The 122,997-nt window shown below is 37.7% G+C and overlaps 3 protein-coding genes across 5 annotated transcripts; all 3 read left to right on the top strand.

Annotated features, from left to right (window-relative positions):
* Positions 1-11,020: 11,020 nt before the first annotated feature.
* On the top strand, positions 11,021-55,933 carry LOC132549056 (UTP--glucose-1-phosphate uridylyltransferase-like). Of its 2 annotated transcripts, none has more exons than XM_060212957.1 (14): positions 11,021-11,098; positions 31,147-31,281; positions 41,316-41,423; positions 42,042-42,224; positions 42,705-42,838; positions 45,003-45,071; positions 47,645-47,867; positions 48,347-48,415; positions 50,170-50,201; positions 50,530-50,626; positions 51,351-51,429; positions 52,959-53,122; positions 53,259-53,363; positions 53,650-55,933. In XM_060212957.1, exons 1-14 carry the CDS (start codon positions 11,090-11,092, stop codon positions 53,755-53,757), a joined length of 1,515 nt encoding a protein of 504 aa, XP_060068940.1. In that variant the 5' UTR covers positions 11,021-11,089; the 3' UTR covers positions 53,758-55,933. The 2 variants fall into 2 exon arrangements, with proteins under 2 accessions (XP_060068940.1, XP_060068939.1); XM_060212956.1 differs by lacking the exon at positions 11,021-11,098 and adding an exon at positions 22,667-22,754.
* A 4,564-nt stretch (positions 55,934-60,497) lies between these two features.
* On the top strand, positions 60,498-71,457 carry LOC132549077 (ultra-long-chain fatty acid omega-hydroxylase-like). Of its 2 annotated transcripts, none has more exons than XM_060212980.1 (11): positions 60,498-60,925; positions 63,877-64,021; positions 65,035-65,216; positions 65,356-65,480; positions 65,727-65,789; positions 65,910-66,033; positions 67,215-67,344; positions 67,625-67,754; positions 67,982-68,260; positions 69,778-69,843; positions 71,123-71,457. In XM_060212980.1, the coding sequence occupies exons 1-11, from the start codon at positions 60,731-60,733 to the stop codon at positions 71,223-71,225; spliced, it is 1,542 nt and encodes a 513-aa protein (XP_060068963.1). In that variant the 5' UTR covers positions 60,498-60,730; the 3' UTR covers positions 71,226-71,457. The 2 variants fall into 2 exon arrangements, with proteins under 2 accessions (XP_060068963.1, XP_060068964.1); XM_060212981.1 differs by having other exon boundaries at positions 60,714-60,800.
* A 6,482-nt stretch (positions 71,458-77,939) lies between these two features.
* LOC132549058 (cytochrome P450 4A25-like) lies at positions 77,940-88,534 on the top strand. The gene is made up of 11 exons (XM_060212959.1): positions 77,940-78,314; positions 78,703-78,847; positions 79,176-79,357; positions 79,562-79,686; positions 80,017-80,079; positions 82,201-82,324; positions 83,102-83,231; positions 83,399-83,528; positions 84,965-85,243; positions 85,582-85,647; positions 86,638-88,534. The coding sequence occupies exons 1-11, from the start codon at positions 78,123-78,125 to the stop codon at positions 86,738-86,740; spliced, it is 1,539 nt and encodes a 512-aa protein (XP_060068942.1). The 5' UTR covers positions 77,940-78,122; the 3' UTR covers positions 86,741-88,534.
* The last annotated feature ends 34,463 nt before the right edge of the window (positions 88,535-122,997 follow it).

Below are 122,997 nucleotides of genomic sequence, written 5' to 3'. Positions count from 1 at the left end.
TTTTTGTTGTCACTATTTCCTCAGAAGTTTTTGACAATGAAAGTTAGTTATCACTATTTCTCTTAGAGGCACTGAATGGATCTTTCTCTAATTTCATATGTAAGTTCCTCTTGGTCCATAGTTGTGTATGGTTGATTTTGGAACTGATAAAAAAAACAAAATAGCATAGAAACCGTCATTTTGGATTTGAAGATTATTACCATTTTTAAGAGGAAAAGATCCAACTTTTAAAGAACAAATGAAGATCTAACAATAGGAGGTGCCAGGATCTCTATAGGATCTCTTGTATCTATTTCTTGAGAATTGCTAGATGGATTTGTAAAATTTCAATTGTATGTTTGGCAGGTTCCTTGTACTGCCCACTCAGTCTTAGGTCTGATCAGGAAAACAGTTTCCACAGCATATCCTTGTCACTATTTGGTGTATGGCCATCAGACATATTGAACCAGTATTATACTGGGGTAAAGGGCTATTAAGTTTGTCCAAATGAACTTACTTGACCCATTTTCAGGTTCCTTGGGGCGAAATATTTTGAAATCTTTTCATGGTTTTTCCATAACCAACAGAACAATGATACTAATACTCTGCCTGTTACATGCTGGTATAGTTGACCGCGGCTCTTTTCAAGGTCAAGGGTCAAGTGTGTTGAACTCTTTTAAACAACTTTACATTAGACAGGAGGCCCAGGCTAAAAATATTTGGCCTATATCATATTTGGAAGAAATAAATGATTTAATATTCTTTAAAAGTGAGAATTGTCAAATAATCAGACAGCTTCCAGAAGACCAAACAGAAATATACGGTACGTGTTTTCTTGGAAAACGTCAAAACAATGATTGAAAAACATAACCTTGACCTGTACGGGCATCAATTATATTTGACCTTGACCCATTGTGTACCAGTTGTAAAATGCGCATGCAAACCGTATTAAAATGTGAGCCCATTAGACCTTGTGTGCAAAGCATAACGGAATGCTTTATATTTACCAATATTCTAAAACTTTCCAGAGTTCTTCAGCTTGTTTTGTGCAGGAACATCCGTATGTAGATGTAACACGAGAACAACCCGTGTACCGTTCCAACACGTTTACTTGACCATTTCCTTCAATATGTTGCCAATCATTTCATATGAAGGCGTCGTACTTAAATGTGGAATTTAGAGAGGATTGTGGGCTGTTTGACCATTTCTTTCAAACAAGAAAGTACAAAAGTTCAATATTTTCCCTCATAATGATAATAATGCGGTCCCCGGTTCAACATTTTCAGCCCGCCATCATCAGACTTGGCTATTCAAATCGCTCTGCGTCCATAGTCCGTCAGTAAACCATTTTTGTTATCGCTATTCCTTGAGAAATACTGTATAAATCTTTCTCAAATTTCATGTATATGTTCCATTAGGTCCCTAGTTGTGCCTATCTAATTTTGGAATTGACCTGAAAAACAAAATGGCCAAAAAGTGGCCATCCTGGATTTTGACTTTGAAAGTTTGTTATTACTATTTCTTGAGAAGTTCTGGGTGGACCTTTCTTAAATTTCATATGTAGGTTCCCCTTGGTCCCGAGTTGTGCCAGTTTGATTTTGGGTCTGATAAGAAAAAAACAAAATGGCCGACAGGCGAACATCTTTGGTTTTGACTTTGAAAGTTTGTTATCACTATCTCTGGAGAACTACAGCATAGATCTTCCTCAAATTTCATGTGTATTCTTTTCTTGATCCTTACTTGTGCCTGTTTGATTTTTGCACTAATCAGAAAAAACAAAATGGTCCACAAGCGCCCATCTTGGATCTTGTCTTCGAAAGTTTTGTTAGTTTTCTTGAGAACTACTAAAATTTTTCTCAAATTTCATGTATAGGTTCCTAGTTGTGTCTATTTGAGTTTGGAAATGATCAGAAAAAAGAAAATGTCCGACAGGCAGCCATATTAGATTTTGCCTCGTAAAGATCGTTGACAAGTATTGAATGGATATCTCAAATTTCATACGTATGTTCCCTATGGTCTTTCCTTGTGCTCGTTTGATTTTGGGACTGATCAGAAGAAACAAAATGGCTTCCAGGGAGCCATTTTTGTTTTGGCAGATAAAGGAATGTTCAAATGTCTTATCATTAAGAGCAAAAACTGAGGAGAGAAAAGAAGGGAAAAGATCCAACTTTCAAAGAGCATAAACAGAGCAAACATTGTGTGCGCCAAGCTCCCTCTGGGATCTCTTGTTCTAGTATACATGTAGTAATAGTTCCAAGATCAAAGGCATAAAGGGTCGGACGGGGTGATGGTTTGGATTTCGAGTAAAGATCCCAGGATCTATGATAGAAGACCGCCTGTGGTAATCTGAAATATAACGTGTACATAGAAATACTTGTTAGTTATATGACTTGTAGTATATCTATTTTTCCTAGCGATTTGATCTCCAACTTTCTAAGAGAGAGAAATGAATGATGTTAGGCAGGAGCCTGTCTTACAGCTCTACACAATAACAACTCGTTTCGAATGTTCAATTTTGCTGGGAGTTGAATAGAATATGTATGCAAGCAATGATTGTTAGGAACATAATGCTGAACTAAACAAATTCAATAATGTAAGTATCACACATAAAGACCTTCGCAAAAATGGCGAGCAACTGAAAAATGACGAAATGGCGATAGTTTCATGATATCGGGAGCTCGGCCAGATGAGGACTGATTCTTTTTGAGACCGAGAACGATTTTTCATTACATACACTTGAATCATTTGTAAAATCCTTTTGTCGGCTTGATTCGATCGAGGTCGTTCGTCTATGAAAACAACGATATACTGGTCTTATTTTGCTTTCCGACAAATCTTAAACATATTTGCAGGCCCGTCACAATTTTTTTTTAGATTATGCATTTGAAATGATGACGATGACAGCCCTCTGAAACGGCCATGATGTGAAAACCCCTTAAAGTGATAAATCACAGTTACCACATATGTATGTGTTTATGTTAATTATAAGGACGGGAATGTGATACGCTTGTGAATTTAAACTAGTACGTATTATGAGTGTTTTACACCAGACGGCACTTCCTTTACGTGGACAAGTGTTATTTCAAATGAAGTTATTTGCACCAAAGCTGAAATACAAACAACCCTAGTTTTACCTTGTGGTAGATTCTCTCGTAATGATTGCACGTTTTGATCTTTAGCCCGGGGTTCTGCTGACTGTTGTTATACGAGACACTGTAATGACTGACTATAGATGATGAGTGCGTCGCTGACCCAAGCCCAATGAGTCGTCTTTGATTGAGCCACTGCCAGTAACTGGCCAAAAACAACAAGAAAATACCAACATGTCAACATAGTCATAATCCAAACTCAAATTCTATAAAACTAGGGCAAAATATGAACAAAAGAAAAATTTAAACGGAGATTCATGAAAAAAATACGAGGAAGACAGACTTCTGTTTCATCGACGACACCCGCCATGTAAAATTTGGTCAATCCAAGGAAGTAATGTCGCGTTCTCACATGAGAACAAGGTATAAAACCACGGAGTCAACAAGCAAACTAACGAGCATCAAACAAAAAAGAAGTAGAATATTTCTCAATGAGATCATATGACGACTGTAAAACCTCTTAAATGTCATCAACTTGTCTCTTTTGAAACCCTGTGTTACGAATTTGTGTGTCAGTTGACGACTTCTTGCTTGAAAATCGTGATGATGGGAAGAAGCCATTGGTTATCGAATCAACTGAGACATGTAAACACCATAGGTTGGTGACGGTTGCTATCCAGAAATGGAAAATGCTGGGGTACAGGTGAAGGTTATCTAACAAGACACCATACTGAGTACAAGTGAAGGTTATCTAACCAGACACCATGCTGGTTTACAATTGAAGGTTATCTAACCAGACACCATGCTGGGGTACAAGTGGAATATATCTAACTAGACACCATTCTGAGGTACAAGTTGAATATATCTAACCAGACACCATGCAGGGGTACAAGTAAAGGTTATCTAACCAGACACCATGCTGGGGTACAAGTAAAGGTTATCTAAACAGACACCATGCAGGCGTACAAGTAAAGGTTATCTAACCAGACACCATGCTGGGGTACAAGTGGAATATATCTAACCAGACACCATGCTGGGGTACAAGTGGAATATATCTAACCAGACACCATGCTGGGGTACAAATGGAATATATCTAACCAGACACCATTCTGGGGTACAAGTTGAATATATCTAACCAGACACCATGCAGGGGTACAAGTAAAGGTTATCTAACCAGACACCATGCTGGGGTACAAGTAAAGGTTATCTAAACAGACACCATGCTGGGGTACAAGTAAAGGTTATCTAACCAGACACCATGCTGGGGTACAAGTAAAGGTTATCTAACCAGACACCATGCTGGGGTACAAGTAAAGGTTATCTAACTAGACACCATGCTGGGGTACAAGTAAAGGTTATCTAACCAGACACCATGCAGGGGTACAAGTAAATGTTATCTAACCAGACACCATGCAGGGGTACAAGTAAAGGTTATCTAAACAGACACCATGCAGGGGTACAAGTAAAGGTTATCTAACCAGACACCATGCTGGGGTACAATTAAAGGTTATCTAAACAGACACCATGCAGGGGTACAAGTAAAGGTTATCTAACCAGACACCATGCTGGGGTACAAGTAAAGGTTATCTAACCAGACACCATGCTGGGGTACAATTAAGGTTACCTAAACAGACACCATGCAGGGGTTCAAGCAAAGGTTATCTAACTAGACACCATGCAGGAGTACAAGTGGAATACATCTAACTAGACACCATGCTGGGGTACAAGTAAAGGTTATCTAACCAGACACCATGCTGGGGTACAATTAAAGGTTATCTAAACAGACACCATGCAGGGGTACAAGTAAAGGTTATCTAACCAGACACCATGCTGGGGTACAAGTAAAGGTTATCTAACCAGACACCATGCTGGGGTACAATTAAGGTTACCTAAACAGACACCATGCAGGGGTTCAAGCAAAGGTTATCTAACTAGACACCATGCAGGAGTACAAGTGGAATACATCTAACTAGACAAAATGCTGGGGTACAAGTAAAGGTTATCTAACCAGACACCATGCTGGGGTACAAGTGGAATATATCTAACTAGACACCATGCAGGGTTACAAGTAAAGGTTATCTAACCAGACACCATGCAGGAGTACAAGTGGAATACATCTAACTAGACACCATGCTGGGGTACAAGTGGAATACATCTAACTAGACACCATGCAGGGGTACAAGTAAAGGTTATCTAACCAGACACCATGCTGGGGTACAAGTAAAGGTTATCTAACCAGACACCATGCTGGGGTACAAGTAAAGGTTATCTAACCAGACACCATGCTGGGGTACAAGTAAAGGTTATCTAACTAGACACCATGCTGGGGTACAAGTAAAGGTTATCTAACTAGACACCATGCAGGGGTACAAGTAAAGGTTATCTAACCAGACACCATGCAGGGGTACAAGTAAAGGTTATCTAACTAGACACCATGCAGGGGTACAAGTGGAATACATCTAACCAGACACCATGCTGGGGTACAAGTAAAGGTTATCTAACTAGACACCATGCTGGGGTACAAGTAAAGGTTATCTAACCAGACACCATGCAGGGGTACAAGTGGAATATATCTAACTAGACACCATGCTGGGGTACAAGTAAAGGTCATCTAACTAGACACCATGCAGGGGTACAAGTGGAATACATCTAACCAGACACCATGCTGGGGTACAAGTAAAGGTTATCTAACTAGACACCATGCTGGGGTACAAGTAAAGGTTCTCTAACCAGACACCATGCAGGGGTACAAGTAAAGGTTATCTAACTAGACACCATGCAGGGGTACAAGTGGAATATATCTAACTAGACACCATGCAGGGGTACAAGTGGAATATATCTAACCAGACACCATGCAGGGGTACAAGTAAAGGTTATCTAACCAGACACCATGCTGGGGTACAAGTAAAGGTTATCTAACCAGACACCATGCTGGGGTACAAGTAAAGGTTATCTAACTAGACACCATGCAGGGGTACAAGTAAAGGTTATCTAACTAGACACCATGCAGGGGTACAAGTAAAGGTTATCTAACCAGACACCATGCAGGGGTACAAGTAAAGGTTATCTAACCAGACACCATGCAGGGGTACAAGTAAAGGTTATCTAACTAGACACCATGCAGGGGTACAAGTAAAGGTTATCTAACCAGACACCATGCTGGGGTACAAGTAAAGGTTATCTAACTAGACACCATGCAGGGGTACAAGTAAAGGTTATCTAACCAGACACCATGCAGGGGTACAAGTAAAGGTTATCTAACCAGACACCATGCAGGGGTACAAGTAAAGGTTATCTAACTAGACACCATGCAGGGGTACAAGTGGAATACATCTAACCAGACACCATGCTGGGGTACAAGTAAAGGTTATCTAACTAGACACCATGCTGGGGTACAAGTAAAGGTTATCTAACCAGACACCATGCAGGGGTACAAGTGGAATATATCTAACTAGACACCATGCTGGGGTACAAGTAAAGGTCATCTAACTAGACACCATGCAGGGGTACAAGTGGAATACATCTAACCAGACACCATGCTGGGGTACAAGTAAAGGTTATCTAACTAGACACCATGCTGGGGTACAAGTAAAGGTTCTCTAACCAGACACCATGCAGGGGTACAAGTAAAGGTTATCTAACTAGACACCATGCAGGGGTACAAGTGGAATATATCTAACTAGACACCATGCAGGGGTACAAGTGGAATATATCTAACCAGACACCATGCAGGGGTACAAGTAAAGGTTATCTAACCAGACACCATGCTGGGGTACAAGTAAAGGTTATCTAACCAGACACCATGCTGGGGTACAAGTAAAGGTTATCTAACTAGACACCATGCAGGGTTACAAGTAAAGGTTATCTAACTAGACACCATGCAGGGGTACAAGTAAAGGTTATCTAACCAGACACCATGCAGGGGTACAAGTAAAGGTTATCTAACCAGACACCATGCAGGGGTACAAGTAAAGGTTATCTAACTAGACACCATGCAGGGGTACAAGTAAAGGTTATCTAACCAGACACCATGCTGGGGTACAAGTAAAGGTTATCTAACTAGACACCATGCAGGGGTACAAGTAAAGGTTATCTAACCAGACACCATGCAGGGGTACAAGTAAAGGTTATCTAACCAGACACCATGCAGGGGTACAAGTAAAGGTTATCTAACCAGACACCATGCAGGGGTACAAGTAAAGGTTATCTAACTAGACACCATGCAGGGGTACAAGTAAAGGTTATCTAACCAGACACCATGCTGGGGTACAAGTAAAGGTTATCTAACTAGACACCATGCAGGGGTACAAGTAAAGGTTATCTAACCAGACACCATGCAGGGGTACAAGTAAAGGTTATCTAACCAGACACCATGCTGGGGTACAAGTAAAGGTTATCTAACCAGACACCATGCTGGGGTACAAGTAAAGGTTATCTAACCAGACACCATGCAGGAGTACATGTGAAGGATTTCTAAATCGGATAATTAAGATAAGACTCGATCTCACTTATCCAATACTTTTGAAAAAAATATACATTTAAACAATCAAATTCACTCGCCTAATGAACGTCATTTGATACACTACAGACCAATAAAACAAGCTTATTAGTGCAACTTTTGTCATTCATTGTTTTACACATATTAATCTGAAAATTTTACACATTAATCAAATATTTACACTTTAATCAGTAAATTTTGCACTTTATCTGTAATATTTACATATTAATCTGTTAATTTTGCACTTTATCTGTAATATTTACACAATAATCAGTTAATTTTGCACTTTAATTTGTAAAATTTCACACATTAATCTGTATTTGTTTACACTTTTATCTGTAATATTTGCACATTAATCTGTAAAATCATACTTTAACCTGTAAATTTTACACTATTATTTGTAAAATTTTACACGTTAATCTGTACATTCTATACCTAAATCTGAAAAAAAATCAGCTTTTTCTGGAGAACACGGACATTCGTTGGTGCCAAGCAATAGGAAAACCCTGTTACCAAACAACCCAATGTTACAAAATAGTCAGGTCACATGTACGCGATAATGTAAGCGTGAGTGGGATACATGAGCTGTTCTCCGAACGACTGGTTTCATGTTTTATTTATTTTTTAAAAAAAATGGCGAAAGGAGTTAACTTGTGGGCTCGAGTGGAAAAAGTACGAGGAATTTAATGGGTGTATGTTTGTCGAAGTTTATGTCTGTTATGTTATATTCAAAGAAGCGAAGGAACACCATCAGTTAGAAAGTCATTTTAGCTTCATTTGAGAGACGTGTATTATTTTTGTTTCCGTCCTCTGTTTCCTATAAAGGTCACGTAATTCCAATTCCAAACAATTCTCATGTTTTTTGAAGCAAAAATAGCCTTATTTTGAATTTATATTGTCAATACAAACGAAGCAATACTTGTCATGGACACAATGTATAAATATTATTGAAATCATTAAAACAAAATTCCAACGTGAAAAAAAATGAATCGCCTAAACAATGTAAACTGGTAAGAGTTGTGGGGCCATATTGAACAAGCAGAGGAAATTTGTTTGAACACATTTTCAGTACCGTGTATAATGTCAAGTGTAGGAGATTAAGGGATGTCGTGATAAAGCTGGAATACGCTAGTTTTCTTACATGCTCGGAAAGTTCCGGTCCGAGTTCAGTTTTGGCAAAGAGTTCCGATAAGAACAGAACAATGTTGACACATCTAGCACAGCTACGCGATTGGTAGAAATGCTTCTCTGTATCTTTATAGTACGGTTATGGTAATATAAATAATCTAGTATAATTCTATAATTGATATTTCGGAAGATATATCACAAAATAAATACAAACTTACATATCTACAGGTTAATGGGTTGATAAAAAATATCTGTCTATGATAATAATAAGTTTGAATGATATCAAATAGATTAGGTTCAGTACTTTGGAGAATGGTTGCTTTCATAATTCTAGTCCGAAAAGTTCCGACTAACTTCTATCGGCGATTTTGTTTTGTCTGGGTCGCGGACCGCGATGCTCTATTGGTCCGCGACAAAGACAAAATCAAATCGCGGATAGTGAGGAGCGTCTGGGATATCGTGATTACTGGTTATCGGGTGTTGTGTTTTAATGAAATAATTATTATATGCAAATTTTAATTAAAATTATATAAGTAATGATGGAAATGAATCGGACCTAGAATGATATAGATCAATTTTCTATATGATCAATCTCTCAGCATATCGTTATGCGATATGACACTTACATGGTGTTAGCTTTAAAAAAAGTTTCGAAGAAAATAGATGGGCAATTGTAGTATAATTCATATCTTAATTTATCAATTTCTTTCAATTAAGAATGCCATTGTGAAAAGAATCAATATATTTAAGTGGGAGATAGCATTTGCATAATGTAAACTTAGAAATAGCTGTCTATAGACAGACGGGCAGACGGACGGACAGATGGATAGTTATCATAATTCACACATTGATTAATTTAGCACAAATGTTGAAATTACTTTTTAAAAACTATTTGTTAATTGTTGGATAGAACTGATTTCGAAACAAAACATTTTCATCTTCCTTTATATTTCAAAGAACACAATTTCGTTTTATTGGATTTATCAAAGGTGCAAATTGTGATATTCACGTGGCTAGAACTGGATAACAACATCTTATTGTTGACTAGCGTCCATGAAATCAATATGTTGAATATTATCGAATTCTGTCCGGATTGTATTAGACGCTATTTCAAGGCGTTAACTTCATGACCAAGAGAAAACATTATTTGGTATTTGGCTACCACCCGGTGAGTGTACGTGTTTCTTTGTTTTTATTTTTAAACTTGATTTATTTTACAATAATTTAGAACAAGTTTTTTCTAACTTATACGCTTGTTGCCCCAAACTGAAACGCGCTAGAGGTCTTACTGTGGGGGAAACCAGAAATCCTCAATGTAGTCAGGCAGGTTACTCCTTCCCTTTCCCCGTCCGTTCAGAAATTCGAACCCCAGACGTCTTGATGAAAGGCGATTGCGTTATCCGTTATCCGACTACCATTTGTGACGCTACTCCATCCACCAGAGCTTTTATATAGCGAGAAAGATCCCGTTAACATGTAGTCAAGGCGGCCACGTGGATATTCCAACAACGATTTTAAAGTATTGGTACAGATATGAAGTATTCTACTCAAAAGAGCCTTTCCCGAATAACTACTTGTGTATATTCATATATAGATGTATACGTAATATCTTATGTCTACGCCGTTATTAAGATTAATGTAGATAGGCGATGTACTCGCCAGTTCTTCGGCCATGTATTGTACGTGTTGAGCTGGAAACATGGGTAATACGGCGAACTGCTCTCGTTAAAAGAAATAAAAGCCCGGACGGTTCCAGTATTGCAAATAACAAGATGCGAGCAAATTGTCGCGATGTCAGTGATTTCAAATGGTAAAAGTTCGGTCAATTTTTAACATCATCAGGATCGTGATGTTCATTTTATTAAAGAAATAAAGGCCCGGGTGGCCATGGTATTGCAAATAACATGATTTATGGCGAAATATAGCGATACCACTGATTTCTAATACCCATAACTCAGACAATTTTTGATAATGTTGCACCATATTTTGACTATTATATTGATGTTGTTAATATTTTTGCGTATAAAATAATCTTAACTTGGCTTAGGTACAAATAAAAGCCCGGGCGGCCAATATATGGTTCCCAGACAGTGCCGGGCGGTGCCGGATTGTTCCGGGCAATACCGGGCAGCACCCCGGGAAGTTAACATATGATGACATCATTGCAAAAGAAATTAATAAAAATCATTAAAACGGCACTATTCTACCCCGATTCTGCCCGATCCTGTCCGATTCTGCCCGATCCTGCCCGATTCTGTAAATCGTCTGACCCGCACTGGGCGCTGCTGGGCTGTAGTTAGTATAACCGTAAACTTTACATCTGTTCCGGTGTCAAGGTTATATCGGTGTATAATCACTGACAGACTAGTTATACGCAATTCTTGACAGAGCAGACATGGCAACTGTAAGTATAGATGTATATACGTGTATATTAATTTAATATCTTGAGTTGTTGTCCATGTGTGCATTTGCACGCACGTGCGTATTTTGACCTATTGATCTGTTGATGACGTTTGCTTGCAAGTTGTATGTCTGATACTGCAGACAGTACACGGACATGTAAGAATAGAATAAAAATTGTAGGACCCCAGTGACTGAGAGGATGGACTGAAATGCAATTATGCATTTTGTACTCGTATATGTAGCTATATAGACTGCACTTGTCTGCACTTTGCACATTTGCATACAATATACATAGTATTTATGATCATCTTGATACAGATGTATATTGAAATACATGCATCCTTTAAGCAATTTTTACTATTTGATTTTTCCTGATAACTGATGCCAAATAAATGAAAGACAGATGATTTGCTGGTTACTATGCAGTAACAATGTCAGATTCATATTTCCACTTAGCTAGTACTTTGATGGCAACTGAATCACCATATCATTTTGATTTTTATATTTACTGTTTTATTCTTAAGAAGAAGCGAAAGAAAAGGCCTCCGAATTGTACATCCTGTAAATGTTTTTGCCACTGAAAATGCTGAAACGTCACAACTGCAAATTAATATGTAGACTTGATATAGTAATTAACATCTTCAAAAGCAAGCTAAATGAACACTGGGATAATGTGGCAATACAATTTGAAACTGATTTAGTGGGGTTATGTCGCTCAAATCTTTAAACCTAGTTATTCATGGAGGACCATGTTATCAAAAGGAGTTTAGAGGTGTTATCTCACTAGCGACACAAGTTTTCAAGTTTCCTTTACACTCAAAATGTGATGATGGAATTTAGTGAGGGTACCTCGCTAACTCCAATGAATTTAACAAAACAAGGAGAGGAGTTTTTAATAAGTGTTTTATTCTACTTTTATTCCGGACCTCCACCATGGCAAGCTAGTAAGACAGTCATAGAAATAACAACTAGAACACAAGATGTGAATTGAATATGTCCGTTTATTATAGTAAATGACATTTGTTATTTAGTTAACAATTTATCAATCAAATAGACCGAACAAGTCTTAGATGGGGTTCATAATCTGCCGCCACATCATACATAAACATACCCAGTCATAGAAGGAAAATTTGACAGCATACGTAAACATAAGATAGTACTATTCCATCGTACAAAATTCTCAGATATGAAAACTTAAAGAAGGAAAGTTTTACAGCATATAAAAGGTACATGACATACCTGGATGCTATTCTCCAGGGTAAGAAAGATTAAATCAAATGTGAATTCACTGGATGGTACAAGTCCAGTAACATAATCAACAACTCAAGCTTAGGTAATGAATGTATGTAATTACAAAAACATAAAAGAGTGGATGTGACGAGTACATGAGCATAAAAATGCTTGGAACAAGTTGAGGAAGGATACTTCACATACACATTTGATGCAAAATTGAAACTAATGAAAAGATCTCATCAACCAAGCCTGACAAGTTTAACAGGCCTTGAAAGAACAATAAACAAGAGATAAAAACTCAAAAAAGGAACGGAGGAGAGTAAGGGATGGTGGTAGGCTAAAAATATATGAAAAATATTTTGTTTTCCGATGACATAACTAGACTAATGTAAATTAAATAAACTGGCCTTGACCATACGAACCTTGTTCCGCCATGTTCAGCTGTCAGCTACTGAATAAAAAATGCTGTGTTATTTATATTTATAGCAGTCTAAAGATAGAAACCAAATTAGTGCCCCTGGGTGACAGTTGGACCACCTTGCTCCAACACTAAATTACCTCCTTCCGCTAATGATTTAATCCTTATGTATAATCACAGTCAGCCTGTATAAATAACATTAAAACTAGTTTTAATTTGCATTTATACCAGACCTGCACCATGGCAAACTAGTAAGACAGTCATAGAAGTAACAACTAGAACACAAGATGTGAATTGAATATGGCCTTTTATTATAGTAAATGACATTGGTTATTTAGTTTACAATTTATCATTTAAATAGACCAAACAAGTCTTAGATGGGGTTCATAATCTGCCACAATGATTTCTGCAAAACTTGTGCATGAATGAAGTAAAGCAAAAGTGATGCAAAATCATCCCCCATTCATGTTTTATTCTACTTATAATTGACAAGCATGTGCAAACTTGCAAATCAAGGGTGACAAATATAAAATAAGGATTATCTTATTTGCTGGGCAGCTATCAAATGACCAGAGATAGAGTGTGGATAGTGACTGCATTTTGTAATTGTTTTTATGTTATTCATTGTAAAATACCCTAGTCAGTTTTACACAGATTTTTAGCACACTGAAGGTGGTCTATTCAATTCACCATTCTTCTATGATCGAAATACTGTATGAATTTCCTTCCTGCCATCTAGCTATCCTGATGTAATCAACTTTTTAAAAAAAACTATATATATATATAAATTTGTAATTGACCTTTCTGAAAACATCAAAGTAGAGTCCTTAAGGTCCCATGCTGTATAGATTTGATTTTGTGACTGTACCATACATAGCATATATAGCAAAACCTGAATATACGGTGTGCTTGTCTGGTCCTGGGGTCTGTACGAGTCTACATTTCTGCCACCAATGACACTTACAAATACTCATTCTTCCCCTACACAATAATAGAGTGGAACCCATTACCAGTGAAAGCAGTAGAAAGCACTACAATAGAGATCATCAAGTCACACATTCACAATAAAACCCTTGAAGATCTCAAAAAATTCCCTAGACACTATTCTTTATCTTAAATCACAAAAATAAGAAAAAAAACTATTACTGTAAATAATCATCATGCATCTGTATAATCCCTACAAATTGAATCATCAGTGTTCAATGGCATTTGTGTAATTGTAGAAGACCAAGGAGAGGTAAAATAGGGAGAGTGTGTGTTCTATATGTAAAATATAATGAGTGACTCCGGACAGCAGGAAAGAGTCAATAGGATGAAATGATTGGTGTAAGGCAACAAACAAGAAACTTTAGTACTGAATGACTATACACCTAACAACTTATTACAGGGAAGTATTTGCGCATGATTTCTTTATCTCCTTTTGTTAAATTCTCCATGAATTACATCAAAACATATGTGTATATGTCAACTTTTGCACCTTTGATTTTCACCCTTTTAGTAGAAGAGCAAAATAGGTGAAAGGTTAAACTGTGATGAAAATTTCCTCGAAGTGTAAGTCTGGACATCATTAGGAATTAATGTAAACAGTTAACATTTGCCTCTCCAGTTATGTTTATATTTTTTAATAATAGAACTCAGTTAAATATTTAAAATAATACTATTACAGAGCAGTAACCATATTTAACATAAAGCCCTACCATTACAGATCAGTAACTATATTTAACCTAAAATCCTACCATTACAAATCAGTTACCATGTTTAACATAAAGTCCTACCATTACAGATCAGTTACTATGTTTAACCTAGAATCCTACCATTACAAATCAGTTACCATATTTAATATAAAGTCCTACCATTTCAGATCAGTTACTGTATTTAACGTAAGTCCTACCATTACAGATCAGTTACCATATTTAACCTAAAATTCTACCATTACAAATCAGTTACCATATTTAACCTAAAATTCTACCATTACAGATCAGTTACCATATCTAACCTAAAGTTCTACCATTACAGATCAGTTACCATATTTAACACAAATTCATTCCATTACAGATCAGTTACCATATTTAGTGTAGTCATGCTGTTACAGATCAGCTACTATATTAAAGAATGTACTCTTCTGAGCAGTTCTAAAATTCCAGTAATAAACTTTATTTCTGGTGACGACCTTTTGAAAGGTCAGGGTTTATAAAGTAATTTAAAAGCAAAAAACTGATAATCGGATATGTTGCTATACTTCTTTCTCTGATGCAAGCATCAGAATATGTGTAACCAGAAATAATCAATTTTCACATATTATTTTCAATTTTTACCTGAATAACAGACAATCTTTATTTTGTTTGCAGCTATCTTGTAACCTTTTAAAAATCAATATTCATCTCTCATAAAAAGTTATAACATTTGGATATTAAGAACAATGATATTTAAATGTTACATTTTCAAACTGTATAGCAACCAAAAACTGGAAATTTGGGTCTGAAAAATCTGGGAAGTGATCAAACAGGTAAGAATTCACAAATTTGAAATCTATGATTTGTGGTAATAATTCATGCAAAATTCAGTTGAAATCTACCCAAGACTTTCATGGTTATACTAAAGATAAGTACCTTAGCATTGAAAAAATATTGAAATTGTTGATGCTATAAAATAGAAGTTCTTATAACACAACCAGTAGAAGATTTGAGTGTGACATTTTGATGACAACATAATAGTGTTGTTACGATGATTGATTATAATTGATGTCTAATAAAAAATGCAACCAATTCCTGACAATTAGTTTTACGATATTGCATTGATCGTTTTCAAAACTGAAAGTGCTTTTTCATTTTCCTTTTTTAACTTTCTTGATTTTTACATTGGTATGATATGATTTTGATGATGGTATGATAAAAAAAAATAAAGATACAAAACTATGCAGAATAGTATACAAGAATATCAAATCAAAATGGCAGTGAATGATGATCTGTTGAATCCGAGGGGTAAAAATCGGTCAAAAATTTGAAAAGTTTTTTTATTTAAGAAAATTAATGAAGGGCTAACAGTTAAAAGCAATCTTGATATTAGAAAAGCCATTTGTAGGCTTTGTCAAAATGTGTATGCAAACAAAGGTAGGTTGTAAAGTGAGCTCATCAACATAGTTTTCATTTAACTACCTAATTCTGCCGTTGTTTCTGATATCTCAGTTTTATTCATTGCTTATTTTGTTTTGACTTACAAACCAAATGAAAGGCTTCTTTTGAATGCTTTTATATACTTTCTTTAAAAAAAAATCAACACCATCAAACAGAGTACAGAGATATATTGAACATGATAGTATTTTGCTTAGTATTATGTAAAAAAGTTACAATCCTTTGGATGTTAGGAGTGTTCAGCTTTCATGCTATAGTGTACTCAGGACTCATTAGTTGGACCTAAACAGCATAAATGACTAAAAGCTGGAATGTGCTCATACAACTAAAAAAACCATGCATATTTTTAAAAATAACATTTTTTGAGGATTATGTAATGGTCGACTAACCAATTATTAATCCAAAATCACTTGGTTGTCACTAACCAATCATATCCAACCATAAAAGGTAAAATTTCAACCAATTCCCAACACTACAACACGGTCACCTTCATCAGACAAATGACCACTGTGGAGCAGCAAACTAGCTAGCATTGATGTATGAAGTGTACTAGAAAAGGAATGGACCACATTTTTCGGTGGTACAATAATCCTATGTACACTAAGGTAGTGTAAGGAGATGGTAAACAGATTACAGACTAAAAGATACACAAGATGGTAACAATATACTGTAATCAATTCAGCTACACTGTTTAACACTTGGTCATAGATGTGGGAGAGTCTGTAAACCCCCTCATCCCTGTTTAGTACTGGCCCCCTGCAGTGTATCCAGATAGCTTCAAAACATCATGTAAAATGTCTTTTATCTACAAGTACAACTATAGATAACATTGTGTATAAAACACGAAGGTCCAGGATATTTTGCTGGAATTCATTATCTATTGAATTATGTCTTACTTCTGGTCAGACATCGAAGGAATACATCATTAATATATATAATCACATAATTACAGATCAGTTACCTTGTTAAATATAAAGTCACATTATTACAAATCAGTTATATTTAACGTAAACGTTAACGTTAACCATAACAAATCAGTTACCTTTGTTAATACAATGTCCTACTCAAATAGTCCTACTATTACAAATCAGTTACCAAAGTTAATGCAGTGTCCAGCTCATAAAGTTTAACCATTACAAATCAGTTATCATGGTTAACACAATGTCCTACACATAAAGTTTAACCATTACAAATCAGTTACCATGGTTAACACAATGTCCTACTCATAAAGTCTTGCCATTACAAATCAGTTACCATGGTTAACACAATGTCCTACTCATAAAGTCTTGCCATTACAAATCAGTTACCATGGTTAACACAATGTCCTACTCATAAAGTCTTGCCATTACAAATCAGTTACCATGGTTAACACAATGTCCTACTCATAAAGTCTTACCATTACAAATCAGTTACCATGGTTAACACAATGTCCTACTCATAAAGTCCTACCATTACAAATCAGTTACCATGGTTAACACAATGTCCTACTCATAAAGTCTTGCCATTACAAATCAGTTACCATGGTTAACACAATGTCCTACTCATAAAGTCTTGCCATTACAAATCAGTTACCATGGTTAACACAATGTCCTACTCATAAAGTCTTGCCATTACAAATCAGTTACCATGGTTAACACAATGTCCTACTCATAAAGTCTTGCCATTACAAATCAGTTACCATGGTTAACACAATGTCCTACTCATAAAGTCTTGCCATTACAAATCAGTTACCATGGTTAACACAATGTCCTACTCATAAAGTCTTGCCATTACAAATCAGTTACCATATTTGAAGCAATGTCCTACTCATAAAGTCTTACCATTACAAATCAGTTACCATGGTTAACACAATGTCCTACTCATAAAGTCCTACCATTACAAATCAGTTACCATGGTTAACACAATGTCCTACCCATAAAGTCCTACTATTACAAATCAGTTATCATGGTTAACACAATGTCCTACACATAAAGTCCTTTTCAGAGTTAATGTAAAGTCATATCATTACTGACCAGTTATCATGTTAAAGATAACATTGTAACATAACAGATAATAGATTTACAATGGATTTACATCATGACAGAAGATCAAATTAAATTTTAATAAATTATTGATGGTTGAGATATTGCAGTAACTGTAGTGTTCTTCAAAGCACTGACTGAAAAGTTGTCTACAAGAAATCACTATACACATCATTTTTAATTTTGAGTGAAAACTGAAAATACCCAGGATATAGATATGCAGCCAAATTTATTTCTGAGGCAGCATCCTTTTGCTTATTCGTTGAAGACCATTTTTTCTGTGTAAATTTTTACAATCATGAGGATGTTTTACCAAATCTCCATGAAAAAATGAATTCAAATCAGATGACAAGTAAGGCTTTGTCAAAATGAAGTAGATATCAATCACTACAAAATAATGATATGTGATTAGGAAATATGACTTATCTGTGTTGTGTTTACCGTCTACCCTTGCTTTTTGATGCAGACTTTGAGGGGTTTTTTCTTGCAGTTCAAAATAATTGCTTTACATACATTCTTCATTAAGGGGAAGTAATCCAGAATTGCACACCAAGGGAAAGAACTCATCTGACCATGCCATGTAGGCTACAATAGACTTTGTAATATATTTTGTCTCTTATTTATTGTCTGCAGTTAAGACTTTGCTTTGTATTGATTTTTAGATTTTCTGAAGTTTGAGACATTAAAGAAATATTTCTATATTCATACTAAAAGGGAATGTAGATTGTTTACTCATTAACACTTTGGTTACTGAATTAAATTGCATATTTCTGATAAACTTAAAAATGTTGGGATTTGATGGGGCATGCTGTAAACAGCCTTGTAACAGTCCTAGTAAACTGACATTGACAAGAGCAGCTGATTTTATGATGTATGTGACTGAAATATGATTATTTGTCAATGTGCCACGTATGAACCTTAAAGGAGCTGAGAGTATGCTGAATAACTGAAAAACCTATCACCATTGAATCAGTTCTTTTCCACTCCTAAAATAAGACAGATGGTACTGTTACATCCATTATAGATTTTCTTTGTTGGTGAAATCTTACACGTAAAGTAGATATCAATCACTACAATAGAGAAGTAGGAACATTTTACAGGTAATTATTACGTACACAAGATGTTAGTTAGAAATGTCAAGATAACAACTTGACTGATGTTGAAATTTTACACAAGAAATAGACATTTATGAATTACATCTCAAATTGCCTGCAATTTAAAAGGCCTACACTTAATTGTCATACTATATCCTGGGACTGTCATCAAAGAACTTCTTCACAGTGTACAATGTAATTTAGCTGACCCTTTTTTATGTTTCTTTATGTGAGTTATGTGAAGAAACAAGACAGGGATAAAAAGGAGTCCATTATTCAAGATGTCATCAATTTGTTACAGCCTGTGATTATCTAGAATAAAAAAGACATGTTTGATGTTGAGAAAGTGAATTCTGTATCAATCTGCCAAGAGGGTTGTGTCCAGGATGGAACTTCTTGAGTATATACATGTTGACAACTGTACATCTGATGTCACTTGTATTGATGGATTATATTATCTTGAAAAGTTTAAGGTATAGTACATCTAGCATCTGCAGAAAGGAATTAATTATGTTTTACACACTCACAAAAAATTAACATTCAGTTGTGTAAACACGTGTATAACATCTATATATGTGTAACTCACCTGTGCACGGTACAAATTCAAGTGCAGTTCATTTAAAACATGGAAATGGTTTTTCCACTGTGATAAAGGCTAAAGGTGATATAAAAATTATTCTATATCTAGTAGTAACTGTGAGAAAATGTTGTAAGCTCCGTGCTGGCTCAAAGTTTTGAAAGCTGATATTATCAGCTTACATGCTGGGTCAAAATTTTGAAAGCTAATAAAGTTAGCTCACATGCTGGATGAAAAATTTGAAAGCTGGTATTGTTAGCTCAAAAGTTTGAAACCTGACATTGTTATCTCAGGTGCTGGCTCAAAAGTTTGAAACCTGACATTGCTATCTCAGGTGCTGGCTCAAAAGTTTGAAAGCTGATATTGTAAGCTCGCTTGCTGGCTCAAAGGTTTGAAGACTAAAATTGTTAGCTCACCTGCTAGCTCAAATGTTTTGAAAGCTAAGATGGTGAAATCTTATAATACTAGCTAATCATGGTTATTGATTTTAAGGGTACATACCTTTCCGATTTATATTGAATTCCTAAATTTCACAAGAATCCTTATAAACAATGTTTTATTGCTGGCTCATCTAACTGTTCAACCAAATCTTTGTCCAAACTACTCACCACCATTCTGAGTACTTTGAAATCTGGGTTACAGTCTTGTTGTGATACTCAAGAAGTGGAATTGATAGCAACTGGTATGTGGATTTTGAAGAACTCCACAGAGCTTTTGAGCAGTCTTCAACATGCACCCTCTGTTGGCTGACTTGTTTTTGTTTTCATACCAGGTTGAATTTATTAACCTTGTAAAGTCGTTGGATTTCACTTGACTAGTCCATCTTATTTATCCACCAGAATTGAAAATCAGAGACATGGCAGACTCTTCTGCATCACCTACTTATCTCAATCTTTTCCTACCATGAAACAAACATGACAGCTTTCCACCAAGCTGTATGATAAACATGATAATTTCAATTTCCCTGTTGTGAATTTTCCAGTTTTGGATAGCAATATTCCTGCATTCCCAGCCATTGGTATTTACATGTCACAGCTGATTCTGATATTCAAGAACCAGTTTCCATTATCATGATTTTCTTGCAAGAAGTTGTCTAATGATGGACAAACTCACAACACAGGGTCTCAAAAGGTGCAGGTTGGAGAAAATTATAGGGAGATTTTTATTTGGTCATCATAGTGATCTCATTAAGAAATGTTCTGTTTCTTTGCGTGACATGAAGCTGGACATGTTTGATGCTCGTTAGTTTGCCTGTTGGTTCCATTGTTGTATACCTTGTTCTCACTTGAAAATGTGACATTACTTACTTGGATTGACCAAGGTTTACAAGGCGAGTGTCGTCATTGAAACAGAAGACGCTTAATCTTCCTGAAACCTTGGTCTTATTTGCCTTGTAGTTTTTCAGTAATCTCATTGTAAATCTTTCTTTTTTGTTCATATTTTGCCCTAGTTTTATTGAATTTGAGTTTGAATAGCGACTATGTTGACATGTTTGTATTATTTTTTATGTTTGTTGTAAGCGCACTTGCTGGCTCAAAGGTGCGAAAGCTAATGGTTTGAAAGTTGTATTGTGCTGAGCTCAAATGCTGGCTCAAAAGGTTAGGAAATTGAAATTATTTGCTTACCTCCTGGCTCAAAGGTTTGAAAGCTGATCTTATTAGTTATATGCTGAGTCAAGCTTGAAAGCTGATATTGTTAGCTTGCATGCTGGCTCAAAGGTTTGAAAGTTGGGTTGTGGTGAGCTCACCTGCAAGCTCAAAAGATCCATCATTCCTCTGTTGCCTGTTAGTTTTTGTTTTAAACGTCTGTGAATCCAGGCTAGAAAGGCTTAAGGAATATTTTCTAAATTTGGTGTGATTGATCTCTGGTTATAGGGAAGAAATACATTGAATCATGTTTCAGAAGAATGTGGTTGACATAGGTGTCAAATGTATGACAATGAAAGGTGATATAAATTTTGATCTTTAAAGCTGACAATACAAGTTGAAAAAAGCATTCATGTTAAGATGAAAAAAAAAAGCATTTTAAAATGCTTCTGAGACCTTCCCTTCAGCTAACCATATTTTACGGTCATTATATCAAAAGAACTGGCAGACATTTTACTATAAGCCTTGCTTGGAAATTAATACAGGTCCCTGGGTACAAAGGAATGCAACCTGTAAAACTGCTTGCAATTTCAATGCTTCAAGCCAATTTTGCAGTCAAAACTGGCAATCTCTTCGATCAGCAAAGATGATAATAATTTTCAATATTCTCTAGAACTTCCATCAGTCTAATGATGATTAAGTTTAAATGCAATACAAAAGTCCATAAAATGGCAAGGCAAATTTGTTTAAGTCACATTGTAGTAGGATAAAGTTTAGCCGAAATTCAAACATCAGTTGTCTCCCTTATCACATGTCACTGTAGTCAATTCAAGACCATCAATCAGAAATATAGGTGTATTAGTATTGAAAGAATGTCTCTCATGTTTTTGTGTTACCATTAGTGGGAAAATGATATATAATTGTCTTGTCCGTATAATGAAGGAAACATTTGATTTATGGTATAATGGGCCTCTTGTTAACACAAGTGGTAGTGAAAGCTCAGCTAAACAGATCCAGATACCAGTATATAACTGATATAAATTTGTACTTGACAACAAAATTAACCTTACCTTCAGGCCTCCTTACCTGGAACTGAGAGCTGTTGTTACCTATGGTCTGTTACCTTGCGGTCCTACATTACCTGTGGTTTGGGATGTTTTGGAATTTGTTATCAGTATTATACACAGACTATCTGACCTCTGCCTATCCTAAATTTGTTTCAGTGTTACTTAGTTGAGAAAAGGATAGTGGAAAATTATAAAATTTGTCTTAAAAAGAGTGCTCAGTTTTAGACATGATAAGACCCAATTATTCACACAAACTGTGAGATAATTGTGTGATATAGCTAAAACTGTGACCTACCTGTGTTCAGCTATCCTCACAATGAAAAAAGACCTTGAAGTGCCACTGTGAAGTGTCATCTTGGAAATCTCCTCAGCCAGTATAATCAATGTTTGTTCATGGTTTATTGTGTTTCTGACAGAGACCAGGAACTAGAAATTGTATAAATACTGTATAGTAGCACGTGTCAATTGAAAGAAAAATGTCGGCTACAACCGTACTCTCACAGGCTACCAACGATCCACTGTCAGTCTATGTAAGTACAACTTGGTATTATGTACAGTTCAATAGTAACATTGTTACAGGAGAACAGCAGTTACATTAAAAGAGTTACAGGACCCAAACAGTAAGTTACAGTATCAGCGTTACAGGGGATACAGCTGTAGTAACATATCTACTACAGGAGATATCCCAACAGTAGTTATATAAATATGGTAGTACAGGAATCCCACACCAACAGTTTGATCAGCAAAATTAAAGTATTTTCCGTTATAACAGCTTATCTAGCTTATCTCTTTTGCAACATGTCTTTATATACATATATCTATGTACCGGGGTATATCTAGGTTTATGTTCAACTGCGATGAAAAGTCACAGAAGCAAAATTATTGTGAATTTGGGAAATTGAATTGAAATTACAATTCACAAAATTTGAATTTTAAAGTGTTTAGATATAATTGATTAGAATTAATTTTAAAACTTGGTGGAGTTTTTGGTTTGAGGGAGGAGAGATATAAATTTGAGAGTAATTTATTTTGCATTTTGCTATAAAGTTACCATACTTATGGTACATTTATATGCATTGACTTACTGTGAGTAAGGATATAGCATACGTGTACAGAAAACAATCAGAATTTGTATCCTGTTTAGGTAGGCTGTACATCATATGTAATAGCATGCTACATTTACATCAATTTTAGTATTTCTACTACATAATTAAAAATGAAAGAAAAGACCCTGCACATGCCATTTACTTGAACAATATAAACATTAAATATCAAGTTTGCCAGCTTCAGCTATAATTCTGTTGTCATTGACCTTGCAAGTTGAACATTCAAAGATGAAACTTTTTTTAGAGATATACATGATAGCATACATGACCTCAGATGTAGCTCTAAAATGTATGGTTTGAGAATCTCTAGTGACTACCCATGGCAATTTGTGTTTATCGGGAAGTCTGTGCATTCATATTGTCCTTGGGCGAGACATTTGACCCTAATTGCTATGGATGACAAGCGAGGGCCATCCCACATATTGTTCATTGAATTAGTGACCAGCTACTGCAAGGATACTCTTGACCCTGGCTGTTCTTAATTAATAAACCCAGCAAACGAGCCAATTTTAAGTTATGTACATAATTGTAAAAAAAAAAAACTTGATTTGTGATACAATTATAGATATAAAACTATTCTTTATGAAAATTGATCGGAATTGAGAACTGTCACTGTGTCTTTGGGAAGGGCAGTGATTAAACTGGTGATGTGGCTGGTAACAGTAAGTCATGGTAACATCTATTTGTATTGTGACAACTGTACAGAGGATTTGATTAGTCAATATACACAGTGTAGCAGATGTTATGTTTACATGCTTTGTGGCAACATTGTTTTGTGTGATAGTTGACTTTTATTGTATGTATCAGTGTATCTGGTCTATTCAGGTCCTTGGATGAGCTGTGCAGGTTCCTCCTCTAAATACAGTGTTATATAATCATGGTCATAACTGCTAAAACAAACTGTATTATGATCATAAATCATTTTGCTCATGTGCAATTGTTCAAACAAACAGTCCAACAGTCCTGTCCCTCACCAACAACTACTGACACTAACATTGTGACAGTTCTGTCCCTCACCAACAACTACTGACACTAACATTGTGACAGTTCTGTCCCTCACCAACAACTACTGATACTAACATTCTGACAGTCATGTCCCTCACCAACAACTACTGACACTAACATTCTGATAGTCATGTCCTTCACCAATAACTACTGACACTAACATTCTGACAGTCATGTCCCTCACCAACAACTACTGACACTAACATTGTGACAGTTCTGTCCCTCACCAACAACTACTGACACTAACATTGTGACAGTTCTGTCCCTCACCAACAACTACTGACACTAACATTGTGACAGTTCTGTCCCTCACCAACAACTAATGACACTAACATTCTGACAGTCATGTCTCTCACCAACAACTACTAACACTAACATTCTGACAGTCATGTCTCTCACCAACAACTACTGACACTAACATTCTGACAGTCATGTCCCTCACTAACAACTACTGACACTAACATTCTGACAGTCATGTCCCCACCAACAACTAATGACACTAACATTCTGACAGTCATGTCTCTCACCAACAACTACTGACACTAACATTCTGACAGTCATGTCTCTCACCAACAACTACTGACACTAACATTCTGACAGTCATGTCCCTCACTAACAACTACTGACACTAACATTCTGACAGTCATGTCCCTCACTAACAACTACTGACACTAACATTTTGACAGTCATGTCCCTCACCAATAACTACTGATACTAACATTCTGACAGTCATGTCCCTCACCAGCAACTACTAACATTAACATTCTGACAGTCATGTCCCTCACCCACAACTACTAACACTAACAGTCCAACAGTCCTGTCCCTCACCAACAACTACTGACACTAACATTGTGACAGTTCTGTCCCTCACCAACAACTACTGATACTAACATTCTGACAGTCATGTCCCTCACTAACAACTACTGACACTAACATTCTGATAGTCATGTCCTTCACCAATAACTACTGACACTAACATTCTGACAGTCATGTCCCTCACCAACAACTACTGACACTAACATTCTGACAGTCATGTCCCTCACCAACAGCTAATGACACTAACATTCTGACAGTCATGTATCTCACCAACAACTACTGACACTAACATTCTGACAGTCATGTCCCTCACTAACAACTACTGACACTAACATTTTGACAGTCATGTCCCTCACCAATAACTACTGATACTAACATTCTGACAGTCATGTCCCTCACCAACAACTACTGACACTAACATTGTGACAGTTCTGTCCCTCACCAACAACTAATGACACTAACATTCTGACAGTCATGTCCCTCACCAACAACTAATGACACTAACATTCTGACAGTCATGTCCCTCACCAACAATTACTAACACTAACATTCTGACAGTTATGTCCCCCCACCCACAACTACTAACACTAACAGTCCAACAGTCCTGTCCCTCACCAACAACTACTGACACTAACATTGTGACAGTTCTGTCCCTCACCAACAACTACTGATACTAACATTCTGACAGTCATGTCCCTCACCAACAACTACTGACACTAACATTGTGACAGTTCTGTCCCTCACCAACAACTAATGACACTAACATTCTGACAGTCATGTCCCTCACCAACAACTACTGACACTAACATTCTGACAGTCATGTCCCTCACCAACAATTACTAACACTAACATTCTGACAGTTATGTCCCCCCACCCACAACTACTAACACTAACAGTCCAACAGTCCTGTCCCTCACCAACAACTACTGACACTAACATTGTGACAGTTCTGTCCCTCACCAACAACTACTGATACTAACATTCTGACAGTCATGTCCCTCACTAACAACTACTGACACTAACATTCTGACAGTCATGTCTCTCACCAACAACTACTGACACTAACATTCTGACAGTCATGTCCCTCACTAATAACTACTGACACTAACATTCTGATAGTCATGTCCTTCACCAATAACTACTGACACTAACATTCTGACAGTCATGTCCCTCACCAACAACTACTGACACTAACATTCTGACAGTCATGTCCCTCACCAACAACTAATGACACTAACATTCTGACAGTCATGTCTCTCACTAACAACTACTGACACTAACATTCTGACAGTCATGTCTCTCACCAACAACTACTGACACTAACATTCTGACAGTCATGTCTCTCACCAACAACCACTGACACTAACATTCTGACAGTCATGTCTCTCACTAACAACTACTGACACTAACATTCTGATAGTCATGTCCCTCAATAACAACTACTAACACTTACAGTTAAACAATTATATCCCTCAGTCCCCTTCGTATAACTGCAAGCACAAACAATCTTATGATCATGTCTCTCAAAAACATTTATTTGTTCACCTGGTCAGAAGGAGTTGTGAGCTAATGTTGTGGCATTTGTAATGAACAGTTGAGTGGATTTTGACAAAATTTGTGCTAAAGCATCCTTTAGGGGGATGGGGAAATGTATATTAAATGATGGATCTCTGGAGTTGGAAGGATGGGTCCCATTAGGGGAAATAAAGCAAATTCTTTAAAATTCTACGTCTCCTATAGGAATGATTAGATTTTGCTGAAAGTTTTGTGAAGCATCTGTGAGTACAGGGATCTATCTTTTCATAAATGTAAGGTCTCTGCCCCCACACAAAGGTTTGGCCCATTAGAAGAAATAGAGCAAATTCTTTAAAATCCTACTCCTCCTGTAGGAATATTTGGATTTTGCCTAAATTTGATCTGAAACATCCTTGAGTTTTCCCTTTGGGCATTTTGGGCCCAATAAGGAAATGTAACCAATCCTTTTCCTTCAGTAGAAATGGTAGTGTAACAGAGGTCATTTTTCATCTCAATGCCTCCGCAAGGAATCGAACACGGGACCCCTGGCTTACTAGTCTGACGCTCAACCAATCGAGCTAAAGAGAAGTTCTCTCCAGCCGAGTGGTATATTGCGGCTAGTATTTTACCAGGGTTACAGTATGATCCTATTCCAGATCCGAAGCATGCTTGAGTGAAGTTTTGTTTGGCTGACCTCCTTTATGCAGAGGGGTGGGGCTCATTGGGGAAATAGATATAAACCTTTAGAATTCCTTTTCCTTTATTGTTGATGAAGCATTTTCAGCTGAACTAAGCCAGATGAGTGATATAGGCCCAATGGGCCACTTGTTATTTTGTTTGTAAATAAATTTTACTTTTTATGTCAGATGTTTCAGTTATTGTTTATATGCAAGAAAGATACTCCATACATAGAGATCAAGATCTTTCTTCTCATAACAGTATTGCTTAAAAACCTTGACAGGTATATATCTGATTATGTAAGGAATCTTATAAAATTATATACATGGTAATTTAGTCATAGATTCATCTGTATTCATGACATTGTGGTTACTATTATGACTATTTTTTATTATAAGCCTTTATCATAAAGTAGATGCCGATTCATACGTCATATTTATATTCATGGAATGTCTGGACAGAACTTGTCTGCTAAGTTATGGAATTAAACATGTAATATGACTAATGAAGTTTGTGTAAACTCTGCGGGTGACAGACGTTTTAGGTTCACCTATTACACTGATATGTCTTTACATTAAAAGGATTTTATTTGTTAAACATTGGGTGGAGTTGATGTAATTAATCATTGTGTCGCTCGGATGAAAGTTTAAATGGTCGCCATGGTCATCATTGTTGTCTCCTTCAAACAAAGTAGACACAGGTTTAATTCACTTCAAACATTATTTGTCAATTTTCAACCATTTATCAAATCCCTTTTACCATAGTATTATCAGTACTGACTGTTCATGATACATGTACTAGGACTGACAGTTTACCACTTGTAGTACTAGTACTGATTCTGTGTACCACTTGTAGTACAAGTACTGATCCTGTGTACCACTTGTAGTACATGTACTGATCCTGTGTACCACTTGCAGTACAAGTACTGATCCTGTGTACCACTTGTAGTACTAGTACTGATTCTGTGTACCACTTGTAGTACAAGTACTGATCCTGTGTACCACTTGTAGTACAAGTACTGATCCTGTGTACCACTTGCAGTACTAGTACTGATTCTGTGTACCACTTGTAGTACAAGTACTGATCCTGTGTACCACTTGTAGTACAAGTACTGATTCTGTGTACCACTTGCAGTACTAGTACTGATTCTGTGTACCACTTGCAGTACTAGTACTGATTCTGTGTACCACTTGTAGTACAAGTACTGATTCTGTGTACCACTTGCAGTACTAGTACTGATTCTGTGTACCACTTGTAGTACAAGTACTGATTCTGTGTACCACTTGTAGTACAAGTACTGATTCTGTGTACCACTTGCAGTACTAGTACTGATCCTGTGTACCACTTGCAGTACAAGTACTGATTCTGTGTACCACTTGCAGTACTAGTACTGATCCTGTGTACCACCTGCAGTACAAGTACTGATTCTGTGTACCACTTGCAGTACAAGTACTGATTCTGTGTACCACTTGCAGTACTAGTACTGATCCTGTGTACCACTTGCAGTACAAGTACTGATTCTGTTTACCACTTGCAGTACAAGTACTGATTCTGTTTACCACTTGCAGTACAAGTACTGATTCTGTTTACCACTTGCAGTACAAGTACTGATTCTGTTTACCACTTGTAGTACAAGTACTGATCCTGTGTACCACTTGCAGTACAAGTACTGATTCTGTGTACCACTTGTAGTACAAGTACTGATCCTGTGTACCACTTGTAGTACAAGTACTGATTCTGTTTACCACTTGCAGTACAAGTACTGATTCTGTTTACCACTTGCAGTACAAGTACTGATTCTGTGTACCACTTGTAGTACAAGTACTGATCCTGTTTACCACTTGTAGTACAAGTACTGATTCTGTGTACCACTTGTAGTACAAGTACTGATTCTGTGTACCACTTGCAGTACAAGTACTGATCCTGTGTACCACTTGTAGTACAAGTACTGATTCTGTGTACCATATGTAGTACAAGTACTGATTCTGTGTACCACTTGTAGTACAAGTACTGATCCTGTGTACCACTTGTAGTACAAGTACTGATCCTGTGTACCACTTGCAGTACTAGTACTGATCCTGTGTACCACTTGCAGTACAAGTACTGATTCTGTGTACCACTTGTAGTACAAGTACTGATTCTGTGTACCACTTGCAGTACAAGTACTGATCCTGTGTACCACTTGCAGTACTAGTACTGATCCTGTGTACCACTTGCAGTACAAGTACTGATCCTGTGTACCACTTGCAGTACAAGTACTGATCCTGTGTACCACTTGCAGTACTAGTACTGATTCTGTGTACCACTTGCAGTACAAGTACTGATTCTGTGTACCACTTGCAGTACAAGTACTGATCCTGTGTACCACTTGCAGTACAAGTACTGATCCTGTGTACCACTTGCAGTACTAGTACTGATTCTGTGTACCACTTGCAGTACTAGTACTGATTCTGTGTACCACTTGCAGTACAAGTACTGATCCTGTGTACCACCTGCAGTACTAGTACTGATCCTGTGTACCACTTGCAGTACAAGTACTGATCCTGTGTACCACTTGCAGTACAAGTACTGATTCTGTTTACCACTTGCAGTACAAGTACTGATTCTGTTTACCACTTGCAGTACAAGTACTGTTTCTGTTTACCACTTGCAGAACAAGTACTGATTCTGTCTACCACTTTCAGTCTTGTATAACATTTTACCACAGGCAATAATACATTGTATATGAATATTTACTGTTGGCAGTTAAAGGACTGGGTGTTTAACCATTGGCAAATATCACTGGTAGTAATAGGGCTGACTGTTTACCTCATACAGTAGTAAGACTGACCTTTTTGTTATTTAACGATGGTGATAAATGGACTGCCTGTTTACCTTCAAGCATTATATGACCGGCACGCCTAGCCAAGCCTAGCAAACAGAATGGTGTAACAGTCTGAAACTTACAGTGAAATTAATCAGTGAAGGACAGTCAACTAATGCACAAGTGTAGTCTTCTAGTGTGTGGGTGTAATCAGATCATACCGAGGGTCCTAGCTATAGGCAGACCACGCAGGCATTTTGATCAGACAGAAAATATGATACACACATACATTGTTATGTAACCCTGCATTTAGTTAGGTTGGATAATGTGATGAGACTATGATATAGAGGTTTTTTTTCTATATTTCTTGGAAGTTCCAGGCTGTCATTTTGTATTGAAAAGTTTTGAAATTTGTCCTGTGTTTTTCGGTATTTATAACAGTATCCCAAAATAATTCTGAAAATATTAATTACTTGTTAATTCAAGTGTTTCAACTTTTGTATTATCACACGTCAATCATGTAGTTTAATTCTATATAAAGAGAATCTGTATTATGTAGTGTCTCATAACCATTCCAGGTCTACATCCTGTAAGGTAGTTCTGTTATACAAATCTGTAATTTTTCTGAACAGTTTAACTCGAATTTAAAAAAAAAAAATTCAGCTTGAACATATAGGAGTAATTTTACACTTGTCAATCTAATTCGTGTGTAAAATCTGTCCTGAATAATAAGGGCCAACAAAGGATCCAGTCAAAGTGGCTACAAAAGCAGGTGGCCTTAATATACAGGTTCAGAGTTATCTTTTTCAATTTAGTTTTTTTTTTATTTAATATGCCATAATATAAATAAATGTCAATCTATTGACCACACTTAAGAGACACAAAAACATGATAAACAAGGATGTTTTGTAATATCTAAAAAAAAAATTTCCACTGAATGTCGCATTTGAACAAGTGACACATAATGATGAAATAACTTAAATAATTTTATTCTTACAGACGGCGTATGTGAGGGGCCACAGACGCACACCAAGTGATGTCCAGTTTAAGGAACTGACGAGGCGGGACATCATGAAGGCCATGAACAAGGAGGTGGCGAAGCTTGTTAATACTGCATTACCAGGGCAACAGGAGGTAAACATGTCTGATCATATTTTTATAACACATTACCTTGGCAACAGGAGGTAAACATGTCTGATCATATTTTTATAACACATTACCTTGGCAACAGGAGGTAAACATGTCTAATCATATTTTATAACACATTACCAGGGCAACAGGAGGTAAACATGTCTGATCATATTTTATAACACATTACCTTGGCAACAGGAGGTGAACATGTCTGATCATATTTTATAACACATTACCTTGGCAACAGGAGGTGAACATGTCTGATCATATTTCATTATACATTACCAGGGCAACAGGAGGTGAACATGTCTGATCATATTTCATTATACATTACCAGGGCAACAGGAGGTAAACATGTCTGATCATATTTCATTATACATTACCAGGGCAACAGGAGGTAAACATGTCTGATCATATTTCATTATACATTACCAGGGCAACAGGAGGTAAACATGTCTGATCATATTTCATTATACATTACCAGGGCAACAGGAGGTAAACATGTCTGATCATATTTCATTATACATTACCAGGGCAACAGGAGGTAAACATGTCTGATCATATTTCATTATACATTACCAGGGCAACAGGAGGTAAACATGTCTGATCATATTTCATTATACATTACCAGGGCAACAGGAGGTAAACATGTCTGATCATATTTCATTATACATTACCAGGGCAACAGGAGGTGAACATGTCTGATCATATTTCATTATACATTACCAGGGCAACAGGAGGTGAACATGTCTGATCATATTTCATTATACATTACCAGGGCAACAGGAGGTGAACATGTCTGATCATATTTCATTATACATTACCAGGGCAACAGGAGGTAAATTTCATATAATTAAGAGCAAAAAAAACGAGGAGACCAAAGAAGGGAAAAGATTTAATTGCCCAAAAAAAACAAACAAACAAACAAAGGGGGAAAAAAAGGAGATCAAACGCTGGTTCCAATATCCCTCCTTGATCTCTTGTTTGTAAGGTTCTATACCTTCTGATGGTTCCTGGCTTGTTCCCCTGTTGTGTAAGGTTCTATACCTTCTGATGGTTCCTGGCTTGTTCCCAGGTTGTGTAAGGTTCCATACCTTCTGATGGTTCCTGGCTTGTTCCCCTGTTGTGTAAGGTTCTATACCTTCTGATGGTTCCTGGCTTGTTCCCCGGTTGTGTAAGGTTCTATACCTTCTGATGGTTCCTGGCTTGTTCCCAGGTTGTGTAAGGTTCTATACCTTCAGATGGTTCCTGGCTTGTTCCCCGGTTGTGTAAGGTTCTATACCTTCTGATGGTACCTAGCTTGTTCCCCGGTTGTGTAAGGTTCTATACCTTCAGATGGTTCCTAGCTTGTTCCCCGGTTGTGTAAGGTTCTATACCTTCTGATGGTACCTGGCTTGTTCCCAGGTTGTGTAAGGTTTCATACCTTCTGATGGTTCCTGGCTTGTTCCCTAGTTGTGCCTTCTGATGTCCCTAAGTTGATCTCTGGTTTTATTAGGGTGTTTACTCTTCTGATCTTATGGTCTCTGGGTTGTTACCCGGTTTTGTTTGGGCCTTACACTCCTGGTTGTCCCTCAGATGTTCCCCGGTTTTGTTTGGGCCTTACACTCCTGATTGTACCTGGGTTTTTACCCGGTTTTGTTTGGGTCTTACACACCTGTTTGTCCCTCAGATGTTCCCCGGTTTTGTTTGGGTCTTACACTCCTGTTTGTCCCTCAGATGTTCCCCTGTTTTGTTTGGGTCCTAAACTCCTGATTGTACCAGGGTTTTTCCCGGTTTTGTTTGGGCCTTACACTCCTGATTGTACCTGGGTTGTTACCCGGTTTTGTTTGGGCCTTACACTCCTGATTGTACCTGGGTTTTTACCCAGTTTTGTTTGGGTCTTACACTCCAGATTGTACCTGGGTTTTTACCCGGTTTTGTTTGGGTCTTACACTCCTGGTTGTCCCACAAATGTTCCCTGGTTTTGTTTGGGCCTTACACTCCTGATTGTACCTGGGTTGTTACCCGGTTTTGTTTGGGCCTTACACTCCTGATTGTACCTGGGTTGTTACCGGGTTTTGTTTGGGCCTTACACTCCTGATTGTACCTGGGTTTTTACCCGGTTTTGTTTGGGTCTTACACACCTGGTTGTCCCTTAAATGTTCCCCGGTTTTGTTTGGGCCTTACACTCCTGATTGTCCCTGGGTTGTTACCCGGTTTTGTTTGGGCCTTACACTCCTGATTGTCCCTGGGATGTTCCCCGGTTTTGTTTGGGCCTTACACTCCTGATTGTCCCTGGGTTGTTACCCGGTTTTGTTTGGGCCTTACACTCCTGGTTGTCCCTCAGATGTTCCCCGGTTTTGTTTGGGCCTTACACTCCTGATTGTCCCTGGGATGTTCCCCGGTTTTGTTTGGGTCCTACACTCCTGATTGTCCCTGGGTTGTTACCCGGTTTTGTTTGGGCCTTACACTCCTGATTATCCCTGGGTTGTTCCTGGTTTTGTTTGGGCCTTACACTCCTGATTGTCCCTGGTTTTGTTTAGGTCCTACTCTCCTGATTGTCCCTGGGTTGTTACCCGGTTTTGTTTGGGCCTTACACTCCTGATTATACCTGGGTTGTTCCCGGTTTTGTTTGGGCCTTACACTCCTGATTGTCCCTGGGTTGTTCCCGGTTTTGTTTGGGCCTTACACTCCTGATTGTCCCTGGGTTGTTCCTGGTTTTGCTATTGTTGTTACCCTTCTAAATGTATCTCTAAGTTGTTCCCTGATAGTCTTGTATATACTTAGGTAGCCTGTTTGTGGTAAGGTTTTATCCTTTTGAACCAGGGTTATGACATTAAGGTTGGTGTCTGGATAAATATCGCAGTACTTCAGTTGGCAACACTTCCTTTACATTACTTATATACAGACCATACAATTTAGACAAACCAAACCTCGGGTGAGCTTTCCAATGTAATTTACCTTTGCATGCCTGCATATCAATTAACCTGTCCAGTATAAAGCTAGTTTGGGAATTGTTGTGAAATTGGTAGAAACACAGTGTCATTAACCGAGTAGTCTGTTTCTGATGCTACATAGGAGGTCTGTAAACATATGGAAGGTGAGTATTATCAAAATGTGTTGGAACTAGATAAAAGCTGTAAACTGGCTTTGTCAGAATCAAGATTTCGATGACAATCACCTGATTTCAAATCCTGTACGTGATGGATATTTCATACTGGTATTTAAGACAGAGGGGTGACTGTATTGCTTTGATGTTGACTCAGTTTCTGTATGAAGGACTGGAACTATCTGTACTGTTTGGATATTAAGGACTGGGACTACCTGTACTGTTTAGATATTGAGGACTGGGACTACCTGTACTGTTTGGATATTGAGTACTGGGACTACCTGTACTATTTGGATATTGAGGACTGGGACTACCTGTACTATTTGGATATTAAGGACTGGGACTACCTGTACTATTTGGATATTAAGGACTGGGACTACCTGTACTATTTGGATATTGAGGACTGGGACTACCTGTACTGTTTGGATATTAAGGACTGGGACTACCTGTACTGTTTGGATATTGAGGACTGGGACTACCTGTACTGTTTGGATATTGAGGACTGGGACTACCTGTACTGTTTGGATATTGAGTACAGGGACTACCTGTACTGTTTGTATATTGAGTACTGGGACTACCTGTACTGTTTGTATATTGAGGACTGGGACTACCTGTACTGTTTGTATATTGAGTACAGGGACTACCTGTACTGTTTGTATATTGAGGACTGGGACTATCTGTACTGTTTGGATATTGAGGACTGGGACTACCTGTACTGTTTGTATATTGAGTACAGGGACTACCTGTACTGTTTGTATATTGAGTACAGGGACTACCTGTACTGTTTGTATATTGAGGACTGGGACTATCTGTACTGTTTGGATATTGAGGACTGGGACTACCTGTACTGTTTGTATATTGAGTACTGGGACCACCTGTACTGTTTGGTTATTAAGGACTAGGACTACCTGTACTGTTTGGATATTGAGGACTGGGACTACCTGTACTGTTTGTATATTGAGGACTGGGACTATCTGTACTGTTTGGATATTGAGGACTGGGACTACCTGTACTGTTTGGATATTGAGTACTGGGACCACCTGTACTGTTTGGTTATTAAGGACTAGGACTACCTGTACTGTTTGGATATTGAGGACTAGGACTACCTGTACTGTTTGTATATTGAGGACTAGGACTACCTGTACTGTTTGGATATTGAGGACTGGGAATACCTGTACTGTTTGGATATTGAGGACTGGGACTACCTGTACTGTTTGGTTATTAAGGACTAGGACTACCTGTACTGTTTGGATATTGAGTACAGGGACTACCTGTACTGTTTGGATATTGAGGACTGGGAATACCTGTACTGTTTGGATATTGAGGACTGGGACTACCTGCACTGTTTGGGTATTGAGGACTGGGACTACCTGTACTGTTTGTATATTGAGTACTGGGACTACATATACTGTTTGGATCATCATTGTAACATTGGATGACTTGTGGGCAGCTGAGAGAGCACAGGAGGATTTGGTATTCAATATTCACAAGTTTATTTATAATTTATTTATATAAGTATAGCTATAAAGAAACCTCCATATATATGTACACACTAACGACCACACAATCATACATTCAAAACTAAATGCCATTTCCATAATTCCTGGTTTTGTTTGGGTTCTACATTCCTGATTGTCCCTGGTTTTGTTTGGGTCCTTCACTCCTGATTGTCCCTGGGTTGTTCCTGGTTTTGTTTGGGTCCTACACTCCTAATTGTCCCTGAGTTGTCCCTGGTTTTGTTTGGGCCTTACACTCCTGATTGTCCCTGAGTTGTCCCTGGTTTTGTTTGGGTCCTACACTCCTGATTGTCCCTGAGTTGTTCCTGGTTTTGTTTGGGTCCTACACTCCTGATTGTCCCTGGTTTTGTTTGGGTCTTACATTCCTGATTATCTCTGGGTTGTCCCTGGTTTTGTTTGGTTCCTACACCCCTGATTGTCCATGAGTTCCTGGTTTTGTTTGGGCCTTACACTCCTGATTGTCCCTGAATTGTCCCTGGTTTTGTTTGGGTCCTACACTCCTGGTTGCCCCTGAGTTGTTCCTGGTTTTGTTTGGGTCCTACACTCCTGATTGTCCCTGGTTTTGTTTGGGTCTTACATTCCTGATTATCTCTGAGTTGTCCCTGGTTTTGTTTGGGTCCTACACTCCTGATTGTCCCTGGTTTTGTTTGGGTCTTACATTCCTGATTATACCTGAGTTGTTCCTGGTTTTGTTTGGGCCTTACACTCCTGATTATCTCTGGGTTGTCCCTAGTTTTGTTTGGGTCCTACACTCCTGATTGTCCATGAGTTCCTGGTTTTGTTTGGGTCCTACACTCCTAATTATCTCTGGGTTGTTCCTGGTTTTGTTTGGGTCCTACATTCCTGATTGTCCCTAGTTTTGTTTGGGTCCTACACTCCATATTGTCCCTGAGTTGTTCCTGGTTTTGTTTGGGTTCTACACTCCTAATTGTCCCTGGGTTGTTCCTGGTTTTGTTTGGGTCCTAAACTCCTGATTGTCCCTGGGTGGCTCCTACACAATCCTGTTGTCCCTAGGCTGTTATATAGATATAGTTACATGTAAGTTGCTAAAAACTTTTCCATGTATAAAGGTAAATATAAGGAATAATATTCACAGCAATGCTATCAACACTAACAGATAGCTGCCGTAATACCAACAAAAATGTGCGTTGCACGTTGTCTACGAATTCGTAAAAAGTAAACATTTTTTTCTCCTAGCAGGCAATTACAACTAAATACTGTCTTGTGGATGTATATGTACATGAACTAAACATGGAAATCTGGTTTTTATATATACAACCATGCATTTTACTATATACAATATAATTATATAAACACCGGTTCACATAAACGGACCGCCCAATTATCAATAACAGATGGTACATGCACATAAACTAGCTTATTGCGGTCATTCACCAGGAGGTTTTGCTACAATGTAACGTTTATAATTACAAGCCAAATAAGTACAACTTACCAAATCTCAGATATATATACACTTGTTTCAAAGTAGAATTTAATTGTGAGGTGAGCCAATAGACATACACAGCCATCTTCAATTTAGTTGTTCTTGTGTAGTCCTGTTTCCTTTCTTGCATGCTCTCGCATTCCCATACTTACATTTGATATGGGAATATTCAATAATTGATATGTGCACATGTAAATGGTGAAACCAGATATAGCATATACATAATCACTAAAACATATCAAATATGTATATTACAATACTCTTTCAATATGTGATCATAACAATCAGTTTATTATTTAGGACTAGGACTACCTGTACTATTTGGATCATCAGATCTAGTATTTAGGACTAGGACTACCTGTACTATTTGGATCATCAGTTCTAGTATTTAGGACTAGGACTACCTGTACTATTCGGAACATCAGTTCTAGTATTCAAGACTGGAACTACTTGTAGTGTTTGGATCATCAGTTCTAGTATTTAGGACTGGGACTACCTGTACTATTTTATGACATCAGTTCTAGTATTTAGGACTGGGACTACCTGTACTATTTTATAACATCAGTTCTAGTATTTAGGACTGGGACTACCTTGTTTGGAACATCAGTTCTAGTATTTAGGACTAGGACTACCTGTACTATTTTATAACATCAGTTCTAGTATTTAGGACTGGGACTACCTGTACTGTTTGGACTCAGTTCTAGTATTTAGGACCTCAGTTCTAGTATTTAGTGCCTGTACTGTTTGGAACATCAGTTCTAGTATTTAGGACTAGGACTGCCTGTACTGTTTGGAACATTAGTTGTAGTATTGTAACTACTTGTACTATTTGGATAATCAGTTCTAGTATTTAAGACTATGACTATCTGTCCTGTTTGGATCATCAGATCTAGTATTTAGGACTAGGACTGCCTGTGCTGTTTGGATCATTAGATTAGTATTTAAGATTAGGACTACCTGTACTGTTTGGAACATCAGTTCTAGTATTTAGGACTAGGACTGCCTGTACTGTTTGGATCATCAGATCTAGTATTTAGGACTAGGACTGCCTGTACTGTTTGGATCATTAGATCTAGTATTTAAGATTAGGACTACCTGTACTGTTTGGAACATCAGTTCTAGTATTAAAGATTGGGACTACCTGTACTATTTGGATCATCATTTTTAGTATTTAAGACTGGAACTACTTGTACTGTTTGGATAATCAGTTCTAGTATTTAGGACTAGGACTATCTGTACTGTTTGGATAATCAGTTCTAGTATTTAAGATTAGGACTACCTGTACTGTTTGGAACATCAGTTCTAGTATTTAGGACTGGGACTACCTGTACTATTTTATGACATCAGTTCTAGTATTTAGGACTGGGACTACCTGTACTATTTTATAACATCAGTTCTAGTATTTAGGACTGGGACTACCTGTACTGTTTGGAACATCAGTTCTAGTATTTAGGACTAGGACTACCTGTACTATTTTATAACATCAGTTCTAGTATTTAGGACTGGGACTACCTGTACTGTTTGGAACATCAGTTCTAGTATTTAGGACTAGGACTACCTGTACTGTTTGGAACATCAGTTCTAGTATTTAGGACTAGGACTGCCTGTACTGTTTGGAACATCAGTTCTAGTATTTAGGACTAGGACTGCCTGTACTGTTTGGAACATTAGTTGTAGTATTTAAGACTGGAACTACTTGTACTATTTGGATAATCAGTTCTAGTATTTAAGACTATGACTATCTGTCCTGTTTGGATCATCAAATCTAGTATTTAGGACTAGGACTGCCTGTGCTGTTTGGATCATTAGATCTAGTATTTAAGATTAGGACTACCTGTACTGTTTGGAACATCAGTTCTAGTATTTAGGACTAGGACTGCCTGTACTGTTTGGATCATCAGATCTAGTATTTAGGACTAGGACTGCCTGTACTGTTTGGATCATTAGATCTAGTATTTAAGATTAGGACTACCTGTACTGTTTGGAACATCAGTTCTAGTATTTAAGATTAGGACTACCTGTACTGTTTGGAACATCAGTTCTAGTATTAAAGATTGGGACTACCTGTACTATTTGGATCATCATTTTTAGTATTTAAGACTGGAACTACTTGTACTGTTTGGATAATCAGTTCTAGTATTTAGGACTAGGACTATCTGTACTGTTTGGATAATCAGTTCTAGTATTTAAGATTAGGACTACCTGTACTGTTTGGAACATCAGTTCTAGTATTAAAGATTGGGACTACCTGTACTATTTGGATCATCATTTTTAGTATTTAAGACTGGAACTACTTGTACTGTTTGGATAATCAGTTCTAGTATTTAAGACTATGACTATCTGTCCTGTTTGGATCATCAGTTCTAGTATTTAAGACTAGGACTATCTGTACTGTTTGAACTAATGTTGAGTACACGATCACCTGGCTATATATCATCGTCAGTCAAATGTGGTTAGAATCCAGTAGGCAGGTCTACTCAAGGTGTTCTTAGTTTCCTGTGAACTGATTGAAAAACCATACAGTTGACTGAATTCACTTTTTATTTTAAGTATGTATATAAAATTCATCAAGCGATCTGAACATCAGTTAGTTATTTTTATCTTATATGTTTTCTTGTGGCTTCGTAGACATGTCTGGTAACTAAACCAATGTGTGATATTGGGACTAGAATCCACTCTCTAGTCAGCTGTATTACACTTAGTTATACTGGTAGGTATGATTCTCTCATGTTACCACAAATTTCTCTGGTTTACTGAACAATTTTGATATTCTAGTGCCCTCATAATAGATAATCACACTTTGATGGAAGCCGAAAACTCTCTTTATTGTAAAGATGGTTGATGATTCAATGAGATAAGGATATGTCGCCTTAGAAATCATTGTGGGTAATTATAGATGTTGTGAAGTAATTTTATTTGTCTGGTAGAAAGAAGAAATATTTGTGAAGTGTAACTGAATGCTACATGACATGGTGTGATGTTTAAGCATAAGTAACATGATTTACAGACTTGTGTAAAGGCTACGACCATTGTGAAAATTGTAGATGTAATGTGAGAGAGTATGGTATTTAAAAGTGTTGTGTTTCTTGAGAAATGCTGGATAAATTATTCTCAATGTCTAATTTAGGTCTCTTTTGGACTTCTTATACTTTGGACTGATTGGAAATGCAAATGGCTGACAAACAGCCATCTTGGATTTTGATTATTAAAGATTGTTATTACTGCTTCTTAAGAGGTATTGGATGGATTTTTCCCAATTTTCATCTTTAAGGTTGCCTTAGCCTGTAGTTTGTGCAATATCATTTTTAGGACTAATTGGCAAAAAGGTGGACAAGAGGGCAAAAACGAGGAAAGAACAGAAAAGATAAAATGTTTATTCATGTAGAATTTATAAAAATCACATAATGGTGGGCACCATGATCCCTGTAAAATCTTTTGTGACAGTTATAGTTTGTTATCTTGAGAAGTACTGAATAGATAATTCCTAAATTTCGATTGCATGTTCCGTTTGGTCCCTAATAGTGCATTCTCCATTTTTGGACTACCAGGTTATCACTTATCAGAAAATCAAAATGACTGACATGGATTTTGACATATAAAGTTTGTTATTGCAGCATTTTGAAAAGCACCAGATGGATTTTTCTCAATTTTGATACTGAGGTTCCCTGGAGTCTTTAGTTGCGAATGATCAATTTTAGGACTATTTAGATAAACATTGTGGCCATGAGATGAAAGAAGTGAAAAGAGGGGTAAGAAATCCCTCTCATAGGGAATCAATGAAGGTTGTATGATGATTGACATCATGATATCTCAGGGATCCCTTATGACAGTTATAGTTTACTTTCTTGAGAAATACTTTTCTCTTGTTTTCCTCTTAGTCCATAATTGTGCATGTCACATTTGGAGACTGATAGAAATAACAAATTGATAGATGGGAGCAGACAGGTGTAGTTTGTCAGTGTACTAAGCTTCCTTGTCTGTAATACAGGAGATGCGTCGGGAGCTAGACGACTATGAAGAACTATTTAACCGCTATCTTCAGGAGACTGGACCCTCCTTCATGTGGGATAGGATTAAATTGTTACCTGATGATGCTGTAAGTATGGTATATCATACTTCTCACTGAAAATGATGGTATGTCACTTTCTTAACTGGAAATATTTACATTTGCATTGCATAGTCTCTAAATCAAGCTTACGAAACTCAATGTAAGTATTTATCAAAATTACACATGGCATGTAAACTTGTATATAGTATCAACACTACTGCATGGTGTTTTTTTTCATGTTCCTAAATGTTATACAATAATGTTTATAAAAGGTTTGTAATTTCAAGAGACATCTTGTAATGCTAGACAATAAATAAATATTAAACACAAACATGGATTTGATAATTTGCTCTTGAAACTATTTTGTTGTTGTGGCCATTGTCAATGACCCAAGTTGTGGCGCCACCAACCACTTTTGGAAGAACATGGCTGCTCAATTGTACTTGCAGTAGTTCAAAAGATATGTGAAATGTTTTAGGAAAATTTGTGGGAATTAAATGAAATTTAATATTTTCTGTACCTGTGTCAAATTGTATGACACTCAATGCATCAAGAAAAATATGTAATTCCTTTTATGTGTTTTACACTTTGATGCAGGAACAGTAGAAACCCCAAAAAAAGAAAGAGAAGGAAGTTCACTGTTAAATGTGATGTCCTTTGTTGTAGGTGAAGACGTATGGTGAGCTACAGATACCAGATCCAGACAAGATAAAGGAACTACTTAATAAATTAGTGGTAGTAAAACTTAATGGAGGCCTTGGGACCAGCATGGGTTGTACTGGCCCTAAGAGTGCCATCAGTGTCCGAAACGAACTTACCTTCTTGGACTTGACTGTCCAGCAGATTGAGGTAGGGTAAAATAGGTGATTGATCCATTCACCACTGTATGGTATGTGTATACATGTAATTTATTATTTTCTTCACAACATGTTCATGCATGATGAAAGGCAAGTACTTTTACAAAATAAAAACAGCGACATTATCAATCACCATTTTTAGAATGCAATTCACCTTTAAAATATGATTTAAATAAATTTAGTGAGAGTTCCGAGTAAAATATATATGAAAAAATATATTGAAATGTTAAGTGTATTTTGTTTTGTTCAAAAAGCCAACAGATCATTAGCAAACTTGTCAAATACTGTATGGAAGTTTACGTCATCAGGCCTCAGAGACAAATTAGTAAAAGGTGTTACTCAATTAGTCCATACTGAGGATATTGTGTATGAAATTGTGTGAATATTGATTGATGTTCTACTGGTGTTACCTGGCCATGCAAGAAAGATTTGTATGTCTGAAGTGTATTGATGTTCAATTATTTTTCTGCAGTATTTGAACAAGACGTATGGCACAGATGTTCCTTTGGTACTTATGAACTCATTCAACACTGATGAAGACACTCAAAAAATCCTCAAGAAGTATGGCCAAGTCCGAGTCAACATATACACATTCCACCAAAGCAGGTATAACAATAGAGGGAAGCATATGGGGGATATGAGGGGGTTGTGATTATGGGGATATTGATGGTTAGGATTATGGGAACATTTGTCAAATTTTAGATGGGCCATTTTGAGGAAATTTGTCGGGAATTTGGCAAAGATTGTTAAACATCAGAGGGGGAAGATTATCAGGATATTTGTGTAACATCAGAGGGGGAAGATTATCAGGATATGTGTGTAACATCAGAGGGGGAGGATTATTAGGATATTTGTGTAACATCAGAGGGGGAAGATTATCAGGATGTGTGTGTAACATCAGAGGGGGAAGATTATCAGGATATGTGTGTAACATCAGAGGGGGAAGATTATCAGGATGTGTGTGTAACATCAGAGGGGGAAGATTACTGGGATATTTGTGTAACATCAGAGGGGGAAGATTATCAGGATATTTGTGTAACATCAGCGGGGGAAGATTATCAGGATATGTGTGTAACAACAGAGGGGGAAGATTATCAGGATATTTGTGTAACATCAGAGGGGGAAGATTATCAGGATATGTGTGTAACATCAGAGGGGGAGGATTATCAGGATATTTGTGTAACATCAGAGGGGGAAGATTATCAGGATATGTGTGTAACATCAGAGGGGGAGGATTATCAGGATATTTGTGTAACATCAGAGGGGGAAGATTATCAGGATATGTGTGTAACATCAGAGGGGGAGGATTATCAGGATATTTGTGTAACATCAGAGGGGGAAGATTACTGGGATATTTGTGTAACATCAGAGGGGGAGGATTACTGGGATATTTGTGTAACATCAGAGGGGGAAGATTATCGGGATATTTGTGTAACATCAGAGGGGGAAGATTATCAGGATATTTGTGTAACATCAGAGGGGGAGGATTACTGGGATATTTGTGTAACATCAGAGGGGGAGGATTACTGGGATATTTGTGTAACATCAGAGGGGGAAGATTACTGGGATATTTGTGTAACATCAGAGGGGGAGGATTACTGGGATATTTGTGTAACATCAGAGGGGGAGGATTACTGGGATATTTGTGTAACATCAGAGGGGGAAGATTATCAGGATATTTGTGTAACATCAGAGGGGGAAGATTACTGGGATATTTGTGTAACATCAGAGGGGGATGATTACTTGGATATTTGTGTAACATCAGAGGGGGAGGATTACTGGGATATTTGTGTAACATCAGAGGGGGAAGATTATCAGGATATTTGTGTAACATCAGAGGGGGAAGATTATCAGGATATTTGTGTAACATCAGAGGGGGAAGATTATCAGGATATTTGTGTAACATCAGAGGGGGAAGATTATCAGGATATTTGTGTAACATCAGAGGGGGAAGATTATCAGGATATTTGTGTAACATCAGAGGGGGAAGATTATCAGGATATTTGTGTAACATCAGAGGGGGAAGATTATCAGGATATTTGTGTAACATCAGAGGGGGAAGATTATCAGGATATGTGTGTAACATCAGAGGGGGAAGATTATCAGGATATTTGTGTAACATCAGAGGGGGAAGATTATCAGGATATTTGTGTAACATCAGAGGGGGAAGATTATCAGGATATTTGTGTAACATCAGAGGGGGAAGATTACTGGGATATTTGTGTAACATCAGAGGGGGAAGATTATCAGGATATGTGTGTAACATCAGAGGGGGAAGATTATCAGGATATGTGTGTAACATCAGAGGGGGAAGATTACTGGGATATTTGTGTAACATCAGAGGGGGAGGATTACTGGGATATTTGTGTAACATCAGAGGGGGAAGATTACTGGGATATTTGAGTAATGCCAGAGGATGGAGGTTATTCAGACATTTTAGTGAGATAAGGTGAACAAATGAATAAATAGTCTTATTGAAGGTTTAACGTGAGGACGGGGATGTTATGTGTATGGTATATGTATGGTAGGGAGATCCTTCAGATCCTTGTTTCAGCTATGTCTTGCTAATAGATAATTCACATTTACAGTGATAGATTCTTTAAACAAAAAACAAAACAAACAAAGAAAGAACACAGTCCTAATAGTGGTTTATTGTGGAGATATTTTCAGTATGAATTTTATTTCTCCCCAGATATCCAAGAATAATTTCTTTATCCTAATAGTGGTTTATTGTGGAGATATTTTCAGTATGAATTTTATTTCTCCCCAGATATCCAAGAATAAATCGCGAGTCTTTGTCACCAATACCCACAAACTGCAGCTACGACAATGTTGAAGGGTAAGTGTCATACTCTGTACCAATGGCTTGTTACTATGGCAATGATGATGAATATCATACTCTGTACCAATGGTTTGTTACTATGGCAATGATGATGAATATCATACTCTGTACCAATGGTTTGTTACTATGGCAATGATGATGAATATCATACTCTGTACCAATGGTTTGTTACTATGGCAATGATGATGAATATCATACTCTGTACCAATGGTTTGTTACTATGGCAATGATGATGAATATCATACTCTGTACCAATGGTTTGTTACTATGGCAATGATGATGAATATCATACTCTGTACCAATGGTTTGTTACTATGGCAATGATGATGAATATCATACTCTGTACCAATGGTTTGTTACTATGGCAATGATGATGAATATCATACTCTGTACCAATGGTTTGTTACTATGGCAATGATGATGAATATCATACTCTGTACCAATGGTTTGTTACTATGGCAATGATGATGAATATCATACTCTGTACCAATGGTTTGTTACTATGGCAATGATGATGAATATCATACTCTGTACCAATGGTTTGTTACTATGGCAATGATGATGAATATCATACTCTGTACCAATGGTTTGTTACTATGGCAATGATGATGAATATCATACTCTGTACCAATGGTTTGTTACTATGGCAATGATGATGAATATCATACTCTGTACCAATGGTTTGTTACTATGGCAATGATGATGAATATCATACTCTGTACCAATGGTTTGTTACTATGGCAATGATGATGAATATCATACTCTGTACCAATGGTTTGTTACTATGGCAATGATGATGAATATCATACTCTGTACCAATGGTTTGTTACTATGGCAATGATGATGAATATCATACTCTGTACCAATGGTTTGTTACTATGGCAATGATGATGAATATCATACTCTGTTGGTTTGTTACTATGGCAATGATGATGAATATCATACTCTGTACCAATGGTTTGTTACTATGGCAATGATGATGAATATCATACTCTGTACCAATGGTTTGTTACTATGGCAATGATGATGAATATCATACTCTGTACCAATGGTTTGTTACTATGGCAATGATGATGAATATCATACTCTGTACCAATGGTTTGTTACTATGGCAATGATGATGAATATCATACTCTGTACCAATGGTTTGTTACTATGGCAATGATGATGAATATCATACTCTGTACCAATGGTTTGTTACTATGGCAATGATGATGAATATCATACTCTGTACCAATGGTTTGTTACTATGGCAATGATGATGAATATCATACTCTGTACCAATGGTTTGTTACTATGGCAATGATGATGAATATCATACTCTGTACCAATGGTTTGTTACTATGGCAATGATGATGAATATCATACTCTGTACCAATGGTTTGTTACTATGGCAATGATGATGAATATCATACTCTGTACCAATGGTTTGTTACTATGGCAATGATGATGAATATCATACTCTGTACCAATGGTTTGTTACTATGGCAATGATGATGAATATCATACTCTGTACCAATGGTTTGTTACTATGGCAATGATGATGAATATCATACTCTGTACCAATGGTTTGTTACTATGGCAATGATGATGAATATCATACTCTGTACCAATGGTTTGTTACTATGGCAATGATGATGAATATCATACTCTGTACCAATGGTTTGTTACTATGGCAATGATGATGAATATCATACTCTGTACCAATGGTTTGTTACTATGGCAATGATGATGAATATCATACTCTGTACCAATGGTTTGTTACTATGGCAATGATGATGAATATCATACTCTGTACCAATGGTTTGTTACTATGGCAATGATGATGAATATCATACTCTGTACCAATGGTTTGTTACTATGGCAATGATGATGAATATCATACTCTGTACCAATGGTTTGTTACTATGGCAATGATGATGAATATCATACTCTGTACCAATGGTTTGTTACTATGGCAATGATGATGAATATCATACTCTGTACCAATGTTGTGTTACTATGGCAATGATGATGAATATCATACTCTGTACCAATGGTTTGTTACTATGGCAATGATGATGAATATCATACTCTGTACCAATGGTTTGTTACTATGGCAATGATGATGAATATCATACTCTGTACCAATGGTTTGTTACTATGGCAATGATGATGAATATCATACTCTGTACCAATGGTTTGTTACTATGGCAATGATGATGAATATCATACTCTGTACCAATGGTTTGTTACTATGGCAATGATGAAGGGTATCATCCTCTGTATCAATGGTTTGTTACTATGGCAATGACAATGAATATCATCCTCTGTATCAATGGTTTGTTACTATGGCAATGACAATGAATATCATCCTCTGTATCAATGGTTTGTTACTATGGCAATGACAATGAATATCATACTCTGTATCAATGGTTTGTTACTATGACAATGATGAAGGGTATCATCCTCTGTACCAATATCATATTTCAATATGGAACTTTAGGATAAAGCATTCAAATTCACAGTGTTATCCTAAGGATAATAGATTGATATGGTAAAAGGGACATAACTCTATTTGTTCTTTACAGATGGTATCCTCCTGGTCACGGAGATGTATACAAAAGTTTCTACAATTCGGGGATCTTGGAGGAATTCATTAAAGATGGAAAAAAATATGTGTTTATTTCTAACATAGATAATTTGGGTGCTACAGTGGACCTAAGTATCCTAAACTTCCTGTTGAATCCCGTAAATGGTCCCGCCCCAGAGTTTGTGATGGAAGTCACTGATAAAACTCGGGCTGATGTTAAGGTTAGTACATAACAGCTCAAGTTTATTCTGAACACATCATAGTTGAAGACATATATTAATATAACTGCAAAAACTATTCATTTCTTCAAATGTTTAAGTTTCATTTAATTCAATACTTCAATTTTCCTAAATTGTTGATTAAAAAGTTCTTAGACATGAGAAGAACACATCCATTAATCAAAATAATCATTGATTCAGCTGGAATATACAGTGTTTCTTTATACCTGATAACTGGTGATTTCAGAACACTTGGTAATTTCTCTTTCTACTTTTTTAGGAGTCTCTGTGTAAATCTTTCTTATCTTCATGTTTTGCCCTAGTTTTAATGAATTCAAGGAGGGATTATGATTGTGTTGACATGTTGGTATTTTCTTGTCATTGGTTTGTACCAGCTGACTGAATGATGGTTCATATTTAACTAATTGTTATGTGTTAATTAGTGATTTTAACCTTTTAACCAATGGCTCTTACTTTGACAGGGTGGTACACTTGTGGAATATGAAGGAAAACTGCGACTTTTAGAAATTGCACAAGTACCGAAAGAACATGTAAGTTTAGTGAAATCTCATTTCATTATGTGAAAAATTGTTGAATTTGCTTCATTCTGACAAAGGATTGGAAGTGGGTTTCTTTTCCATTAGTGTTTACATTGACCACACCCAATGATAAGAGGTTGGGGTTTAGATCACTTTCTCTGAAAATAAATGTTGTAGCACCCAACTTTACATACATGTATATAGGGATTTTTTCAGCAGTTCAACCCCAACCAGGACAAAACTAGAGACTTTATTAGATGCTTGGAACCAATATCCATAGGGAAGACTCTGACAAGTCAACCTGACTTTTCCCTACCAAAAAAAAACCAACAACACACATCTTCTTCCACCTTTGTAAATAAGTGTGTTTTAACAATCTACCATGATATGTTTCATGCTGTCATATGGTTGATAACATTATAACTGGTGGCATTTAACCAACTACAGAAAACATAGCCCTGGTTGTGCCTTTGATGGTTGTAATTTGTTTCATTTCTTTAAATATCTTGCTATGAGAATTATGGGATATATAATTGAATAAAATATATAGTTTCTATGCATAAGTATGTTTTCGGTTGTCCCTAGATGTGAGCACTTTGATCCCAAGATTTGTGTATTTGATTTTGGAACCAATTTCAAAGAAAACAAAAAAAATTTGCACAAATTTGTTGCAAATATCTCTCTAGGATCTTTTGTTTAGCCCACCTGGCATTGGCATAACACATCATCTGTCTCTGAACTTGTTCAACATGAACATACCCTAATCACTGTTCATTTTTGTGATAGCTTAAATCAACTAATGTTTCAACACTTTAATTCCATATGTATGTTCATTTAGACCTTCCTACCTTAAACAAGTAAATGCATCATAGGTTAAAGTTCAAGGTCACTTTTTTGAAATTTAAGTCTCGCCCAAATTTTGTTTACAGTGTCATTGGTCATAATGCTACTTGTCATATATAGAAAATACCTTTCTATTTCTATTTTACTACCTAGTAATTTCCAATTGGAAAATATATTATTTTTAAGCTTCATTAAGTTATGTTCTATAACCACTTGCTTTATTTCTTTATTTCGATACATCATGTGCAGCATCTAAAAGTGCCCACAGCTAGTTGATTGGCCTATTTTTGGTTGAAGAACTTCCTGCAGATTTTGAAAGTGAGCAAAAACACTTTGAAAATTATATTGCTTTGAAAAATGTATATGTAACTTCCAGAAACAATAACATATAAAAGAAATTTGGGGCTGATTTAGGATTTTGTTTGTGGAGGTGTGGTGTGATGGTGTGGGATTAGCACTCATTAGTTTTCAATAATGTTTTTTTTCAAAATCGTGTTTTTTTTTTGTTTTTTTTTTATAAATAACACAAAATTTTGATAAAGAAGCAAAAATCTGAGGTTGATTTCCCACTTTGTATGTTGTTTGTAGGGTTGTAGGCATGTGTAGTATTATTTGTAGACATACCAAGAGTGTTATTTGTAGACTGCTAGATATTTAAGTGGCAGTCATCAGCTGATGGATTGGGCCAAAAGGGGTCAAAAATGTTCTCGACCTCAGGGTCTACAGTTCCACCTGAGGCAGAGGTAAATTTACTGGTTGACTGTATGCTGTACAGGAAAACTACATTGTTTGAGTGTTTCTTTGAATCAAGACAAATGGTACATGTGTTGTTTATAGACCTGTGTATTTACAGGTAGATATAGTGTCATGGCTGACAGTCTTGGAATATATACTGATCTTTATTGTTCCTTGTGTATTTACAGGTAGATGAATTCAAGAGTGTCAGTAAATTTAAGTAAGTACATTATCTACCTGTGTAATGGAGAGTAAGTGTTTTATTAATATATGTATTCAGGTACAGCTTCCTTTGACCAGGTACATGATTAAACTATTACATTGATGTGGTACAGGGTGTGGTTACTTTATACATGTACTGTAGCTCAGACAGAGGTATATATGAAATACTCATTACTTACCATTCAACACTTTAATTCTAGTTTATTGTTACTGTGAAAGTTTGTCTATAATAATTTATCTATGACAGAGTTATCCTTAATGATAAACAAAACTATTTCACTGTTATACTTAATAATAAAGAAACCTATTTAAATTATGAATTTCAGAATTTTTAATACAAACAACCTTTGGATAAGCCTAGAAGCTATGAAGAGAGTAGTTGATGAGAAAACACTACATATGGAAATCATTGTCAACCCTAAGGTGAGTTATAAAATGATGCAAAATGAGAGGTCAGTCATCAGATGTAATGTGAGAGGTCAGTCATCAGATGTAATGTAAGAGGTTAGTCATCAGATGTAATGTGAGAGGTCAGTCATCAGATGTAATGTGAGAGGTCAGTCATCAGATGTAATGTGAGAGGTCAGTCATCAGATGTAATGTGAGAGGTCAGTCACCAGATGTGATGTGAGAGGTCAGTCATCAGATGGTGTAATGTGAAAGATCAGTCATCAGATGCAACATGAGATGTCAGTCATCAGATGTAATGTGAGAGAGGTCAGTCCAGATGTAATGTGAGAGGTAAGTCATCAGATGTAATGTGAGAGGTCAGTCATCAGATGTAATGTGAGAGGTCAGTCATCAGATGTAATGTGAGAGGTCAGTCATCAGATGGTGTAATGTGAAAGATCAGTCATCAGATGCAACATGAGATGTCAGTCATCAGATGTAATGTTAGAGAGGTCAGTCCAGATGTAATGTGAGAGGTCAGTCATCAGATGTAATGTGAGAGGTCAGTCATCAGATGTAATGTGAGAGGTCAGTCATCAGATGTAATGTGATAGGTCAGTCATCAGATGTAATGTGAGAGGTGTGTTTTTTAGAAATATTACAAATACTGCTGTGTTAATCCACTGAGACTTTGGTTTGTTTCTGAATAAAATTAAATGAGACTACATATGAACTGAAATTCTTACATATGTTTCAGACACTTGATAATGGCCTCAATGTGATACAGCTGGAGACGGCTGTAGGGGCAGCCATTAAAAGTTTTGATGGAGCTTTAGGTCAGTACTTTACAGTATTTAAACATAGTCAATTTAAGTGTCGGTGATCCACTAGCAAATCTTATGAAACATGTTTCATGAAAGATTTGCCAGAAGGTCATCTTGTTTATTCTAATTCACATTTTCAACCATATCCGTTCATCAGTCTGTAAACAATTTGTTATATTCACTATTTCTTGAGAATTACGGGATGGATCTTTCTCAAATTGCATATGTAGATTCCCCTTGGTCCCTAGTTGTGCCAGTTTGTTTTGGGACTGATAAAAAAACAAAATGGCCAACTGGCAGCCATCTTGGATTTTTTCAGTGAAGTTTGCCATCGCTGTTTTTTGAAAAGTGAGGGATGGATCTCTCTCAAATTTCATATGTAGGTTTCCTCTGGAATCTAGTTGTGCCCATTTGATTTTAGGTTTGATCAAAAGAACAAAATGACTGAAAGGTGGCCATCTTGGATTTTAACTTTAAAAGTTTGTTAACCCTATTTCTTGGGAAGTACTTAATGGATATCTCTCAAGTTTCAATCGTATGTTCCCTTTGGTCTCTCCTTGTGCTTATATGGTTTTAGAACTGATTGGAAGAAACAAAATGGCTTCCAGGTGGCAATTTTGGATTTGGCAGGTAAAAATAATGGCTATTTCTGTCAAGGAATGTTCAAATGTCTTATCATTAAGAGCAAAAATAGAGAAGAGAAAAGAAGGGAAAAGATCCAACTTTGAAAGAGCATAGAATGATTAAACATTGGTAGGCGCCAAGATCCCTCTGAGATCTCTTGTTTTTCTTACACAATGCAATAAACCCAGTAATGAGAACAGATGAATTATGGAATAGCTTACAACAGCAATGGGACAAGTTACAATTACATTCTCATAACTACATTAGCTGTGTATTGTGGTGGGCAAATGTAAATATATGTCTATGTTTACAAGGTGTTCCATCTCAGTTTTATTTATCTGTATGTAATATGGTGTAATTAGTGATATAGTATATGTATTATATATATATACAGTGTTTGTATGTGTAGTTAAGCGACCTTCATACTCATAGTGATGTTCTGTGTTGACAATAACCTGAACTGGGGATATCTGCAATACAACAGGTACAATTTACCAGCACTCGCACTGCATGCTTCAATTTCCTGCCTTATAAACCATATCACCGTATCATTATCACTTTGTGTCAGTCTCGCAAGAGCAACACAACAAGCATATGGTTCATCCTTAGTACATCTAGATACTGCTATGAAACAAGTTGCCAGATAGTCTGGTAAGCACAGTATATATATGTGTGTAATACTTTAACTTACTTTTTAAGTATATTTTGCGTTATTGTTATAATTTGTTTCTTTGGTTAGTGTGTTAGAGTACATTTGGTTTTATTTGTAGGTTTTTGTTTTCCCAGAACCCATTAAAACAAACAACCACCTTGGGAGTAGTTTGTTTCAAAGAGTCTGTGTGATATGTATTTTATGATGAGGAATCACATTTTACTATTGATGTTACTAGTAATTATCAAGGGCTTTACCTTCACAGGTATTAATGTACCTAGGCGACGATTCTTGCCAGTCAAGACGACCTCTGACCTCCTGTTGGTAATGAGTAACTTATACAACATGAGGACAGGTTCTTTGGAGATGAATCCTAAACGGAGCTTCCCTTCAGTCCCACTTGTCAAACTAGGATCTCACTTCAGTAAGGTAGGTTATATCTGTACATCTCTAGGATCACATACTGTTTTCATCACTGAAATTACGAGGATTTTGTCATCAGCTCAATTATGATTAATATACATATAAATTAAAATGGCGATTACAAAAAACTTTTGTCCTTTAGGTGAAAGATTTCCTCTCAAGATTCTCCAGCATTCCAGACATGTTAGAACTGGATCATCTCACGGTGTCTGGTGATGTTACTTTTGGTAAAAATGTCACTCTCAAGGTCAGTGATACAGGTGGTCATTGGAAAAGTGATACATGTTTTGAATCATTGATAATAGGTGAATAGAAATATTAGATACATGTTATTTTGGTATTTTTCAAACCAAGTTACTCATTTATTTATGTTTCTACATTTTTGTCATGAAATGACAGAATTCTTTTAATCATATGAGATCTGATTTAGTAAAAGAAATGCAGCTAGTTCTATGGTCAGTCAATTCTGTTATAAATCTTCATCATTAAACCTATTATCTTATTACTTAACATTTAATCATTGTTTGTTACAGGGAACAGTGATCATCATAGCCAATCATGGTGAGAGAATCGACATTCCCTCAGGATCTGTGTTAGAAAACAAAATTGTGTCAGGAAATCTCCGAATCCTGGATCACTAGTCATGTTGATGCTGCTCTCTTAAGTTTTTATCACAGCTAAGGATTTCAGTTACTGCTTCCTAAACAGTTTATCACAGCCAGGAGTTACAACACAATGCCTGGATGTCAAAATACAACCACAGATTTCAACAGTACATAGGATCCTGTAATACCAACAGGGATCCAAAATATGGATTTTCTTGACCCTGGCAATAGTTTAACACTGAAATACGTATACATATTAACCATACATAATAAACAAAATTTTTTGTTTTTTTTTTATATCAAAAATCATATGTGGTTACTGATTCTTTTGAGAACTATGAATTTACAAAACGGTAAAAAGTAAAACAATTGATGATTCCAGTAGACAATGGTGATAGTAGTAGTCATTGGATGTAAATCTATTATTTGATTTTATGTTCACAAAGCTAGTCTGCTAGTTATAGTGAGGATCTTCCTCATGCAATAGACACCCAAGAAATACCAATTTGTTGTGATTTCAGTCCAAATTTCCCTATTGGGATACAGCATTTCCACATATTATTAGTTCCGTTTATTGGACTCGTGACTGATTTTGTATATGTATATATCTAACTGTTGTGTGTGATTTGGCATGCCATATTCTCTAGTACCTAATGTAAAGTGCAGATAGACTTAAACAGATGAAAGATTGGCTGAGTGCTAATAGAGCATGGAGAGTCTTGAGAATATGTAAGCATAATAAGGAGTGTTTTATTGAAAGTCCCATACGTGTCAAAACACTGTTGTTTAACTATGCAGAGAAGGAATGTTATAGACTGACAATGTAGCACTGGGATGGGAGTGATGATGTGGTAGTTGAGAGACAGTGGGGAGTTATGATGAGGTATTTTTTATAACTGGAATATAAAATGTGGTTATAGAATATAACTAGTTGTTATGAGGGTACTTGCTTGTTGCTGTTGCTTTTATAAATATTGACCTCAGACAATATTGCCAGCGGCATATGTAAAACAATAAATGTCAAGGCAAGACATTTATGTATAATTACCTATCTTTTAGAATATTGTTGTCAAAGAGAATGAATTGATTTTAGTGTATTGTTGCTAACTATGAGTGTTATAGAATTTTATACTTTATGAGTACATTTTACGATGAAGAAATTTCACAAGACCAATTTGGGTCAAAATAAGAGAATTAACACAAGATGGGTTACCATCAAAGGGCATTATAGCACAAACCATGGAGAAAGTTGCTGCCCAATGAATATCTATGTTGCCATAACTGAAAGGATTTTAATTCTAAGAAAATTTCACATAATACAACATATAGAAGATTCAATGTAGGGCAAATGGTTAGCCGAAGTGTAACAGAGTTGGAAACAGCACTAGTTAGACAAAATAAGCTAATTTGGACCTGCTGACTTATACAATTAATTCCCTGTTAACAATGGACAGGGTTTTTCTTGGTAATGAAATCTTCTACTTTGATTGAATACAGCCACAAAGAATGCTACGTTAGTGTTGTGGTTTCAATTTCTCACGGGATGTTTTTATAGTGGTTAGGCACTTTTTCTGTGACAACCGTGTATTATTTTGAGTGCATAATTTTGCATCTGTTGTTAATTAATATGTTAAATATTTTGATTAAAAACATAAGTGCTATATTTATGATGTAGGAGACATGTTTGTCATAATGGATGGTTGTTGTTTAACTTATATATGTATATATGTACACATAAGTAACGAAAATTAACTTACCTGTGGACAGAAGAATACATTGACAAACTTCTGTGGATAGTATGATGAACGTTTTAACTTGATCCCTGAAAGAAAGTTGAGGAATATAGACCAGCTACCTCATTCTAATAATGTCACAGTGATGAACCATCTAGTCACTTATGTATTGGTCATAAGAGCTCATATGGAGTTTTAACTCCTTGTATTTACATGTTTATTTTTTTTTCTTTAAAATTCTAATTATCACTTTTTCTGATTAAAGTCTGTATATTATTTGGATGATATTTTTTGTAAAAATTTATCGATGTGAGTCCAAGTTTCAGCTGTGTAAGTGGAGGCAAGACTGTAAATTATCAGCACATGTTATCAAGAAATACTGCCTCGATTGATCCAATTAATGGTGAAATGCATGTTTTTGTTCTGAAGTAGAATCCATTAGACTCTATTGAATGAAGTATAAAACATTTCTCAACTCATTGTTTGACATCATCTTTACTACCCTATTAACCTGTGACATTTTCATGTTTCATACAGAGACAGCATTGATTGACACAGAACTAACAACGTTCAATATTATATCTGTACAGAGAGACTGTCAGCATTGATTAATTCAGAACTAACAACGTTCAATATAACATCTGTACAGAGAGACTGTCAGCTTTGTTTACATCTGTACAGAGAGACTGTCAGCTTTGTTTGAAACAGAACTAACAAATGTTCAATATTACATCTGTACAGAGAGACTGTCATTGATTAATTCAGAACTAACAGATGAGATTATCAGAGAGACTTTGTTTGATACTGAACTAACAAATGTTCAATATTACATCTGTACAGAGATAGACTGTCATCATTGATTAATTCAGAACTAACAATGTTCAATATTACATCTGTACAGAGAGACTGTCAGCATTGTTTGATACTGAACTAACAAATGTTCAATATTACATCTGTACATAGACAGACTGTCAGCATTGATTAATTCAGAACTAACAATGTTCAATATTACATCTGTACAGAGAGACTGTCAGCATTGTTTGATACTGAACTAACAAATGTTCAATATTACATCTGTACAGAGATAGACTGTCATCATTGATTAATTCAGAACTAACAATGTTCAATATTACATCTGTACAGAGAGACTGTCAGCATTGTTTGATACTGAACTAACAAATGTTCAATATTACATCTGTACATAGACAGACTGTCAGCATTGATTAATTCAGAACTAACAATGTTCAATATGACATCTGTACAGAGAGACTGTCAGCATTGATTGAAACAGAACTAACAATGTTCAATATTACATCTGTACAGAGATAGGCTGTCAGCTTTGTTTGATACAGAACTAACAATGTTCAATATAACATCTGTACAGAGATAGGCTGTCAGCTTTGATTAATTCAGAACTAACAATGTTCAATATAACATCTGCACAGAGACAGACTGTCATCATTGATTAATTCAGAACTAACAATGTTCAATATAACATCTGTACAGAGATAGGCTGTCAGCTTTGTTTGATACAGAACTAACAAATGTTCAATATTACATCTGTACAGAAACAAATTGTCAGCATTGATTTATACAGAACTAGCAACTCCCTGATGTGTTCAAGTCTTAATTCAAAATCGTTAGAAAGAGAAAAGAAAGATTACCAGGACACCTTTGAATAGAGAATTTTCTCAGGTGTTCTGGAAAGGGAAGCGTTTCTTGCTTCGTCCACAACACCCATCATGTAAATGTTAGTAAATCCAAGAAAGTAATATTACATTCTAGATAAGAATACGGTTTGTAGCTACAAAAACTACTAGGCATACAAACGAGCATCCAATGCATCTAACTTCATTCTTCTTGAAAGATCTTGCAGCTTAAAGTCAAAAATGAAAGCAAACTACATACTGCCCCATACTACTACTAACTACTACATTGTAACCAGGCATTAAAAAAATCACCGAATCGTTGACTTTGTTGTTTTCATGAGTTATTTATTCCCTGACAGTTAACATCAATATAAATATGGACACTCTGAAACGAACATGAACAATACAATTACATAGAGCATGGTTACAGGGAAGGGAGATAACTTGTATATTTTCATAAGGTACATTAGCCATCAAATATAAACCATAAAAGTGCTATTAATTATATTGTCTATGATATGAAATAAGCAATAATTACTATTACTATCATCATTTACAATCAATGAATATAAATACCAACCACACAATTATACAGACCTTACATAAACAGAAAGATCTAAATATATTACAAGTTGCCTGAAAATATCTTCACCATAATCAATATAGATACACTGGGTTTTCCAGGTTTTTAACCAATATCAAAAAACAACATTTGTAATCACCTGTGTGTGGCACAGAGCCGATTTACACTGCCATCACCTACACTCCATGACAGGCATAAACCTAACTCTAAAATATATAGAAACCCTTTATAATAATTCTAATAATAATAATAAGTAAATAATGGACAAAGGTAAGACAAATTCCTCTATATCCATATCTAAAGTTATATGATGACCAGGAGATGTTTCCTGTTAAAATTCTAAGATTCTCAGTTATTGCATATGTATAGCCAATGGAATGCTAACTAGCAAAAACATTTTCACTATTTAAAAGTTGAAAGGACATTAAAAGTTTCCTCTTTATATATTGTTTCTGGGAAGGCGCACAATTTTTCTACTCCAAGGCGGTCCACGGACACGGTAAACATAATGCTCCGTTTCATCGTTTTCTTTCTGCTTCGCTTCCTCGTATAATGCATTCTCTGCTTCTCTTTCACATTGTGTTAAGTCGTTTCTTATTCGTATTGAGGAAAGTTGACTATGATTTCTGATTTTTTTGATATTTTTAAAGATTCCTTTCTTTGGTTGTTGTGACTCAAAATGAACTTGAATAGACCGGCTGTTATTGGTTATGTCACTGGACTCTAGTCTCTTTCCCAATCGTGTAATTTTTCTAGGCCTATCGTTGTTTGACACTCCACAGACTTCTTATAAATTTCCTACATTTCTTACGTAAAATATCAAGACATTAATTAACACAGATAATGGAATATTTTAGCCATCACACATTTATACATCAATTGGAACAGATATAAAAAAATGTTACTTGATACCGAATTAAAAAGTTTTCTAATTCACAATGGAGATTCTGAATTTAATGAATACTTAAAATGCTTCAACCAATCAAGGTAATAGCTAATCCATACTATAAAGGAATAAATAGAAAATATACTGTAAAGAAAACTCACTTTAAACTGTTTTGTCAGGGTCCTCTGTCAAATGCAGGACCAGATCACTGTATTATTTCAGTTTGGCAGGCTGAAGAAAAACTACCTCCTAACAATGATTTTCCTGCCAAACTGACCACAAGGTATTTATTAATTGTAACCAATAGTAAAAGAGAATAAAATTTGACCACATGCACCTCATGTAACATTGACAAAAGAGCTACAGGTAAAAATATAGGACTATACAGGTAAGTAATCCTAGGATCACTCTGTGTAACCTGTAACACATACTTTCACACACCTTTTTCACATACACAAAAAAAAACAATCAACTTTTAGACAAATCAACATGTATACATACCAGTTGAATAAAACATAATATATTTATGACCCTATTACAAGATGATACCCCATGATACTACAAATAACCCACAACCACAATACAACATACTACTCCATTGTACCATATACTATCCCATAATACACGATACTGCCTCTTACTACCACATAATACCTCTTACTACCACATACTACCCCATAATACTACAAACTACCCAATAATACATGATACTACCCCTTATTACTACATAATACAACATAGTACAACAAAATAACCACCTATTAGCCCTATACAACCACATACTACCCATATCAACACGTACCATCCCACACTACCATATATTACCCCTTACAACCACATACTACCCATATCAACATATACATGTACCACCCCTTACTACCACATACTGCCATACAATACTAATACTACCACATACTACTACATACTACCCCTTAGACCACCCTACTACCACATGCTACCACCATACTACCACCATACTACCACACACTACCACATACTACCACATGCTACCACCATACTACCACACACTACCCCACACTACCACCATATTACCCCATACTACCACATGCTACCACCATACTACCACACACTACCCCACACTACCACCATGTTACCCCATACTACCACACACTACCCCATACTACCACACACTACCCCATGCTACCACACACTACCACATGCTACCACCATACTACCACCATACTACCACTTACTACCACATACTACCACACACTACCACATACTACTACCACACTACCACACACTACCACACACTACCCCATACTACAACATGCTACCACACACTACCACATGCTACCACATACTACCACACACTACCCCACACTACCACCATATTACCACCATACTATCACACACTACCCTATACTACCACCACACTACCACATACTACCCTATACTACCACCACACTACCACATACTACCACCATACTACCACACACTACCACCATATTACCCCATACTTCCACACACTACCACCATATTACCCCATACTACCACCATACTACCCCATACTACACCACACTACCACCATATTACCACCATATTACCCCATACTACCACATACTATCACATGCTACCACACACTACCCCAAACTACCACCATACTACCACCATACTACCCCATACTACCACACACTACCACATACTACCACCATATTACCCCATACTACCACATACTATCACATGCTACCACACACTACCCCAATCTACCACCATACTACCACCATATTACCCCATACTACCACCACACTACCACATGCTACTACGACCTATTAAATATAGTATTCCTTACTAGTTGTTGTGTCAATGTTGATAAGATCCGACCTATAAAATTGTATTACAGTTGTCTCCTCTTATGACGTTCTTTATAAGTAATAAAAGTAATATAAGTTTTAATGATAATGATATAGTAAAAATAAGAAGATATAGTTAATAATGATCCTTATCATTGGGAAGCAGTCGTATCCTACACGTGTGTACAGTATAAAAATCACGTCGACTTTACCACTTTATCTGCGTCAATGAAAACATGTGACGATGAGCTCAGCACTATCCTTCGTTTTCGATTCAGGTGTGACCGAGTGACGGGTTAAGATGTAGCACGTCCTACACTGGTAACCCCGTATTACATCTTACAATGGCCGGGACCGGGAATGACGCGGTCACTGTCTTTTCCCCCTTGAACGTGGTGGGCACGCTGGCTTTAGGTGTGGTCATCTATGGCTTATACGAAGTGATACGATTTTTGTTGCATGTGCGTTACATCAGAAACGTATTCAGGGATGTCCCTGGACCTGCCAAGGCCCACTGGTTGTACGGCAACATATTTCAGGTAATCATGGAAATCATGGATTTTGTCTGGTTTTGTTGGTTTTGTTTTGTTGTTTTTTTTGTTTTTTATTTGCTTCTAAAACGTTGAATTTTTACTTTTATTTTTAATTATTTGAAATATTTGTAACCATGGTTAAACACTGGTAGTGATATTCCCTTGACTAACAGTAACTTCGACTAGTGTAGCAGGGGTTTCGGGTTCTAATCCTAGTGGGGGCAGATAATGTTATATGTTATCATGATTCCAAAATAAATATATAAAGCTCTGATTTAGTTAAGGGGAAAGCAATCCTGACTATATCTTGGCATCGTTTCGAGTGGGCTCATTGCAACAAGATATTGAAAAATAATATGTTATCGGCATTCTCATTCTTTCGGAACTCCTCGGATGTTTTTCAGTGGTGAAGGGAAACAACTCTTCCGTTCTTATGAATCACATATGTAGACTCGACGATAAACGGAATGAAACTTTAGATAAAACCATTTTCCTTCTCACATCATTATTTTGAAAGATTAATGTTAAACTGCTCTGAAGACTGTTCACAGTAGGGCAATCTTACAGAATATTTTTTTGGAGAGACACTGGTCGCAGTAGTATATAGGGCGAAGACCATTGCTTTTTATACACTTCATCTGATACTACGATACAAATCAATATTTCTTTACTTTCTTCTCATGTCGTATTTGAAATGGTCTTTTTCGGGGATATCAAAGAGGAAAAGGGGTTATGGGCATTTTAAAGGGGAAGAAAAGAATAATTTTCTTTCGTGGGACAATGGTCGGAGCAGGGACGTCCCTGGTCGGAGTAGTACAGCGACAGAACATACCGTTATTTAGATGTATATACAATATCAACTTTAGCGCCAATTATCCAACTTCCACTGTTAACATTCTCATTTTTGTCATATAACTTTGATATTATGTTGTAAATGAAGGGTTTCATGCAATTTCTGATTATGTAGTTTTGGTATTAAATTCAAATGTAGGTAAGCTAGACACAATAATGGTATGTTTTGGTATGCGTATGGAGCTGCGTGTCGTCGTCAAATCACGTGTACCACATTCCTTCATCTCCATATTTCGATTATTGTATATTGTGTGTACTATGTGTTATGACATACAGATGAATTGGAGATGCAATCAATCAAACTTTGATATCGCAAGGAAATGACTATTGAAAAAACATGTTACCCTCTGTATGCATGTACTGCTCCAACCGTTGTCCTAAAACTATTTAGCGGGGGACATTCTGTTACAAGTATGCAGATCAATGAAAGATTAAATCGTTCAAGTAACTTAATGATAGCATAAGCATAAAGAATGAAAAACACGATTTTATTTAATGTTCAGAAAACGAGTTTCATGCTGTTAATGATATCATGAATGATCGGCGCTTTATGTACTACACTGACCATCGTCCCCGTGATTAAAAAATCTTGATTTCTGTATGTTTCCCCCTAAAATGTTCCTAGCCCCAATTTCCTTGTTGATTTCCTAAAGAAAATCCTGTCAGAACGTAAATCAAAATGAAACTAAAGAAGTGTTTCTTACTATAGAATGAAGTCAATATACACAGAGTTATCGTCGCTGAGCCCGCTCTATATACTATTCCGACCCAGCATAAAAATATTTCTTTAAAAAATTTTCTTAAAAAATGTAATTTATAACGCTCATTATACATGAATTGACGATAAAAATGATAATAGCATTTAAATGATAACAATATAGAGTTTTCATTCCGTTAATAACTCTAGCCCGGTCTATTATTTTTTAGTAAAAATTTGGGGGAGTTTTGCCTTTAAACACTTATAAAATTAGGTGTAAAACTTCAGAGGGGCTCCAAATGAAAAATAAAAGGACATTTTCAACGTCTGGATCGAACTTTTCCAATGGAACAATGCTAAGATAAAACCACAATGTTTTTTAAAATTTAATCATTTTTGTACAAATGAGTAAATTTTGCCGTATCTGAGTCTGAAGCTTCCTTCGGAGAGGGACAATCAGTTTTGTACGGACCCCTAGGGCTGGAAAGTTGGGGTCCGTCATCTTCTATATCAATGGTAGGATTCAGTTTCGGTTCAGTATAAAGCATGCTTTGGTGAGCGAAACTTTGGGATAAGTGATTTGGCCGACTTGTCAAACTTTCTGACGTCACAGAACGTGCTAATATTCCAGAACTGTTTTAAACACAGTTTTATTTTATGTTTGGGTTTTTCTTTTCATTTGATTTTTCCTTTAAGAATGTAATAAAAAGAAAACTTATGGCTTCCCCATTAAATATCAAATGTATTTCAGTCATATTTTAAAATATCCCAACATTTTTTCACTCGTGCTTTTCATATATACATGTAGATATTCTCGTGTTAGATATTATATGAACGGGACACCATGAAATGTCCTCTCTATTTCAAGACAGTTATACTGTGTCCATTATCAGTGTGTTGTTATTTTAATCTGCCTGTGATAGTAATTTCAATCTGGAGTGAATACTTTTTCAAGATGGTGGCAGTGTCATCACAACAGAAGTAAGTGTCTGATACAAGGTGAAGTTTGGCTGTAATTCCATAACTGATTTGTCCTAGATTTAAATATAGAACACACAATTCCACTAGTTATGATATCACTTAGAATGATTGTATCGGTGATCTGAAGTTAAGCGAGAGTTCAGGACTGAAGGACAACGATATGTGTAAACATGTATGTTTCGTTCTTGATATTGGCGATATGGTGTAAGTCCCCTCACTATCAAAATTTCAAAAATTGCCGAGAACATTCCATATCCGAGCAGTGATGGAACAAATGAACCGTACTTTGATTAAAATGTGTAGCACAACTATTTATCAACATTTCTGATGATAAAAAATGACACTGCCGCCATCTTAAAAGCACACTCCAGATTGATTACACCACAGGGAATTCACCTACTACCTTTAACTTCTTTATGTATTACAGGCCCCAGTCGAAGGAGACAAAAGGCTTGAATATCTACGTAAATTAACAGAACAGTTTCCACGCTTCTACCGTATTTGGATGGGTGTTAAACCTGTGATAATCCTTAACCACCCCGATACAGTCAAGCTTGTCCTTAAGACAGCAGGTATTTAGCGAAGTTGAAACAGCTTCAGGTCAAGTGATATATTTGTAAAAGTACAGAGTTCAGCTAGAGACCGAATGGTTGCTAGTTCGACTCAGAAACTCATTTATTTACATTAAGGGATCAAACTAGTCTTTACGTCTTGTCCACAAGGTGTTGCATATGGAGCCTTCAGTTTTGTCATGAAGTGTTCCAAGGGTGCAGAAAGCAAAAGTGATGGTAACCCCAGGAGTATCGAGGATGGTAGGATAGTAGTTTCAGCTAATGGAAATTTCCCTACTATTACATAGTTTTCTAGATTTGTTTTGTTTCGAATACTTCATAAACAGGTATGTAATAGAAATGTTGAGAAGTATTTTCAAAATTTTATGTACAGTGCTGTCATTACGTTTGGATGTCTTTAGGCGCCATCAACGTTCTTATTTGTTCTCGAACAAAGGAACAATGTTCGTGTCGTATCAATAATGAAAACAAAATACCATATCCCTGGTATGAAAATAAATCTTGTACCAATTTAACAGCAAGAGAGGGAGTTGGTGATGTGATCCCACAGTAGAAATATTCAAAAAGACAAACAGGTGTACACACATGGCCAATGAACAACCTCGCTAATAAGACCACATTGGGGAACGTAAAGAATAAAAAACGTGGAGAGGAATTTTGGGGACTAAAATTATTAATAGTGAAGTGATCTTTATGCAAGGTTTCACTGTATAGTAAATATTCCATACATTCTGTACTATCGCTTTAATCCATATTATTATTCCCCGTCCATTGTCTCTGAAGAAATGTAAAATGATTAACTGTGATAGGACGAAAGTTCAAAGTGACATATTGTTTGTTCTCAAATCGACATGAACGTGTTGTAAAAAGACGCTAGGATGGCCTTCATGAAAATCGAAATCCTAGCTTAACCATTTCGGATATGTTGCTCAAGTAAATGCTGTTGATTCTTGACCTTTAGCAAGTTCCTTTACAAAGGTGACTAAGAAATATTTTTGTTTGGTGTTGGTTAGAACCCAAGTCTGTAGGTTTTGGTGGAATATATCGTCATGGTCGCCCCTGGCTCGGGGACGGTTTGCTCATAGCGGGTGGACAACGCTGGGCCCGCGCACGGCGTCTACTCACTCCAGCCTTCCACTTTGATGTCCTGCGTCCATACATTGACATTTACAACGAGGCTACGGAAGAACTTCTGGTAACTTTTCAAACTTGAAAATTTCGAATCAGTTTCTTGTTAAATAACGTATACACGAGATTGGCATTGTTTATAGTCTCCAACATCACCACTAGCTATCTACAAGTTGAAAACCACTTTGTTGAATGCTCTATTACAGACGAATGTTGAAGTTTGTGCGGAGAAGGGTGAGAGTTTTGAAACATTCAATGTAGTGAGTGCCTGTACCCTTGACATCATACTGAGATGTGCCTTCTCCTACCGTACCAACTGTCAGAACCTCGGGTACGTTTTATACTCTTATCTCATAGGTCACGTGTCACATAAATCTCATCTCAAAAATCTCATCACTCATTATTCTCATCTCACACAACTCGTATTTTACGTTACTCATACGTCTATCATGTCAGCATATTTTGGTTAATTTTATATCACATACCAAGAACAAGCATTCTTAACCTGGAATTTTTCAAACCTCGACTCACAAACCTCTCTTAAATCTTTCGGAGTTATTCTACATTTTAATTTCAGGAAAATTCATCCGTATGTTGCTGCCGTTAATGAGATAGCAGAAGAATGGACCACTCGAAATAGGTAAATTTTGTGATCAGTCATTCGGTCAGTCGAAAGAAGTTTGGATCAGCTGATATGTTTAATCGATGCCAACTGTTTTACAACAGGAGAGATCGTGATAATGTTGTTTTTGTCTTGTAGGAAACCGTGGTTATATCCGGACTTTATTTTCTATCTGACCTCAGGAGGACGGAGGTTTAGACGACAATGTAACTATGTACATAGTGTCGCAGAGGAGGTGATCGACAAGAGACAGCGAATACTTGTAAGCATGGCTGATTAGACCGAGCACACTCCATGTATATCTGTGTCATATTCATGTAAAATTGTGTCAACAAGACGGTGCATAACCGTGTTCGTTAGACGGTGCACACTAGTATGTAAATCAATTCACCGGCGCATGCGTAGGTCAGTGTCAGTAAGAGAGCACGCATTTGTATGACTCTGTATCATATACACACGACACATTCGTATGTTTTACTCTTTTATCGTTATTGTGAGATGGCTTTATCTCCATTTTAACAAGAGCTATATCCTTTATATGATTTATAAGTGATAATGAGTTATCTCCATTTTGACCTTTCTGTGGACGAATTTGACAACGAGTTATCTCCCTTATATGATTTATCGGTGATAATGAGTTATCTCCATTTTGACAATATTTATTTATTTACGTCCGCTATAACGGCCTGTCGACCTTTCAGTGGACGATTTTGACGAGTTATCTCCCTTATATGATTTGTCAGTGATAATGCGTGATCTCCCTAATACTTTTGTTGCGAGCTTGCTTACCGATGACATTGAGTTATATGTATCTGGGACATTATATTTTTTGTGAGCAGACTTACCAGTGATATTGAATTATCTCCCTTATGTCATTAATGTGAGCTCGCTTACCATTGACACTGAGTGATCTCCTTTTATATTTTTGTTGTGAAGTAGCTTACCATTGACAATGAGTGATCTCCCTTTATATCTTTGTTGTGAAGTAGCTTACCATTGACAATGAGTGATCTCCCTTTATATCTTTGTTGTGAAGTAGCTTACCATTGACAATGAGTGATCTCCCTTTATATCTTTGTTGTGAAGTAGCTTACCATTGACAATGAGTGATCTCCCTTTATATCTTTGTTGTGAAGTAGCTTACCATTGACAATGAGTGATCTCCCTTTATATCTTTGTTGTGAAGTAGCTTACCATTGACAATGAGTGATCTCCCTTTATATCTTTGTTGTGAAGTAGCTTACCATTGACAATGAGTGATCTCCCTTTATATCTTTGTTGTGAAGTAGCTTACCGGTAATTATGAGTTAATAACTCCTCATATCTTTGTTTCGAACTGGTTTACAAGTGATCATAATTTTTCTTGTCACATTTATGATCTCAATCCTGGAACACAATATTCCCGTTTTCATATGTTGTATTGTTTTGCTTACTATTATTCAGGATGCTGGGCATGTTCCAGAGAAGAAGTACAAAGATTTCCTGGACATCCTGTTGATGGCTCGGGACGAGAATGGGAATGGACTCACTAGGGAGGAGATTCGAAATGAGGTTGACACATTCTTATTTGAAGGTGAACATTAGTAGTTCTTAACAACGTATTCTGAAATCGCAATGGCGTCCTATTTCGAATGGTCGCAAGTAATCTGGCCACCCCTTTCCCTCATCCACCATACACACAAGCATCATTTGGTTGATTTTGTGTCATTATGAACGCATGTAAATGGATTATCATAAAAGTTTTCACTGCAGTCGTCAGCTCTTACATACCAACTGAATTACACATCATATTATGAGTTTTCGTAATATCGATTCTATATGTTAAGTATGAATGTGTTGATATATCGGCACAGGTCACGACACGACAGCCAGTGCCATCTCCTGGATATTATACTCGTTGGCTACACACCCAGAGCACCAGACCAAGGTCCAGGAGGAAATTGACAGTATCCTAAAAGGTCGAGAATCTGACCGGCTTCTGTGGTCAGTACAGATTATGGAGCTTCAGATTAACCGTTTTGAAATTGTCTTAATTTATAGTTCAATGATTCTACAACTATATCTACATTTGGTTACAAATCTCTCTTGTTAATGAGAAGTATATAGTGCCCTTGTGGATGGGATATTTGTTTATGAGGGAGAGTATGTTCTTCTCTTTCTAGCAGTATTTTTAGGTATATATGTAGTTTATTGAACCTTGTCTGTTCTAGGGATGACTTGCCAAAGTTAGAGTATCTTACTATGTGTATCAAAGAAGGGATGAGACTTCACAGTCCAGTTCCATTCATACAACGAGAAAGTACTCGAGACTTCACCATCGACGGTAAAACCTTGCCCCCGGGTACTAGTCTTTCTTGTAGTATCTTCTCTGTTCATCACAACCCGACGGTGTGGAGCGAGTCCGACAAATTCATTCCTCAGAGGTTCTCAAAGGAAAACTCATCACAAATGGATTCCTTTGCGTTCGTCCCCTTTGCTGCTGGTCCAAGGTAAAGATTTGTGAAATTCTCAGTGACATGAGAAGTATGCCACACGTCTTTAGTTGGGTTCATAACCGCCATGTAAATATATGTCAATCTAAGACAGAAATGCCAATTCCCAAACATACTATTAACGATCACTAAATATACTACTAACACCCACCAAATATACTACTAACACCCACCAAATATACTACTAACACCCACCAAACATACTACTAACGACCACCAAATATACTACTAACACCCACCAAATATACTACTAACACCCACCAAACATACTACTAACGACCACCAAATATACTACTAACACCCGCCAAATATACTACTAACACCCACCAAACATACTATTAACGATCACCAAATATACTACTAACACCCGCCAAATATACTACTAACACCCGCCAAATATACTACTAACACCCACCAAATATACTACTAACACCCGCCAAATATACTACTAACACCCGCCAAATATACTACTAACACCCACCAAACATGTTACACCCACCAAATATACTACTAACACCCACCAAATATACTACTAACACCCGCCAAATATACTACTAACACCCACCAAATATACTACTAACACCCGCCAAATATACTACTAACACCCACCAAACATACTACTAACACCCGCCAAATATACCACTAACACCCAGCAAACATGTTACACCCACCAAATATACTACTAACGACCACCAAATATACTACTAACACCCACCAAATATACTACTAACACCCGCCAAATATACTACTAACACCCACCAAACATACTATTAACGATCACTAAATATACTACTAACACCCACCAAACATGTTACACCCACCAAATATACTACTAACACCCACCAAATATACAACTAACACCCGCCAAATATACTACTAACACCCGCCAAATATACTACTAACACCCACCAAACATACTACTAACACCCGCCAAATATACTACTAACACCCAGCAAACATACTATTAACGATCACTAAATATACTACTAACACCTACCAAATGTGTTACACCCACCAAATATACTACTAACGACCACCAAATATACTACTAACACCCACCAAATATACTACTAACACCCGCCAAATATACTACTAACACCCACCAAACATACTATTAACGATCACTAAATATACTACTAAAACACCCACCAAATATACTACTAACACCCGCCAAATATGTTACACCCACCAAATATACTACTAACACCCACCAAATGTGTTACACCCACCAAATATACTACTAACACCCACCAAATATGTTACACCCACCAAATATACTACTAACACCCACCAAATATATAACTAACACCCACCAAATATACTACTAATGACCACCAACCAAGCTCCATAAAGAATAGGATGTTTATCATGAGATAATTTTGAAGACTGTAGAATTTTCCCATAATCTTTATCCATCGGTATCTCAGGCAACACTGTCGTGACTGTCTGAGAGCTACTGACATTTTCCACGAAGGTAAGACTGTATCATGTTTTAAGTTTTCTTTTTTCCATAGAAACTGTATTGGACAGCATTTTGCAATGCACGAGGAGAAAGTTACCATTGCCAGAATACTTCATAGGTGAGTAACTCTAAATAATTCCATACTACGTATCAGGTAGCCCTACAATGTATGCAAAGCAACGCTGCTTCCTGGAAGTTGACGCCGATGGATGATGTGTGTTGAATAAGAATGAACTATAGTCCAGTCATACACGCAAAGTAGTGTATGAACTCTTTGTATTTGAAACAAACTATCTTTAAAGGAACTGCGAACTTGAATATCACCTGTCTTAAAAGCAACTCTAAAGTAAATGTTTTAGGTGATAAAGCACTAAGCGACGTTGACTTTGGACTCTACGAAAGAACCTGATAAATAATTTCAGGCAAGCAAATTTGATGAAGAGACACGACTCAGGTATGGGTGAACCAGCCCATCAGAACTGGCCCATCAGTACTGGCCCATCAGAACTGGCCCATCAGTACTGGCCCATCAGAACTAGCCCATCTTACCGGTCCATCAGTACTAGCCCATCAGAACTAGCCCATCAGTACTGGCCCATCAGTTCTGGCCCATCATACTGGCCCATCAGAACTAGCCCATCAGTACTGGCCCATCAGTTCTGGCCCATCATACTGGCCCATCAGAACTAGCATATCAGTACTGGCACATCAGAACTGCCCCATCATACTGGCCAATCAGAACTAGCCCATCAGAACTAGCCCATCAGTTCTGGCCCATTAGTTCTGGCCCATCAGATCTAGCCCATCCGTACTGGCCCATCAGTTCTGACCCATCGGAACTAGCCCATCAGTTCTGGCCCATCATACTGGCCCATCCGATCTAGCCCATCAGTTCTGGCCCATCCGATCTAGCCCATCCGTACTGGCCCATCAGTTCTGACCCATCTGAACTAGCCCATCAGTTCTGGCCCATCATACTGGCCCATCCGATCTAGCCCATCAGAACTAGCCCATCAGTTCTGGCCCATCATACTGGCCCATCCGATCTAGCCCATCAGAACTAGCCCATCAGTTCTGGCCCATCCGATCTAGCCCATCAGAACTAGCCCATCAGTTCTGGCCCATCATACTGGCCCATCCGATCTAGCCCATCAGTATTGGACTATCAGAACTACCCCATCAGTACTGGAAATGTTGATAGAAACAGTGAACTCTGTCACGTTCTGTATTGACAATAATTGACCAATGGTTTACATTGTAATTAAAAGTTGTGTTGGTCAATTATAATTTTACGTTTCCTTTGTACATACACATAATCCATGAGTCATGTTCGTAAATGACAGTCTGTGGTATTGGGATTGATCGACACATATACATATATGATATTTTTTAAACAGGTATACTCTCGAAGTGGATCCCGCTGTTGAAGTGAAGAAACATCCCGCCGCTGTGATGAGAAGTAAAAACGGTGTATATCTGTACGCCAAACCTCGTTACTGATTCATAACAAAACGTCATCACTGATCCACGGCAAACCTGGTCACTCATTCGTGTCAAACGTCATCACTGATCCACGGCAAACCTGGTCACTCATTCGCGTTAAACGCCACTATTCCTTGCCAAACTTATCAGACCCATTTCATTTCATGTCAACCCTTGCCACTGAAATCTTACTGTCAACATGTGTTGATGTGAAAAAAGACCCGTAATCATGTTTCGTGTGTCAATTGTATTTTTATGCAGAAATAAAGTATTATTATATAAAATGCGTTGTTAATGTATTTGTGTCTGGAAGGCAAATCCTGTCATGTATATGAATATTCATAATACATTATCAACTACACACATTATATGTACTGCAGGGTTCGAAATTAACTATATACAACTAGCAAAATTCCAGCTAAAATCTGGTAATTGCTAGCTGGAAAATAATGAACTAGCAAAATTTTGCGAGTGGAAATGAACTATACCTAATCACTATTTTTGACGAAACATCTGCCACAAAATGCCTTTCTCCGTCTGCCTTTAAATGAGTAAATAGGTTACAAACGCTAAAGTGACATAGATAATCAATACATTCGGAATTCCTCCAGTTTTTCCCTTGGTAGTTATGTGTAAACCGAATAAAAAGTTGTCTTGGAAAACTCTACGATTTCTGTCTGCTCATCATGTGAAACGCGACATATCAGCTATGATAACAAACTTTTTCAAAAGGAAAGCATCTGACAGTGCTTGCGATGACCAAGACAATAGTCAACAGCCACAGCCTGGCCCTTCTGAAAAAAAAAATCGTCGAAATCGGAGAGCGTTTCTCCTGACGCTGCTGATATAAAATCACCGCCACAACAACGTGCATATACGGCCACGTTAAAAACGGTACGGAAATGAGAAAAAGAATTGAATATCATTCTAGAATACAACAAATCATCTAGTAACGATGTTGTTAATACAGTATGGCGCAATGACTGCCGAGAACACGGAAGATAGTTGTCTTGATAATAATTTATTGAAATGATCGTTAATGTGAACAATTTTTTCAAATAATATAAATTTGGGTACAGTTACATTTATAAATGGATCTGATCATATGACAGTCAGATTAGATGTAGCTCATACATGAAAAAAAGAAAACTGATAAATTCAAAGTTATATAGATTTAAAATGTTGATACAGGTAGCAATCAGCCATTCTTATCCAATGTCTTGGATAACTTTTCCAATATCACTCAGTTCCTGAAAAACTCAATATAACAGTAAATAAAAGTGAAACCTATTCACTAAAAAAATGCTAGTTTGTTCATCATTTTTGCTAGTGGAAATTTTAGGCACTAGCAATGGTTTGCTAGTGCCTAAAACAGTTAATTTCGACCCCTGGTAGTACTTACGTTAAATTGAGACGAAAATATGCACAGCCTTGTACTAAACTTTATGAGACCAAATATTTCCCCTACGGTTGCTTTGCACGTGCATGATTTATACGTCGTTACGGGTCAAGCTTTCCTGACAATGTATATTTTTTATATATCATTCACTTGTACACTTGTCTTTCATTTATTCTGACTTCGTGCAATTTTTTTTAGTGATGGAGCATGTACATAGAAATAAATGCCTGGTTTTTGCTTAAGAATTTTCCTTAATTCCTAAACACCATCAGAAGTCATGGATATGTTCCCGTTCTTATTTGCGAATTCGTATGCAGAATATATTAAAAAAACTTTTTCTTTAATATTTTAAGTAGTTCTCCGATATAACACAATCTGGGACGTATAACGAACCTATTTTAAGTAGGTCTCCGATATAACACAGTCTGTGGTGTACAATGAACCTATTTTAAGTAGTTCTCCGATATAACACAGTCTGGGACGTATAACGAACCTATTTTAAGTAGTTCTCCGATATAACACAGTCTGGGGTGTACAATGAACCTATTTTAAGTAGTTCTCCGATATAACACAGTCTGGGGTGTACAATGAACCTATTTTAAGTAGGTCTCCGATATAACACAGTCTGTGGTGTACAATGAACCTATTTTAAGTAGTTCTCCGATATAACACAATCTGGGACGTATAATGAACCTATTTTAAGTAGTTCTCCGATATAACACAGTCTGGGGTGTATAACGAACCTATTTTAAGTAGTTCTCTGATATAACACAGTCTGGGGTGTACAATGAATCTATTTTAAGTAGATCTCCGATATAACACAGTCTGTGGTGTACAATGAACCTATTTTAAGTAGTTCTCCGATATAACACAGTCTGGGGTGTACAATGAACCTATTTTAAGTAGGTCTCCGATATAACACAGTCTGTGGTGTACAATGAACCTATTTTAAGTAGTTCTCCGATATAACACAGTCTGGGACGTATAACGAACCTATTTTAAGTAGTTCTCCGATATAACACAGTCTGGGGTGTACAATGAACCTATTTTAAGTAGTTCTCCGATATAACACAGTCTGGGACGTATAACGAACCTATTTTAAGTAGTTCTCCGATATAACACAGTCTGGGGTGTACAATGAACCTATTTTAAGTAGTTCTCCGATATAACACAGTCTGGGACGATATAACACAATCTGGGAATGAACCTATTTTAAGTAGTTCTCCGATATAACACAGTCTGGGGTGTACAATGAACCTATTTTAAGTAGTTCTCCGATATAACACAATCTGGGACGTATAACGAACCTATTTTAAGTAGTTCTCCGATATAACACAGTCTGGGACGTATAATGAACCTATTTTAAGTAGTTCTCCGATATAACACAATCTGTGGTGTACAATGAACCTATTTTAAGTAGTTCTCCGATATAACACAGTCTGGGGTGTACAATGAACCTATTTTAAGTAGTTCTCCGATATAACACAGTCTGGGACGTATAATGAACCTATTTTAAGTAGTTCTCCGATATAACACAGTCTGGGGTGTACAATGAACCTATTTTAAGTAGTTCTCCGATATAACACAATCTGTGGTGTACAATGAACCTATTTTAAGTAGTTCTCCGATATAACACAATCTGTGGTGTACAATGAACCTATTTTAAGTAGTTCTCCGATATAACACAGTCTGGGGTGTACAATGAACCTATTTTAAGTAGTTCTCCGATATAACACAATCTGTGGTGTACAATGAACCTATTTTAAGTAGTTCTCCGATATAACACAGTCTGGGACGTATAACGAACCTATTTTAAGTAGTTCTCCGATATAACACAATCTGTGGTGTACAATGAACCTATTTTAAGTAGTTCTCCGATATAACACAGTCTGGGACGTATAATGAACCTATTTTAAGTAGTTCTCCGATATAACACAGTCTGGGGTGTACAATGAACCTATTTTAAGTAGTTCTCCGATATAACACAGTCTGGGACGTATAATGAACCTATTTTAAGTAGGTCTCCGATATAACACAGTCTGGGGTGTACAATGAACCTATTTTAAGTAGTTCTCCGATATAACACAGTCTGGGACGTATAACGAACCTATTTTAAGTAGTTCTCCGATATAACACAGTCTGGGGTGTACAATGAACCTATTTTAAGTAGTTCTCCGATATAACACAGTCTGGGACGTATAATGAACCTATTTTAAGTAGGTCTCCGATATAACACAGTCTGGGGTGTACAATGAACCTATTTTAAGTAGTTCTCCGATATAACACAGTCTGGGACGTATAATGAACCTATTTTAAGTAGTTCTCCGATATAACACAGTCTGGGGTGTACAATGAACCTATTTTAAGTAGTTCTCCGATATAACACAGTCTGGGACGTATAACGAACCTATTTTAAGTAGTTCTCCGATATAACACAGTCTGGGGTGTACAATGAACCTATTTTAAGTAGTTCTCCGATATAACACAGTCTGGGACGTATAACGAACCTATTTTAAGTAGTTCTCCGATATAACACAGTCTGGGGTGTACAATGAACCTATTTTAAGTAGTTCTCCAATATAACACAATCTGTGGTGTACAATGAACCTATTTTAAGTAGTTCTCCGATATAACACAATCTGGGGTGTATAATGAACCTATTTTAAGTAGTTCTCCGATATAACACAGTCTGGGGTGTACAATGAACCTATTTTAAGTAGTTCTCCGATATAACACAGTCTGGGGTGTACAATGAACCTATTTTAAGTAGTTCTCCGATATAACACAGTCTGTGGTGTACAATGAACCTATTTTAAGTAGTTCTCCGATATAACACAATCTGTGGTGTACAATGAACCTATTTTAAGTAGTTCTCCGATATAACACAGTCTGGGGTGTACAATGAACCTATTTTAAGTAGTTCTCCGATATAACACAGTCTGGGACGTATAACGAACCTATTTTAAGTAGTTTTCCGATATAACACAGTCTGGGGTGTACAATGAACCTATTTTAAGTAGTTCTCCAATATAACACAATCTGTGGTGTACAATGAACCTATTTTAAGTAGTTCTCCGATATAACACAATCTGGGGTGTATAATGAACCTATTTTAAGTAGTTCTCCGATATAACACAGTCTGGGGTGTACAATGAACCTATTTTAAGTAGTTCTCCGATATAACACAGTCTGGGGTGTACAATGAACCTATTTTAAGTAGTTCTCCGATATAACACATTCTGGGGTGTACAATGAACCTATTTTAAGTAGTTCTCCGATATAACACAATCTGTGGTGTACAATGAACCTATTTTAAGTAGTTCTCCGATATAACACAATCTGTGGTGTACAATGAACCTATTTTAAGTAGTTCTCCGATATAACACAATCTGTGGTGTACAATGAACCTATTTTAAGTAGTTCTCCGATATAACACAATCTGTGGTGTACAATGAACCTATTTTAAGTAGTTCTCCGATATAACACAATCTGTGGTGTACAATGAACCTATTTTAAGTAGTTCTCCGATATAACACAGTCTGTGGTGTACAATGAACCTATTTTAAGTAGTTCTCCGATATAACACAGTCTGTGGTGTACAATGAACCTATTTTAAGTAGTTCTCCGATATAACACAGTCTGTGGTGTACAATGAACCTATTTTAAGTAGTTCTCCGATATAACACAATCTGTGGTGTACAATGAACCTATTTTAAGTAGTTCTCGGATATAACACAATCTGTGGTGTACAATGAACCTATTTTAAGTAGTTCTCCGATATAACACAGTCTGTGGTGTACAATGAACCTATTTTAAGTAGTTCTCCGATATAACACAATCTGGGACGTATAACGAACCTATTTTAAGTAGGTCTCCGATATAACACAATCTGGGACGTATAACGAACCTATTTTAAGTAGTTCTCCGATATAACACAATCTGTGGTGTACAATGAACCTATTTTAAGTAGTTCTCCGATATAACACAATCTGGGACGTGTAATGAACCTATTTTAAGTAGGTCTTTGATATAACACAATCTGTGGTGTACAATGAACCTATTTTAAGTAGTTCTCCGATATAACACAATCTGGGACGTGTAATGAACCTATTTTAAGTAGGTCTCCGATATAACACAATCTGTGGTGTACAATGAACCTATTTTAAGTAGTTCTCCGATATAACACAATCTGGGACGTATAATGAACCTATTTTAAGTAGGTCTCCGATATAACACAATCTGTGGTGTACAATGAACCTATTTTAAGTAGGTCTCCGATATAACACAATCTGGGACGTATAATGAACCTATTTTAAGTAGTTCTCCGATATAACACAATCTGGGACGTATAACGGACCTATTTTAAGTAGGTCTCCGATATAACACAATCTGGGGTGTACAATGAACCTATTTTAAGTAGTTCTCCGATATAACACAATCTGGGACGTATAATGAACCTATTTTAAGTAGGTCTCCGATATAACACAATCTGTGGTGTACAGTGAACCTATTTTAAGTAGGTCTCCGATATAACACAATCTGGGACGTATAATGAACCTATTTTAAGTAGTTCTCCGATATAACACAATCTGGGAAGTATAACGAACCTATTTTAAGTAGTTCTCCGATATAACACAATCTGGGGTGTACAATGAACCTATTTTAAGTAGTTCTCCGATATAACACAATCTGGGACGTGTAATGAACCTATTTTAAGTAGGTCTTTGATATAACACAATCTGGGATGTATAATTAACCTATTTTATATTCATTTCATCATTATGACACCAAAAACGCGTGAGCGTGTGTGTGTGTTGGGGGGGGGGGGGGGGGGGGGGAGTTATGAAGCATTTCTGGAGCTGTTGATTCTAATCCTAGTCGATTTCTTCTCATTTCTTAAATTGAGTTCCAGAAAAGGCGCAACAAATACTGATTTAGTTAAACCACCACTTTATTGAGAACTCTTTTTAAGAGTCACGGGTAATATATACTTTATAGGTACAGGGGCACTGCCCCACCCCACTTCACTCCATCTTTTTTTATTTGCTTATATATATACAGATCATGATATATTTAAACATCCCTGAAAAATGTTATAACTATCGAATAATAAAGAAATATTACTTTTTTTACATTAGATTTTAATTTAATAGAGCATGATATATCAATGAAAACCTCGAAACTTAAAAACCAATTGTAGGCTAACTGTACCCGCAAATACTTTTAAAAATCGGCTCATGAATTTTAGCGTCGAAGAATGTGCTAGGGGAGGCTACTCTTATAAAATAACAACGATCTAAATTTTAACCCGTGGACTTCGGGATGTGAAAAACAGTGACGCGATCAGCTGATGATGCGGACGTGATGTGTATAGATTATCGTTGTACTGATATGTGTCTAGTTTATGAGAAAGTTATCGACATTATCTGTCACATCGGACAGCGAGAAGAAGAAGTTTGTTTTTACAAATTCGTACGGTGTTCACCTGTTGTTTACAAACTTGTCCCTCCATCACAATGAAGACAAGTCTCCTGTCTAGTCCGGCTATGACAGTCTGGAACATCGTCGGAACGATTGCCCTGGGACTTTTTATTTATATTGTGTATGAAGTTATACGATTCCTACTACACGTGCGTTACGTGTGTAAAACGTATCGTGATTTACCCGGACCTGACGGTACACATTGGCTGTATGGGCATCTACACCAGGTAAATATAAACAAGTTAATTTAACTTTTAGTCCAGGTTATGATGTTTTTAAGTCGGAATAAAAACACTAAAAACAAGTTTGTATAACGGCCTTTGATTGACTGTCCACAAGATAATCTATATCATGAGTAATACATTTATATTTATGTAACAGGTGAGGGAAGTTGCCCATCACAAGCTGAGACTGCCAAGCTTGTTTTTTATGGTTGAGTGTGACCAATGCAAAACACCAATATGGCGGAATATGATTAAGACTACCAGTAATAAATATTTCTATCAGATTTTTTTTATATTGCCTATTAGCAAATCAAAACTACAGATCAAGGTTTCAAATCACTTTATCAAATACCAAGTATTTTTTCTGTATGTGTGGATTTATTTTCTGCAGCTTCCAAAGACAAGCCATGAGAGAATTGAGTATGGGATGAAAAATACTATAAAGTTTCCACGATTCTACCGCTTTTGGTCAGGCCCTAGGGCAAATATTGTCCTGAATCACCCCGAAACTATCAAAGTTGTCATCAAAACAGCAGGTGGGAATGTAATGATCTTAGTTTTAAAATAGCGGCCATTCTTAGCAATAGATAAGAATTTCCAATTAGTTATATATATATATGTAAACATGCAATATTACAAGATGAATGGTTTGTTTCACTTATTTTTGGCGCATTTATAGTGTATAATGATTATAGGGTGATGTACACTTATTATAAATGAGATATACAGAATGTATACCTGCACCTGTAACAATGGATTGGCACTTTCTTTATACAATGTGTGCATATTCATTATTGACTGATAAATACATTATATAAACCTTAAAGTTGTCTTTTTATCTGATGGTGATGTTCTTTATTTCAGAGCCAAAGCCAACAGGATTTGGAGGTTCATATAGACATGCCTTACCCTGGCTCGGCCCAGGACTGCTCATTGCAGGGGGCAAGAAGTGGGCTCGGGCTCGCCGTCTACTCACACCAGCTTTCCATTTTGATGTCTTACGACCATATATGGATATCTACAACGAGGCAGCAGAAGAATTGTTGGTAAGGCTCAGCTGAGAGAGGAACATTTACTGTTAGAATGTCATGATCAGCCCCGTAACATAAGTAATGTAGGAGACCTTAACATTAATATTCCATGATCACATTTTCCTGAAAAAAATTAGGAAAACAAAAATGCTTTTATAAACAACGAGGACAAGACATTTTCTTTCCAAATATTTTTGTTACATCTGATTTTTTTTATAGAAAAACATTGACCTGTGTGCGGAGAAAGGCGAGAGTTTTGAAACATTCAATGTAGTAAGTGCCTGTACCCTTGACATCATACTGAGATGTGCCTTCTCCTACCGTACCAACTGTCAGAACCTCGGGTACGTTTTATACTCTTATCTCATTGGTCACATGTCACATAAATCTCATCACACAAATCTCATCTCACACAACTCTCATTTTACACAACTTTTGTTTAACGCAACTCTTATCTTCCAAAACTCTCATCTCGTACAATTTTCATCCAATGCAACATTCGACACTGATGGAAGTTTAGCACAATTTTCCTCTCACACGTTTCACTTCATCTAATTTATCTTGACCATCAAAACTTGAATGCATATAAAACAGTTACATTTGATGTTGGAGGATTCAATGCTTGTCTGCAGGCCAGTTTTATATTCAATTTTTTAATGAACTTAAATCTGCAGGGAAAGTCATCCATATGTGACAGCAGTGAAGGAATTAGCTGAGGCCTGGGGTGTGAGAAGTCGGTAAGTAGGCAGGACCATGTCACACTCTTTACACTGAAAGTTTAAACTTACAGAGACAAGAGGATTTCATGTCAGATAAATTTACAGAAATAGATTTCATGTAGAAAACACTGACAACAGAATATTTCCATTAACACAGTCCCCATAAATATATCATGGCTAAAATAATTGCAAGTGAACACAAGTACACAATTATATATAATGACTATTTGTGTACCCATTAGTGGTAAGTGACTATTTGTGTACCCATTAGTGGTAAATGACTATTTGTGTACCCATTAGTGGTAAGTGAATATTTGTGTACCCATTAGTGGTAAATGACTATTTGTGTACTCATTAGTGGTAAGTGACTATTTGTGTACCAATTAGTGGTAAGTGAATATTTGTGTACTCATTAGTGGTAAATGACTATTTGTGTACTCATTAGTGGTAAGTGACTATTTGTGTACCCATTAGTGGTAAGTGACTATTTGTGTACTCATTAGTGGTAAATGACTATTTGTGTACAATTAGTTGTAAGTGACCATTTGTGTACTCATTAGTGGTAAATGACTATTTGTGTACCCATTAGTGGTAAATGACTATTTGTGTACTCATTAGTGGTAAGTGACTATTTGTGTACCCATTAGTGGTAAGTGACTATTTGTGTACCCATTAGTGGTAAGTGACTATTTGTGTACCCATTAGTGGTAAGTGACTATTTGTGTACTCATTAGTGGTAAGTGACTATTTGTGTACCCATTAGTGGTAAGTGAATATTTGTGTACTCATTAGTGGTAAGTGACTATTTGTGTACCAATTAGTGGTAAGTGACTATTTGTGTACCAATTAGTGGTAAGTGACTATTTGTGTACCCATTAGTGGTAAATGACTATTTGTGTACCCATTAGTGGTAAGTGAATATTTGTGTACCCATTAGTGGTAAGTGAATATTTGTGTACCCATTAGTGGTAAGTGACTATTTGTGTACCCATTAGTGGTAAGTGACTATTTGTGTACCCATTAGTGGTAAGTGAATATTTGTGTACCCATTAGTGGTAAGTGAATATTTGTGTACCCATTAGTGGTAAGTGACTATTTGTGTACCCATTAGTGGTAAGTGACTATTTGCGTACTCATTAGTGGTAAATGACTATTTGTGTACCCATTAGTGGTAAGTGACTATTTGTGTACCAATTAGTGGTAAGTGAATATTTGTGTACCCATTAGTGGTAAGTGACTATTTGTGTACCCATTAGTGGTAAGTGACTATTTGTGTACCCATTAGTGGTAAGTGAATATTTCCACATGCAGTTGTGAAAAGTGATAAACTTGAGTACCCAGTGATTGGTAATGTATTGAGTACCCTGTAGTAGTTAGCGAATATGTCAGTAGTCAGTATTGGTAAGTGATATATTTGAGTACCTTGCAGTATCAAATGAATGTTTCAGTAACCAGTGGGAAATGATGTAATGATTGCTCAGTAATGATAAGCGAGTATTTCAAAGAGTACCTTAACATGGTAATATAGTATTTCAGTGAGTACCCCATATTGGTAATATAGTATTTCAGTGAGTACCCTATAGTGGTAATTGAGTATTTCAGTGAGTACCCTATAGTGGTAATTGAGTATTTCAGTGAGTCCCCTATAGTGGTAAGTCAGTATTTCAGTGAGTACCTTGTGGTGGTAAGCAAGTATTTTAAGTGACTAACCTGTGGTAGTAAGTCAGTATTTCAGTGAGTACCTTGTAATGGTAAGCAAGTATTTTAAGTGAGTAACCTGTGGTAGTAAGTCAGTATTTCAGTGAGTACCTTGTGGTAGTAAGTGAGTATTTCAGTGAGTACCTTGTGGTAGTAAGTGAGTATTTCAGTGAGTACCTTGTGGTAGTAAGTGAGTATTTCAGTGAGTACCTTGTGGTAGTGAGTATTTCAGTGAGTACCTTGTGGTAGTAAGTGAGTATTTCAGTGAGTACCTTGTGGTAGTAAGTGAGTATTTCAGTTAGTACCTTGTGGTAGTAAGTGAGTATTTCAGTTAGTAGCCTGTGGTGGTAAGTGAATATTTTAATACTGGCTGAAGTAGTAACAAGTGTTTTATATGCTGAAAAGAACAGATACAATTTATCTTTACTGTGAATTTTGTAGAAATCCTATGCTGTATTTTGACTTGATCTTCTACCTGACTAAAACTGGACGACGCTTCAACAAGAATTGTAAATTTGTACACAAAGTGGCCGAGGAAGTAATTGACAAACGCAAGGAGACATTGGTATGTTACTATTGTTTTATGATATCAGTACAATATGATTTATTAATGTTGCCTGCCTGAAAATAAACAGTGTCTAGACTACCTCATGAATAATGTAAAACACCTACTAGGTATGTCAGTTCATCCATCCTGCCTGTTTGTGGACTTTACCTCTCACTGAAGAGATTGGAGCGCTTGATCTCTAAGTGATGTAGTGGTAAAAATTTTAATTTAGCAGTAATAAAGATTATGACATCATGATGTTGAATTATACAGAAAGATATAACAAGTTATATTATTCTCCACCTGTTGTCAATTTTTACTGGTTACCCAAATTCCTTAGTGTCAATTTTTACTGGTTACCCATATTCCATAATGTCAAATGTTCATGGTTACGAATAATCCTTGTTTCAACTGTTACTGGTTTTTTTATAGTCCATAGTATCAACTTTCTCTGGTTACCCATGATCCTTAGTATCAACTTTTTCTGGTTACCCATGATCCTTAGTGTCAATTTTTACTGGTTACCCATGATCCTTAGTGTCAATAGACTTGATTACCCATAATCCTTAGTGTCAATAGACTTGATTACCCATAATCCTTAGTGTCAGTAGACTTGATGACCCTGACCTGTCGCATTTCGAAGCAAAGTCTAGCAGAGAGTAAAATAATTCTGGCAGGCAATCCAGTATATAGTGCCAAATATTCCTGATTACCTATAATACTTAGTGTCAACAGTTACTGGACACCAAAATCTCCTAGTGTCAACTAGTTTTCTCCCTTTACCTGAATTTCCAGGATGCTGGACATGTTCCAGAGAAGAAGTATAAAGATTTCTTGGACATCCTATTGATGGCTCGGGACGAGAATGGGAATGGACTCAGCAGAGAGGAAATTCGAAATGAAGTTGATACATTCTTATTTGAAGGTATTTGAATGTGCAGTCTAGCAAACATGAAATATCCCTACCGTAAGCTAATTCCATTCTCAGCCAGGTAATATTGTTACCTATAGAATCCATTAGAGTACCACAAACATTTTAAAACCAACATACATGTATTATATTCATCTAAATATCTTTGGTCCCGTAACAAGGTCACGACACAACGGCCAGCGCCATCTCCTGGATCCTGTATGCTCTGGCTACACACCCAGAACACCAGACCAAAGTCCAGGAGGAGATTGATCATGTCCTGGAAGGGCGAGAATCTGGCCGACTTGAGTGGTCAGTTTACCTTTTGTTTTACGATGAATCATGTGTATGTAATAGAAAATATTTACAATTTGTCACATAAATTTTCTGACATGTATTATGGCCTTGTCATGATAATTTAGACACAAAATCATCGTGTGATAAAACTATGGTGATGTTATAACTGCATGACGTCACTTAAATGTCTTAGGGTTGAAAAAAACCTGTGTATTGTAAAGGGAAATTAGTGTGAGATTTTTATTTTGATGAGAAGATTCTTACACTTTTGCACAGTTTCTTTCTTAAGTACAAGTGGCATTCCAATCAAACCTGGAATATAGGTACAGTGTAGGTTGGAATAAAGGTTCTTATAGCACAAACATTGGAATATTTGAGTGTGACCTTTCCATGACTACACGGTCACCTTTATCTTATAACACAACCAGTAGAAGATTAGAGTGTGACCTTTCCATGACTACACAGTCACCTTCATCTTATAACACAACCAGTAGAAAATTAGTGTGTGACCTTTCAATGATTACATTAGTGTGTGACCTTTCCACGACTACACGGTCAACTATCTTATAACACAACCAGTAGAAGATTAGAGTGTGACCTTTCCATGACTACACAGTCACCTTCATCATATAACACAACCAGTAGAAAATTAGTGTGTGACCTTTCAATGATTACATTAGTGTGTGACCTTTCCATGACTACACGGTCAACTATCTTATAACACAACCAGTAGAAGATTAGAGTGTAACCTTTCCATGACCTTCACCTTCATCAGATAAACGCCCCCATAGAGCGTACTAACCCTGACATATGCAGTGTATGAGATGATAGGGAATGAACCTTTTCACCTGTACTATAATCCTCTGTAGACTAAGGTCAAAAATAGTGTGACAAGATGGTAAACAGAACACCCTATTTATGTTACCAACTTTAAGGAAATGTTCTGAAAGACATTGTAGTATGTACATCTGAACCTTCCAAATACATTACATAAATTTGGTTGTTTTGGTGGGGGGGGGGGGGGGGGGGTTTGGACAAAAATGTGAAACTTTTGAGAAATGACTACAATGTCATCATGACTTGCTCTCTACTCTACTCTCCAGAATTACTTTATAGTCATATTGAAACAAGTACTGTTATATTCCATGCAAGTTCTTCTCTCCATCTTCGGGACAAGTGATATTTTGGAGTCAAAAAAGTTATATCTGAGAAATTACAGAATGGAAGGATTTATAAATTTTCATGTTTTGCAATATTTAAACATGACAGTAACATTTCTATAGTGTTTACATTTTAGTGATTTCCTTGGAAAGCTTAATTTTGCATTTTGCTTAAAAATGTCCATACTATCAAACAGGACAAGGGAGACTTTTAAGATATACATAATTCCTGTTTAAAGTGAAAGTCACTGTTGTGTGTGTGTCTGATTACTTACATTAAATCTGTTACAGGGAGGACATGCCAAAGTTGGAATACCTGACAATGTGTATTAAAGAAGGAATGAGATTGTATAGTCCTGTACCATTTATACAACGACAGAGTACACAGGAGTTCACTATCGACAACCAGACCTTCCCCGCCGGCACCTTTATGTCAATTGGAATATACTCTGTACATCACAATCCAAAGGTGTGGGAAAACGCCTATCAGTTCATACCTCAGAGATTCTCAAAGGAAAATGCTGCGAAAATGGATTCATTTGCCTTCATCCCTTTCTCAGCTGGTCCACGGTAAGTAGTTAGTGCAAAAAGGTAAGGAAACTACCAGAAAATTCATTATGATGCTATTTGTATTTAGATAAAATTCCTGTGATGAAACAGAGAAGTATCGCCATGACAATAGATGTAGAATTGGTTTCCTGTTATCAAGCAGGATCATTCTCATTATGTTCTTATACCACACAAAACATCATATAAAATCGATAAACTGATCAAGATTTTTTATGATGGATGAAATAATATTACAAATAAAAGAGACATTAACATTTATCAAGAATGCAATAGTTATTTCATGATTTTTTTGAAAATGGTGCACATCAATTCCTGAAAAAAATCTTATCCTTCTTCAGAAACTGCATTGGACAAAATTTTGCCATGAATGAGGAGAAAGTAGTCATAGCAAGGATATTACAAAAGTAAGTAAGAGATTTCCTTTTTGCTGTGATCAGTGGAATTGCCTCCCCTTTGTTATTGTCAGAGTTTTCTCCCCTTTGCTGTTTTGTAAACTGTTAAGCAACTACTACTTCAATGAGCAGGGCTTATCAATGTAGGTATCTTGTTAAATGGTTTTTAGGTCATGTCACCTGAAGAGACTGGATGACCTGTAGCCATTATGTGTCTCCTTTGCATAAACTTTTCATTCAAACAACAATAAGCAAAAGACTCATTATGCTGATATTGGGTCTTTGGTATGCCGAGATGTAGGACTATAAGTTTGCTCAAATAAATGACCTTGAATCACAGGGATAAAAAGTGTTAAACTCTTTAGATGACTGTAACATGCCAGGATGAAGAGCTATTAAGTTCGTTCAGATGAATGATTTTGGCCCACTTTCAAGGTCACAGAGGAAAATGTGTTAAAATTTTCAAATGACTTTCTCTCAATAAATAAAAAAAACTCAGGGTGCTGATTTTAGGCCTGTAGCATGCTATGATGTCGGGTTATAAAGTTTGTTGAAAATGAATAATCTTAATGAAAATTCTAGGTAAAAGCTGGGAATTAAATGTGCTGAAATTTTAAAAATGAAAGGCCCATGCTATTAATAATAGTTCTGTAAAATAACTGGATGAAGGGATTCAAAGTTTTCTCAAATAGTTTACCTTGACCCACTTTCAAGGTCACAGGGATCAAATGTGTTGAGTACTTGATTTTATTTCTGTCAACAAGCAATGGGCCCAGGATCATGGTAGATATGTAGTAAGATTTCAAGTTTGCAAAAATTGACTTTATGAACTGACCAAGTTTTCTGTGTAGAACCAGTGAATGATGCTGGCCCATTTAGCTACTTATTAGGTGTTTATGGCCAGGTGGCTGTGAAGGCCCATAGGCCTCTGATTTTTACTATAATTGTGTTAGTTGTCTCCGCACTGTTGATGACCATTAAATTGCTGCCTCATTGTTCTAGGTATACTCTAGAAGTTGATCCAAAAGTTGAAGTAAAGCTGAAGGCTGCAGCAGTGATGAGGTCTTTGAATGGTGTCTACCTCTTCAACAAACGTCGGCAATGATTGGCAATTCAAGCATAATTGAACAGAATATTTCCAGTATGCACATATGTGACACATATTTGGCATAGGAAAGAATTTTTGTGTTGTAAATACTTACAACGAAATGATTACAAACAACGAAATGATTACAAGGATCTATTTATTAATCAGATTTCACTGTGACATGCCTGGAAATATCTCAGTCACACCTGAATATAAACTTGTCACACCTGATAATATCTAAGTCACACCTGGTTATATTCCAGTCACACCTGATAATATCTCAAGGCACACCTGGTAGTATCTCAGTCTCACCTGGTACTATCCCAGTCAAATCTGGTACTATCTCAGTCAAATCTGGTAATTTCCCAGTCAAATCTGGTACTATCCCAGTCTCACCTGGTAGTATCTCAGTCTCACCTGGTAATATCTAAGTCACACTTGATAATATCTAAGTCACACCTGGTTATATCCCTGTCATATCTGGCCAGTTACACATTGTAATATTTTTGGCACATCTGGTTATTTGATATCCTAGCTGAGGAAAACCTGGTAATATCACACTCCTGTCTGGAATATCCCAGTCCTACACTGTCACACCTTGTTGATGATTTACAGGTTTTTGTAGGCGGTGATTGTTGTAGGATGATATGATAACAATGAGTGCCTTGAATATTATTTTGTGTTTTTTATTCCATTGTTTTATTTGGTTGATTTATTAAGTGGGAATATTTTGTAGACTGAAAATAGACTTCAACATGGTCATTATCAATATTAAACATAAAATAAGCATCATGGGATTGACCTAAATTGATCATTTAGGACAGTTTGACCTGCGTAGGAGAAAGTTTAGCCTACATAGAGAATGTTGACCGTCATACAGAACAGATGGACAGTGGGACCTTTACATACATGAAGGACACTATGACCATTGTGTAGGACTGTGACCTTCATATAGGACAGGTTGACCTTCATATATTTTACAGTGTACATGTGATATTCATATAGGACATTTTGACTTTAAATACAGAACACTGTGACCTTTATATGGGGTATTCTGACTTCTGTTATGTACCTATAGAATGTCATATGGTGGATTGACTTTTTATGGAATATTCTGACAAGGACAGTCTGATCTTTCAAATGGACGTAGGAAATATCAGACATGGTTTTATGAGGATAGTGTAAAGTACATGTAGGACAAAGTGACCTATATATATACATGTAATATATGACATATATTTTGCTTTAACTGTTAGACATAGAGAACAGGTTATGTATAACACATACACTGCTGATGATGGCCCATATTGACTTTGTAATGTTACAGTCTATTTATTTAAAGCTTTAATAAGGCATTTTTGTGTGTCTTTGTGTTGGAATTGTGTTCAGGAACTTGACATTTTTAGACTGGATGCTTTATTGATGGAGATTTATATTGATGTTAAGTTCAATCTAAGCATGTAAACATTTTTACTAAGATAAGGAGTGTATGATTTAGTCTTAATATTGTAGATTTTTGTACATCTTACATAATGTTTAATCATTACTGAAAGAGTCAGAAAAATCCCCCTTAATAAGGCTTAACAAGCCATGGTAAATTTACCTCACAGAAACAGCTAAATCTTTGATGCAAACCTTTACATCTCATTTCAAATTATACTAATGTTATTAGGTTACCTATTGTACTAAGTTTTTATCTATATATCTAGATTTTGTGATCATGAATTGTGTATTAGATTATTATATTTAGTAAAATTATATGAATTGCTATGTATACATTTATACTTAAATGTATGTTACATTAATACATGTTTTGACATACAATGTAATTGTTTTTTTTAACATTACTGAATTACTTGTATAATGTGACACCGCCTTCCCAGGGTTTTGGGTATGATGATACTCATCCACACACTTGATAAACAGACAATAAACATATGATCTTCTCCATGTTTTTGTTATTTGTGTAACAAGGAGCGAGAGTTATCTCCCATGCAACAAGGATGTATCGAAAAAGTAACTTATTTCATATCGAGGAAACGGAGGCTAAATATGAACAACCCATGTGTTTCGGAATGGTAATCGTTTTCTACTTCATTTGCCATAAGCTTTTACTAAAGCTTTTTCTGTGAAACCACACCTTGCTTAACCATGTTGTAAGCTTTAATGACGTTAGCTGTTGGAATCGATCACGGAAATCGATATATTTGGAACAGTTGTCCGATCCATTGCAACATGCGCAATGTAGTTTGAGAAAACAAGGTTTTCACTCGCGTGTATTTGAAAATTCACAATTGTGAATGATAATGATCAGGCATGTCACTTCCAGTTCAGTTAGCGGAAATCGGTTTCTGTTGTGTCCCCCGGGGCCCGTTGTAACTAAAGATGGATGAGAGTCTGCCGTGTCTATGGTTGAAAGTTTTCTAGGGTAAGCGATCAGTTTAGCCGGGTACCTATATATCGGACACAGATAAATCATTTCACAAAATGTTACATAGCAAACACGATCCATCAAGGTAATCACTTGTGCAATGTCAAATGAGGTGATAATTGTAATCGACAAAGTCGTTAATTTATTTACTCAACACTCCCAGTATTTTGTTTTATAACTGATAGGATTGCTTTGATTGGTCACGTGTTATCTTCACGTAGGATCTACACATGTACAAAGGTTTCATCCCAATTGTCGTGATCATTGTACCGTATTTCCTACTGAAATGATTATTATGCAACGGTTTTCATTTTATAATTAAACATATATTATTCAAAAGTCATAAACTCGAATAGCAGAGATATACAGCTGTTGTCTCGTCTGATTTACACGTGTATTACCTCCCCTGGGCTGAGAGCCCTGGGGACTCCTTTTTAATGATGATCAAAGACGGCAGGTTATAATAACGACGCTTAACGAGGTGTATCACAGCCCCCTACACAGCTGGCCTTTCCATGTGTCTGTTTATTTGCCTTCTGTAAAAGGCAATTAAAATATCTTCAGAGCAGAGAGATAACAGGTACGTCGGTTATATCACGGGTAGACGGGCTCGGCGGCAGAGTAGTCGACACACATTACTGTTTCTCCGAATGGATCTTGGTCTGGTTCTGAAAACATATTATTCAGGAAATGTTAAATGAGTATAAATAAATGGTGTAATTATAAAGATAAAAGAAACGTGTTTAATAAATTCAAATTTTGTTTGTCCTTTATAGTAACACGTACACAAACGTCATGGTTTGGATCCGTCTACAGCTGCAGCGTCCTAATAGGAACGCTTAGGTAATCTTTCATGTTTGTAAATGTTATGAAATACATTTATAAGCGGTACAAGATCCAGTTGACTGCAATTGTACAATAAATGTTCGTGGACAAACTGTCGGTGTTACACGTATACAGTCGGTATCACGTGTCTACTCGTTCCGCCGTTGATACGAACGTCACGCGTACTCGTCCCGTCAGTGTCTCACTTTCAGAATATTTTATTGTCATGGTGGTATTGACAGTAGGAATTGGGCAACAGGCAGGCCTATGAAAGCCCTCTACTTACAGTGCATAAACAAGTATACAGACACACCAATCAAAATTAGAGATAACAGATAATAATAATATTAGGAATAAGAATGTAGAAGATAGATTCAAATGGATGATTATATAACCGAAATGCAAAATAGGCATCACCATCGTTTGTATTATTGAGTACCAGAACAGTAACATAAACTAAAAAATACAAATTAGGTATCACAAGATATTACAAGACTGGGTCAAAATATGTCCATTTGTGGTGGGACAGGCTGCAGGTTCAAACAGTCCATTTGCACATAATCCTGGGCGGAGTCCCTAAAATGGACAGGCGGACCCACACTTGAGACATCAAATACAAATGAGAGATAGAAAAGATAGAAGTATAGAATGGGATGTACATTTGCTAAAATAGGCGACCAGTGTCAGTTATGAATCTCTGAACTATATCAAGAATAAATTTATTCATGTTTGCATCAAGTATAGGAGAACCTTTGAGAAATGTATCAATTGAAGGAGGTATAGAATCACTAAGGTCAGAAAGGGAATTAAAGAGGAGTTGTCTCTGGTTAGTAAAGAAGGGACAGTGGAAAAAGAAGTGGGTACAATCTTCAACTGGGTGGCCACAGTTACAGGCAGGGTTATCTTTAAGGTGGGAATTGAATAAATCAAAATTTAAATTACTTGCAGAGTTTCTTAGTTGACATAAAATTATGTTAGCTTTTCTTTGTCCTTTATATTTGAAAGTATCATTACAGTGGAAAGGAGGAATGGTAGCTTGCTGTGATAAAAAAAATTTTTTTTATCGCGTAAATAGAAGTTAATGAGGGATACAGACAAGATGGGCCATTCCATTCATTCATAAGTTTTGGAAAGAAGCTAGAGCTATATTGACAAGTTCTTGTATGGGGCACATCAAACAATCTATTGTGTCGAAGTGGATAAGGAGCATTATTATTGTTTATAAAAGGTTGGATAGAGTCAAATACATGAGGAGGGCATCTGTTATTTAAAATCAGTGTCTGGGGCAAACATGAACGTTATAAATACGATTTTCGTCAATTTTAAGTATAGACACATGTTAACGCCTACCGTCGATGTCACATGTAGACAGAACGTAACTGTACGCGTACCGCCGTTGTCACGTGTAGACATAACGCAACAGTTCGCGTACCGCCGTTGTCACGTGTAGGCATAACGCAACAGTTCGCGTACCGCCGTTGTCACGTGTAGACAGAACGTAACTTGTACACTACCACCAGTGTCACGTGTAGACAGAACGTAACTTGTACGCTACCACCAGTGTCACGTGTAGACAGAACGTAGGCTATACGCTACCACCAGTGTCACATGTAGATAGAACGTAACTTGTACGCTACCACCAGTCTCACGTGTAGACAGAACGTAGCTTGTACGCTACCACCAGTGTCACGTGTAGACAGAACGTCGATTGTACGCTACCACCAGTGTCACGTGTAGACAGAACGTAACTTGTACGCTACCACCAGTCTCACGTGTAGACAGAAAGTAGCTTGTACGCTACCATCAGTGTCACGTGTAGACAGAACGTAGGCTATACGCTACCACCAGTGTCACATGTAGACAGAACGTAGGCTATACGCTACCACCAGTGTCACGTGTAGATAGAACGTAACTTGTACGCTACCACCAGTGTCATATGTAGACAGTGTCACGTGTAGATATAACTTTGTAGCTTGTACGCGTATCGCTTGTACGCTACCACCAGTGTCACATGTAGATAGAACGTGTCATTCACGTGTCCCTTTTAATAATCGATCGGATGTTTAACTACCATGACTAGTGATGAATGGGAATGAAGAACTCATTTGAACATTTCAATATTTTTGACATTTTAATTTTCATATGCAATTATATGTGTTGCTCCCGTTGATGGGATTTCTATACTTGGTATCAAGAAAAAATCTTAAGTTGAAAAGAAATGCAAATTTTGGCTGGAAAGGACATGGTCTGTTAGAAAGGACTGGGATAGGGTGCAATGCTCTATGAATCGATAATATATATATTTACATTTCTTTTTTTAATATACTTGATAAATGTTAAATGTGATGACGTGAAATGTTTAAAATTTTGACTTACAACTACCGTCAAAAGCACTGTCAGAAATATTCACATCACTCACTTCAAAAGCAAGACTCTAATATCTACATGTATCATTAGTGTTAATCAAGTCTATGACTGGTTGAAAAAGAAACGGGGTAAAGTTTACCTTTACCATACCATATTCTTCACCTTGCTCAGTAGAGGGACGGAGCTATCTTCTAACTCGTCTGTCAAAATGGGGCGTGGATACCTTAACGAGGTACTTTCCTTTTCCATGTTGAGTAGTGGGGCAGTGATGCCTTTACCACGCTAATCTCCTCTCTGTAGGAAGGGAAAGCTGCACTTACCTTACTGCCTTCCACTGGGACAGTAATGCCTTTATTACACTACCTTCCTTTCCGTGTTCATTAGTTGGATGGGGATGTCTTTACCACGCTACCTTCCTCTCCGTGTTCATTAGTTGGATGGGGATGTCTTTACCACGCTACCTTCCTCTCCGTGTTCAGTAGTGGGGGAGAGCTACCTTTACCACGCTACCTTTCATTCCGTGTTCAGTAGTGGGGGAGAGCTACCTTTACCACTACCTTCCTCTCCTTGTTCAGTATTGAGAGAAAGCTACCTTTACCACGCTTCCTTCCTCTCCTTGTTCAGTATTGGGAGAGAGCTACCTTTACCATACTACCTTCCTCGTCATGTTCAGTATTGGGAGAGAGCTACCTTTACTACGCTACCTTCCTCTCCTTGTTCAGTATTGGGAGAGAGCTACCTTTACCATACTACCTTCCTCGTCATGTTCAGTATTGGGAGAGAGCTACCTTTACCACGCTACCTTTCATTCCGTGTTCAGTAGTGGGGGAGAGCTACCTCTACCACACTACCTTTCTCTCCATGTTCAGTAGTGGGGGAGAGCTACCTTTACCACGCTACCTTTCATTCCGTGTTCAGTAGTGGGGGAGAGCTACCTCTACCACACTACCTTTCTCTCCATGTTCAGTATTGGGAGAGAGCTACCTTTACCACGCTATCTTCCTCTCCGTGTTCAGTATTGAGAGAAAGCTACCTTCACCACACAAACTTCCTCTCCATGTTCAGTAGTGGGGGAGACCTACCTTTACCACGCTACCTTTCTCATCATGTTCAGTATTGGGAGAGAGCTACATTTACTACGCTTCCTTCCTCTCCTTGTTCAGTATTGGGGAGAGCTACATTTACTACGCTTCCTTCCTCTCAATGTTCAGCAGTGGGGGAGAGCTACCTTTACCATACTACCTTCCTCTCCATGTTCAGCAGTGGGGGAGAGCTACCTTTACTACGCTACCTTTCTCTCCATGTTCAGTATTGGGAGAGAGCTACCTTTACTACGCTACCTTCCTCTCCTTGTTCAGTAGTGGGGGAGAGCTACCTTTACCACGCTACATTCCTCTCCTTGTTCAGTGGTAGAGGAAGCTACCTTTACCACGTTATTTCCTCCCCGTGTTCAGAAGTGGGAGAGAACTACCTCTACCACACTACCTTCCTCATCATGTTCATGGTGGGGGAGATCTACCTTTACCACGCTAACTTTCTCATCATGTTCAGTATTGGGGAGAGCTACATTTACTACGCTTCCTTCCTCTCCATGTTCAGCAGTGGGGGAGAGCTACCTCTACCACACTACCTTCCTCTCCTTGTTCAATATTGAGAGAAAGCTACCTTCACCACACAAACTTCCTCTCCGTGTTCAGCAGTGGGGGAGAGCTACCTTTACCACGCTACCTTCCTCATCATGTTCATGGTGGGGGAGATCTACCTTTACCACGCTAACTTTCTCATCATGTTCATGGTGGGGGAGATCTACCTTCACCACGCTACCTTCCTCTCCATGTTCAGCAGTGGGGGAGAGCTACCTTTACCACGCTACCTTTCTCTCCATGTTCAGTATTAGGAGAGTGTAACAGAGGTCATTTTTCATCTCAATGCCTCTCCTGTTCAGGAGAGCTCCTTTACCCGGGACCCCTCTCCGTGTTCACTAGTCTGATGCTCAACCAATCTCCGTGTTCAGTAGAGAGCTCTCCTTAGCCAGTGGTATATTCCTCTCCGTGTTCAGTAGTGGGGGAGAGCATACCTTTACCACGCTCCCTTCCTCCAGGAAATAACTTCCTCTTTCCAGTGTTACAGCGATGCTGATGGGAGATGGCTACCACTACCTTCCTCTCCGTGTTCAATGTAGGAGAGGTCATTTTTCACTACCTTCCTCTCCGTGTTCAGTAGTGGGGGAGAGCTACCTTTACCACTACCTTCCTCTCCGTGTTCAGTAGTGGGGGAGAGCTACCTTTACCACTACCTTCCTCTCCGTGTTCAGTAGTGGGGGAGAGCTACCTTTACCACTACCTTCCTCTCCGTGTTCAGTAGTGGGGGAGAGCTACCTTTACCACACAACCTTCCTCTCCATGTTCAGTAGTGGGGGAGAGCTACCTTTACCACGCTACCTTCCTCTCCGTACCTTCCTCTCCGTGTTCAGTAGTGGGGGAGAGCTACCTTTACCACGCTACCTTCCTCTCCGTGTTCAGTAGTGGGGGAGAGCTACCTTTACCACTACCTTCCTCTCCGTGTTCAGTAGTGGGGGAGAGCTACCTTTACCACGCTACCTTCCTCTCCGTGTTCAGTAGTGGGGGAGAGCTACCTTTACCACGCTACCTTCCTCTCCGTGTTCAGTATTGGGAGAGAGCTACCTTTACCACGCTTCCTTCCTCTCCTTGTTCAGTATTGGGAGAGAGCTACCTTTACCACGCTACCTTCCTCATCATGTTCAGTATTGGGAGAGAGCTACCTTTACCACGCTATCTTCCTCATCATGTTCATGGTGGGGGAGAGCTACCTTTACCACGCTATCTTCCTCTCCTTGTTCAGTATTGGGAGAGAGCTACCTTTACCACGCTATCTTCCTCTCCTTGTTCAGTATTGGGAGAGAGCTACCTTTACCACGCTACCTTCCTCATCATGTTCAGTATTGGGAGAGAGCTACCTTTACCACGCTATCTTCCTCTCCTTGTTCAGTATTGGGAGAGAGCTACCTTTACCACGCTATCTTCCTCTCCTTGTTCAGTATTGGGAGAGAGCTACCTTTACCACGCTACCTTCCTCATCATGTTCATGGTGGGGGAGAGCTACCTTTACCACGCTACATTCCTCTCCTTGTTCTGTGGTAGAGGAAGCTACCTTTACCACGTTATTTCCTCCCCGTGTTCGGAAGTGGGAGAGAACTACCTCTACCACACTACCTTTCTCTCCATGTTCAGTAGTTGGGAGAGCTACCTTTACCAAGCAAACTTTCTCCCCATGTCCCAATACCCCAAAATTCGCTTGGTCAGGTTCAGATTTTCAAATGTTCTGTGTTCTGAAAGGCAATGTATCCTTGCTGAGTAGAGGTGTGGATCTGCTGACACCACAGGTGTACCGACTCGAGACGTGAGCGGATTCACTTCGTCATGTTATTTCTATTCTCACTCATACCTTGATATCTGTCAAGTGATTAAATGTTTATTTTCAGACGATTGTTCATCAAAACAAATTAAAATTCACACCGTAACCAAATGGCATGCATTAAACCAGTATTGAATGTCCTGTATGTGTCTGCTACCTCCATTCACATAGATACACATATACATTTCCACCAATCCTTTCTAAATCAGTCGTATAACTATAGATATTCCGAAGGTAACTGAAGGTAAAACCGACCTAATAAACAACTACACATCCGGAATGTTCCGCACGCCATTAAGACCCAATAAAAGCTAACTGAAAATTGCCTCTTGATTCATTTCTAACCATTACTAAATTATTTACCGAGATTTCAAGGATTTTAAGGGGATACGACAGCAATACCAGTTTTTTTTTAACTTCAATAGATTGGACTTGGATTAAAACTTCAAACAAAGTAATTGCATTTCATACATTGTAATTATCTGCATCTATAGCCAGGTTTAGAAGGTTAGTTCCTGTCTACACATATAGCCAGGTTTTAGAAGGTCAGTTCCTGTCTACACGTATAGCCATGTTATAGCTAGTTCCTGTCTACACGTATAGCCTGGTTGTAGAAGGTTAGTTCCTGTCTACACATATAGCCAGGTTGTAGAAGGTTAGTTCCTGTCTACACGTATAGCCAGGTTGTAGAAGGTTAGTTCCTGTCTACACGTATAGCCATGTTATAGCTAGTTCCTGTCTACACGTATAGCCATGTTATAGCTAGTTCCTGTCTACACGTATAGCCTGGTTGTAGAAGGTTAGTTCCTGTCCACACGTATAGCCATGCTATAGTTAGTTCCTGTCTACACGTGTAAAGCTATGGAATGAGAGGTTAGTTTCTGTCTACACGTGTAAATCTACGGAATGGGAGCTTAGTACCTGTCCACATGTGTAAAGCTACGGAATGGGAGCTTAGTACCTGTCCACATGTGTAAAGCTACGGAATGGGAGCTTAGTACCTGTCCACACGTGTAAAGCTATGGAATGAGAGGTTAGTTTCTGTCTACACGTGTAAAGCTATGGAATGGGAGCTTAGTACCTGTCCACACGTGTAAAGCTATGGAATGGGAGCTTGGTACCTGTCCACACGTGTAAAGCTATGGAATGGGAGCTTGGTACCTGTCCACACGTGTAAAGCTATGGAATGGGAGCTTGGTACCTGTCCACACGTGTAAAGCTATGGAATGGGAGCTTAGTACCTGTCCACACGTGTAAAGCTATGGAATGGGAGCTTAGTACCTGTCCACACGTGTAAAGCTATGGAATGGGAGCTTGGTACCTGTCCACACGTGTAAAGCTATGGAATGGGAGCTTGGTACCTGTCCACACGTGTAAAGCTATGGAATGGGAGCTTGGTACCTGTCCACACGTGTAAAGCTATGGAATGGGAGCTTGGTACCTGTCCACACGTGTAAAGCTATGGAATGGGAGCTATGGAATGGGAGCTTGGTACCTGTCCACACGTGTAAAGCTATGGAATGGGAGCTTGGTACCTGTCCACACGTGTAAAGCTATGGAATGGGAGCTTGGTACCTGTCCACACGTGTAAAGCTATGGAATGGGAGCTTAGTACCTGTCCACACGTGTAAAGCTATGGAATGGGAGCTTAGTACCTGTCCACACGTGTAAAGCTATGGAATGGGAGCTTAGTACCTGTCCACACGTGTAAAGCTATGGAATGGGAGCTTAGTAACTGTCCACACGTGTAAAGCTATGGAATGGGAGCTTAGTACCTGTCCACACGTGTAAAGCTATGGAATGGGAGCTTAGTACCTTTCCACACGTGTAAAGCTATGGAATGGGGGCTTAGTACCTGTCCACACGTGTAAAACTATGGAATGGGAGCTTAGTACCTGTCCACACGTGTAAAGCTATGGAATGGGAGCATAGTACCTTTCCACACGTGTAAAGCTATGGAATGGGAGCTTAGTACCTTTCCACACGTGTAAAGCTATGGAATGGGGGCTTAGTACCTGTCCACACGTGTAAAGCTATGGAATGGGAGCTTAGTACCTGTCCACACGTGTAAAGCTATGGAATGGGAGCATAGTACCTTTCCACACGTGTAAAGCCAATGAGTGAAAGGTTGTAGACCTGATTTAAAGGTTTCCTTGGATCAAGGCGTGTATGGTGTCCAGACTTCGAGAATGTGAGATAACATCGAGATTAAGCTGATGTGGATAGACAAACGGCAAATAGTTCAGATTGAATGAATATAGTTTAATTGATAAACGTAGACAGGAGGGGTTAAACAAAGGTGGTAGGTTGTACGTCGTCTCCGTGTATTACTGAACATTAACAAGCGAGAGTCCATCAAAGGAACTCTCCACTTTCAATATTTAGTATTGAACGTGTAAATATAATGTCACTGTCGGTTGTCATTTATTGAAGGAGTCATGTAAAACATGTGCTTAGTGAAACTATATTATATTTGTAATGATAATATATATATCACAATAAGTATGTCTTTTTATGGGATATGTGATGATTTACACGAGAACTTCGTAAAGACATTCAGATTTTTATTCCCTGTGACCAGTTTTGCACTTTGTAAAATAAGATAAACAAATCCTTTCTGTTAACATTTGTACAAATTGGCCAAAAAAATCTACATGTTTATCTCTCGTTTCAGAAGACGTATTGTCTGCACGAAGTTCCTGTTACAGTTCTGTAACATTTATAAAAGTGACCTTTATAAAGTTAAATATTTTGTTAGATGTCTGGGGTGAGATACATGAACGTGATCTGTAACAGGGTCCTCTCCGGTAACGTCAGCGGTGGACATAAACCAGACTTTACTTCCTAAAAATTGAACATCTCCCTGTCCACTGACTGTACAACCAGACCGTTGTTGTCTGCACAAGTTACGTCAACATTGAATTTCGGAGACATCAAGCAACTGTGTAGACATGACTACAAATGTACCTGTCCAGGAAACCAGAGGGAGACTTAAAGATTGATAATGTGGTACTTACAGTTTTTAAGTCTCTCCGTAATGATCACAAATTTCTTCAACATACTCGACAATTTTAAACAGACGAACGTGACAACAACGAGGTAGCGCTATTAGCATCAGTAACTGTATAAGTTGACACACTGCTCTACTTCCAATCCAAAAGTACCTGTTGTTATCGATACATTAAACCGATTTCTTCCGGACGTTTGAAATACAAGCAAACAGTGCTTGGAACAAATCCTAAAGTTTGTGCCTAATATTACGGACTTGCATCATTTATATTGGATTCTGAAACTTCACAAGAAGCCCTATAACAACATAAGCTGACCGATTTTAGTATAACTACTTCATTATAAAACTTCCCACTGTCATTGTTGGTACCATTTGAAAGGGTTACATCCACTCTTGTCAGGTATGTTCCTGATGTGAAGTGTTTGAAATGCTTTTAATGTGTTTCTTGAAAATCATGGAACTCTGAACTTAACATGAGCAGCATGGCAATACTTTGCATAGTGCTGATAGAATGCCACTGCTCTTTTTTTCGAGAAAGGCAAACGACGTATCAATATATTGTTAAAACGCATCATTAAATCAAAGATGGTCGTAATTCCCTGTTAACATTATGATTGATGCGTGAGCTGACAAGTTTCAAAAAAATGTTGAAATTCTCATGGTAAAAACCAGTGTCCTTCTCTTGTCCGAATTCATACGAAGTAGAATTTATCAAAGAATTAATCAGGACAAGTAACGAAGGTCCAATGACACTTTTATACCGTGTCAGTGATTCTGATTTTTGATTTTAAGCTATTTTACCAGGTCAATGGTATATATTTCAAAATGTGAAATAAAGGACACGACATATAAACCAAGGACACGACATATAAATCTAGGACACGACAAATACATCAAGGACACTACATATAAATCAAGGACACGACATATAAATCTACGACACGACATATAAACCAAGGACACGACATATAAATCAAGGACACGACATATAAATTAAGGACACGACATATAAACCAAGGACACGACATATAAATCAAGGACACGACATATAAACTAAGGACACGACAAATAAATCAAGGACACGACATATAAATTAAGGACACGACATATAAATCTAGGACACGACAAATACATCAAGGACACGACATATAAATCAAGGACACGACATATAAATCAAGGACACGACAGATAAATCAAGGACACGACATATAAATCAAGGACACGACATATAAATCAAGGACACGACATATAAATTAAGGACACGACATATAAATCAAGGACACGACATATAAACCAAGGACACGACATATAAATCAAGGACACGACATATAAACTAAATCAAGGACACGACAAATAAATCAAGGACACGACATATAAATAAAGGACACGACATATAAATCTAGGACACGACAAATACATCAAGGACACGACATATAAATCAAGGACACGACATATAAATCAAGGACACGACAGATAAATCAAGGACACAACATATAAATCAAGGACACGACATATAAATCAAGGACACGACATATAAACCAAGGACACGACATATAAATTAAGGACACGACAAATAAATCAAGGACACGACATATATATTAAGGACACGACATATAAATCAAGGACACGACATATAAATCAAGGACACGACATAATGTAAATCAAGGACACGACATATAAATCAAGGACACGACATATAAACCAAGGACACGACATATAAATCTATGGCACGACATATAAACCAAGGACACGACATATTAATCAAGGACACGACAAATACTTTTGTATCACCATTAACCCCGATCTTTATTTAGGTGTTTTATACCAATAGACAGATGTATACCGTGATGATTTTATAAAGTCATTTTAACAATGGTAAAATTAGGGCTCAGTTCTTTGGTGTTCCATGCCTTTATATTATGAATTCTGTGATAAATGTCCCTATCGAAATAACATATAATTATGGTTTGGTTATCCCCGTAGGATTGTCTCCGTCTTCTTTATCACGCCAGACAATGTCTTGTCTCTAAAAGGGTTGTCGTGTTTAGTTTTATATGGCGGAAGTCGTCGATGAAGTACAAATCGCTCGCTCTTCCGGACTTCATGAATTGGCCTATTTGTGTATATCGAACTCTTGATATTTTTCATAATTCATTTCCAACTGTGTCTCCCCTTCGAATGAAGGGAGACAGTGCATTAATGCCGGTTCCTGATTTCTAAACTGTCAAAGATATCTTGATGAAACTTTCAGTATTGCTGCATCACCTAAGCCGACATGCAGTGCACTGCCGTTAGGTCACTGTTTCCGTAACCTCAAGGTCAAATGTCATTTAAGTACTATTTTTTTTAAATAAACCTTGTCCAGGCGATAACTTTAAATCTGTTAAAGATATTTTAATGAAAACCGCTTACATCATCCACTGACAAAGTGCAGTGTTTTGTCATTTGGTCAATGCGTCCTTGACCTTAAGTTCAATGGTCAAATATATCGATTTTTTCTAGTACTGAATTTAATGAGAACAGTAAGATTTCTTCATCTTTATTCTTGCACACTTGGCCAACTTTAAAAGCAGAATATTACATATTTGCTGATAAGAGGAGACGTATGTTTCTGTTATTGTTGGTGAACAGTGTAAACATCCTATATCCCATATAGGTCCCCGTTATTCGAATTTTACTTGAAATTGCCTCGCTATTGACGGAAATCTGCACATTAATGTGAACTAGAAACATACCCCTTGACACAGTTTATTTAGTTTTATATCACATGTTTAGTTGGGACCGAGAACAATTTGATTGTATGTGTGTTTTTTCTCAAGACTAATAAACTGGTAATTTTAAAGCGACTATAATGTTAAAAAGCACTACGAGAAAACGATATAAAACGTTCTATTTTCCAATAGTATGTTGCAAAACTAAGACTTTTTGTTAATTACTAAAATATTAAGTCACTGCAACCATTTTTTACTGATATCTGAAAAATGAAGAATGTTAACAGTACGGTCTTAATCTAATTCATACATTACCGCTCGTAACCCTGGTGCTACGCATGCGTATAAGCCGAGAAAGAAGCAATATGGAGGACGCAAATACGAAAAGCCGACGAGAACCTAAAAGTTACCGTACAGAAACTGCCAGAAAGCGTAGGAGGAAGGAGTCAGACCAGAAAAGAGGACAGGCAAGAATTTATATTAGACAGGAGATCGATAGATGGCGAAAGACGAAGGAGGATCTTGAACTGAATACGGATTCAGACTTTGCGAAGCTGCTGCTTGACTGGTTAGCTTAACGTTAGCCCTATAATTATAACGTATTCGCCTGTCATTGATTATAATCCAATATCCAGTGTTTGAAGCGTGAATATATTATGAACAACACTACTAAGAGTGTTATCTGATAAATGTTGAATGAAAAAGTTGTGTTATTCGCTTGAATTTACTATCGTCAACGTGTGTTTGTTGTTCATTGCAAGGTGGGGCTCAATTTGGGGTATTCGTTCTAAATGTAAAAATATGACGGTACTGGTGTTACTGTGAGAATAACGACCGTGATGATAAACATAACCTTCATAATAAATACATAGACACATGTTGAACTGTAAACAATATCTATTAATGACAATGTATCGATTGGCATAGATAATACTCGCACGAGAAGCCAAAACAAAACGAATTACTAAGATCGATTGTTAAAAATGATATATTTTAACACTATAGAATCATTTACTGCAAACAAGAATTAGCAGAAAGGCGCAATAGCAAGTGTCATACATAAGACATGTGCGTTTGTTTACTCCATTTTTTCTTTGCGACGGAAGAAAATGACGTCGTCACGTGACAAGCCATGTGACCCACTGGGCTTTCTTGGTAATAAACCGAGCGTGAACATGTTTATAAACAAGTCAAGATAAACAATGTTCCGTCGCCGAAAATATGTACAAAAACAACAAACATGATGTTATAGGCGCGTGTATCGCTTTATTGTGTATACATTTTATTATTCATAAGCCGAATCCTCCATTTCCCGATGTTGAAATCTAAGGTAATAGCCGCTTTAAAGGTCTACTACACTTCAATAACATACGAACTTGGGGACATTCTATCTATTTTTTAATATAAAAATCAGGGCTACACTCCGAATCCGACTCTTATCAATTAATTACTTTATAATTTCATGGACAAATTTCTGTACTTCCTGAAGATGTTCTCCAGGCATCATTGTTTCGTAAGAACGGACAGGGAGGGGTATTGTATCATATATTTGTAACACGGGTTCTTCAGTATGTATATCTTTTTAATCAAAAATGTGAAGCGGCGACCTTAGTCTCAAAACTAAACATGGATAAAAAAAACATCGACGAAAATCTACATATGAAATTTAGATAATTTGTCGACAACCAATATTCATATATATGTTTTTTAATGCCTTTTTTTCAATTGTTCACAAAACTGACCACCAAACATTAGGGATCAAGGAAAACCGTCACGTACACGCGAAAAGGATCTCTCCATTTCTCCCAAGAAATGGCGGCAAAAAGCCTTTTCAGTCAAAATCGAGGAATCGATTTTTATCTTTTCGATGGCGCTATCATAAAATTGAATTTTACACATATATGAAGAGAATGGTCTCAAAACTTGTTCTCAAGTACAAATGTACTGAGCAAGATTTTGAAGGATATCAGGCCTTCAGGCTCATATCTGCCTTTATACACTTAAACAAATTATTTGCAACGTTATCCTGATTTCTCTCCGGCTTCTAGGGGGCTCCGCCCGTTGATCCTGCACCTCCGATTGGCTATAGGGGCTCCGCCCATTGACTACTTACCTGACCTCACGTTTGCATACAGAAACATAAAACAAACAAAATCCAGAGAACGGGTAGAATCTGGAACGTCACACAGTTGTTGTGTAGGGTTCAAACCACACCGGCACGGTAACATCACACAGTTGTTGTGTAGGGTTCAAACCACACCGGCACGGTAACATCACACAGTTGTTGTGTAGGGTTCAAACCACACCGGCACGGTAATATCACACAGTTGTTGTGTAGGGTTCAAACCACACCGGCACGGTAATATCACACAGTTGTTGTGTAGGGTTCAAACCACACCGGCACGGTAATATCACACAGTTGTTGTGTAGGGTTCAAACCACACCGGCACGGTAATATCACACAGTTGTTGTGTAGGGTTCAAACCACACCGGCACGGTAACATCACACAGTTGTTGTGTAGGGTTCAAACCACACCACAGGCACGGTAACATCACACAGTTGTTGTGTAGGGTTCAAACCACACCGGCACGGTAACATCACACAGTTGTTGTGTAGGGTTCAAACCACACCGGCACGGTAACATCACACAGTTGTTGTGTGGGTTCAAACCACACCGTTGTTGTGTAGGGTTCACAGGTAACTCACACAGTTGTTGTGTTCAAACCACACCGGCACGGTAACATCACACAGTTGTTGTGTAGGGTTCAAACCACACCGGCACGGTAACATCACACAGTTGTTGTGTAGGGTTCAAACCACACCGGCACGGTAACATCACACAGTTGTTGTGTAGGGTTCAAACCACACCGGCACGGTAACATCACACAGTTGTTGTGTAGGGTTCAAACCACACCGGCACGGTAACATCACACAGTTGTTGTGTAGGGTTCAAACCACACCGGCACGGTAACATCACACAGTTGTTGTGTAGGGTTCAAACCACACCGGCACGGTAACATCACACAGTTGTTGTGTAGGGTTCAAACCACACCGGCACGGTAACATCACACAGTTGTTGTGTAGGGTTCAAACCACACCGGCACGGTAACATCACACAGTTGTTGTGTAGGGTTCAAACCACACCGGCACGGTAACATCACACAGTTGTTGTGTAGGGTTCAAACCACACCGGCACGGTAACATCACACAGTTGTTGTGTAGGGTTCAAACCACACCGGCACGGTAACATCACACAGTTGTTGTGTAGGGTTCAAACCACACCGGCACGGTAACATCACACAGTTGTTGTGTAGGGTTCAAACCACACCGGCACGGTAACATCACACAGTTGTTGTGTAGGGTTCAAACCACACCGGCACGGTAACATCACACAGTTGTTGTGTGGCTTTCTAACCACACCGGTACAGTCACACCACACAGTTGTTGTGTAGGGTTCAAACCACACCGGCACGGTAATATCACACAGTTGTTGTGTAGGGTTCAAACCACACCGGCACGGTAACATCACACAGTTGTTGTGTAGGGTTCACAACCACACCGGCACGGTAACATCACACAGTTGTTGTGTAGCACGGTAACATCACACAGTTGTTGTGTAGGGTTCAAACCACACCGGCAACATCACACAGTTGTTGTGTAGGGTTCAAACCACACCGGCACGGTAACATCACACAGTTGTTGTGTAGGGTTCAAACCACACCGGCACGGTAACATCACACAGTTGTTGTGTAGGGTTCAAACCACACCGGCACGGTAACATCACACAGTTGTTGTGTAGGGTTCAAACCACACCGGCACGGTAACATCACACAGTTGTTGTGTAGGTAACATCACACAGTTGTTGTGTGGCCACACCGGCACGGTAACATCACACAGTTGTTGTGTAGGGTTCAAACCACACCGGCACGGTAACATCACACAGTTGTTGTGTAGGGTTCAAACCACACCGGCACGGTAACATCACACAGTTGTTGTGTGGGATTCTAACCTCACCGGTACAGTCACACCACACAGTGGTTGTGTGGGTTTCTAACCTCACCGATACGATCATATCACACAGTTGCTTTGTGTGTTTCCAACCTCGCCAGTATAGTAACATCACACAGTTGTTGTGTGGGTTTCTAACCACACCGGTACAGTCATATCACACAGTTGTGTAGGGTTCTAACCACAGCGGCACGGTAACATCACACAGTTGTTGTGTGGGTTTCTAACGTCATCGGTACGGTAACGTCATACAGTTGTTGTGTGGGTTTCTAACCACACCGGTACAGTCACACCACACAGTCGTTTTGTGGGTTTCTAACCCCACCGGTACGGTCTCACCACACAGTTGTTGTGTGGGTTTCTAACCTCACCGGCACGGAATCCTCACACAGTTGTTGTGTGGGTTTCTAACCACACCGGTACGGTCAAATCACACAGTTGTTGTGTGGGTTTCTAACCCACACCGGCAACGTAACATTCACACCACACAGTTGTTGTGTGGGTTTCTAACCACACCGTTAACAGTCACACCACACAGTTGTTGTGTGGGTTTCTAACCACACCGTTAACAGTCACACCACACAGTTGTTGTGTGGGTTTCTAACCCACACCGGCAACGTAACAGTCACACCACACAGTTGTTGTGTGGGTTTTTAACCACACCGGTACGGTCACATCACACAGTTGTTGTGTGGGTTTCTAACCAACACTGGCAAGGTAACAGTCACACCACACAGTTGTTGTGTGGGTTTCTAACCACAACGGTACGGTCTCACCACAAAGTTGTTGTGTGGGTTTCTAACCACAACGTTACGGTCACATCACACAGTTGTTGTGTGGGATTCTAACCTTACCGGTACAGTCACACCACACAGTTGTTGTGTGGGTTTCTAGCCACAACGGTACGGTCACATCACACAGTTGTTGTATAGGGTTCTAACCTCACCGGTACAGTCACACCACACAGTTGTTGTGTGGGTTTCTAACCACAACGGTACGGTCTCACCACACAGTTGTTGTGTGGGTTTCTAACCACAACGGTACTGTCACATCACACATTTGTGTTACATGTCTATAGTCTGTCCTTTCTTTCGGTGTTATATCAGTGTCATTAACGTATGGTAGGAGTTGTCATTAGGAGGGTGGTGTCGTTATGATGGAAGGCGTCCCCACTCTACCTAGAAATTGATTCTCAACAACACATACTCTTATTATATAAATGGTGGTTCATGACCTTGTTCAGGTATCCTGTAGAGTGTGAACCGGAAAAGTGTGAAACCGATAACAAATGACTGTAATCAGTCAGTAGGTACGGCTGAGTCAGAAGTCGGATATACAGCAAAGTGCATGATATATACCTACTTAGACTCGCGTCACTGATTTATGATCATAAAGTACACACGAATTAGATAATACATCCACCGTAATTTACGCATTGTGTATACAACATTTACAGATATAACATACACAACTGCTCTATTATCAGAGGCTGGTCTCAAAATATTGTCACTGTACTGACGTTAAACCTTTTCGCCAAACTCGGCTCATGTCGCTATATAAAAAAAGAATGTCAAGGTGAAATACATCTAGCTAGGTTTTTTTTAACAGATGAGACACAAACCTTACCTGCCAGGTGTGAGAGATGCTTTGTTGCAATCAATATTTTAATGCCAGAGTGTCGGGAGCGCGCGGTGTGTCAGTCCTGGAGATAGGGGATACCCCGAGTCTGACGCGGTAGTCCACTGGAGCCCCTGCCTCAACACCTGGCACACTCGTTACTTACCTTCTCAGCGGTCGGTAGCAGTTTATCGTCCTAAATACTGGGACAGGTATTAACAACCCAAGGTATAACGTAAAGTGCTCAAGTTGGAATTGTTAGGAATTGTCCTAATATCAATATTACGGTCATATATGGGAAATATATTTCGAATTCAACTTTACATCGGTGGTGTTAATATTCCTGGAGCTAAGTGAGTCTTTATATCGCCACAGGTAAGTCTGTGTAACTTTTGTCATACATTAACCGTTTATGCAATGCTGTTGTTACCTATATCAACCTATCCCACATTATAATACTCCTGATATATATACTTACAATGTATTTCTGATGTGTATGAAAACTTGAACAAGTCGTGCTATTGAATATAGTTGTAAAAGAGGTGCTGTACACTCTAGGGAAGTACATTGTATCCCAAATTGAACAAATACATTTGTGCACGTTGATTAAAACGCACGCATTAAACGCGGTCTCCTGTATGTATATGAGATATATACCTGTATAGTACTAACCTCCCATATACCTGTCGTCTCGCGCAAAGTCCCACTCCTAGTCCCAGCCCTGGGGGTTGCCTACCATTCAAATATTCTTTTGTTTTGTGAATAAATTCGATTTAGGCCGTGTTCCCTTAAAAAATTAGCACAATTCCGACAACATTATAAATGAAGTGCGGAGTCCTGCTGTCACCATACCTTAACTGTAAATGGCCGTGATACGTCATTAAGATTCCGGTATCGATTCCAAATGGTTTTTTTTTTTATTAATGATAGAGTTTGTGAGTGCTTGATGTTAGTGTTTAGTGCTTGAATGTCACGTGTAGACAAACTGTTTCACTCACATGTCTATTCACACCTGTAATACGAACTTTTGCTACCTACAATGGAATTACACTGATTTCTACCTTAAATAAATAGATAAACACATAAATGAATAAAAAATAATAAATAAATGGATCAGTATTGAAAAACGTGTCCGTATATCACATATAGATAGAACACTGTAAAGATTAAGAGAGATATATATCCTGTTATGTAAATGAAGTAGTGCTTTAGTGATATTTTAATTGATATCAAACTTCATTAACACATGGCCCGAAGTCATGAGTGCATATAATCACAGAACGCCCGTCTTTGTACGTACTGACCTGTGCACCCCAGTCTGGTCTTATCACCGGTCATCAGATCTAATGTATCTACCCGGTAGTAATCGTGAATCCTGTCTTAATTACTCTTTATAAATATACTCTACTCAGGGATCTCTGAAGTATACCATTCTCGGGTGTCTATAAAAAACACTATTTTCAGAAATCTTTAAAATATGGCATGCAATACTCGAGGGTCTATAAAATATACCATACTCGGAAATTTACAAAATTTTACCATACTTAGGAATCTATGTGATATACCATACTCGGAAATTTATAAAATTTTACCATACTTAGGAATCTATGTGATATACTTTACTCAGGAATTTATGAAATTTTCCACACTAAGGAACCTATGTGATATACCATACTCAGATTGAATGAAATCTACCATACTTAGGAATCTATGTGATATACCATTCTCAGGAATTTATGAAATATACCATACTTTTGAATCTATAAAATATACACAAGACCTTCTTGCCTTTTAAGTGCCTATTAACAAAGAATATTCCAATCAGGGATATATGAATGATGTTTTACTCATAAATCTATGGAAACATGCAAGTACCATACTTAGGGTACTATATGATGTACCCTACGACATACAATTTATCTTTCTATATCTACAGTAACATGGCAGTAATAATACAACAACATTGGGGGTCATTATGTTGTACTAAGAGGTCATTTGGCCACATCCTAACCTCCTCATTAACACATTGCATGTCCCTTTGTTAAATAAATCGTGTATAATGATATCAACGTTTGAATGGCCAATCTGTGACTTTATTCAACAAATCATTGATTTGAGGGACACGCATCTTACTGTTAGATACTGCGCCAGGCTACTGTGTTTACTGCTAATATTACAGTCCAGTTCACAAAGATGAGGCCATGAATGTCACAAATCCAACTACTTTCGTTAAAAGCCGTTGTTGACATTTCCAGATTCAGAAACGTGCTGTCATATCATTGTTTACTTCATTGCGAGTTATTATCAGTGTAGGACCTGCAGACTTTAAAGTCGTCACGCTGTTTTAACAAACTTTTATTGTTGACTTTATGTATAACTGATAGCAGGAGTGTGTCAAAAATGACATAACGTCTATATTCGGGTACTTAAATGATAAGGCACCGGAAGTACTAGATGATAACTTACCGGAAGTACTATAAGTTGTTAAGGAGTATTGACGTCATGCCATGGTATTCAGAGATGGAAATTCTCCAGTGCAGACAAAACCTCAGCGACAGATGGAAGTAAGATGAATAATGAAATATGTATATTACATTGTGTATATCTGTTAAAGTAAGTCAACTCTACTATATATTGATACGATTATTCTGTATAGGCTAGATATTAAGGGATCCCCTAAACAGCAAGCCTACAGTGAATCCTACACAATATAAAACCCTATCAAAACATTAGGATGGTAGTTATGTAAGTCTTACGTAATGCCCCATGATACATTATCAGTGAGCATGTCAAGTGCCGAGTCCTGAGGACTAGAGTAACGCTTGACCAGACTTTATCTACCAGATCGTGGATATCTAGTAGGAGAGGTTGGATATCGGTGCCAATGAAAGATTACAGGTTATACTGATATGAACTGAAACGGTGTTTATCTATCCTATTGTGTACCATAGTGACAATACTGAGTATTGTTTGGTATATTCTGGTTGAAAAACATTTTCAGATTGAGAAACGGTTTGGTGAAAGAAATTAATGAATTTTCTTGGAGAAATGTTAAATGTTTAAATCTACATCAGAAGTAGGAACCTTTTCATTTTTTTGCCTTTGTTTATTTCTTTAAATAGAAGGCTGTACAAGAATTTGAGTGGTTATGGATTTTTTGTTCAGATGCTTTGTGTATTTTTGATATGGGTGATTGCAAATATTTACAAAAAGGGATATTAATGCAAAAACAGCGCTGCATATTGATGACAAAGAAAGTGATGCCCATTTATTACAAAGAAAATGATAAATATTGATACCAAAAAGCGATGAATATTGATGCCAAAGAAAGCAATGAATATAGGTGCCAAAGAAAGCAATGAATATAGATGACAAAGAGAGTGATGTATATTGATGACATTGAAAGCGATGGATATTGGCGCCAAATAATGTTATATGTATTGGTGTCAAAGAAAGTGATGGATTTTGTTGCCGAAGAAAGTGATGGATATTGTCGCCAAAGAAAGCGATGGTTATTGGCACCAAAGAAAGTGATGGATATTGGTGTCAAAGCAAGCAATGAATATTGGCGCCAAAGAAAGCGATGGTTATTGGCACCAAAGAAAGTGATGGATATTGGTGTCAAAGCAAGCAATGAATATTGGCGCCAAAGAAAGTGATGGATATTGGCGCCAAAGAAAGAGATGGATACTGATGATAAAGAAAGCGATGGATATTGGCGCCAAGGAAAGCGATGGATATTGATGACAATGAAAACGATGGATATTGGTGATAAAGAAAGCGATGGATATTGGTGTCAAAGCAAGCAATGGATATTGGTGCCAAAGAAAGCGATGGATACTGGTGATAAAGAAAGGGCTAGATATTGGTACCAAAGACAGCGATACACATTGTTGCGAAATAAAGCGACGGATCAACATACGGATGGTAAAGAATGCGGCGGATATTTATGTCAGAGAAAACGACATGTGTTGGTGCAATTAAGGAAAAGTATTTTGTTTTTTTGTTTTTTTTTCGCAGAAGAAAGCAATCCTTGTTGATTTCAAATTAGTTGTTACTAAGAAAGTGATAAATATCTATGTGGTAAAAGGTTGGTATAATTACAATAATTTAAATTCTGAAGCATAGGCACAAAAAGGCAGGAAGCGAATTGAAGGATTGATAGCTCACAAATCTAAATAATGTATTGATTTTCAAAGGCAATATATAAAAATCATTTCGACCTACCGATCAACTCACAGTCGTATTTTTGTTTCATGGAGGACTGTTCCTTACACCGAAATATTTCAGGTAGCAGTGCAATGAAAAGAAAAAGATAATCATCAGATACAGCTGTATTATCTTAACCTCATAGAGAATATGCGGGTATACATTTTAGTTTAAGTGAAGGATAAATACCGGCGTGTTGAACAGGTAAGCATTCTTGTATTTACAGATGTAGTGGAGCAGATGTGTGGATAACATGATATATATATTTCACCCATTATACAGTCTACTACCACACCAATCTTTAACCTATTGTACAGAATGCTACAACACCAATCTTTAACCTGTTGTACAGACTACTACAACACCAATCTTTAACCTACTGTACAGAATGCTACAACACCAATCTTTAACCTATTGTACAGACTACTACAACACCAATCTTTAACCTATTGTACAGACTACTACAACACCAATCTTTAACCTATTGTACAGACTACTACAACACCAATCTTTAACCTATTGTACAGACTACTACAACACCAATCTTTAACCTATTGTACAGACTACTACAACACCAATCTTTAACCTATTGTACAGACTACTACAACACCAATCTTTAACCTATTGTACAGTCTACTACCACACCAATCTTTAACCTATTGTACAGACTACTACAACACCAATCTTTAACCTGTTGTACAGACTACTACAACACCAATCTTTAACCTGTTGTACAGACTACTACAACACCAATCTTTAACCTGTTGTACAGACTACTACAACACCAATCTTTAACCTACTGTACAGAATGCTACAACACCAATCTTTAACCAATTGTACAGACTACTACCACACCAATCTTCAACCTATTGAACAGACTTCTACAACACCAATCTTTAACCTATTGTATGATGGGCAGGATCATAACATTCGATGCCCACACTGGGTCAACTCTGGGGTAACAAGTGTGTCAATTTGAAAAAAAAAACATTATGTTTACGTTGTCCTTTGAAATGGTTCTAACTGATATAGTACCAAATTCATCCTTATAATCGTCTCGTCAAAAGACGGCGCTCCGCCCTCATTACTTTCGTCAACTTCCTGTCACTGAGAACAGTAAGAGATAAGCTTCACAAACAACTGACATGAAAGAAGACATTTGGCCTCGGCGACTGTCAGTCTGTCCGGGTTGGGTTTCGTTAAACAACTATCACATTGACAGTATTGGTATATGGGGTAGGATTAATCACCACACACTTTTACTCCTAACACATTAGGCGTATAGTTTTTGACCCGAGACAAAGGGCCGTGTGTACGATACGTTAGGGGCCAGGATTTCTTCACTAAACCCCCATATCCAGTTCCGAGAGACTTGTAGGATATGATGCCTGGCGCCGAACGATTTACCTGGCATGGTTAAAATCTTGTTTTCTTGACAAATTATTTTAGCACTACTCTTGTAATAATATAAATAGTGTTTTCAACACTATAGGGTATGGTATACAGGTACCACGAGACCTTAACCATTATAAGCACATGTCCTCCTCAACACAATGTAGTCAAATACAAACAGGAAATAAAATGCAAATAATGTACTGTGATGAATTAATCTGTTTTACTGAGTGATGTGCTGAATCTGTAAGTACTCGATGCTGATAATACTGATTTATTGTACTTGTGTGTCTGATACATTTATACACCAATCATCGAGTGGTTTATTGACCTCGCTTCTTCATATCTGGTTATGATGGTAAATCTATCGACAGTGAAGGATATCTCGACTCGGGTGATTATAGGTCTATTGTGGTATTCGGACATTAATTGTCTTATAGAAGACTGATGGTGGAGAATAGAAAAGTTGCATGAATATCACCTGTCGATGGTGACCTACCTATCTATGTTTATGAAAAAGTGAGTTCAAGAGGACGTTGATCCCTTGTCACAGTTGCCCTATTCTAAAACCCAGTCATTGGTTCTTGGAACTGTACACCTAATACATTTGACGCGTGTAAAGGTTTGATTTCGGCGTTCCTGGCTGGGTGTCTACTCCAGCAGGTGAACGAACTTCCATCTATCTCCGTAACATGACAGAGGACCTTCAGTCTAACAGAGCCCCTGTATCTTACATCAGTTTGTTTCTATCTGTCGATGTGTGTGTACGAGCTGGAATCACATACCCCCTTTTTTCTGTCGTTTATCATTGTCACTGTAACCAAGTGTAAGGCAACGTAAGCGACACCTGATATCGTTGTAGTGGTTTATAAGCCTTAGTTGGGGGTTAAGGATTGACAAATAAGACTATTAGGGAATTCTAACTTAATTAGGTACCTGTCAATATACACTGGGACACGATCAGTACACCAACACATCAGTCACAGGCAAGTGTAACGGAGTAAGGTATATTGAAGTACGCTTTTCAAACAGGCACAATCAACATAGAACATATGAAAGTGAATTCATTCTCTGATATTGTCTTCGTCAGAATCCACCAACATTTTGAAGTTTCACTTGCATCCAAAGAAATTCTCGAAAAATTGGACCGTCCAATAAAACTTACATTTACCTGTGGATGCCATAGTTTAGAATCAGGACTTGAGCAAAATGACAAGTACTTTTTAACTGAAAGTAGAGTAGTGTGTTAACTTATACATGGGACGTAACTGGTGCTAATAGCTCTGACCAGTTTGTTTTGTTTCGACTGATATAGCATTTTGAGTTTTTTGGGGGATTTTTTATCATGAGCAGGTTAAATGACGGATTCAAAATTATCTTGTAGAATGTTGGGTACCATAAAGTCTTCAAGCTTAAATACTTTACACTTATGTATCATGGTCTTTGAACTGTATGGTGCAACAGTGCTTGGAAGTATGATGTTCCTTTCGCTGTCTAAGGCACGTGGTTATCAGTGTGTTTTATTCTGATAGTAAAAGGTTACACGAAGACGGTATTGAATAGTATGGAATGGTAAAACGTTAGAAGTATTGAATCTTTCTACAGTTTATTGCACGCTTCGTTGTCATTATCGTCCCTTTGTCCATATTGTAACATTGTTTTGTTAAAGGGGGTATTGTTAACAAGGTTTTCGAGAATTTGTCGAGATGTGGACTATGGATAAGGTTTATTCCATTGAACTAGCAGGGTCGTAAATAAGATTAACCACTTGTTTCTCAACTTATCTAGATGTGAACTATAAGAAAACAAGAAAATACCAACACATGAACAGAATCATTATCCAAACTCAAATTTCAATAAGATTAGGACAAAATATAAAGAATAAGCGTCTTTTGTTTCATTGCCAACACCTGCCATGTAAATCTTGCTCAGTCCAAGTACATAACGCCACGTTTCCAATTGAGAACAGAGTATACGACAATGAGGAAACGCACCAATCCATAGTATTGTTCTTATGTCTTGTTACCAGTGTTCACTAACTTTCTCTATTTGGAAAAACTCCGGTTTCTTAAAGACTGAAACTGATGCTTTTAACAGTACAGTTTTTCTTCGCTATTGTTTTACTAAATAATGGAGCAGGGTTCTGGGGTACTTTAAATGGCCTTTATGATACCATTCAAAAGTGTGTATCAATCCTCGATTTTCTTCCGTCTATACAGAGAGCATGGAAAGATTCGGGTAATTTCTGAGTGGGAAACCTCATCGTCAGTTACTGCAGGGACTGATATGCTGGGTAACATTGTTTTTTTTTCTGTATGAATTATCGCCGATCTTTGCTATGCTAGATTGTCGTCGGTGTGTCTATGCTGGTTAACATTGCTATGCTACATTGGAGCCGGTCCTTACTTTGCTGGATTTACGACGGTTTTTGCTATTTTGTATTGTCGCTTGATTTTTCTATATTGGATTGTCGCAAGTCCTTGTTATGCTAGATTGTCGCCGGCCTTTGCTATACTAGATTGTCGCCGGTCTTTTCTATACTAGATTGTCGCCGGCCTTTTCTATGCTGGATTGTCGCCGGCCTTTGCTATGCAGGATTGTCGCCGGCATTTGCTATGCTGGATTGTCGCCGGCCTTTGCTATGCTGGATTGTCGCCGGTCTTTTCTATACTGGATTGTCGCCGGCCTTTTCTGTACTGGATTGTCGCCAGCCTTTTCTATGCTGGATTGTCGCCAGCCTTCGCTATGCTGGATTGCCGCCGGTCTTCGCTATGCTGGATTATCGCCGGCCTTTGCTATGCTGGATTGTCGCCGGCCTTTGCTAGCTGGGTTGTCGCCGGTGTTTGCTATACTGGATTGTCGCCAGTCTTTTCTATACTGGATGTTCGCTGTCTAACATAGCTTTTCTCATATTGGCTAATATTTGTATATATATGATAATAAGTGTCATTTGTGCTTTATTTGTGTGCGCGCTTCATTCAGTGATACAAGTAAACAGCTCATATAAGAATTACACAGGACAGACAACACTTCTGCGCATAAATAACGCCTGGTAACAAAGGTTGCTTTAATTGGTAAACATATAGAAAAGATACTGTCTACACCAGTCTGTCTGTATACACCCACGACATGTTTACTGGAATGTAAACGGGGTATATAATACCGGAGTTGATAGGTAAGGTTGTGTGTTACATCGTTACCGCTGGGACACTGAATACTCGATCTTCATTTTTATCGGCTCTTATTCAAATAACTGTTTGCATATAAACAGTATATACAAGGTCTGGTACAACGAGAACACTACATATGCTTCATTGCTCGATAATCTGTACTGAAAAAACCAGTACATGATATGTATGAATACTGGTTTGCGATTTGAATCATGGACAATTTGTTGGTCAAGCTTCCATATGACATTAATTGCGATAAATCCCACCAAGAGAGGGTCAACACTTGTATTCAGTTACAGAATCCAATGCCACGCTTCAGGTCATTAAGATTACACCGGGTTAGTATTGGACAGATACTAGCCACCACTTTGTAGTTTATTCAATGATGCTCTATGGTCTGTAAGCACGCGAGCCCGTCACGGGGCGTCCGATAAATATACTAATACGTTTACTCCTGAAAAGAGGAAACAAAATACCCCTATGAAATTTAATGTGCCTTGAAATTATACCGTCTCAACTTGCCTCCCTTTTAAATACATTTATCATGCTAAGCGCATCGTGTCATATTTCAGCAACGTGAAAGCGCCAACACCGAACTTATCCGTGAGTGTAGGGCGAGGAGGCAATGGTGTCTCGCATTCACTCACAAGTGTGAGGCGAGGAGACAATGGTATCTCTCTAAAATTCGAAAGTGTGAGACGAAAACACACTGTTTTCTCGCTTACACTAGCGAGCGTGAGACAAGGAAACACTTACATCTCTTGTGATTCTTCTACATTCGAGAGTGTGAGATAAAGGGGCACTGGTATTTCTCTAACATTCGAGAGTGTGAGACTAAGGGGCACTATTATTTCTCTAACATTCGAGAGTGTGAGACTAAAGGGCACTTGTATTTCTCTTACATTCGAGAGTGTGAGACTAAAGGGCACTTGTATTTCTCTTACATTCGCGGGAGTGAGATGAATCACAATGTTATCTCACTTCAATTCGTGGATGCGAGACAAGGAGACAATAGTATCACTCTAACATTCGAGAGTGTAAGAAAATGGGGCACTTGTATCTCGTTTAACCCCGTGAGTAGTGAGACAAAGAGGCACCAGTATCTTGTTTACACCCACGAATTTGAGACGAAAACACACTGTTACCTTGCTCACACTCGCGACTGTGAGATGAGAAAGTATTTGCATCTCTTATATTTTCGAGTGTGTTCAAGGGCTGATTGATAAGTTGTGACCCTTGTATTGAAGAAGTTCAGCAGGGATGTCGCTTTTCAGCTCCACCATTCCACTGTCTGTTGAAGGGTGTGTACCAGAAAACTGGTCAGATTATGTCGAAGAGGAAGCACCCTAATGTAAACAAAGCAAAATGGACAAAATCCTTGAAAGATCAGCGATTCAATATTTGCATATGAAAGGTTTAGCATCTAAGGATATCCATACGATATGGTAGCAACACTAGGGAATGATGCCCATTCATATGCCACAGTAAAAAGATGGGAGGCGGAATTTAAGCGTGGCAGGCAGAGCATTGGGGATGACGTCCGTCCTGGAAGGCCTATCACTGTTACAACCCCAGAAATGGTCTATAGAGTCCATAGAGTTTTATGGCTGACAAGCGAGTAACAGAGAGATAATAGCCAGTGCAGTTGGAATTTTACAGGAAAGACTACATTGAATTCTAACGGATGATCTTGCAATGAGAAAGCTCTCAGCCCGCTCGGTATCAAGACGTCTGACAGTCGATCAGAAGCACAGCAGGCGGACTTTGTCGCGTGCTTATATGAACCTTTTAGAGACAGATCCCGCTAACTCTCTGCAGAGGACCATCATTTCAGCACAGAGGCCAAACATCAGTCTAAACAAAGGAAGCATCGTGGTTGACCCCCGCCGAAGACAAAGACTGTCCCATTAACTGGAAAGGTTATGACCTCGGCTTTCTGGGATACTGATGGTATTCTGATTGTAAATTATCTGAAAAAGGGACAAACATTCCATGGCACGTATCATGCATCGCTTCTTAGGCAGAGAAAATATCAAGCTCAAGCGCTGCGGAAAACTCAATGGAAATGTGTTGTTTCACCAGGACAATGCCGTAGTTTACAAGTTTGTCATTGCCAAAGCTGCCATTAACTATTGTGGTTTTGAATTGATTGAACATCCGCCTTATTCACCTGATCTCGTTCCTTCACGCTTTCATCTACTTAAAAAAATAGAAAAGGCCATTTCCGGTACCCACTTTCGGTCAGATGATGACGTCATACATGCAGGAGAAGACTTTCTTGAACGGTCATCAATGGGACTTCTTTTAAAGTGGCATTGAGGCCCTTAAACATCAGTGGCTAATGTGCACAAATACTGAGGGATTATGTTGAAAAAAGTATGTCCGCCAAAAGTCAAACCCATAAATATGAGGCTCAAATCTTGTCAATCAGCCCTCGTACCTCCCTTATCTTCGCAAGTGTGAGACGAGGAGATAATGGTATCCCTCTTACAACCGTAAGTGTGAGACGAGGAAATAATGGTATCCATCTTACAACCGTAAGTGTGAGACGAGGAGATAATGGTATCCCTCTTACAACTGTAAGTGTGAGACGAGGAAATGTAAGTGTAAGTGTGAGACGAGGAGATAATGGTATCCCTCTTACAACTGTAAGTGTGAGGGGAGGAGATAATGGTATCCCTCTTACAACCGTAAGTGTGAGGCGAGGAGATAATGGTATCCCTCTTACAACCGTAAGTGTGAGGCGAGGAGATAATGGTATCCCTCTTACAACCGTAAGTGTGAGGCGAGGAGATAATGGTATCCCTCTTACAACCGTAAGTGTGAGGCGAGGAGATAATGGTATCCCTCTTACAACCGTAGGTGTGAGGCGAGGAGATAATGGTATCCCTCTTACAACCGTAAGTGTGAGGCGAGGAGATAATGGTATCCATCTTACAACCGTAAGTGTGAGACGAGGAGATAATGGTATCCCTCTTACAACCGTAAGTGTGAGGGGAGGAGATACTTTTCCTGTACATGACTTCTTTGTAGTCTTGGAACAAATGATGCCCATGTACAAAACAAAAAATATTAAGATCATGATAATATCTCCCAGAAGACAAAGCAAAGAAAGGAAATGGAAGTTGTCACTTAAACTACACCAGACCCAGAAACTTCAAAAAAAGCCTCTTCACTTCTGCCTTCCGATTTTTACATTCTGCTGTGATGTCATTGCGGTTCCCTCCCCCGTTGCCCTTATTAACACCCCAACCCCCGCCGATATTAACACCCCCAACCCGCCAAACCCCCGCCCATATTAACATCCCCCAACCCCCGCCCCCGCCCATATTAACGCTCCCAACCCCCGCCCATATTAACATCCCCCAACCCACGCCCATATTAAACACAGTTCTAAAACACACTGGGCCATTCGATTGGATCGGAGTAACATTGTCGAATGCCCGATTGTCAAACAAGTTTGCATGTCCGATTCCATAATATTAAACCGTCTTTGCATTCTTGACATGATCGTCTGACTGATTGTCAGACGTTTTCTAATGTTCGATTGTCAGGTTTAAAACCATATTTTTTCCTTGCATGCTCAAATTTCCGATTGTCAGACATATTCGAATGTCCGATTGCCAAATGTCAAATGATAATTTATTTAGTATAGTTTAGACTGTCAAAATAAAATTAAAACTAATTCTTAGACTAATTATTGTCATTTCTGCAAGAAAAATTAATTAATTTTGTTCTATTAAAGATGACAATGAGTTTGTCTCCTCATTAAAGCAACACAACAGGGTCCCTCTTTGAGCTTCACGCCACGTTTAAGTCATGGGCCATCTGCCGATTCTAAAACTGTAACATGTTGGTTTGGAATAATTAATGTGTCGATACTGTTGTTGCTGTCAAGTCTACGCCAAGAGATTGCGATCTTGCATTCCATTGTCAATAAAATATCTGTTCCTGAGGAGAAAAAATCCCTTGCCGTACCCCATGCTTAACGAGTTTGAAGGTGACGATGACAGTGAAATGTAACATGTATGAAATGGACATCTCTAGTGATGCAGCAGTGTTGTCTTTACTGTAACTGCATATTGTTGTCGGGTAAATGAATGTTTGCGTGCTGTAAGGTAGGTATATGTATCTGATGTCGCTGTCTTATGTTTAACACCTTATTCGCATGGACACTGAAGAATATCCAGTATTGTAATATTTTATATGGTAATGAATTCACGGAATGATAAGTGTTTTTTATGTAGATATGCATTTAAACGAAATTGCTTTTAAGTGTTTTACAGTTCATATATCAAAACCTGCATTTACAAAACGTTTTGTGCTGGTGTGTGTCTTATAGGTTCGTGGGAATGTATCTACACAATGTGATGAGTTTGGACACCAGTACAGTCCTGTTAGCAGGTGGTGAAGGTCATGATATACAGGACAGATAAGGCAGATATTTCAAATGTTAATCTATTTATAGCAGTATCATAATAGCAAAAATGAAAATATTTTTTTGTTGAAGCATTTAAATCAAAGTACTTTTTCACTGTTTTTCTATTTTGTTTTTGCGTCTACCATAAATCACATCTGAAGGTAAATTGTTATGCATAGCAGATAAAACACTGACACGCTCTCCGTGGACTAGCAATAATTAGCATACATGTCTGGAACAGTTAGAAAAATTATGAATCCATCTGAAAATAGTTTACATTTTTTTTGTATCGTAACAGCTAAGGCAGTACGATAAATACACGGAAGCATTATGTTTTGTGACTCATTTAAAGACACTCGAGTTATATTACAGGCGAACGAAATGTTAAAAATAATTTTGGTAGCACAATAAGGTGGCAATATATTTTGTATCAGTCTCCCTAAACACACGAAGTGTTTATAGGAGACAATTGTGTGTGCTCTACCCTAACTTTTTATCTTCTTTGTTTTAATCGCCCTGGGGTGGGATTTGCGTTCTTCACAATACGTAAGATCGCTGCTTTAATTAGCATTTTAATTGTTTGTATACACAGTCTTTACATCGGACGCGAAGAAAAGTTAACATTCTTATTTTCAAACCCTCCACACCGAATGGCATGTTACTAGAGGCGATCATATAAAAGTATGCGATGAATACGATGGGATGAAGGTGTGTGTGCTGTGTAACGAGCTGGGAATAACATCTGACGCTTGTATAGTCATTTGAGGACAATATTTTACACCCGAGGTTTGTAAAGCGTGTTGAGTATGATATATAAGGCTTATTAAGAGAGTACGACATTTTATAATAATATGGAGAGCTGAGTGCAACAAGAAAGTTGAGAACAGTAGTCTGGGCTTGAAAAGAGTTGAATACGGTATTCAAGGCTTGTATAGAGTTGAATACGGTATTCAAGGCTTGTATAGAGTTGAATACGGTATTCCAGGCTTGTATAGAGTTGAATACGGTATTCAAGGCTTGTATAGAGTTGAATACGGTATTCAAGGCTTGTATAGAGTTGAATACGGTATACAAGGCTTGTATAAGGTTGAATACGGTATACAAGGCTTGTATAGAGTTGAACACGGTTTTCAAGGCTTGGATAGAGTTGAATAAGGTAGGTAAAGCTTGTATAGAGGTGAATACAGTAGGTAAGGCTTGTATAGAGTTGAAAACGGTATTCCAGGCTTGTATAGAGTTGAATACGGTATTCAAGTCTTGTATAGAGTTGAATACAGTAGGCAAGGCTTGTATAGAGTTGAATACGGTATTCAAGGCTTGTATAGAGTTGAATACGGTATACAAGGCTTGTATAAGGTTGAATACGGTATACAAGGCTTGTATAGAGTTGAACACGGTTTTCAAGGCTTGTATAGAGTTGAATACGGTATTCAATACTTGTATTGAGTTAAATGCAGTATGCAAGTTTTGTATAGCGTGTTGAGAACAGTCTTCTAGTCTTGTATAGCGTGTTGAGTACTGTCTTCTAAGCTTGTATCAAGAGCTTTTAAGTCCGATCTGTTAGAATGGTACTGTTGCCGGGTATTAGTAAAAAATCTGAGTACAGTTTTCTACACTGTCATGTGACTGTCACCAGTCCGGATTCTCACATTGCCAAAACTCGTCTAGACGCCGTGTCCTAAGTTTGACCGCCGAATATACATGACGGCTAGGTTTTTGTGGCTTTGAGTTGTAGTATGAATGAAACCTGTTTTCTGAAGTATGTGTCGCATTAATCTATATATGTCAATGAGGTCTGTATGTTCCATGTAAAACATGTTTACTTAAGACACATTCATGATGATTTGCAGATATTTGAAAATTGTACAAACAGTACTTTACTGATAGGTGTAAAGTTGGTGACATAAACCCGAATTCCACGACAGCTCGAAGATGGTGCCCTGAATAACGCATAATCGGTAATGACTATAAAACAGAGTAAATACAAAGAAAAATGCATACCTCAATTACATCTACCCGATATCTTTGACTATTCGGACTTTCACTTACTGTTGGCACGGTCTGTAACACTTGGTATGCACTGTGACTAACTGAATGGTACGGACTGTGACTAACTGTTGGTACGGACTGTGACTTACTGGTACGGACTGTGACTTACTGGTACGGACTGTGACTAACTATTGGTACGGGCTGTGACTAACTGGTACGGACTGTGACTTACTGCCGGTACGGACTGTGACTTACTTTGCTACGGACTGTGACTTACTGGTACGGACTGTGACTAACTTTTTGTACGGACTGTGACTTAATGATACGGACTGTGACTTACTGGTACGGACTGTGACTTACTGGTACGGACTGTGACTAACTATTGGTACGGGCTGTGACTAACTGGTACGGACTGTGACTTACTGCCGGTACGGACTGTGACTTACTTTGCTACGGACTGTGACTTACTGGTACGGACTGTGACTAACTTTTTGTACGGACTGTGACTTACTGGTACGGACTGTGACTTACTGGTACGGACTGTGACTTACTGGTACGGACTGTGACTTAATGATACGGACTGTGACTTACTGGTACGGACTGTGACTTACTGCCGGTACGGACTGTGACTTACTGGTACGGACTGTGACTAACTTTTTGTACGGACTGTGACTTAATGATACGGACTGT

Source organism: Ylistrum balloti, unplaced genomic scaffold (assembly GCF_031769215.1).
Source record: "Ylistrum balloti isolate Yb309-2 unplaced genomic scaffold, AGI_CSIRO_Ybal_v1 Utg370042, whole genome shotgun sequence".
Taxonomy (NCBI): Eukaryota; Metazoa; Mollusca; class Bivalvia; order Pectinida; family Pectinidae; genus Ylistrum; species Ylistrum balloti.
Note: the sequence above shows the minus strand (reverse complement) of the source record. Positions and strands in the feature narration are given on the sequence as shown.

Coding starts and splice junctions, on each gene's coding strand:
- LOC132549056 (XM_060212956.1), top strand. CDS start 22,701: ATGTCGGCTACAACCGTACTCTCACAGGCTACCAACGATCCACTGTCA. Junction 22,755..31,146: donor ACGATCCACTGTCAGTCTAT/GTAAGTACAACT, acceptor TTATTCTTACAG/ACGGCGTATGTGAGGGGCCA. Junction 50,627..51,350: donor AAATCATTGTCAACCCTAAG/GTGAGTTATAAA, acceptor CATATGTTTCAG/ACACTTGATAATGGCCTCAA.
- LOC132549077 (XM_060212980.1), top strand. CDS start 60,731: ATGGCCGGGACCGGGAATGACGCGGTCACTGTCTTTTCCCCCTTGAAC. Junction 60,926..63,876: donor TGTACGGCAACATATTTCAG/GTAATCATGGAA, acceptor TATGTATTACAG/GCCCCAGTCGAAGGAGACAA. Junction 65,481..65,726: donor ACCAACTGTCAGAACCTCGG/GTACGTTTTATA, acceptor TTTTAATTTCAG/GAAAATTCATCCGTATGTTG.
- LOC132549058 (XM_060212959.1), top strand. CDS start 78,123: ATGAAGACAAGTCTCCTGTCTAGTCCGGCTATGACAGTCTGGAACATC. Junction 79,358..79,561: donor AGGCAGCAGAAGAATTGTTG/GTAAGGCTCAGC, acceptor TTTTTTTTATAG/AAAAACATTGACCTGTGTGC. Junction 79,687..80,016: donor ACCAACTGTCAGAACCTCGG/GTACGTTTTATA, acceptor TTAAATCTGCAG/GGAAAGTCATCCATATGTGA.